This window comes from Drosophila tropicalis, unplaced genomic scaffold, assembly GCF_018151085.1.
Source record: "Drosophila tropicalis isolate 14030-0801.00 unplaced genomic scaffold, ASM1815108v1 contig_859, whole genome shotgun sequence".
Lineage (NCBI taxonomy): Eukaryota > Metazoa > Arthropoda > Insecta > Diptera > Drosophilidae > Drosophila > Drosophila tropicalis.
Genome location: NW_027173353.1, coordinates 13258566 through 13380461, shown reverse-complemented (window position 1 = coordinate 13380461; position 121896 = coordinate 13258566). Strand labels below are relative to the sequence as shown.

The 121896-nt window shown below is 37.8% G+C and overlaps 10 protein-coding genes, 1 long non-coding RNA gene and 1 pseudogene across 17 annotated transcripts; 8 read left to right on the top strand and 4 right to left on the bottom strand.

Annotated features, from left to right (window-relative positions):
• The first annotated feature begins 1305 nt into the window (after positions 1–1305).
• Positions 1306–13304, top strand: LOC137581696 (glutamate receptor ionotropic, kainate 2). Its single transcript, XM_068295938.1, has 16 exons — positions 1306–1327; positions 6887–7310; positions 7377–7790; positions 7858–8024; positions 9216–9269; positions 9331–9495; positions 9557–9715; positions 9783–9986; positions 10041–10244; positions 10308–10412; positions 10604–10861; positions 10981–11505; positions 11899–12098; positions 12156–12355; positions 12486–12674; positions 12737–13304. Exons 2-16 carry the CDS (start codon positions 7127–7129, stop codon positions 13015–13017), a joined length of 3309 nt encoding a protein of 1102 aa, XP_068152039.1. The 5' UTR covers positions 1306–1327; positions 6887–7126; the 3' UTR covers positions 13018–13304.
• Positions 1716–6584, bottom strand: Kif3C (Kinesin family member 3C). The gene is made up of 8 exons (XM_068295943.1): positions 6392–6584; positions 4122–4346; positions 3436–4062; positions 2597–3384; positions 2345–2528; positions 2149–2272; positions 1879–2079; positions 1716–1807 (listed from the first exon to the last, which is right to left on the bottom strand). Exons 1-8 carry the CDS (start codon positions 6461–6463, stop codon positions 1752–1754), a joined length of 2277 nt encoding a protein of 758 aa, XP_068152044.1. The 5' UTR covers positions 6464–6584; the 3' UTR covers positions 1716–1751.
• Positions 13305–13524: 220 nt separating the features above from the next.
• Positions 13525–20491, bottom strand: LOC137581701 (uncharacterized). Of its 6 annotated transcripts, none has more exons than XM_068295945.1 (8): positions 20284–20491; positions 19500–19690; positions 16845–16972; positions 16558–16784; positions 16376–16492; positions 15859–16311; positions 15355–15796; positions 13525–15291 (listed from the first exon to the last, which is right to left on the bottom strand). In XM_068295945.1, the coding sequence occupies exons 3-8, from the start codon at positions 16848–16850 to the stop codon at positions 14989–14991; spliced, it is 1548 nt and encodes a 515-aa protein (XP_068152046.1). In that variant the 5' UTR covers positions 16851–16972; positions 19500–19690; positions 20284–20491; the 3' UTR covers positions 13525–14988. The 6 variants fall into 6 exon arrangements, with proteins under 6 accessions (XP_068152046.1, XP_068152048.1, XP_068152049.1 ...); XM_068295947.1 differs by having other exon boundaries at positions 19500–19685; XM_068295948.1 differs by having other exon boundaries at positions 19500–19671.
• Positions 20492–22135: 1644 nt separating this feature from the next.
• On the top strand, positions 22136–25515 carry LOC137581703 (uncharacterized). The gene is made up of 5 exons (XM_068295953.1): positions 22136–22344; positions 22954–22993; positions 23065–23252; positions 23922–24689; positions 25030–25515. The coding sequence occupies exons 3-5, from the start codon at positions 23175–23177 to the stop codon at positions 25513–25515; spliced, it is 1332 nt and encodes a 443-aa protein (XP_068152054.1). The 5' UTR covers positions 22136–22344; positions 22954–22993; positions 23065–23174.
• A 39-nt stretch (positions 25516–25554) lies between these two features.
• eIF4G1 (eukaryotic translation initiation factor 4G1) lies at positions 25555–37059 on the top strand. The gene is made up of 13 exons (XM_068295930.1): positions 25555–25690; positions 25784–25967; positions 26025–26127; positions 26190–26248; positions 32096–34356; positions 34598–34850; positions 34909–35066; positions 35137–35599; positions 35681–35904; positions 35967–36113; positions 36172–36394; positions 36464–36565; positions 36623–37059. Exons 1-13 carry the CDS (start codon positions 25556–25558, stop codon positions 36682–36684), a joined length of 4374 nt encoding a protein of 1457 aa, XP_068152031.1. The 5' UTR covers position 25555; the 3' UTR covers positions 36685–37059.
• Positions 29919–30417, bottom strand: LOC137581708 (uncharacterized). The gene is made up of 2 exons (XR_011033230.1): positions 30192–30417; positions 29919–30134 (listed from the first exon to the last, which is right to left on the bottom strand). It is a non-coding gene; the product is annotated as an uncharacterized lncRNA (long non-coding RNA).
• A 5051-nt stretch (positions 37060–42110) lies between the features above and the next one.
• LOC137581698 (uncharacterized) lies at positions 42111–45867 on the top strand. Of its 2 annotated transcripts, XM_068295941.1 has the most exons (4): positions 42114–42464; positions 43032–43132; positions 43227–43677; positions 43906–45867. In XM_068295941.1, exons 2-4 carry the CDS (start codon positions 43127–43129, stop codon positions 45720–45722), a joined length of 2274 nt encoding a protein of 757 aa, XP_068152042.1. In that variant the 5' UTR covers positions 42114–42464; positions 43032–43126; the 3' UTR covers positions 45723–45867. The 2 variants fall into 2 exon arrangements, with proteins under 2 accessions (XP_068152041.1, XP_068152042.1); XM_068295940.1 differs by having other exon boundaries at positions 42111–42464; positions 43227–45867.
• Positions 45769–48600, top strand: LOC137582312 (serine-rich adhesin for platelets-like). Its single transcript, XM_068296793.1, has one exon. It carries the CDS (start codon positions 45769–45771, stop codon positions 48598–48600), a length of 2832 nt encoding a protein of 943 aa, XP_068152894.1.
• A 7726-nt stretch (positions 48601–56326) lies between these two features.
• Positions 56327–78399, top strand: unc-13. The gene is given in 25 exon segments (XM_068295928.1): positions 56327–56388; positions 56954–57100; positions 57158–63434; positions 65042–65173; positions 66651–66725; positions 67093–67312; positions 67374–67494; positions 67791–67897; positions 71904–72045; positions 73205–73529; positions 73613–73885; positions 73948–74106; positions 74167–74292; positions 74348–74374; positions 74376–74516; positions 75127–75408; positions 75524–75745; positions 76085–76251; positions 76316–76607; positions 76683–77040; positions 77102–77121; positions 77123–77201; positions 77260–77422; positions 77492–77618; positions 77683–78399. Coding segments are annotated over 23 exon segments (9957 nt in total). The 5' UTR covers positions 56327–56388; positions 56954–57100; positions 57158–57197; the 3' UTR covers positions 77845–78399.
• Positions 64224–64488, bottom strand: LOC137582006 (ribonuclease kappa-like; annotated as a pseudogene).
• Positions 78400–84773: 6374 nt separating the features above from the next.
• On the top strand, positions 84774–92061 carry Gyf (GIGYF family protein Gyf). The gene is given in 11 exon segments (XM_068295929.1): positions 84774–84831; positions 85226–85630; positions 85693–85869; positions 85933–86272; positions 86364–86653; positions 86655–88905; positions 90214–91125; positions 91195–91269; positions 91552–91706; positions 91769–91781; positions 91784–92061. Coding segments are annotated over 10 exon segments (4689 nt in total). The 5' UTR covers positions 84774–84831; positions 85226–85264; the 3' UTR covers positions 91894–92061.
• An 11943-nt stretch (positions 92062–104004) lies between these two features.
• fd102C (forkhead domain 102C) lies at positions 104005–110927 on the top strand. The gene is made up of 2 exons (XM_068295944.1): positions 104005–104122; positions 108770–110927. Exon 2 carries the CDS (start codon positions 108880–108882, stop codon positions 110737–110739), a length of 1860 nt encoding a protein of 619 aa, XP_068152045.1. The 5' UTR covers positions 104005–104122; positions 108770–108879; the 3' UTR covers positions 110740–110927.
• Positions 110928–121896: the final 10969 nt, after the last annotated feature.

Genomic DNA, 121896 nt, shown 5'->3' with positions numbered 1-121896 from the left:
CTTTAATATACCATTTCACCCTATGGGTGTATGGTATAAAAAGATTTGAAACATCTCACTCAAACACGTCATTTCCGCAAATTGCATTGTAAAATATAAGAGTACACATAATTTAAATAAAATCGGACTGTAAATAGCCAAGGTTTACCATTCCTGAATTATGAAAAATAGGGAGGTACATTAGGGCGGAATTGGCCGTAGGCTGATGGCTATTTATCCCAATTTTGCAAATTGATATCATATCAATATTTTGGATGCTCTTAACGGATCGAACCATGTATATACTTAAATCAGGCATATATACTTAAATGTATGCAACGCATAGAAGGAAGCATATCCGACCCAATAAAGTTTACACATGTACGTACATATGTACATACATAAGTACATATGTACGATGGCTATTGTCATTGGGCCCAAGTCAGGGCTGTAAGGCGAATTCGACATCTTGTGTGAGAGCTTTTGTTGTCATGGTGAATAATCATTCGACTTCGTTTGTCCGTTCTTCGAATTTCTTTAAAGACTTCAGGCAATCGTACCATTCAGAATTGACCGTCCTTCGTTCCTCAAGCGAAACAGTGGCCCATGACCAGTTTTGGCGAAGAAGCAGGCGACTTTAAGGTACTTTTTCCACGAAGTACTTGTTGGATTTAACTCCGCTCCGAGGACTCACACGGTCGACTGTTGTTTTGTTGCAGGCTCATACTCCTAGATCCATGATTCCTTACCTGTGAGGATCTTGTAAGCTTCGCGATCGTATTTTCTCTTGTTCTGAGCTATGTGATGTATGTATGTATGTATGTTCATTTTTATCTAGTCCTTGTGCATAAATATATGTACATTCTTCTGCATTGTTAGCAGCTCCGATGTAAATCGTTGGTTTCTTATGAAATACGTACATACCTAACTACATCTATGTATCTACATACATATATGTATGAGCATTCTGCTAATTAATAAAATTCAGTTTCAGTGAGTAAAACACTTTAACACTTCTTTTTATTAATTAATCACATTGCGATAAAAATAATAATTATATTGCAGCCAGCTTTGATAGCAGTGGCGTACCGTAGGGCCTTTTATTAAGGTACTCCGATTCTAAATAAAATAAAAATCAATTTATGTAGGCATAGTCTTAAATGCCAGCATACATGTCAGTTAGATAAGATGGCCAAATTGTTGAGTCGTAAAGTGCTCATTCCTGATCTTGGGTAAATTTGGATATACTTCAATTTTGAAAAGCAGGCATTACTTGGGCCAACAGTGAACAAATTTCGAAGTAAATTTTTAAGGGACTTTTTTGGACTTCACAATTTGAAGAATTCAGGTAAGAAAAGGCGACAAATGTTCTCGAAGACTTTCCGCTTGTAAATCCTTGTCAATCCGTGGTCTATATTACATGTATTCAAGGCTGAATCTAATAATATACTCAGCTGTTGAAAATGCTCATCAACTTCAACGATGACTTTATTTAATAAAGCAAACCAGCTTTAGCCTTAACTCAATTTTAAGAGACAAGATAGTGTCTCCAGCTTAACTTAAGTATGTATTAGGGCATTGCATGGATAAATTCATGAAGATTAGTCGGATCGGATACCTATATCATATTCTTAGCTCCCATAGGAACAATTGGTCGAAAAATAACTTTGGTCAGAAAAACTATTTTGCTTCTTATACAATTATCGTAAAAGATGGGTTAAAAACAATCTATAATCTTGTTTTAGAAACGCTTGTTTATTGTGATATCGGTGTTATAGCCTTTTGTAATGTCTCCGCCAAAGCTCTGGCAGTTTTTTTATGTCCCGCCCTTGGTATAAATGGTATAAAGTTAAACCTGTTATAAAAACAACGTTTCGTTTCGCTGTGAATATGTATTACCATTCAATTCATGAATTTCTTCAACTGATCCTGGACTTAATGGATTTTCCATCATTGATTGTGAGGTCCAAGCACTAACTGAAGATTTACCTAACAAATCTTTAATTTTTGAGAGTTTATGATCTACAAGCGTAGTTCCTTCCGGATAAGTTAATCGTGTTGCTTTGAGTGATATCCTTTTTGCATTAAACGGTAAATCTCCTGCAAAAATGTAAAGAATATTATCAGTACCAATATCAACTTTCAGGTTACGGACTAGCTATAAATTACCTTTATACACCTGCGAACTTTTTGTTCGCAGTGTTCGGTCTCGGTTCTTTTGTCGATTTGGACGGAAATAGTTTTTTAGTATATTGACTTTATCTGATTCGTTTAAATCGTCACTGTCGGAACCCTAACAGAAAAGAGAATGTACTTTTCAGTTATGAACTACTTAAAGAACACACCCAACATCATTGGAGAATACCTGGCCATTTTCATGTGATTGAAGACAATCTAAGGTTTTTTGGCTGTCCTTGCTGCGACCTTGCCTGTTATGATGACTTGCGCTTAGCTGTGTAGGTGGCAGTTTTATGGTATCGGAATCAGGAATCACCCAAACTTTTAAGTCATCGTTCCATGTTGAGTTCTCCAATATATTATCAGGATTTCTTGTTGAATATGTAAATAAGAATTGTTATGTTATGCTTGGGTATTTATGTATTTAACTTAAACATACAAATTTTTGCCGCTCTTCCAAAGAAAAGGCTGAACTCTGGTCAAGAGTTGTTGATAGAACTTTATGTTGCGACCGAGGTGGCGGATTTCATCCAAATAATCTTCCCTATCTAACTGAAATTCCGAATTCAAATCAAAGACTTCCCGTTCCAGCATTTTTATTTTTTGACGGCACATTTTAATGTGGTCGTTTTTTACATTTATTTCCTGAGCTATGCTGGCGTAATGTCCTTGCAGAAACTCGCGATCCTGACTTTCGACTCTGCTCAGTGCATGTGCGATTGCACTTAGATGCCGTTCTGCCTCCATTTTTCGCAACCTGTGCATTTCCCTTAAATTTTGATCATCTGCTCGTTCACCACCTATTAAAGCTTGCTTGATCAAATCGATTCTTGTTCGTGCCTGTAACTGAAGTTCAGAAACTGTATCTGACTCTTTTGCGAAGTTGTCGGCCTCCTGAAAGTCGGTGTTATGATGATTAGGCGTATGCTGAGGCATTTCTAATCTGGGACTGCCGTTGGAGCTTTTTACAATGAGGTCTGTGGAATCAGATCGAATTTCGAGATTTTTATTGCCTTGACTCTCTTCGAGCATTCTCTTCAATTTTAGTATTTCGTTTTGATACTGACGAAGTTTTGCGTCTTTGGGGTCTTCGTTAATATGGGGTTTGTTCGAAATATTTTTAGCTCTATTTGCATAACGCAAGGAGGAGAGAGTCTCGTCATAGTTTGTATCCGCTGGTGATATACATGATATCATCAAGGTTTTTGTGTTGCCACCCAAAGAGTCCTGCAAGAGTAAATTAGCGTAAAAAAACCAACTAAATATAAATTTTCGTACCTGGAGTAACCGGGTCAGCTTTGAGTCCCTATACGGCACATGTTTTGTCTTTCCATCAACCAGCGATGATATAACGTTTCCCAAAGCTGAGAGGGACAGGTTAATTTTTGTCGCTTCTTTTAATCGGTCGCCAAATGCTCCGGTTTTTTGCTGCCTTTCGGAACCTGCCAAGTCCACTAAGTTCAGTTTACCTCGTCGTATTCCTCCTAAGATGTCCTCAGATGCGTTTCCTTCCTCTGACTTTGGGGTAGATGAAGTAAATGATCCTTGAAACTGCTCTAGGCTTACTGAGAATATTGTGTGGGAACGCGAACTGTTCTCATTCATCAGTGTGGAAGCAGTTACCCGGTTCTTATTCCCAAAACACAGCCAATGATAGCACTGCTTGGCATTTACCACGGCCTGTGTGGTCAGTGATGGCACTGTTACTCCAATGCCAGGTACTTCCTTGAGTGGATGACTTACGGTGGCCGAAAACTCGTCACCACCCAACAAATCGCGAATGTTTTCATTGTAGATCTCCAGGTAGCTCACCAAAGCTAAGAACCTAATGTTGCTTGCCATGGCTATGCTCTCAAATATGTGATCAAAGCATTTTTGTATGACTCCGATATTTGATCCATCCCCCTACATTAATAGTTCCAAACTGAAACTTTTAGCCTATCACAATTTTCAGCATTGCTCACCTGCATTGTGTGCGTTTTACCACAGCCCGTTTGTCCATAAGCAAATATTGTTGCATTATATCCCTCCAATGTGCTTTCAACCAGCGGATAGCACATGTCATTATAAATTGTTTCAGTATTCGAGATGGTGTCATATACACTGTCGAATGTAAAAACTTTCCTTGGAGCGGTTTTTGCAGAGGGGTTTAGCACAGATATGCAACACTCGCCAATTTCAACAACATTCTGTGTGATACATGAAAAATAGGGCTATACTATCGGGGTATTAAGCTATTGACCTCATATGGTCATATGTATACATTTACAACTACAAAACCCATATGACAAAAATTGGCAACTAAATTTTATATGTGAACCCCTATAACACAAAGTTCAGGACGGAGAAAAGATTTCGGAAGCTGTTTGCAAACATTTCTATCACTCGAGTCCTTAACCGTGTTTAACCCAAGAGTTTAAATAAATATCAAAAAAGCTAACTTAAAATTTAAAAACCTTTATAGACGTATAAGCAGAAGGTGTACCAAAAGTTGCTTAAGATGTATTTGAAGTTGTTAAAGTCGTAAAGTTGCTAAAAGTTGTCACCTAAAGATGTTGTGTCAGAGTTCTTTTTATCCCAATCTGTTCAACTACCTGTTTTGCTATTTAAATATTCTTAACTTTAATAAACAACAATTATTGAATGCACACAATAATTCTTACATTCTTATGCCAAAAAACAAACAATGTACAATAGATGACAAAAAAAAATCTTAATGTAAGCGTTGTTTCATTCATTCGATTTTATGTACTCTTTCAATAATGCTACACAGTTCAATGATAGCACAGGACGACAAAATTGCACTTTCACGTTGTTGTTGTTTACTGATTTAAATCTCCTGTTCTTAAATTATGACTAAATTTTTTTCGTATTAGCTCTAATACCATCTTGAATTTTAATAAATAAGTTAATAACAGGGACGGTAAGTAATGATTATTTTGTTTTTATTACAAAAAAATCATCCACTTCTAATAAGTGACAATAACATATAGCTCCCATAGGAACGATCGAAGGAAAAAAGTGACTTTTGTAAAAATTTAAATTTCTCAGTTAACCAATTAATGACCCACTGAAAGAATTGGTGGAAAACATTGACTTAGCCCAATAACTCTGTTATTTGCTATTCTAAGATTGTAGATTTTTTCGCAAACTTTCGACTTTTTTAGATAAAACGTTTTTCCACTTTAACTTCTATAGGTAAGGAAAGAGTAACAAAAAACTTGCAAGGGTATACAAACTTTGACGCGGTCGAAGTTATTAAAATACGTTAGTTTAAATTTGATAAACCCGATTCTCTCAAAGACTATATCAGCCATAGACATTAAATTTGAAATGTGTACTGGTCTACATACATATGTACATACATATGTACATACATACGTGCAGATTTTGTTTTTTTTATTTTTTTCAAAAGTTTGCCACGCCCACTTCCACCCGCGAAAATTAAATAAAACTTATTTCATACATAGCAAAAGCTACCAAATTTAATACATTGATTTGTTTAGTTTGCCACGTTCACTCTCGCCAAATTTGTTAGTATCGAACCAAACATATCACAAATATTAGCCCTATTTATATATGTATACCAACCTACCAAATTTGATTAAAATCGGACTAGGAATATATGTATGTACGTATAAGCGAGTTTTACTAAGCGGTCCCAAACGGCGAAGGTGGCCGTGGGCTATTGGCGGCGCTAGAGTGCTTGGCTGTTTGTAAGAGTGAGCGAGATTGCATATGCTTTGAGGCATCCAAAAACAATTTAATATTTGTTCATTTGGTTCATGGTATTCCGAAGTTAGCTAGACGACTTCCTTTCTTCATTTTTTACTGCGAGAGAGCATTCGTTTTGTCTTTTGTTGCCCTCGTAGTAGCTTCATAGTTGCTCTTATAGTAACTCTGTGTTTAGTCCCATACCAGATATGGCCGTTTAAGACGATAATTGCAAATTAAAAGAACCATTTCATTTCACCATGTTGTTTATCAAATATAAAAAAAAAATACAACTAAGTTTGCATATTTAAATATTTAAATAGTCCTGCTAATTACATGACCATCAAATTTCAAGATGGTACCCGTATTCTACAAATTACAGTTGCTCCAAAAACGTGCGGAGTCGGGATCAGCGAACTGAAATTAGTTAGCAACACTAGAAAATCCCCTGCACCAATTTTTTGTTTTATATACTGACATAGAGAAATGACCTGTAGAAATCGATATATACGCGACTTACTTCGCATTTGGCTTTAATTTCTTTTGGATTCATTGGTCGACAACGAACTATAACTTTAACGTTCTCACCCATTTTCACTCGTGGAACCGTTAACAGAGACTGACACCACTCCCGTTGTTGCTCAGCAAAAACTTTGAACTTGAACTAAATAAGGACTTGGGAAAATCATTGGCTTAGTTGTAGGTGTAGGTAATCTATTATTCAATGCATACCAGGGGTTCATACTTAAAAAAAGGAATATTAATTTCGATTTTAGTTGAAATATTGGTCATTCATTCGTCTTTCATGACCAGGTCCTGGAAAAAATTGATTTTACAACGGATATCTCTTCTCGAACAGTTTGAAACAGGGAACGTCATTTTCGATGCTTATTTTGCAAATTTACATATGTACATATGTAAATTTATGCAACAATTTTACAAACATTATCTTTATTATTTTTAACGAGACTCATGCAGAATATATTTTAAGCGCTTTTTAAATCAACCCCTAAAGGTAAAGCTTAAAGCTCGGAAAAACTTTCATATTGGAAATTGGATTTTCTGGTTCGGATAACATGAAAAGAGAGAACAAACTTGCAGAATAGTTATATTGACTGACCGAATTTTTAATGCAATTTAAAATAACCGAAAAATAAAAAAAAATCGAATAAATCACTGCAGTTTCGATGCCGTGCAACTTGCAGAAAGCACTAAATGCGTTTCTTGACTAGTTGAATTTTAGTGAGTCTTCACCATGCATTCGGAGTGTGCATACTGCGTGTATTGTTGTAGGTGTGGGGTAAAATATAAACAAAGCGTTCCAAAAAACATAGCGACATGGACATCCACCCCGCCTACTCTTTTTAAGGCTTGTTTGATACACGTGATATTGTCAATGGTTATACTAGCAAATGCCCTTCCGCCAATAATTCGAGTGGGTAAGTGAAAGCGGACTCAAAGAATACTCTTAACCACTTCTAATAATTGCTTGCTTGTTTGTTGAGGTGCCATTTTCACGGAAGACGAACGGGAGAGTAGCCTGGAATCGGCGTTTAAGTACGCGATATACCGCATCAATAAAGAAAAGGAACTTTTGCCAAATACCCAATTAGTATACGATATTGAGTACGTGCCAAGAGATGACTCGTTCCGAACAACGAAAAAGGTTTGTCGCCAGCTGGATGCAGGGGTTCAAGCAATTTTCGGCCCGACAGATTCCCTTCTTGCTGGACATGTGCAATCCATATGCGAAGCCTACGACATACCTCACATTGAAGTGCGCATAGATCTAGAATCTAATGGAAAGGAGTTCTCCATAAACCTTTACCCGTCATACAACATCCTTACCATGGCATATCGGGACTTAATGATGTATCTCAATTGGACGAAAGTAGCAGTTATTTATGAAGAGGATTATGGTAATAGAACAAATGGTTAGCACTAATATTCAAACCTCAAGTTTCGTCCGCTTTAACTGCTTTTTAGGACTTTTTAATTTGATGCACTCTTCAACGGAGATGAGAACTGAAATGTACATAAGACAAGCAAGTCCGGATACGTATCGGCAAGTTTTGCGAGCAATCCGTCAAAAAGAGATTTACAAAATAATAGTCGATACAAATCCAGCCAATATAAAACAATTCTTCCGCTCAGTGAGTATATATTAACATCTAATATACAAGAAATTTGGTATGTAGACTTGTTAGTATGTACCGACACGCCCATTTCCACTTCGCAATCGTCGACGACGCGATACCTTAGTTTATTATTATTATTATTATAGGATAAAGTTGTAAACTATCAATCTATCTTTATTATACAAGCGCTGGCAACTAAGGTGCTCAACATTATATTCCAAAATTTCAATAAGATCAAATGAATTGAACACAAGGCTAATTTTGGCCTTGTGGAAAAACGTTTACTTGCATAACTTGAGTTTTTTTCGTCCTATTTTAATCATTTTTAAATTTGCTGGAAATTAATATTACATAAAAGTATGCCGAATTTGATTGCATAAGGTAGAAAACTACAGGAGATAACCGAGTAAGGGGGCGTGGCAAAATTTTAACACATACAAAATTTGCTCCTTTCCTAAGCGAGTATACATACCATATTTTATGTTTTTACTAAGATTTGTTTTTTATAAAAACACTTTTGTTTAAATTACGAGGTCGGAAGAGGACGTGTCATAAATTTAAAATAAACTTGATCATTTTACATACGACATGACCCTACATACCAAACTTGGTGCTTCTGACATTCATAGTCTCCGAGATCTAGGTGTTCATACGGACGGACAGACAGACATTTCACCCTATGGGTAAATGGTATAAAAAAATTACTTCACCATTGTTTAAATTATGGCACTTAAACTGGGCATATTGACTATAATACCCTGTAACACCTGTCAAAATGGATTTAATTTTAGTCAGAAGGGATTAATATTAGTCAGAAGTGCGCAACGCATTGAAAATAGCATCTCCGACCACCTGAAGTATGTGTATTCTTGATCAGCTCGACGAGGCGGGTTTATATTACCATATCCGTCCGTCCAACGGTCTGTCCGCCAAGTTTTTCAGCTGTCCGTTTATCTAGATCGACTCAATCTCCTTCTAAACCGTTAGAGCTACAGAGCTCTAATTTTGCATATTAGCTTCTATATACTGCAGAGGTTGTTCATCTCGGATTCAGCCATATCGATACGATAAAATAGCTTGCTACAATCGCCGCATTACTAAAGCATCGCGAACACTTACGACTTACTTATGCTTAATGCTCAGTTGGACTTTTGAGGTTTCATATATAATGTCTAATATATTTATACGCATTTGTAAAATTCTTAGATATTGCAACTTCAAATGAACGACCATCGATATCACTACATGTTTACAACTTTTGTAAGTCTAAATCGGGAGTGTAATGTAGCCTAATATAATCAAAAAGTTTAAAAATCGATAGGATCTGGAAACTTATGACTTAGAAGACTTCAGATACAATAGTGTTAATATTACGGCCTTCCGATTAGTTGACGTTGAAAGTAAGCGCTATGTGGACGTCATTGAACATATGCAAAAACTACAACATAGTGGGCTAGACCTAATAAATGGAGAACCCTATTTAAAGGTACGCATGACAACAAATACTAAACACGTGCTTTGTTCTATGACTCAGTGATTGGTTTCAGACCGAGGCAGCTCTTATGTTCGATTCTGTTTACACTTTTGCATCCGGATTGCAGTCGTTGCATTCAGATAGTGGTCCTGCCTTGACGTTTAAGAACCTATCCTGCAGCTCCGATCAAACCTGGGGGGAGGGTCTTTCCCTCTATAATTATATAAATTCAGTAAGTACAAATTTAAAACTCCAAATTATAAATAAAGCAGAAAAATAAGTTTCCGATGAATTTGTAGGCTACAGTTGATGGCTTGACCGGCAATGTAAACTTTATAGAAGGACGTCGGACTAAGTTTAAAATAGACATATTAAAATTAAAGCAGGAACATATTCAAAAAGTCGGCTATTGGGAGCCCGACAAAGGCGTAAACATATCAGACCCAACGGCATTTTACGACTCGAATATCGCAAACATAACTCTGGTGGTTATGACTCGAGAAGTGAGTAAAACTGAATAGAGAGTTCCGTGTAATGTTCGTTTGAACCGATTGCAGGAAAGGCCGTATGTTATGGTTAAGGAGGACGCCAATCTAACTGGAAACGCCAGATTTGAGGGCTTTTGCATTGACTTGCTAAAAGCCATTGCGCAGCAGGTGGGGTTCCAGTATAAAATTGAACTTGTGCCAGATAATATGTATGGGGTTTACATACCAGAAACCAATTCTTGGAACGGTATTGTTCAAGAGCTGATGGAAAGAGTAAGTTTTCTTCGTTAAGTTATATTATATATATGGGTTTATTTTTATTTACCAATTCTGAAGCGGGCTGATCTGGCTGTGGCCTCTATGACTATCAACTATGCACGCGAAAGCGTTATAGACTTTACCAAGCCATTTATGAACCTGGGCATTGGAATTCTATTTAAGGTATGACTTCTTTTTGACAGTATAGTATTGTCTTTAAAGTATGGCATTCTTTTTAAGGTATGTGTCATTAAATCTCCCATATCATTCGTTCCATGCATTCCCGTTGGCTTGACAATGCCTCTGCAATACTCGATGATTGGTTGTAGTTTTTTATACTGTAGAATTAATGTTTATGTGCCTCACTTTAATAGGTTCCAACAAGTCAACCCACCAGACTGTTTTCCTTTATGAACCCGTTGGCCATTGAGATATGGCTGTATGTGCTAGCTGCTTATATATTAGTATCCTTCGCGCTTTTCGTCATGGCCAGATTCTCGCCCTATGAGTGGAAAAATCCCCACCCGTGCTACAAGGAAACGGATATTGTGGTGAATCAGTTTACCATATCGAACAGCTTTTGGTTCATTACTGGAACATTCTTGCGTCAAGGCTCAGGACTGAATCCAAAGGTATGAGTGAAAACACCGGGAAATTTCCGCTTTCTTAAACATCCCTTTGTATGCGTCGTCATGTGCTTCTCATAGACACAAACTATCCTAAAGTTAAAGCAATTATAAATGTTTTACAGATATCAGATCGAGCTCAAACGAAGTTTTTCTCGTTTATGAATCCACTTGCCATTGAAATATGGGTCTATATAGCATTTGGATACATTCTTGTATCCATTTGCATTTGGATAGTGGCTCGTTTATCACCTGTGGAATGGGTCAATTCAAAACCGCCCTGCTCTATGGCCTGCGATCATATAATACACAAGATTCGCAAAACAAATTATAATGAAGAGCACTTGGAACTAACTTACTTGCCCAGCATCGAGGAGCGGAATAATGGACACGGTGAAATGAGCAATGATCAAAGGCGGGAGGCCTTCCTCAAATCGGATTACCAAGAGGATAATGTGGTGTCTGATTTGAATGAGAAAACGCATGCTGAATTTGTTGATGCCAAGGGCGTTGGTTCTGATGAAGTCGCATCAGATTGCGATTCGGAAGCCGTGGAATTAATTAGCATACAAAACGATTTCACTTTAAAGAATAGTTTTTGGTTTGCTATTGGGGCTTTGATGCAGCAAGGTTCCGACCTATATCCCAGGGTACATACTAATCATAATTATTTGAATTACTTAAACATGTACCCACCTCTTAAAAAATCCTTAAACGACGACTTTGAAAATTATTTCAAAAATTTTCAAAACCGATTATATTCTGCATCGACATTTTATTCACTACTTCTTTAATCAACATTGATGAAGTATACATCTTAAACCCTCTTAGACTAGAATGAAATTTTTCATCTTAGGTAAAGCAATTCATATAAATATATGTATTTGTGTATTTAGCAATTTAAATGGAGAAACAAGCGGAAAAAAGTTTTTTTTTAACAAAAACGCGATTTCAAAGGGTTATGTTTAAACTCGTCTCTTTAGATTTCGAAATCGATACAGGATATGGCAAATGTGTTGTTATCGTATTTTTTTCGTTCGCAGGCAACGTCTACTCGAATTGTTGGCGGCTGTTGGTTTTTCTTCTGTCTAATCATTATATCATCGTATACTGCCAATCTAGCTGCATTTTTGACCGTAGAACGAATGATTTCCCCCATTGAAAGCGCGTCCGATTTGGCTGAACAGACAGAGATTTCCTATGGTACTTTAGAGGGAGGCTCCACGATGACGTTTTTCAGGGAAAGTATTTGCATTTGAGGAACTTTTTCATTTTATTTGATAAAACACCATTTATAGGATTCCAAAATTGGGATATATCAAAAAATGTGGCGGTACATGGAGAATCGAAAGTCGAACGTGTTTGTTAAGACTTACGAAGATGGCATAAAACGGGTGATGGAAGGCAACTACGCTTTCCTTATGGAGTCGACTATGCTAGACTACGCAGTTCAGCGGGATTGTAATCTAACCCAAATAGGCGGCCTTCTGGATTCTAAGGGTTAGTTGATTTTAGTCTAATTCGAGATTAAGTGCTGACAGTCGCCAGAATCCTATAGACCTTTGATAAATTCGTAGTGGTTTGTTTAAAATCGGCTATTAAAATATGTAAACTGCACAAATACGCACAGGTTATGGAATCGCCACGCCTAAGGGATCAATTTGGAGGGACAAAATAAGCTTGGCCATCTTGGAGCTACAAGAGAAAGGCATTATTCAGATACTTTACGACAAGTGGTGGAAAAACACTGGCGACGTTTGTAACAGAGATGACAAAAGCAAGGAATCTAAAGCTAATGCTCTGGGCGTTGAAAACATCGGTACATAACTTAAGCCCCCAAGTCTTAATCGTTCTCAGTTCATTATCTATTATCGGTTTCAGGTGGCGTGTTTGTTGTTCTTTTGTGTGGACTAGCGCTTGCGGTAGTTGTGGCCATCTTTGAGTTTTGTTGGAACTCCAAGAAGAACCTCCACACCGAAAACCAATCACTGTGTTCGGAAATGGCTGAGGAACTGCGCTTTGCTATGCACTGCCATGGATCAAAATCAAAGCAAAGACCGGCACTGAAACGTAATTGCTTGAAATGTGCCACTGGATCCACTTATGTGCCTACCACCTTGGGTGTGCCAAACGCTGGAGTGCATTACAACTATTTCAATTGAACGCCGAACCAAAATCATTATTAAAATGTGTATTTTTATATTATCCATTTCAAAAATACATTTTTAAGTGTAAATGTAAGTAGGAAAGATTGGTTTATTAACAGTGGCGTAGCCAGAAAATTTTTTGGGGGGTTAACATGTTTTAGGATCAAAGATATTGAATTGGCTGAATCAATTTTATAAGAAATGAACCAATTTTCGGGGGGGGGGGTTTTATCCCCAAAACCCCCCCCGTTACTACGCCACTGTTTATTAAAGTAAAATAAATGTATGTACTATATATGAAATGCCAAATTTCTTAATTTTTTCGGGATTTACATATGTAAAGCGGGGGGTATAGGTAACTTCTGGATCAAGGAGCCATCAAGAACTGCTTCGTAGCCGATTGTCCGAAATCCCATAGGACCAAAACGTATGCGTGTATGTATGTTTAAAGTTCGTATCTGTTAGTAATTACTAGTATTAATTAGTAGCAAACTAAAATTTAAGGAAGATTTCACGATCATATACTTGCTCTGACCACACGATATTTTTTTATTTTGAGAAATATACAATATTTATATTTTACAATAAGATTCACAATAACTTCGTAAGTTACAATTTTATTTGTTAGTTTGTTTAATATTCCCCAGTAAAACATCAACCATGCGTAGACAACTTACATTTTTTGTAGATATAGATACTAGGTATGTATACAGTAAGTAGTATATATGTATACATATATGTATGCATATACATATATTATATGATTATTATAAAATTATTTTGTTATTGTCACGGAACTCACAATCAAATGATGCATATGGCACATATGTATTTATGTATTGTCAATATATATGTATATATATATATATATATATGTATATATGCATTTGTACAAAACCTGAACTCTTGCATTTTGATAATTAATTTTTGAACTTATGTACAAACTAACTAAATCCTTTAATCCTTTAATATAACGTAGATTGTATTAGGTTATATTAAACATGTATATAGAAAGATATATGTGTGCACTATTAAAGATCATACTTCATACTGAAACCGAAACCTGTTTTGGCTAGGTCAAAATATGTTTCGATTTCAATGATTGGGACAACAATAATTGAAATTACAAAGACGCGCACACGTAGTAGTTGACGAAGCATAGTTTTTTGTTGTTGTAAGATTGAGGTTCTTATTACCCAAAATGGAGCCTGTAACTTCAGATCTAGTCAGATTTATATTTAATATGTATTATCATTTGATATTTTCGTTTTAGCTCTGATAGAGGGACTTTCAAGTCCCGTGTGTTTATGGGTCTTGAGGTTTTTGACTAACTAGTTTCTTGATATGAGTGAATCCTTGTGTTTTTATCGGATAGTAATAGGTACGTTGGTAGTACAGGACAAAAATTTATATGATTTGAAATTTTCAAGCGGCTGAAGCCATAGACGTATTCCGATCCGTTAAGCAAAGTCTGGTAAATCGCATTTGTATTTTGTTTTTAAATGGTATAATCAAATTAATGTCAATAGGTCTACCCATGAATTCGAGCTCTGCACTCCTGTTTTTGATCAGATATGGTATGTGCAATCTTATCATAACAAAATATACAATATACATACATACATTCACTAGGATTAGATATGATAATAACGACCTGTTTAAGCTTCTCTCTATATTTTCTCCGCAGTTCAAACTTTTGTTTAAATTGACAACCATTTTGATAATTTTCCCATAAAAGTTTTCTTTACGTGTACTTTTTTTTTGTTTTCTTTTTTCCTTTTTTTTTTTTTGAACATTGGAAGTATTCCCTGATAAAAAATTAGAGCGGTAGATATGATAGTCTCGAACAATTACTTCCGTTATTTCCGGTGATATATATATACGGATATTTTAAATTTCACATATGCACAGTAAATGCTTTGGCAATAATTACGTACATCGGATCTGGATTTTGATTGGGGTTGAGATTTGATATGGACCGTGGAATTAATATTCATGATCGTCTTGCAATTCAACTTCGGCTCCATAATGCTCAGCTTTACCATCTTGATCTCGATCTGAAGACATCAAAGGTACAGGTAATTGCTCAAAACCTGCGTTCGCCAAACCCAGACCATTGAAGTTTTTAAAATAAAACAAGTTGCTTGGAATCAATCTGTTTTCGATGTCAAATGGAGTTCGCTGATGTACAAAATATTCTGTTTTGACGTTTTGTAGTTGGGATGCTGGCTCATCCATACTTGTGGTTTGACCCCTTGTATTGCGCTGAAACTGATTGCTTGGAGAGAACTAACAAAGCACATATTAATATATAGAAATTTGATATTAGATTAGGAATGAGGTGTTACTTACCTGTTTGAAAAGTGAGCGATTTCTTTCTCTAAAATGAGATTGTCGAATCGGATATGTTCTAGGTATGCCGATTACAGCTTGATCTTGATCCTTTTCAAGAAGATCGCCTGAGTACTCCTCAGTAGCTGGAATTCTAATTCTAGCAGACCGACCAGAGTTCGACGAGAATATGGCCTCCTTTGGAATCTGTTTCCCGCCACTGTTATGGGCAGCAAACGAGTGGCCAATACGGCGAGTAGACGCTCGGACATTATTCTGGTTATTTACGTTTTTGTTGTTGGGCATTTGCTCACTTGGTATCGGCTTTCGAGCTCGACCAATGTCAGCATAATCATGACTACTTCCATCGGGACTGCGATTTTCGTCATCCACAAGAATTGAATCTGATTGTGTACTGAACTGAGGCTGAGATTTGTATGCCGGTTGAATACTGTAAATGGAGCTGAATTTAGTCAGAGTTAGACATAGTGTTTTGGATGTTAGTTTTTGGGAAACAATGCTCACTTTTGTCCATTAGCGATTTCCTTCAGTACGGCCACTCGTGCGGCCATTTCCTCATCTCGCCTTTGCTGCGTTAACTCCTTTGCCCTTTCAGTCCAAATCAGCTCTTTTAGCTTTTGAAAACTTCCTTGAACTGCTACAGAGTTTTGGTTTCCACCAGTGTTTCCACCAGTATTTCCACCACTCCCTTGTATATTTGCAGCAGGTACTCCCATATATCTGTTTTTGCTTGCTCTTCGGGCCGACGAGGAAGCAGTAACTCCACTTTGTGGCCGAGTTTCCGAGCCATACAAACGAGCTTGATTGGACGATGCCAAAATAGGGTTAGTGGGACCTACGGGATCTATAAGCCGCTGACGGTGTTCGAAAGTTACTCGTGAGGGCACTACGGGCTCGCGACTCACCACACGACCAAACACGGGTGAACGTGCCCGTTCTCTTGCCCCCATTCGAAACCTAAACCATTATGTTTGTTTAAAAATATAGAAGAGCACGTGAATATGTAAAAGAGAGTACTTACGAGCCAAGCATACGAGAATTGGAATAAAGAGGTTCCCAAACATTGTACGTGAAGGGGTCTCGATAGGTGGGTATTTCATTGGTTATTTCTGCTGCTCGAGATTGTCTTTTAGAGAATCTAATGAAAAGTGAGAGAGTCAACATTAGACTTGTCAAAATTGCGTATGTCATTCAAGAACTAACATCCACATGGCGCGTAACTCCTCGCATGTCGGCTCCTGGGAACCGAGTGGAAATGTTTTCGGAACAAAGACTTCTCCAACTGCCACTGTTCCAACGTCTTTACCGGTACTACTACTATCTCCAGCGTATTCGCGACTGCGCCCATTCAAATAATTTGCATTACTTTTGCTCAGGAGAAGGCAAATTAAAATGACCAAGTAATCTATGTGTAGGGCCCTAATCTGCAACTAAGCCCAGACAGACGTCAGTTAGGATATTCGACCCAACAGGACATAATATGTACGTACCAGCATCTTTGTAGAACCTGCTCAAGTCCCAGATCCAGTGACGCTTGTAAGTCCTGACAACCGTTATCTATACTTGCATTGACACAAGTATTTAGTAATCAGATTCCAACCGGCCTCGCAATATATATCTGTCAACCAGGGACGTGTTGTTTCATATATGAATTATTAATAATTATTATTCGATACCATACAATATTCAAAAATTTACTTTATGATCGCATGCAATTACGATTATCTCTAATAAAAAAAGGAATTTTTCAAAAATTTAAAAATAATTATTGGATATACTATGTATATCTCTTATATGTGCATGGTATAAAAATGTTATTTGTTGTGCTATGCAATATTTTTACTGATTATCATTTAGACCGTTTTTTACACGCCATACTTAAAAAACATTTGACCTAAGAAGACCGCGCCATATATAATTATGTACCCATAAAACTATTTGATATTCATAGTCACTCGACACTCATAAAATTTGTCAGTATTTTTAATTGTTATGTGCATCAAAAGAAGCAAAACAGTTTTTCGGACCAAAGTAATTATTCGACCTAAATTTTTCTCATTCATACATACATGTGTAAGTATAAGACAAATATTAATTTGTATACCCTATAAAATTGGTCAGACGCACAGGAGGTGATGTTTCCGACCCCGTAAAGTATATATATTCTCGATTAGCATGAGAAGTTATGTCAATATAGCCATGCCAGGGAGTCTGTCCGTCTGTGCAAATCAACTGCACGCCGCCATCTTAAAAGCTAACGGGATGAAACTTGTTATTAGAGCTACTTTTAGCCCGGTGCAGATAAAGTATGCAAATTGTCAGGATCGGACCACTATATCAAATAGTTCTAGCAGAAACATAGATGAAGAAATTGGAATATCTCTATGAAATTTGTAATAGTTTTGGATATAAAGCATCATATTCCTACATTTCAATCAGATCGGATAAATAGAAGACCAGTTACAGCCATTGCTTGAAATCCACAGAGTACCTGAGCACACTCATACACACACACAGACGCAATGCTATATAAACTGCATGTGCTATATAAACTCTTTAACGTCAGTGTCCATGACAATTAGGCAAGATGTTCCTATTATTATAGTGCCCATTGTTGATCTTAGGTAAATTTGGATAACTTAATTAAATTTTAATAAAACAGCTACATATGTATGTACGTTCCCAGCATTTCTGTTGGAAACGCTCACTAAATTTAACAACTACTCTATTTAAAAAAGAATACAGCTTATGCCTTAACTCCGATTTAAGATCCAAGATAGCCTACCCAACTTCCGAATGAAAAGTATGATATGTTCTCAATTTAAGTACCTTATGTATTCATTTGGTGCTCGAAAAGCATGCTGTATACTAATCAAAGCAGTGCATAAAAAAAATATTCCTGGTAATTGTTAGTCAAACGAAATCAAATAAATATACATAGAATATATGCATATATGTGTAAGTACAGTTGGACCCCGATTTTTCGGGACGGTCGAGACCAGAGCCATTACGGAAAATCGAAAAACCAGGTAATCGAGTGCGAAATTTTCAACGTATTTCGCACTTGAAACTTTATAAGTACATTCATACATACATACATATCTTTAAATTAACCTTCAAACGCCCACTGGCCATAAAAATATGTAATATGTACATACATACATATGTACATACACGTGTATTTCTCATTGATTGCTAACTAAAACGGGGAAGCCCCGAATTCGTTTTATTATTTTAAAAAATATTTACGTTTGAAATAATGAAAAATAGAGATAATCGCGGCTAACAGTGACAATGGAAGAAACTCAACTTCATCCCGGATAATAGGGGTGTCCGATTTATGGGAGCCCGTATAATCAGGATCCAACTGTACTTCAACTTATGTACATATGTATGTATATTACATACATATGTATGTATTTGTATGTTAAACTTGTGAACTTCACTTTCTATGCTTTTTTAAAGTGATTCAAATTTTAATATTTACATTATTAACTCTAAAATTTTGCCGCCACTAATGTTTCTAATGAAAAATTACATTCTGCATTGATATCGATAAATATTGATTTAGAGAATTCCTCTGATTGATAATTACCAGGGGAGCGTGTACGAGCCAAAACCCCAAATGTTGTGATACAAAAGTCGAGATCTAGCATATTATATAGTTTTGTTGATGGTAATTAATACATGTTCATACTTTGTAGGATCAGAAACTTTTTCTTTAACTTTAAAATTCCCATTTATGTACCTTCTGGGCGCAAAGTATAAAATATGTAATTTTAGATCAGATTTAGTTATAGAAGAGCAACAGAAAAATATGTTTATAACCTTAAAAAAAAAACAGTTTTTACTTTTCGACTCGGGCGCCGAATTTTCCTGCTCTCGAGAGAGAGTAAAAAAACCCCTCCATTTAAGGAAATCAAAATATAATCAAGAAATCACCGGGTGGTGATGCTTATTTAACGCTTACAATTGTGTTACCTACGTCTAGATGACATCTAACTGTAAGAGTAATATACATATGTATTTGTGGGTCCCGGGGTGCGATTCAATGTGCAGGTGCTGGACATATAAGTATTTTGTGCATATAAAAAGTGCATTGGTGCGCATAATTTTCTAAACTTTATTTCTTTTGGTTGATTTACTTTTTTCAGGAACTTCGTCTCTTTTGTCTTTCCATATATGTAAATATAAATGATAAGCAAAAGTTGGTTCTCCACCTGATGCCGCTTGCACTTCGAAGTAGGGGGGGGTAAGATTCACATGTATCGGCCATTTCAGTATGTGTATGTCAAAACTTAACAACCAAATGTATATCTGCAAAATTGTATCTTCACTAATGCAAAATATTAAAAGTGTTAATCAAAGGGTATATTTGATTTTATTATACATATATAAGTTTTCTCGAATTGCCAATGACGCAACTGCAATGACTTCGTTGGCAATTTTTTTTTTTTTTTCCTTGATTTAACTTAGAAACATTTTGCTTTTGTGTTAACATTTGAAAAAAAAAAAAAATAAAATAAAATAAGTAAAAAAGATCAATTTTAATATCAAAAATAAAACATTTTTATTAAGGTAATATAAATTTGTAAGAATGGATGGAATGTATGTAATGTATGTACATATATACATATGTACAAATGTATGTAAAAATTGTTGATTTCATAAATCGAAAATATCTGACGTTGTTGCAGATTCTTTTAAATATCATTCAATCATAAAATATTGGTGGGCTCGGTAAATTTATACAATATAAAATTATCCTTTCAAATACTCTAATGATTTAAGTCCGCTAGCTTATGCGATTAATATTCATATCCACATTCCTTTGCCAGCCATGCGCACACGAGACAAAGGAAGTGGAGGCAGAAGTGAATGAGTAGGCGAGCGCAGTTTCATAGTTTCGATATGTCAAGTATTACTTGCCTGTACGTCAATGCACGCCTCAATTTAACAATAGCAGCACTAGAAATTAAATTCTTTTTATTAAGATTGGGCTTGCAAGTATTACTGCCGAAATTTCACAAAATAGGCACTCTCGCTAAGGCTGTACGTCTACAAAGCACTGCGTGGGTGTGAAGGTGAATTGAATGAATATACACTTTCTGCGCCTAAACCTGGTCCGTGTGTACCTGATGCTGGAATGGAAATCTATTCCCCAACGGTCTTTTATTTCAAGGTCCTCATTTCAACTGCTTGGTGAAACTCTTCACGGTTTTCCTAGAGGTCGCTTTTAACGTATTTTATTCCGTTACGTCTTTGTAACGTTTTACTCGGTTTAATACTGTTCCAGGAAGTGTAAAAAATATGTAAAATAAAGTAATGCAGTTTAATAAGACTAATTGTAAGATGCAATATGTACAAATTTTCTGTTTTTGTCTCCACTCTACCTCTACAGCTGTTTCACATAGTAAATAATTAATGATAAACGTAAAGTCAAACGATTACAGACTAGTACAAACACCCGAAATAAAATCTTAATGCCGGACACTTGAGTAATGTGTACATACATACATATGTATGTACATACATATGTGTTTTTGAGCAAGTGGAACAATATTTTAAGTTTCGAGAAGCAAATGCTTCATAGCAAGCATATGATATCTCGGTTACTCTTACAAACACACGAACACATCAACGATATACATAGATAAACTTGTATACAAAATATATGAAAGCAGTGCAATTCTTATTCAAATTCAAGTCTTTTATTTGGAGCACATCCAAAGCCGTCGAAGTCTATCTATTTTTTATACAATATTAATGAAATAGTTTATCCAGTATTCGTTTCATAGTTCAACGAAAATAAAACTTTAGAATTAATTATTTCCGTAAATCTCTGCGAAGTTGAAACCCCAAAAAACCATACTAAATTCAATTTTTGAATTTGCCCCCAAATTGGACCTTAAAGGGTTTAAAGGAGTATTGCCAATATTTTAAATTTAAAAAAAAGTGCCGTTTCGAATGCCGGCTAAGCTTACAATACTTAGGGTACATTATACTAATAAAATGAGTATGTGAGGTATGTGTGTATGGTAAACGAAATTTTGAAAAAAAAAAGGATTAGACCTCAAGTAAAACAAATTCGGAATTAATAAACTCACTGAGCGCAATCAAAAATCAATTTCTAGAGAAATTTTAAGATAAAGCTAGAATAATTTCATAATGTGTAGATTCTCAGCACGAGCTTTAGCTAGAACAGCGACCGGCACCGCAAATTATCGAACTACATATCTCCAACTACTTTTTTCCCTAATTACTACCGCTACTGAGTCATTACTTTAAAATCACCATTTACTATATATTGAGCGCTTTACAACTGAACTTTTTGACTGTTACTTGAAATGTTTTATTTGATGTTTTCAAAAGAAAAAGCAAAATCACAAGAAATTATCGTGTTAATTAAACAGTTTATCAAACACTGGTTCCCCAAAATCTACTCTTTATATATTTTTCTTTTTTTGTAATTAAAACTCCTAGTGCTTAATATATATGCTTTACAAATCTTCATATTAAAATTAGGAAAACGAAATAAATTTAAAAATAATATCATCTATCGGCAGCATTTTGAAATGAAGATGTCATTAGTCTAAATGCCAATTTTATTTCAAAACTAATATTTTCGTACGTATTTCTCGGAGATTTTTTAAACTGCCAATCCCAAAGTTACTCAAATTTACTTAACATGTTAGCTCTTTTAGAATATTTTTTGCATTTGTCGCATGTCTGAATTTGGTCACACCATGTACAAGAGCTGCCAGACTTTGAATAACGACATGGCAACAGTGTTAACAGACTGTTCCTGATTCCGACTGTGGCAGCACTGGCACTGGTAGCTCTAAGTACCACATGGAATGAAAACTTGGTATAGTCTCCATTTAGAGCAATACAATTAAATTCTTCTTTTTTATGCTCTTTGGTACATGTTATTTTGTGTGTTTTTGTAAATAATAGACGGTACGGAGTGGTGAGACACGCATGGTTCAGGTAAGATTGCGATTGTGATGTAAAAAGAAGAGAGAGTGGCAAGCGACGTAGCAAATTACATGATTTGATGAGTTTTGGTTTTGCTGGCAGAGTGGCATCTGCATCTAAAAAAATTTTCGTGTCAATGCAACAAATTGCGGAAATGCTTCCTGAATTGTGTAGTGTACAAAGACATATATGTACTATATTAAAGCTATTTTCTAAAGTTATAGTTTGCAAGGAATTTAACTCTGTTGCACGTTTTTACCCTCGATTTTCTTTGTGTTAGATTGCAGCTCTGCCCTCTACATATATACTTTTGCCACCAACCCCGTCTCGCTCACAGAACTCTTGCTCTCTCAATGTGTGAACGGCAACGTCGGCAATAAAATAAAACCAAATATGTGGAATTAATATTAAGATTGGAAAACTGATCAAACATATTTTAGGGATAGACGAAGCCGAGTCAAAAACAAATTTTTTTTTATTAAAAGTAGGGCTGGGACCGAGCCTAACACTTGTGATAATCAATTTCCAAGCACAAAAACCACTCCCTCCTTAATATTTATACTTTCACGTGAATAATAGCCGATCTTTAAAGCTAACTCATATTTCCACTTTGATTTGCAGATTAAAACATTTTGGCAGTAATTGCACCATTGATTAGCAGGTACTACACATGGCTCGATAATCTAGTCGTGTTTAATTTACTAACTTTTTTCAATTTTTTTTTTTTTACAGAATCAGATGTTTGTGTGACGTTGCATCGTTTTGGGTCTACAATCGCCCAGGAGATCGATATCGTCTGTTAGGTGACGACGATTTCAATTAGCAATCCGGGTTTTTTCGTAATGCAACCAGCAGCTCCTACTATATCCACACAATCTGATATAGCTAAAACCATGCAGCCTCATTCAGCACAAAATATGGTAGGTCACTATTCGTATCTTCTTCATGAAGCTCTGTAATGGCTGCAGGTTTAATATTTGTATATGGATGTTTTAAAAATATCGAAACAGAGTGAAAAATATAAATTTATTAAGCTCCAAATTATATACATACATGCAGCTTCCATAATCTTGTCCGCCGCTTCAATATATATTCAATATATGTTTCCATAAACTGCTTTACTGAAAAGTTAAATTTGGTGTGATAATTTGGTATTATACATCCTGCAAAGAACACTCTGGTTGCCATTAAGGAAATTTAACCAATTCGGGTTATTCGAATGAAAGACTTTTTTTTCTTTGTTTTCTGGTTTATTTGAATTGTGCTTTTCTTTCTGTGTGTGTAATTTTTAGTTTGATTTTCAGTTACTTTTTTTCGTAGGGCGGTAGTGTAATTAGATTTTGTGTAATATATTCACAAATATATCCCAAATATTTGATCTTTATTTTACTCGCAAAAACGACATTAATTTTTTTCTGTTCTCTATATTCGCTTCAATTTACCTTTTTAAGGTCTTCGACGATTTCAGTTTGGTTTAGTAAGATTTTTTCTATTAAGTTGAGTTGCTTCTTTGTTTGATTATAATCCTTCTTTTAATTAGCTGTGAAACTTTTGCCGAAACGTCGTGAACTCTTGTAATTTTCTTGTAGATTTTGCCGGCCAATAAAAAGACCAAAAAGTATGCTTCACAGGTGCCACCAGCTAAACAGCCACTGCAGCAACCTCAGTTTCAGATAAACAAGACGTACAACGTAGTATCTCTTATGAAAACGTCAGCGTCTAACACCCACCAGGCTCCTCACATGGCACATCAGCAGCAGCAGTCCCATCACCTCCAACAAGCACAGCAGCACCATCACCAGCAGCAACAACAACAGCAAAGCTACGCAAATGTAGTTAACAGAACAGGGGCGCCTGGTGCAGTAGGAGGGACGCAGCAGCAATCTACAGTGCTTTGCAACGCGTCTAATATAATGCAACTGAGTTCAGGGGACATTGGAACGGCTGCTATTTACAACATCACAGGGCACAGGCAAATGACCAGTAGCACCGGTGGCATCATTGATGCAAACGGTCGTTTTATGAGCGTATCGGAAATGACCAAAAGTGCTAGTAACGTGAACGTAGCCACATCCAGTGGCACAAGCTGTGCACTGCCTTTATTGCACTCCTCCACTAACGACGTAGCCGGAGGCAATGCTACTGGACCCGGAAACGGGGGAAATACCATTATACCCATGACAAGTTCTCTTAGCGGAAGCACGCTTGGCGTTGCTCTCAGCGCATCCAACACTGCCGCCTCCTATATTCATGATAAAAGCCTTGTTGGCGTGAGCGTTAACTGTGTCGACGCCCGAAAGTTCGATTTTAAGAACAATAATTTACTCTCAAGCAACAACTTTCAGCAATCGCAAGAGGTATGCGAATTTGAGATTTTAGTCCTCATCATGTTTCACAACATAGATAGTCGGAGACGACGGATTCATATATTTTGTACAGTTCCGATTTTCGCAGTAAAGGAGCCTTTTATTTTAATAATTATACATTTTACCATGTATGCAATTGACAACTCTTATTTATTGGACTAAGTTCGATAGTTGGACTAAAAGTTATGCAACTTTGCAATCAGTAGACTCCTGCTTAGTTTTGCGATTTATCATGATGATCAGACCAAATTAGAAACTTTCTTTTTCTTTTTAGAAGTATTAATTGCAAACCTTAAAAAAAAAGTTAGTAATGAATACTTTTACTTTACAGTATGTGTCCGCAGCAAACAACAGTTCTGGAAACGCTCGTACGAATCCGCAGAATGGCGGCATTTTTCGACCGCCACCGGCAACAAATACTCCACGGGGCGCCAACGGGGGTGCTCGCCACGTTCATGTGCAACAAATGTACCCCGGCAATATACACCAAAGCATGGTCCTGCAGCCGGCGTACACACAGTACACCCCTCGTCCGCCCACATTTCAGGCTTCTCATCTTCAGTATGCTCCACCGCCTATGCAATACTATGCCCCCTACCAATATCTGCCAACTCTGCAGCAACAGCCACCACCACCACACTCTCGCAGTGGCGTGACAGTAAACACTAATGTAAATGTTGGCAGCGTCGGTCCCGTTCAGTCCGGCCCTCAAGGACCACTGGCTGGTCCTGGCGCATCATCGACGCAGCTGCAGATGCTTGCAGGTGCCGTGCAACCGGGTGCCAACACTGTAATTGGAGTCGGCGCTCCCCCCTAGCGGCGTAGGTGTGGGTGTCGGCCAGGTGGGTGTAGCCCCTATGGTCGGCGTAATACCAACAAACGTAGCGCCACAGGCAGTTTCGGTGCAACAAACCACTAGGCGTCGACATCAGCACCGTTTGCAGATCATTGATCCGGCAACCAAGAAGAATATCCTTGACGATTTGGATAAGGTAGGCCGGCTTCTTGAATCTTTAGAGTTCAACCAATTGTATTAATAAGTATTCAAATTTAATACACTTATTCTCTTTAAATTTAATGTACAGAACAATTCAAACGCAGAAAGCGAACTGTCTGATCAAGCACCAGCGCCACAAGCAGTAACAGCGACTGTGTCTTCTTTACTGGATAACATTCCACAGCCGGAGGCTACAGGAATAATTGTTTCTAGCACTGCAGTGGTACAGTCATCTGACTCGAGAACTGTGACCAATGTGCCGTATATCCAAGGTTATTGCATTTAATGCTTGTAGTCCACAATTGTGCTAATTATTTTAAATTCCTTAGATCAAAACTCTATTATTGTCGGCCAGACACCGGTTGTTTCGGCCATGACCGATGCTCCTTCAGTTGAGATATTACCAACTCCGCAGAAGAACAAAAATAAAAAGTACGTACATACATATATATGATCATAATGAAGATAATCACGATCTAAAATTTCTCTGATAGAATTCCCATAGTTTCACCCAAAAATGAATCTGAGCCCCCGATTGCTGTGCAACCCACTTGTAAGTACTACTAATCTTAATAAAATTATTTTGGAAAACCAATTCCTAAAATGTATATAGTAACTAATATATGATAAACACTACACAGTTTACGTTGTAAATCGGTTATGTTCTTCAAATTTTGTAAACATTTTCTTACGAAAAAAATAATTTTGGCATTGATTTTGCTGTTAATCTAACCAAACTCTGAAAGCGGTAGGCATCCGACTCGGCAAGATCGAAGTTATACAAATCCTAGAGCCAAAGAAATCCAAAGTTGAGAAACCGTTTGTTGTTGGAGTAGTATTGTTTTTTAGGCAAATTTAAGTGGTGAGAACTATCAGCTCGAATCGAAATACATAGTGTCATAACATCGCAAATTTTTTGATATACCCCTGCAGAGGGTATTCAAAAATTGGTCAGATGTTTGTAACGCACAGAAGGAGACGTGTCCGACCCCATAAAGTATATATATTCTTGAGAAGCTGAGTCGATATAGCCATGTCCGTCGGTGTGTATGCGTTTTACTCAGCCATCTTAAGAGCTATCGGGAAGAATCATAGTATTTTAGCTACTTTTAACCTGGGTAAGAGAAAGTATGAAAATCATCAGGATCGGACCACTATATCATAAAGTTTTATACGATAGTATAGTATTGAATATAAAACTTCAGATACCAAAATTTGAATCTGATCGGATTAATAGAACACATGTTACAGTCATTGATATTTTTTAACTTATTTATTTATTGCTAAAGTAACACGGTGTTACGCCGCTCTTAGCCGAACAAACCAGCAATATTATTGACTGCATTTAATCAACAAGGAATTGCAGCGTATCCTCGGTTTGGTTGCAAAAAAATGTTCAAAGTAGAAATTAACTGCAACCTGTTTGTAGGTTCCTGTTCTGCATTTTCGTTTTAGCTCTCGGCCAAGTCAAGTTTAACATTCCTATATAGCCACACCCATTAGTTACAAAACGATAATTTGTGAAATTTTATTCTTGGCGGCGGTGACAGAATCAAAAAAAAAAACATAATTAAAATATTTACCGCTGTGGCAAAAATTACATCCGAAATGCACGACTTGTCTTGCTCCATTCATTGTTCCACTAAACAAGTGTTATGGACTTCGTGTGTATTAAGGAAAACATCGTTTTTACGATTCTGTCTTCCCCATACCGTTCTCCAGAAAAACATGACACTGCAGGTTAAAATGGTTTTATCTATGTTACCATTGCTAAATTGTCCAATCCTTCATTAAGTTTTTTCGGAGGTGTGTTACCCAAAGAGGCATCTCCGACCAGATAAAGTATATATATTTATACAGCCCGTCCGTCCTTCTGAAACCGCGCGTGCACTCCTTAGACATATAAAGAGAGCTCTTAGACTTATATATAGAGAGCTGAAATTTGCATGTGAGCTTCTAAATACTGCAGGTTGTATATCTGGGACACAGCTTGTGACAGTCACTTTTCTCAATAACTTTGTTAGTTTTGAAGGTATTGTCATGAGATGAATATTAGGCAGTTGGAATTATGTACCTATTATGACTGTGACGAATTCGCTTATATGGATTACATCATTAAGCTCCTATAAATATCATGCTACATGAGCCAACGCAATCCAGACTAAGACTGTAGGCAGTTCTTTCAATGAGCTGTAGTAAGCATTGGTTTTTTTTAAAAGTGTTTTACGCACAGACTAGCTATTTGCAATTAACAATAGTTTCGACGGATTAGATAACTCCAGCTCTGCCCTAAAATGTACTACTCTCTTGAGCCGATCTTTATTAGTCAATGCACTCTTTTCGTTAACTTACGCTTGACAAATATTTTTTTTGGCTACTACAACTACTTTGACATATTTCACTGATAACTTTTAAAAACAACCAACTAACCGTACACAACGGTCACATCGGGATATCGGTAAAAATTTTACCCAAAGGATAAGTTTTTTTCCAAACCCATAAGTAAATTTCCAAAAATTTCATAATATTGGGGAGGGTTGACAGTGGTGTCATTTCCATGACCGCCAGTGCATATACCAAGAAATCATCTTTTTATTGGAATTGTTATATTTGTTTATACATGGGTACATATGTAAGTAAATTGATATCTCAGTCTACATCAACATACACAGGGATCATAATTAATATGTTAGGTTTTTAGAGTTAAATAATATTATACGTTTGTAAATCGATATACTCGTGTCCAACAGTCCGTCTGTGCGAAAACTAAAACGAAACCTTGCAGTTAAGTATTTTATTGCCTAATTGAGATCCTAAGTACTTTACTGAGGAACACATAACTCATACTGCAGAAACATTGAAAAATCGTATTATTGGAAAGAAATATCTCATAATATAGAAAATTTCTGAAATACAAAAATATTTAAGAAATGGAATTCATGGAAATTTACTTAAGGAATTAAAGATTTAAAAATGGCTCGCCATTCAAACGTTATCATAAAAATCATAAAATGTGTTTTATTATGTTGTTCCGAAAAACATTAAAGATTCAATTTTGACACATGTCATACATATGTATATGTAAATCGGATAATTTGTGTACCTTTATCAGTTTAACCTAGCGAAACATATCAGTTTTGAGCTCCTTAATGCCAGATATTTATAAATCGACTTATGATGAGACGTCCAAAATATTCAGCTTAACCATTTTAAAAGATCAAAGGTAATATCTTAATAGACTGCAATTTTCTTTCTTGTTATCTTAAAATGGGGAGTATATCGAAGTTCTGGGTGCTAACAAAGATGGGTGTGTCTTTATCGAACCGAATTTGTAAGTTTTTTTTTTTTTATAAAAATAACTAAAAATACAAAAGATTAGCAAAAAAGTCAAAAAATAATAATTTTTCACGGTACAATCAAACACTATTTTTGCTGTAATTCTTGTTGGCTAATTGAAGGGAACTTATTCACAATAAATAACTTTTGTTAAATGTTGTATCTGTGTCTGTTTTGATATTAAAACAGAATCTCAAACATTGAATGCATTTTACCCTGTGAAGGTGGGTTTATTAATTTTTTAATTTTGTGCCGCACCGATTGATCATTTTTTATCGCAGCGCCAGTAGTACGTGTTCGTTCATTCGTGCTATACATTCGTATGTATGTAGATGGATGTGTGTGTGTACGTATGTACATACCCTTCAGTACCGGTCGCCGCAAATTCCTCAGAAAATCCGAGGCAATTTTTGAGATGTCGCCTCGGATTTTCAGGGGACATGCCATACAAATTACCGGCGACATTTAACATTGTGTGTCCTAGCGCCTCGGACATTCTATCGATTTTTCGGCGACATGTCGACGGAATGTCCCCGCAAAATAGTGGTTGATTTTATACCTCGGATTTACAATCGACATTGCGGCGACATTGTCGATAGAATATCCCAGCAAAAATTTACCTCGGATTTACAATCGACATTGCGGCGACATTGTCGATAGAATATCCCAGCAAAAATTTACCTCGGATTTACAATCGACATTGCGGCGACATTGTCTATAGAAAATCCCAGCAAAAATTTACCTCGGATTTACAATCGACATTGCGGCGACATTGTCGATAGAATATCCCAGCAAAAATTTACCTCGGATTTACAATCGACATTGCGGCGACATTGTCGATGGAATATCGCCGCATTTTTCCAAAAATAAATAAAAACTTGACTTGATTTGGTTTTTTAACACGCATTAGTTTTTATTTAACAACATATGTATACATTTAAATTTGTTTATTTTTATTCTTAAATATATTACATTAAATTTAAATATTTATGTATATTTACATTTTTCTTAAGTTTTTATTACTTTACTTCTTTTGGCTTGTGCCAACCAATGTCTTAGCACATTCTCCGCCGGCTCATCCGGAATCGGATTTTGGATGGATTCTAAAAAGAACAAAATTGATTAGGGAATGAAAAATTCAAAATATTAATAACACTTACCTTTATTACTGTATACACTGAATTTGAAAAAATTCAACAGTTCCTGCCCCTACGAAATTTAATCGCGAATGAACAAAGAAACGAAAAGTACAAAGCGACGCGCGCAGGAGTTGGAAAAAACAATAACAACAATGCACTGACGAACGAAGTGAATTGGCGTAGACAAAAATCATCATGCTTTACTCTTCCAATTTTTTTTTTTTCAAATGAGAAATATATATATATGTATGTACAATGACGACATTAGCTCGTTCGGGTGCCTTCGGCTAACCTCAGCATGAAATGCGCTGGCAGAATTTTTTTCTGTCGACGTCAGTAGTTCGGAATATGTGGCGATTTTGTCACCGGCGACATTTGGTACTGAAGGGTATATTCAACTCGGAAGGTTTGTTAGTGTTCGAGTCTGCTTTGCCTTTGCCGCACACAAATGCTATGTCGTTGTAGACATGTGTATGTGTGTGCACACAATTTCACTTTTGCTTTTTACCTTTTACATGAAGAGCCGGTTGGTGGCTGGCTATGCGTCTTTAGGTTTGTTAGTGTGGTGCGATTTAGTCGGTCGTGTCGGTTAGGCAGCTCGGAATTGTTCGGATCGATGATGTGATGATCATTTTGGGTGCGTTTGTGGTGGTGCGATTCGATATCATCTGTGTCTATCTATAGCGCTAGGCAACAACGCGGCAGTGTGTGCACGTCAATGGTAAAGTATTTCAAGAAGCAACGAATATATAAATGAAACGCGCAACGTGTTTGGCTATTAAGCTTTAAATTATTCATTAATGTTGAATTCTATAGGACAATAATCTGCACAATTTGGCCTGCAATTAGGATTGTTCATCGTTTGGTCGACTGACCTATATTTACGAAAGAGTTGTTTTATACATCATCATTACTTAACCTTGACTGTGATAATACAAAAGTGCCAAATATGTATGTATGTATGTGTTCACGCATGCAAAGCATTTGAGTGAAGCAAAAGTGAAGAACCCTGCAAAAGGAAGAGTGGTTCATATTATGAATTATTATTATTTTGCGGTGACAAGATCTAATTACATCTAACAATATAATCAGATTTTTTAAACTTATGTTTAAAAAATGTTCCTTATGTTACCATTAAAACGAATTTGATTATATTTTTGTCGAAAGATACAGACTTATACATGTATGTACAAATAGTCGAGGTTTGCTGTGATACACATGTTGCTTTCAAAACAATTTATGAAAACCATACAAACATTATGTATGTACTACTACTGCTTTTTAACGTAAAAATTGTTTTAATTTTCTAGATATTCTGTAATAAATGTGGGTTCTTAAATACGAATTTGTACTCAGGTTTAACGAGCCCTCAGCATGCCAGATTTTTGCAAAAAAAATGTGTTTGAAATTTATTAAAGAAGTTACAAAAATACTGGGAAAAAGCTTATTTAAAATAGAAATATTTTTCAAATTAAGTCAATTAGCTAAGGACATTTATTAAGATCAAAACACCAAAAATGATGTCGACCAGTTTTATAAACGATGAGATGAGATTGGTAAGGTAAACCAGTTTAAAAACAATGTAGTTTTCGTATAAGTGCCTATCGATTGATTATTTGATTGTTGAGTATATCAATGATATGTACATACACAAGGAATTGTACTCATTTTTCATTCAGATTAGATTTTACGGTCCTTTTAGTATACTTTGGATGCGTTTGCTTTTTAGTCAGTGTAACCTTTATAAAATATTTAAAAATTTTTCTTGTTAATGGTCTAGGTGAACTAAAATCTGAGGGTTCATACAAATCAGGACGAACTTTTATTACATATTATTATTATAAATTGTTTTTATATCTTGCTTATAAATAAATCATTTTATACATGCTACTATATCTGTACCTGTATTGTAATTTTTCTTTTAGCTGAAGTGGATGATGCAGTGCCGAAATCTGACGCTGCAAGCAATACCATCGACGAAACAATTCTGCCTACACAAACAGATTGCATTGACCGACAAGAGACACAGGTGCATCAAGAGATCGAAGAGCCAACCGCATCGGAAGAAAAGGTTGCCCCTTCCTCAGAACTTCAGACGCAATCCCCGCCGTCTGAACCGTTCACCGCATCTGTACCGGAGGAATTGACTTCCAAAACTAGTACACACATGCATGAAGCGGCACTAGAGCTGAACCCTTCCACATTAACATCATCAGCGTTTGTACCAATCGAGAAACCTTGCGAGTTAGCGGGAGTGACAGAATCGCAACGGACCTTACAAGCAGAAAGCTCACATGAAAGCACCCCTGACGAGACTGATCGCGCGTCAATGGCACTTGTAGAAGAAACACGGCAGGAGCCAGTAGGGGCTCCAACACCAATTACTGTAGCTGTAAAGGAACAACCTTTAATTGACGCATCACTTGGGGCGCCTAGTAGTGAGCTCGTCGATACGGAAACACAAGAAAAAACATTGCCCCGAGTCAATTCCGAAGTGGAACTAGAGCCTAGAGCAGACACAGGCGACGTTACCCCAATTTCACCAACTCCAGATGAGAGCCTTTCGCTGCCATCGTTGATCAGCTACAATGAAGGCCAATGGTCTCCCAGTAATCCTAGCGGTAAAAAGCAGTACGACCGAGAACAGCTTTTACAACTTCGTGAGGCAAAGGCTTCGCGTGTGCAACCGGAAGTGAAAAATAGCTCAATACTTCCGCAGCCCAATCTTATGATGCCTTCGTTTATGCGAGGTGGCAACAATAAATCACGTGGCGTGCAGTCTATGGTGGGTACAATTCGTAGCGGCGAATCGAGTGGTGGTGTCGGCGCGAATTATGCTGGGAAACAAATGTCAATGTCAGGTGTACAAAACAATGGCAGTCGAAGCAGCATGAAGGGCATGATTCATGTGAATTTATCGTTAAATCAGGATGTTAAGCTAAATGAAACGGAAAACGCTTGGCGTCCGCGTCTCCTTAATAAATCTGATACTGGCGACACCATTGTGCCAGAGGTTAAAGCCAACCAAGAGAAGGATGAATTAGTTCGTAGGGTTCGTGGAATTCTTAACAAGCTTACGCCCGAAAGATTCAACACCCTTGTGGAAGAGATAGTAAAGCTGAAGATAGACACTCCAGATAAAATGGACGAAGTCATTGTTCTAGTGTTCGAAAAAGCTATTGATGAGCCGAATTTCTCCGTGTCGTATGCTCGGCTTTGCCATCGTTTGATCAGTGAAGTGAAAGCACATGATGAGCGCATGGAAAGCGGTACAAAGTCAAATCTAGCACATTTTCGTAATGCACTTCTGGACAAAACCGAACGTGAATTTACACAAAACGTCACACAAAGTCACGCGAAGGAAAAGAAACTGCAACCTATTGTAGACAAGATCAAGAAGTGCCAGGATCCCAACGAAAAGGCCGAATTAGAAGCATTGCTCGAGGAGGAGGAACGTAAGATTCGTCGGCGTTCTGGTGGCACAGTGCGGTTCATTGGAGAGCTCTTTAAAATTTCCATGCTAACGGGCAAGATTATATATTCTTGTATTGACACGCTACTTAATCCCCAGTCGGAGGATATGTTAGAGTGTCTCTGTAAGTTGCTTACCACAGTTGGAGCCAAGTTCGAACTAACGCCGGTAAACGCTAAAGACCCAAGCCGCTGTTACTCGCTAGAAAAGTCCATAGCCCGCATGCAATCTATAGCCTCCAAATCAGATAAGGATGGGAATAGAGTCAGTTCTCGGGTTCGTTTTATGCTTCAGGATGTTATCGATTTGCGCAAAAACAAATGGCAGTCGACTCGAAACGAGGCTCCAAAGACTATGGGTCAAATTGAGAAGGAGGCGAAAAACGAACAGCTTTCAGCACAGTACTACAGCGGTTCACTTTCCTCAACTAACCCCAACGGGGCACAAAATACTGGTACTGGTGGAGCCGGGAGCTCTTCCAAAAGGGACGATCGTGGCAGCGCCAGGTACGGAGGAGACGGCCGATCTAGTGGAGGCTACGGTGGAAGTCACAGCCAACGAGGTGAAAGTGGGAACTTGCGCCACCAGCAACAAAACGTCGGCAACGTTGGTGTTACGGGGCATGCCAATGGCAACGACGATAACACTTGGCACGTACAGACCAGCAAAGGCAGTCGCTCTCAAGCTGTTGATAGCAACAAGTTGGAGGGTCTGGTTAGTAAAGTATTTTGTTCTAAAAATAATTCAATTGAGAGTCATACATCACTTAATTCTACTAAAATGATAATCAATATGATTTTGAATTTTTTTATAAGAGTTGTTTTTTTATTTTTTAAAATTTAAATTTATTCAATTTAAAATCGACAAAAAACAAATATTTTCTTTAAATATGTTGCATATCTGACTTAGTTAAATTTAGAATACACGACTTAAAATTCTTATACAACTTTTTCAGACTTTACAACTAAACCAAAACTTGGACACGAAAAAAATGGGTGGTGTATCCCAATTTATTTGGAACAATAACTCGACGAGATCATCTTCTGCGGCCACAACAACGCCCTCCAATTCATTTGCAGTGCTCTCTTCGTTAATGGACAAAAATAGTAGCAGCGACAGAGACCGTGATCGCGATCGTAGTGGGCCCAGAAACAAAGGCTCATACAACAAGGGTTCAATGGAGAGGGATCGCTATGGTGGAGACAGGGGTAAAAATGTGCTAAAATTCCAATAAATTAAGACTAACGCTTATTTATTTTTTTCTAGGAATTCACTCAAGAACAGGATCCTCACAGGGTTCAAGGGAAAACTCATCTTCTCGAGTTGGTCAGAGTCGTGGCCTGATAAATTCATCAATGCAGAAATCTGCTAGTCATTCAAAATACACACAACAAACGCCACCACCAGTTAGACTTTCTAACAAGGTATGTCAAAAACTACCACCAAAAAAAATGATGGAATGAATCTCACAAAACTTTTTATTTTTCAATTAAGGGCCAGGGTGCATCGATTGGAGGTGGACTATACCGAGGCAGCGATCAGCAGCAATCAACATCGACAACCGGGGGCACTGGCTCAACGTCTAAAACGGCGCCTACAGCTGTATTTATTGAGCCCAGGGAAAACGACCTTAAGCTTATTAAGAGTGTCGTGTCGGAAATGATCGAATCGGCAGCTGCAAATAAAATTGTCACCCCCTCTGTTGTTTCGTGTATTAAGAGGATACCGGAGTCCCAGCGCTGTGGATTTGTGTATTACATATTAACAGATTATTTGCATTTAGCCAATGTGGGCAAACAATACCGACGGTATCTTGCTATCGCAGTTTCCCACCTGATTCAACAGAACCACATGTCTATAGATCATTTCCGACTTGCATACAAAGAATTTAGCGACATCGCTGGCGACTTAATTGTTGATATTCCAGATCTTTGGCTATATATTCTGCAATTTGCAGGTAAGTACTTGAATCGCATATTTTTTTGTGAGACTATCAAATTATGTTTTTTTTTTTTTATCGTTTTGGTGTTTTCTTCAGGACCATTGATTGTAAAGAAAATTTTGACGGTGGCAGATCTTTGGAATAAAGATCTTAAAGACAGCAGCGAATCCAGCCTGGGAAAAAAGTTCCTTAAAGCATATTTGACATATTGTACAAGGGAAGTAGGACCGAATTTTACACGTCAAATGTGGAAGCAGTTTAACATGCATTGGTCCGATTTTATGCCAGAAAATGAAGTAGCTGATTTTATTGAATCCAATGTAAGTATATCTTATGCTATAGTTTAATAATGACAGTAGTAACTTTGCATGACACATTACAGAGATTGGAATACGTGGAAAACGACTCAAAACAGCCAGTAATTGAGCAGCGCGAGTCGGGTGAAAAGCACGTTAAAAATGTGATAGAACATATTGAGCATTTGCTAAAAGAGGGAGCGACTGCAGATTGCATAATTGATTACAGTAATGTATGTAGTGAAATATGAGAACACGAATCCAACAGAATACATAATTATATTTGTATAGGGCAATATTGTGACGGCAGATAAACTTTTCATTCGAGGATTGACAGAAACATTGAGTAATTTCGCAATTGTCTACAAAGACACTAGTTATAAACTAGAGACGGAGATCTTCCAAAAGTTTTGTATACCAGTTTTCCAGCGGTACATTGATTCACACGAAGAGCAACAACTCGAGTGCTTATACGCAGTGCAGCTACTGGTGCATAGTCTGGAGCATCCAAGGGGTAAGCGGTTTTTATGAACAACTTGTCTTGGTTATTACATATACAGTAACATCTCTATTTTTGTGTTAGGCTTGTTAAGTGAACTATTCGCCGAGCTATACGACGGTTATGTAATACAGAAGGAGTCCCTTTGTAAGTGGCGCGATTCAAAGGATCAATCTGCTGGCAAAGGTACGTATTAGGCGTCTTATTTCGTACATTCGTCTGATATTTTTTTTTTTAACATAGGTGTGGCTGTTAAAAGTCTGAATCACTTCTTCAACTCATTATTTAACGATGAAGCTAACTAACGCAACTGAGTTCTCGAGACCTGGCCAACACAGCAAGCCAGAGAAATATAACGCAACACAACTCAACAAATAGAAACGAAATAAAATCATTGGAGTAAAAAAAATATATTGATGTATCTTACATAGGTCTACTTTATCAATGTACAGCAAGAGTCCCGGTGGATTGTGAGAAATAAATAAGCGTTAAGTGCGTGGAATCTTTGGTTACTGTACATTTGGAAGAATTGGCCCCAAGTATGTTATAAAGTTAAGAACAGGAAGTAAAGAACTGGTCTGTGAAAGTGTAATTCTACAACCATATATGTAAACATATACATGATGAGAATGATAAACCAGTTTTAAATATAATGTTTTTAATGGTAAACAGAATACAAACCTTAGTTGCACTTCATTTGTATTTCGCTTAACTTAAAAGAATGCCTTTTGATTTAATTTGGTTTGATTAATATTTTTTGGTAAAGAGTGGACAAAACTAGAAATTACCTCGTTCCAAATTTAATAACCAGTATTAACTGGCCATCTCAAATACGATATTTATTATGCCTTGCACCCATAGGGTGGCTTTATATGCGGGCAAATTTAGTTTGTTTAAAAATTTGGCACGCCCACTGCCGTCACCGCAAATCAAATGAAGCAAATTTTCTCGAAAACTAACAAAGTTAAACTCACCAAATTTGGTATGTAGACTTGTTTATGCACGCAGATTATAATTATTTAAATCATTTGCCACTCCCACTTTCGCCTCCATAATGTAGAAAAAACAACTGTCGCAATTGTTTGACTATCAGCTTACTCATTAGTCTTACAAATTTCTACCAACCTACTAAAATTGATTGAAATCGGGACTGGGCGGTTCTTAAGGACGGAATTGGCCTTAGGGTAGGGGCGGCGCTAGAGTGCTCGTGTGTAGAGTAAGTAAAGTAGCATGTAAAAACAATTTGACAGACATACATTTGGTTTTCCGAAAATGAAATGTTTGCTCACTTGGTGCATGGTATACTGAAGTCGGCGAGACTAGAAATGGAAGGGAAACATATGATCGCGCAAATCTGAGAGGTGCAGTGTTTAAAGAGTAAATTTTAATTCTGGTTGGTCTACATGGTACAGATAGATTTAAGTTGTTTAAAAGCTGCAGACTGTCTACTTAACATATTAAAGTCCACGAAGAGTCAAAATCTAAACTTGCTTTTGAACAGATTCGATTTCAGATTGGGGCATCTCATATTGAAGTTACCTTGGGTATGGTAAAAACGGGGCGCTAAAAATGCAAATACAATTTTGGTTATGTAAAATTCAAATACGTAAAATTCTTTGAAACATAGCTTTACAAACCCAAATATACTAATAGTTTAAGTAGAAAAAATATGAGGACTGAACGTTAATTTAGGGTTCATAATAGCGCCCAAGTCGCGGTTACCATCCATTTGCTGAAGGAGGAGAGAATATTTCTGGTTTCGCACCATTTTTGAAGTTTATGAAAAGCGGAATATAATGATAAATAATGATGATTCTCATCATGATTAGCATTATCCGCATATTTCTATGGGTGCACTGGAATAAGCCAATACCGAGGGAAGATCATAAATGCAACCAGAGGGCCGGGGCTAACTTCGACCGCGTCAAAGTTTGTATACCCTTGCAACTTTTTTGGTAACTCTTTCCTTACCTATTATCCATCAATGTGGAAGAACGTTTTATCTAAAAAGGCTTATGTTTGCGAAAGAATGGCCTACAATCATAGGAAATAACGAAGATATTGATCATAGTCACTTTTTTCCACCGATCGTTCCTATGGGAGCTATATGATATAGTCACCCGATGGGGTAACGACTTATCTCCGCCGACATATCTCCGCCGTTAGAAAAACGACATATCTCCGCGCGGAGAAATGTCGTTCTGAAACGACATAATTTCGCGCGGAGATATGTCGTTTTTCTAACGGCGGAGATATGACGTTTTGAAACGACATATCATCGCCGGTGATCTGCGCGGAGATATGTCGTTTCAAAACGTCATATCTTCGCCGTTTAAAAAGCGACATATCTCCGCCAGAAAAATGTACTGGGCGGATTTATGTCGTCGGAGATATGTCGCTATGCCCACCCGATCTTTATCAAATTTGGCACAGTCATTAACAGATATATTAAATTAAGAAATGTTCAGTTTGAAAGCGATCGCGTTAAAAGTAACGAAGTTATTTACAAAAGTCACTGTTTTCGACCGATCGTTCCTATGGGAGCTATATGATATAGTCATCCGATCTTGATCAAATTTGGCACAGTAGTTAATAGGCGTAATAATCTCTCTAATATTAAGTTTCGATAATAGCGCAGAAAATAACGAAGTTATTGAGAAAAGTCACTGCTATATGATATAGTGGTCCGATCCGGCTGAATCCGAGATTTACAACCCCTGCAGTATATACAAGCCTATGTGCAAATTTTCAGCTCTGTAGCTCTTACGGTCTAGGAGGAGTTTGCGTTGATCCAGACGGACGGACGGACGGACGGACATGGCTATTTGAACTCGTCTCGTCGTGCTGATCAAGAATATATACTTTGTATGTTCGGAGATGCTTCGTTCTATGTGTGCAACGCATAGACCAAAAATTAATATACCCTTTTTGCAAGGGTATAATAAAGCCAGAGCCGCGCCGAACTCTTCTTACTTTTTCAATAAAAGTTTATAAGACAGTAATGATCTATAGTTCAATTTTGATCAAATTTGGCACGGTCTTTAACATTACATTAAACTGAAAAATATAACATATTTGCGCAGTCGTTTGAGGAGTTATTGATAAAAGTCAATGTTGTCGACCGATTGTTCCTATGAGAGCTGCATATATGACATAGACATCCGACATTGATCAAATTTGGCACAGTCGTTAATAAGAATGCTGACAAATATTATCTTTATGATACAGTATCTCTTTTCGAACAAAAAAAATACAACCCATGCAGTATACACAATCCTACATGCTTACGATTTAGAAACAAATTCTTCCTAAACCGTATGCGTTGCACACTTCTGACCGAAAATTAGTTAACCCCTTTTGAACAAATCAGCAAATATATATATATATATATATATATCAGCAATAGACTTATCAATGTCAGCTTTAATGTTTTTAAAAGTCAAGTAGGACGATGTTTCAAATTTTCTTCGGATCACAAGGAAGTAAGAATCTAACCAGTTAGCACTAACCATAGAACACATAGATGGGACAAACTCATGTTTTTTTGATTGCAAACGCTAGCCTAGTCATGGAACCCCAGAGAACTTCGGGAAAACCCGAACGTTCGTACTCTCAATGAGAGCGTAAAGTGGGGAGAGGGCCAAGCAGCTACGAAAATAATTTAGTGTAGCACAGACTACAGAACGATGAAGGCAGGCCTATGTCGCTTGTGATTTCGTTCTGTCTATGTATGTGTACACTCGTCGGTACATGCTCAGGCTTCGTAGTGTGTGTGTGACGTGAAGTTGTACAACATCGCATTTCAATAGCTCGCTCGACCAAAATTTTTAATTTTCGACAAAACAGCGACAATGCGAATAGGATATGCCCCTTTTTAACGAGTACGAGTTGGGATTCGAACCAGGGACATTCCGATCGCCAAGCGAGCACTTTATCGGCACAGCCACCGGGATACATACGAAGCTGAGGCCAATATTTCTTGATATTCTTTCGACAGGGGCATATCCTATTCGCATTGTCGCTGTTTTGTCGAAAATTAAAAATTTTGGTCGAGCGAGCTATTGAAATGCGATGTTGTACAACTTCACGTCACACACACACTATGAAGCCTGAGCATGTACCGACGAGTGTACACATACATAGACAGAACGAAATCACAAGCGACATAGGCCTGCCTTCATCGTTCTGTAGTCTGTGCTACACTAAATTATTTTCGTAGCTGCTTGGCCCTCTCCCCACTTTACGCTCTCATTGAGAGTACGAACGTTCGGGTTTTCCCGAAGTTCTCTGGGGTTCCATGACTAGGCTAGCGTTTGCAATCAGAAAAACATGAGTTTGTCCCATCTATGTGTTCTATGGTTAGTGCAGTTAGTTTCTATTAGAGACAAACTCAATAACACGATCACTAAAGCAATGTGACGTGGATGGCAACAGTGAAGAAAAACGTATCAGCTATTTTTAACCGGCGTGAAATCAGTAAACAGGGTATATTCATTTTGTGTAACCCATAGAAGGTAGCATCTTCGACCATATTGATCAGCACGACCAGACAAGTTCATACAGCCAACTCCTCTTAGACCGTGAGAGTTATAGAGTTGAAGAGTCCCATAGGTCGAATACAGTGACTGTTATTAATACCTTCGTTGAAACATTCATCAGTTTAATATAGATTTGACTGTGTCAATTTTGATTCAGATCGGGTGACTATATCATATAGCTTCCATGGAAACGATCGGCCGACAACATTACCTATCAATAATTTCGTTACTTTTGACGCGGTTGTCATAATAATTATTATTTGTCAGTTTAATACACATATTGGTGACTGTGACGATTTTATTAAAATTGGATAACTATAATACATAGCTGTCATACTGCCCCAGGGTGCATTAGCCTAACATTGTAGGCTTTTCATTCGAGAACATTGACTTTTTAAATAACCGTTCTTGTAAGGATATAGAACCTTCGACGCAATGGCTTGGTAAATATTGTTTTGTATCCGAATTAAATTATCTACTTATTTTTGGTACGGTCAAGGCCTACACATGCGAATGGGAATCTAACTTAACCGAGCGAATCAATTTATGAAGACAGTGTAGTTTCACTTTATGAGTATCCATCTTCCGTTTTTATCAAAAATTGGCAGAACTGTCAGATTGGTCTGATATTTAAAATATTATGATCAAGAGTTACATAGTACTCAATTCTGTGTATCTTCGCCCACAGAACGAAATACTATTTAAAACACTCCGAAGTGTATGTAACAGGCATATCAAGTCTACAATATTTCATATTTTTGACACGCCCCCTTCCGCCCTGTTTAAGTATGTCGCAATTAAACTTGGCATATCCATTCTATATTAATATATCTACGTATCAATACACAAAATTATGTCAATTATTATTGGACTGAAAAGGTAAGTTATCTATATAAATATAACGTGAATTGTGGCCAATTGTTTCGTTTGAGACGGCTAATGTAAAATGTATAATATGACTCGAAAATAATTGTTTTTTTTTCATTGGTATAATAAAGTATGTAAAAAAATGAGAAGGTAATTTATTTCAGCTGATTTTCAGTTACATGTAACGAAAAATAGTATTTTTTGAAATACAGCGAAGTTAACAGTGACAATGACAGCTGGTGGTAAAATAACGGTGACAATGGAATAAGCTCTCTCCAGCGGTCGTTCTGTCAGTTTGCTCTTCATTTGTGTTTCGCGCATGCCTATTCGCCCGTTATCAAACGTACAAATTATACAATACAAAATACAATTTTTTTTCAATCCCTTTGAACGAATTTATGTTCAACATGGACTTCTGAACATAGTACGATCTAGTAAATTCACTTTCATTTTGCACCACGAGGACAGAAACAAGATTGCAAAATTATTAAAAATACATCAATAAATTATTACAAGCTACAATTTTAAGTTTGCCAAATCAATTCAACTGACGAGAGCCACGCAGGCAGTGAAACGTAAGGACGCAGTTGGTCCAAGTGGTGTGAAATAGCAACTGCAATACAAAAAAAAAAAAATGAATGGCAGTGACCCAAGAAAGACCTCGACAAATAGCTGCCCACGTAAGTAACTATGCTTTACTTTTTGCGGAATTTGGTTCCCTTAAAGTAGATTATGCATGCGTATGTATGTTTATGTGTAGATGTTATTTAAATAGGCACAAATGTACATACATACATGCAAGTATGTACGGCGGATTGTACTTGCATGTATGCATGTGTATAAATACGTGTGGACTGTTTTGTGTGCTTTTGAATCTTTTTTCTTAACTTCAGTAATGTTGTTTAAAAATGTGGATAATTTAGCTAGTTAAAGAAATTTTGAAATGCTAACATCATAGCAAAACAACGTATGTACATACATATATGTATGTATAATTGTGTGTATGCATATATGTATATACATATGTAAGTACATGTATGCAAATGTATTGGGCCAAGGTCTTCTATAGATATGTGCATGTAGGTTGTGTTCTTTGCTTAAATATAAGCATGGTTTATGTTTTTGTTTGTAAATATTCTTTATATCATGTGGGATAAGATACCCGCTCCATTGGCAGCTTCATTTTCTACTGATTCATATTAACATATCAATTAATTACCTTTTTCCTATAAACAATATTTTTGCAGGTGCTTTAGAATATTACTTTTTTTGATGTTAAGCAGGCGCTAAAATGTCAAAAATCCGGTTTGGCACAGAAACTACAGGTCTACTAACTTGAAATATGACGGTAAGTTTATTCCGAGGATTAATGTATTATGTACATTACTACTGCATCTTCGTTGCATCATGATTAACATTTGTACCGTTTTTTGGTATTCCAGCATTATGCGCCGCAGGATTACTTCTATAATAACAAAAACGATGCCTTATCCCTGTCGACTGAACCACCAATCGACAACTGCACCATTTATAACAACATTTATGAGGACGAAGCACGGGCACAAAACCAGAACCCGAATCAAAATGTTTCATATGCACACGATGCGTACCAATGGACTAGTAGCGGAATTTCAGATGCATTACTAGATGAGAGAAGGAACAGCCAAAATGTTGGTTTTGATTATGTCCCCGGCTACTATGGCAATGAGGAAGACAATACGCAAAATCCTGGTCGGGAGCATACAGAAACTGGCGACTATTGGGAGGAGAACAAGGCGATAATTAATACAGGGTACAAAGACGAATACGAATATGGACGGGGAGAATACTCCTCACCAAAGCTGTTACCCACATTACCTCAAAGTAAGCTCGGAACAGACATTGGGATGCAAGGTACGTACGCAAGGAGAGGCAGAGGCCAGCCGTTTGATGCACACGCTGACGGTGTCAGAAGTCGCATGTTGCCGCAGACAGTTCCATACTCGAATGTCTACACCAACAGCTTCAATGGACATGCTGGCGGTGCACCGTCAACATGCGGCAATGACAGGACGCCAACGATGCCATTGCGGGTCTTGCCTCAATTGCGATCACGCTCTGTATTAAATCACCAAATTATAGAGCTAGACGCAGCTACCTACAGGCCCCATAGCAGTGGAAACTTGGGAAGTAGTTTTGCCATGGTGGACAGAGTTTCTCCGACTGAAATAGCCTCCACTACCGGAAACGACATGTATGATGTCTTTGGCCAAGAGTCGCGGCCTTATACCTCTATGTTGCCGCTTAACTACAGCGACTATCACAGTGAATATGGGTACAACGCCGACAACCTTTCCACCTATAGCGACACACCGCCGACAAGCATCGCTCAGCATAAGCAGCAACAGCGCAAGCTCTCCTTAATGATGGCTATGACAACGGCTTCGGTAATAGCGTCTGGAGAAACTCGGGTGGCTGTTCAGAATTCAAAAAATCAGAATCAACCCACGGCAAGTCATCCGGAAGCGTACCATAACCCGTTGTATGATTTCTCTGGCAACACAATCGGAGGCGCTTCAGCCAGGCTGGAAATAGTATTCTGCAGTAGTGCAACGACGACAACCACCCACGCTTCCACTTCCTCCACTACCAATGGAGCGCCAGTGTCTCTGACTTCAACAAGAAAATTGCCAAAACTTCTACCAACACCACGATGCAAAACGGCGCTGAATTCAGTGTCAACCAGTGGCGAAATATCAGGTTTCTCATTAGATCAACCGCAACGGCCTATATCAGCGCAAGCGGAGAAAGCAGTACGCACTAAACAGCTACCGAAGATACCCGTACCACAACTTGAAATTCATTCTCATTCAACACTCGTTTCTGACTCAAAAACCGTGGGTATTGCGGAGGACGTATTGCCATTAAATTCAGTTCTACCATTGACATCAGCATCCGAGCCAGCACATACATATCGTTCATCGTCAGAGGTAGACACATCACGTTTTGCAACATCAGTGGTCACAACATCAAAATCATCAATAAGTGATAAAGAGGTGTACAGTCCTGTCCATTTCTGTCAGGATATTACCGAATTAGACACTAAAACCAGCCATTTAAACATTAATGATGTAGCTGTTCAGAAATCCTTTACCTCTGCTGAATCATGGCTCCCATCTACAGCACTCTCAGATTCATATTCTTCTTCTAAGATTTTGGTGGATGCAAATAACGCCAGCGTAGAAAATACATTGTCGGATAATGATTTGTCATCACGCATTTCCCAAACGGTGCCAATTCCCGAAAAACTCTCTTCAACCACCACTTCGATACCAGCTCCGATAACGACATCGACGGCGACAACAATATTTCAATCTGAGACATGTACCCTTGACATATCTGAATATCTAAAGCCTTATACATTAGAAAAATTTAGTTTTCCCAGTGATATCCAAAATAATCACATTGCCAGCAGCATTACCACAATCGCACAATCACATCCTTCACAAGCAAGCAACGTATCATTTGAAACATTGCAACCTTCGCCGACATTGGGCTCTGATGTGTCATATCCCGTAACTACATGGATGTCAAGTGCTGTTAATATCTCGTGCAAACGCCTTGCTGGTGCTGATGGCTCTAGCCCAACTAATGAGGCACTAAGCCCAACAAAGACTAAGACGAGTGCAACCATTGCCACTTCGTTGAGTGACTTTTCTTCCTCGTATTTGATAAGCAGTCCAAACGATACTCGGTTGCAGGATAAATTGGCAATCAAAACAATTGATACCCCAAGCCCCAGCTCCCCCGATTTAGTAGACATTGCATCGTGTTGGAGCTACACCCAAAGCGTGTTCACAACCACTGCTTCCGTGCCGCCTCCAATATCAAGTGTTGTCACCAGCGCAGATTTAACTTTAGGTTCGATACCATCAGTGTGTGACCCCCCCACCAGTTAGCCAAAGCACACCACTAGCTTCACCCACACTCACATATGTTGACTACATGAAGAAGTTTGAACTACCGGAACTGCCACCGATTATTCAAATATGTACCCTCGACTCATCTGCAATAGAATCTGTACCTGCTGCGGTTAACTTCGATAATACTGATAATGCTAATGGAGGGGATAATGCAACAGCCCTTGTAACATTTTCGACTCCAATGACTTTCTGTGACAAGGATCCACTTGTCCACTACACTAACAGCAATGCAACACCCACCACTGCATCTGTTACTGCCAGATTTGAGACTATTTCCACATTGCCAATAACTGAGACTTACGCAGACACTACATTGAAAGACGAAGTAAGATCAAAATTAAGTTCCGTAGAGCAAGATGTGGAAATTATAACAACTAGCTCGATGTCTCCACCATTGTGCCCAAAAGCGTTTGACGATAACTTCTATGATAGTTTCAATGTTGATCTAACAGTGCTAACAGAGTCAATAACGCATGATGACATGACTGTCATTAGCCCAACCGAAAAGCCTTCTCAATTTACTGAGATTACAAATAACAGGAGTTACGACAATCAAGAGGATCTCAGAAAGGCAGACTCGTCAAGTGATGCTGTTAAGTCGTTGAATTCGAAACAGGGCGGATACTATAAGCCCCCGGAAAAGTACCAACCCACGACACAATCCCAGCCCCCAATTACGAAAGGTTCCTCATCTCCGTTAACCACCCAAAAAGCCAAAACGGTGACATCAGCTGCGTCAAGTGTTCTAGGCGGACTTTCAAAAGGAATAAAAGGTGGTCTCGGACTTGATGGAGTCTTTAGTGGCAGTTCCACTATGGATACGACTCAACAACAAGTCCACAGTACGGGGAAGAAAGTTTTTGGTTTTGGCCTAGCCTCTAAGTTTGTGCCCAGTGTCGGAGGACTGTTGAACAGCAGCAATAAATTTGTTCCATCTGAACCAGAGCAACAGACATCTGCTATTCCTGCAACTACAACGTCGGGAATTAGCCACGAAGAAATCGCTTTTACAAATGTTCAACTATTGGTGGCTACTGCTGCTACTACCACTCAGACTTCCACGGCACCTATAAATTCTAATAATAGCAGCGACCTTCCCATTAACGTTGCGAACGACGTCTGTACAAAAACAAAGTCACACATGAGTAGGGAAATGACTTATCGCGATAACTATGATGATTTCCAATATGGCAATGACTTGTCCAGCGTGGATAACTCGTATGAGTATGACTACACCGGATATTGTGACAATGGTGAAGTTAGTTACAGTTACGAGGATCCCTACAAAGAAGTTGAAAATAATATAAACATTGAAATGAACGCTCAGTATATATCTTTGTCTTCCAAACCAATGGGCGAAGTAACTTCCTTACAAAAACCACTTGGATTTAAGTCCAGTGACTTACCTCCTCCTGCCGTTGAAGCGCCGATAACGTCCACATCTACGAATAGTGCTTCATCAGGCAGTGCGGCCAGCATAGCTACAAGTGGCATGTTTGGCTCAATTTTGGGAAAAGCTGCCGCTGCTGTTCAATCGGCTACGCAGGCAGTAAATCAAGGTGCTTCTTCTGTTGCGTTGGCTGTGGCACAGAAAGCAACATCTAACTCGGATCAAAAAGTAACAGCACAGTCTCAATCTGTAATAGAAACACCTCTAATCGATGCTGTTAATGGTGATTATAACCATCCCTTATTAATTCATGAATCGCTATCCAGTCAGTACCCCAATTCTGGGGATGACTATGAAAACAGGAATGTTCAAGCTTTTGCTAATGACGACAACAATTACTATTCGAACGGAAATCAAAGTCATAGTGGAGTAGAAAATGTTGAAGCTGGACCCTCCATGCCACCATCGGGAGGAGGTGGTACAAAACTGCTACCGACGGTGCCGCCAGCAGGATCCACCGGCAAAAAACTGCCCACCATCAATGGCAAATCCGGGCTGCTTATTAAGCAAATGCCTACTGAGATTTTTGATGATGAGTCGGACATCGATATTGAACTTGATGCTTTGGCCGACCACGATCGCAACTATGGCATCGATGGTGAGCAGGATGATTACTACTTGGACAACCAGCAGACGACACCGTCAAGCCGGCCGAATGGTTATTATGAACACGTAGGTAGTGGTTATGATTACCGGGAAGATTATTTTAACGAGGAAGACGAGTACAAGTACCTCGAGCAGCAGAGACAGCAACAGCAGCAAAGACAGCTAAAAAATACACAACAACAGCAGAACAAAATGTTGTTGTCTCATAATCAGACCTCATTAGACTACATTGATGAAGGGCAGGACGAAGACTTTACGTACGATAACTATCAAAGTGAAGAAGACAGTGGCAATTATTTGGATGAAAGCTCAAGTGGTAGTGTAGGTATTGTTGACGGTCGGAAATCGCAAAAGCCGGGACATACGACGAGGGACACACTTCTGGCTGAAGCAGATACTTCGGCAACCGGTCCCAATGCTTTAAAATCTACCGACATCTCGCTTCAGTTGACTTCAACTCATCAGCAAATCAAAAAGCAGGATAGTCTAATTATTGAGGAATCAGAACCAAGGATAATTGGACCCAGTGAAAATAGACGCATGAGTGGCTCAGTACCTACGCAGCGGTCCATTGATCTAAGTCCGCCGGAGGAAGAAGACAACGACCAATTAGCCGATTTGGCTGACTTAAGCAGAGTGAAGTCGCAAAAGAAACGTGTGTTAATGCGTGGTGAAACAGAGGAAGTCGTAAGTGGACATATGCAAATCTTGCGAAAGACTGAGATCACAGCTAGACAACGCTGGCATTGGGCCTACAATAAAATAATCATGCAACTAAACGTAAGTACCGAAATTTAAACTAATATAAGTTTTTATACTATGGACTCATAAACTGAAATCCTATGTCAAATCAGCCAAAATGTCGAAAGCAGGCAGAAGAAAGCTTTTATTAACAAGCATCAACAGCCGAATCGATATAAAGACAATTAGTATCACGAATATTAAGCATTCGTCTTTATTAAGAAAAGTAGCATGAACAAATGCTCCTCATCATTTGGAAAGAAAACACTTGGTTTGTTAGTTTAGATATTTCTTTTTTATGTCCTTTTTTGTTGAAGAGGATACCATAGAATCTTAGAAATGGATTATTCTATGCGTGGGTCTTAAATTTTTTATACCTTAAGTCGAATATTTTAGCCATTAATTCGATTAACTATTTAATCATTCCGATATAATTAAACCAAATGTGAACTTTCGATTTAAGAACCTGTCTACCCTTACCTAAAACTCGGGAAACTCGATGATGAAATCTGCGAAAAGCAGATATTCCCAAATATCTCAGACACAAACATGTCACATGAATGGGTAAACCATATGCAAACTTTATGTTAATCAAATGTTTTATAAATAAGCCACATGAAAGACAATACATATTGGGCAGCGTATTTAAAAAAAACTAACTACAACATTTGCTGCGGAACTCTAGATTATTGAAAAAATTATAATTTCAAAAGTGGTATTTAACATAAAATAATTTTTGTAGTACTAAAAGATCTCTAGTCTTCAAAAGATTATTTTTGTAATAATAGAAATAATAATAGTGACACTCTTACACTAATTTTCGTGGCGCCAAAGGGTGTTTACAAAACGTGGGTTTTCGAATAGTAAGTTTTTTTTGCATCAATCCTAACTAGCTTTAGCGTTAAGAGATGGTACAGATGGTATAGACATGTCTAGAAAATATCTTCCGGGAGAGTCTGATTAAATGAGCAAAGTTTATCAAGTATTTTGAGTAAATTTTAATGAAGGATGGCACCACCACTTTATAGACTTATTAGTTGGAGGTGAAAAGAGCATCTGAAAACTGGCCTCAAGCCGGCTTAATCAGACTGGAAATATTCAAATTACACGGATAAAAGTATTTTACTAGGCGGTATATGAGGGCGGAGTGGGCCGTCTAGTAGAGTCGGCGAGAGGACCCTTTTACTTCATAAAACCGCTGACCATATAAAGTAAATATGTATACATATTCTTAATCAGCACAACGAGACGAGCTTAAATAGACATGTCCGTCCGCCTGCATCAGCGCATTCTTCTCCTAGACCGTAAAAGATACATAGTTGAAATTGCTTGAAGGCTTTTATATAATGCACACGTTGTATATTTCGGACGCAGCCGGATCAGACCACTATGTCATAAATGTGATTTTTATACCCTTGCAAAAAGGGTATCCTAGACTGTAAGAGCTACAGAGCTGAAATTTTGCACGTAGCCTTGTATATACTGCATGCGCTGTATATCTCGGATTCAGCCGGATCGGACCACTATATCATATAGCTCCCATACAAACCCCAAAGTCACGAACAGTGACTTTTCTCAATAACTTCGTTATTTTCTATGCTATTATCGTGAAACTTAATATTAGAAAGTTTACTACGCCTATAAGCGACTATGCCAAATTTGATCAAGATCGGGTGGCTATATCATATAGCTCCCATAGGAACGATTGATCGAAAACAGTGACTTTTGTTAATAACTTTGTTACTTTTAGCGCGATTGCTTTTAAATTAAACATTTCTTAATTTAATATATATGTTAATGACTGTACCGAATTTGATAAAGATCGGGTGACTATATCATATAGCTCCCATAGGAACGATCGGTGGAAAACAGTGACTTTGATCAATATCTTCGTTATTTCCTATGATTGTAGGCCGTTCTTTCGCAAGCATAAGCCTTTTTAGATAAAACGTTCTTCCACATTGATGGCTAATGCATAAGGATAGAGTTACCAAAAAAGTTGCAAGGGTATACAAACTTTGACGCGGTCGAAGTTAGCCCCGGCCCTCTGGTTCTCAATAAATTCGTTGTTTTCTAAGCCATTGTCATTAATATTTGTCAGTTTTGAAGATCTGTTTATAATGGTACCAAGTTTTATTAAGATCGGAGGACTTCATCATAAAGCTTCGATATTTTAGACGCGGTTGTATCAAGATCGGATGACTACACCATATAGCTTCCATGGGATAGATCGGTCGATAACAGTGACTGTTATCATTGACGTTTGTACTTTTCACTGACTGCCCTAAAATGTAATATTTTTTAGTTTAATGAAGCTGTTAATGACTACAATTTGATCAAATTCGGATGACTATATTATATAGCTGCCCTATAAACTTATGTCCCGCATTGCCACAGCTTAAGCTTGTAGGCTGTTTTTCGCAACTTTTTAGACAAACCATTTTTCACGTTGACGGCTATACGTAAAAAAAAGATGAGTTGCAAGGGTATACCAGCTTTGGAGCGGTCGAAGTTATCCCCGGCCCTCTGGTTTTCGTTCTGCATTAGGTCATACAAACGAAAGGTTGTCATAGCTACAACACTGAAAAGAATTAACACAAATGAGTGCTAAAAGCTTTTTGACTATTAAACCAAGTGCTGCCACATGCTGCGTAGGTAGTTCAAGTCGCAGCATGCCATGTAGAAGGGTGAAGACCATACATATACACTTACATACATATGTATTTACATACATCGAGAGGAGTAAAAAAATATAAATACTTCAAGGGAAACAAGCAGTGTTCAACGCGTACCTTGAATTATAATGCCTGTTATCTCGGAACCAGCTCGTCAAATGTGAAGGGCACGGTCACATGAATAAAGTTGATAAATAGGTGTTATTTACATACATATGGGGCCTATGAACAAGTAATTTAAAATAAAACGGTGTGTGGCTCCAATAGCTTTATCCACAGTAGTAATGAACTTGGTATATGGTTGGTTTCGCGGTCGAACTGCATTTCTCGCTGCTTCAACGCAGGATAACAAACAAGCCTCTGGCATACCGAGAGGATGCGAGAAGCCACCATTCGACATGGTCCCTTCAGTAGCAGAGCGTACTCGCAAGCTTAGCAGTCTCCTCAAATGTCAAAGTGTGCTATCGTGTGTAAGTTTAAAAAAGCATTTGCCGCATGGCTCACCTACGCAAAATTTTTATACATATGTATGCACCCATATGGTGAAATGGTAAATTAAGGTCGCCAAAATTTATGTAAGAGACAGAAGAAAGCTTTTTCGACCCCATAAGGTGTATGTGTACATACATATATTCTTGATCAGCATTAACAGCCGAGTCGATTTAGCCATGTACGTCCGTCTGTCTGAATGAAACAGCTTGATCTCGAAGACTACTTAAAAATTTTGCCACGCCCACTTCGGCCCCCGCTAATTAAACAAAACTGATTTTCTCGAAAACTAACAAAGCTAAAGTCACCAAATTTAGTATGTACACTGGCTTAGTATGCGCGCAGACTATATGTACATATATATTTTCTTATTTTGCCACGCCCACTTCCGCCTCAATAATTTAGAAAAAACCGATTTTTTCCTGTAGTTATTCGACTATCGCAATCAAATTCGTCAGTCTACCTACCAAACTTTATTGAAATCGGATTAGAAACATGCAAAATATGCGTATGAACGTATTTTACTACGCGATCCATAAGGCTAAAATTGGCCTTTGGCTAGTAGTGGCGCTAGAGTGCTCGTGTGTTTGTAGAATGAGCGAGATAGCAGATAGTATAAAGCATGTAAAAACAATTTAATAGACATACATTTGGTTTTCGAAATTTGAAATATTTGTTATTAATTCAAGAACGAGGTCCGGCTGTGCTTAAATGATATATTTTTGATTGAGCAAGAAGTTCGAGCTTATAAATTTTCGGTATAAAAAAAAATTTTTTGGCGACGTTTTAACAAAGAAGAACGCCGTTTTTGTTTACTAGGTGGGACATTCATAGTTGGCATGGTAAAATAATACTATATGCAGAATACGCATCTGCGACAACATAATGAATAAACATAGATATATGTTTATACATACATTATGTTTATGTATGTACATATGTATGTATTGATCAGCACGGCGCGATCAGTTTATATACATACATTCATACCTATTTTTATGCCCGTCCGTCCTAAGCCAAAGATTGAAGCCATTTTATTCGCGTTAGACTGTAACATTAACAACTTGCACCGATTTAATTCACCCTTGATACCATTAACAATCGAAATTGCATCTGCACTTTCTAAAGTTATGAGACTAGGCTAAGACACGTCGGCACCATTTCCTTACGTTCTACCGAAAAATAATTAAAGACCACGTCCTTACCCACTACCTACTAAAAAACACAGCCACGTAAACTTGTTTATAGTTGATAAACTATATTTGGCGCCACCAATATCGTTGCGAAGATCTTTCTTGAAGTGGCAGCTTCGTGCTCTAATGTATTTGTCGATTATTCCACGTGTTGTATTTCGTTGGCTTGCAAAGAACAGACGTGCTCTATAGTTGCAGGATGTGCACGGAAATCGCTCCTGCAGCAACACCCCATTTTCATTAGCTGCAGTGAGCTCATGTGAGATCAAACACCTATTTTTCGCACTTTAGCAATCACACACTACAAAACAGAAATTGTATGATCGATCATGTTGATTAATTATCGATAATATTTTAGTGTTTATAAAAAACACGCTAATTTGATTTGGAATAAAGCTAAATTACCTTTTTTCCCCCCCGTTTTAATATTATTCCCGCAATCGCTATTCAAAATATGGTAAATGTTTACTATTACTACTCGGGCCCAAAACGCGCTTAAACTACATAATTTTGGTATCAAACGAAAGAGAAAAATTCCACGAGCACGACCTCAGGTGCGCCTTGGCGATTGATTTCGTAGTTTTTGAGTAATTAACAAAAGAAAATTAATATTTTTAGCGGGACTATAGCTAAAAGTAGCTTTTTCCGGCTAAAAAAAGCTGTTCAATTTTGAGATGGTGTTGCCGAATGCCGAATTTTGGATACTCGAATACGCGGGCTTTTTGAATCTGTTGTTAGCACTATTCTCAACAAACGAAAATATTGTTGAGTTTACAATATTTCTTGATTTTATGGAACAAATATAGTTTAGAATACAATATTCGGCTGCCAGAGCAGCCGAATATTCCTCGACTTTTGAGTTTAGATTAAAATATTTGGCTACCAGGGCAGTCAAACAGCGCGCCAAATAAAAAATAGCGTTTGACAACACTGAAATCTAGCTTTACCCGATTTTTCCACTTTTCAACACTGAAATCTCGAGTAGTAATAGTAAACATTTACCGAAAATTAATATTTTTAGCGGGACTATAGCTAAAAGTAGTTGTTTCCGGCTAAAAAGAGCTGTATAATTTTGAGATGCTGTTGCCAAATGCCGAATTTTGGAAACTCGAATACGCTGCTCTGGCAGCCGAATATTGTTTTCTAAACTATGTTTGTTCTATAAAATCAAGAAATATTGTAAACTCAACAATATTTTCGTTTTATTGAGAATAGTGCGAACAAAATATTCAAAAAGCCCGCGTATTCGAGTATCTAAAATTCGGCATTTGGCAACACCATCTCAATACTTGACAACTTGTTTTTAGCCGGGAACAGCTACTTTTAGCTATAATTCCGGTAAAAAAATTTATTTTCTTTTGTTAATTACCTAAAAACTACGAAATAAATCGCCTAGGCGCACCTGATCCCAAATTTATGTAGTTTAAACGCGTTTTGGGTCCGAGTAACTTAAGTAAATATTTACCAAAATATCAAAGAAGCTAACTTTGGTTATGCCGAACGTTAAGTACCCTGCAGTCCTTGGCAATAATATTTTTACATGCTCAAAATTCTTTTTTATACCCTTGCAGAGGGTATTATAAAATTGATCAGATGTTTGTAACGCACAGAAGGAGACGTTTCCCATAAAGTATATATATTCTTGATCAGCGTGAGAAGTTGAGTTGATATAGCCATGTCCGTCTGTCCGTCCGTCTGTGCGTACGCGTTTTACTCAGCCGTTTTAAGAGCTATCGGGCTGAAATTTTTTTCGGGGTTTTTATTACCCGGGAAAAATAAAGTATGAAAACCATAAGGATCGGACCACCATATCATATAGCTCTAGAAGAACTAGAAGAAACATTTTCATAAAAATCGAGTATGCTATGAAATTTACATATGTGATAATATGAGAGTAAAATTGTTTTGTTTGTATATTGATGAATTAAGTTGCAGAAAACAAATTTTGAACATGTAAAATTATTATTACCAAGGACTGCAAGGGTATACAAACTTCGGCATAGCCGATGTTAGCTTCTTTGATTTTTTGAAACTTTATTCATGAATACACAAACAAAACATTAATACTTGATCTCAAGTAATAAAATAAAAATAAGTAATAAAAAGCCCAAAAAAATTGCATCCCAATAGCTCGTAAGATGTCTGACAGACGGACACGGCTATATTGACTTAGCTTCTCAGACTGATGCGTTACAAACATCTGACCAATTTTATAACAAGCGTTATAAACAAACACCAAATCTGCTGGAAAAAACAACAAAACGGTAACACTGCACAGAGATGGCACTGCCAGCCCCTGATAAGTATACAGAACCTGAGGGCAGGGGCTAACTTCTGCCGTGGCGAAGTTCGTATACCCTTGCAGGTATTTTCTGTTAGTCTTTTCTTATCTACATTCGGCAAGTGTAAAACCGTTTTAACTACAGTTTTAGGCGAGAGCAGCGCGGTGTGTGTATTTGATAGCTTTATAATATACCCACCAGATCTTGACATTCATTAACAGCTACATATGTATGTATATTAAACTGTCAAATATTAAATCGGAAGACAATCGCGTGAAAAGTAACCGTAACCGTAACGGTAAAAATTACCGTTTTTGACCTATCGTTCCTCCAATGGGAGCTATTTTAAATAGTGACCCCATCTTGCTCAAATTCGGCACATGAGATATATTAAACTGACAAATACAATTTTTATAACAATAGCTTAGAAGAAATAAACAGTATTGAGAAAAGTCACTGTGGTCGGATCCGGCTGAAATCAAATTTGAATCATGCAGTATTTAGAAGTTCACATGCAAAATTTCAACGCTGTTGCTCTTACGGTCTAGGAGGAGTTCCGTAGATCCAGACGGACGGGCATGGCTATATGAAGAAGAGTGTCTGGTCGTTCCGAACAAGAATAGATATATTTTGAATGGCTGGAGTGGTTTATTTGTAAAAAGAATCTATAGTTTTGAACTTAGAAGGCTGACAAGTGTTTGTGCTAGAGAATCCCTTTTGAGGCGTCAATGGAGTCAAAGCAGCGAGACTAACATTAGGCATTAACATTAGGCCTAAAGGTTGATAAAGTTGTCATGCGCAGTATCTAAAACTCTCTCATCTTGGCTCTCTGAGCATGAGCATAAGTTTAACTAGGTACGTTCACATGTACATATGTATATATTTGACTGCATACAGACACAAAAGCTAACGTTTTTCATTGTATGGTCTCACAGCGTTCCTGTGCGATAGGTGAAAGTTCTGAGGGAATCACACGCTCATGTTAAAGAGAGAGCATAAGTGTGTACGCACTCAAATACTTTGTATGTGTAGTTGAAGACAGCAAGAACACACATCACGACAGAGCCCATCAAGTTGTAGTATACATTTCAGCGTTTCGGAATTCACATCGGGGCAGTGTTGCATCGTTGTGTAGTTTGACAGAAAATACAACAATTGTCGCTATACTTCAAAGAAGTTTTGCAAAATAGTTTTTTAATTTCTAGCGTATGTAAAGTAGTGACAGGATAAATAATCTTAGTAAAAGTTGAGGAACAACACCAGGCACTAACAAACATAACACAAAAGCGAAGTCAATAAAATGTGTATACATATAATTTTATGAAAAATACAAAAAAAAAAAAAAAAATTGTGTCAGGAATGGCAGTTTAACATACACTTCTGCCTCGAAGGTCGAACTATTCTGACAAGAAATACATATATTAAAAACTGAGATATATTTGGGGTAGCCTCATGTTACCAAATGTCAAATTTACATATATTTTACGTACAAATAGATCTCCATAATTACTACATTTACATATGGATGTAAGAATTCGTTGTCCGATGACGAAAACTTTGCAGTCAGTATGTATCCACATACATAAATATATATATGTTATCATGCGTCTGTGTGAATGTACGAATGTGTTGAGCTAATGCATTAAGCTTGCATTAACAATGCAGAGATAACATACACACACTTACAGTACAGAGTAGCTAGTTTTCAAATACTTGGCTTACAGCCGATCGAAAATGTAGGCTTTGTCCATTTTTATTATGCGATTTATAGTTTTATTTTTGCAGGGCTGCCTTTCTAATAAAAGTTAAATTAAATCAGTTGACAAAATATATTTCCATTCGTTAAGAAAAGTAGGAAAAGTTCCGTGAACTTAAAATATACTTGAAACTCCTATATAATCTGGGACATCAAACTAAAGTATGTACGTACCCATTTATTTTGAAAAAATTGTAAAATGATATATATCAAATTCAGTTAAATTTGCGGCCGTCGGTTTTCCTGAACACTTCGCGAGATGTCAATCAATACGTCGCATTCGTCACCGATACCACCAATATTTGGCATATCCAACCAAGGACCATTTGAGGATATCCCCTCAGGAATTTCAGATAAATCTGTGAATTACCAGCAACAGCATTCCACACAGATGTCGGATTCCAATCAATTTTCTTGTGGGGGCTCTGAAGACGTTTCGGGTGTGCAACAGCTCCCTTATGCATCAGCAGCAAACGCGCTACAGAGTCAATTTAAAATTAAGCAGCAACTGCATCCAACACCACAGGCGTTTGCCAAAAAGACGCAACCGTCACAAGCAAATTTGATTGGTAGCGACGCCATCATGCAAATGTCGATGTCAAGGTCGAACCCAGCTTCAGGCAGTATGGTATCCATCAGAAGTGAGCAGCAGCTTTCCCAAATCTACAATTCACAAAAACACTCAGACTACATAATCTCCGACTATATGGACAAAATAGCAACTAGGATTAGCTTGCTGGAGACTGAGCTGAAGTTCGCTTGGCGCGCCTTGGATTTATTATCCACCGAATACGGTAAAATATGGACCCGCTTAGAGAAACTTGAAAATATTTCGGTGGAACAGCAATCTGTAGTAAGCAACCTCATGGGTCTTATTGCATCAGCTAAGCCACACCATAATGTGGACATCGACCTTGACCTTGAGACGCAAGCACCTTTTTCTGAATTCCTTCCGTTGGTAATGGATGTAAATTCACACATGGTTGACGACAAAGCCGAAAAGCATATGTCCAACTTGAATTTAGAATCTGGTGTTTCCGTAACTGCCGAAGACGATGGCCTCGGACATGCTTCCGGCTTTTTTGTGGACTCCGAATATGGAATGGGACTAGGAGCCGATCACTGCGAAGAATTTTTTTTGGACTACGAACCTGGCTCTCTTAACGATGATGACCGTGACTTGGATTTGGAAGCTGACCAAATCGATTTTAATTCTGAGCACAAATGGTTGCTTAATACAGGCGTTGATACTAGTAAATCTCGCCAAAAGCTTTATTCGGATTCGGATATAATATTGTATGAACAACAGCAGCAGGTTCTGGCAAATAATGCCAGGGCTGACTTGTTAATGGAATTCCTTAATGGGCGACGCGTGCTGCAAGAAGTTGCCTCGGGGTCTGCAGCTGCCGCCTCTATTTCTACAACATCTAGTAGTCTCTTAAACTTGGCCCAACTGACCAAAAAGAGTCGCACACATGGACATAGACATCGTAAAGGTCATTCTCACGATGAAGCAGATAACCATTGCATGACAGTAACAGACTCTAATTCCGGCGCAGGTTTGCATGGAATGGATTCTATGTCTGTGCCTGCAACCAATCAGGATGAACTAGACGAGCTTATTGATGAGGCCAATTTTTTTCGGCTAGCCGCCTTTAGAACGGGCGAAGGGGGGAAGCAAGTACTACCCATTGAAGATACTGGCGGAACGGCGCAAACCAAAGTGTTGAATAATGAAATGAACGAGACTTTTTATAAGACCTTAAATGAAGCATATCGTGATGATAATTTAAGCTCGGAAATATCAAAAGTAGAGCATCTTCTTCAACAGTCTGAGGCTGCTCACGAACATATCACTGCATTAAGTAGTGGACGATCGACATCGTCCCTAATGATGATCCACGAAGGTAACGAGGATGATGCTTTAGACACTGAACTTGCACTTACTGCATCGCAGGTGTCTGCCCCTTTAAGAGCCAGTAAGTTGATTAAGTCAGGAGCCTCCCCAGATCAACACGTAGGCAAAGAGTCAAGAAAGCACAGAAAAAAGAAGCACTATAAAAACGAGATGGACATGATTAATAATCTCAAGTGCATACTTGCTCAATCACAATCCACATCTAACAAAGACAAGAATATGAATTCACTTTCGGAGCAGCAGCACTCACAAGGCAGTAAAACCTCAATGAAAGAGAAAAATGACAATCTGAAATCGTATCTCGATGATTCCGACAGCTTATGCCCCGATCAGAACGTCGCGATATTGGATACCATAACTGAATTGATGATACGTGAAATAAATAAAATTGAAGATTTGCAATCGTTAAATGCTTCACAAATACGTCAGTTACGTCAGGAAATCCGGTCGGAAGTTACCTTCTTTGAAAAACTTAATCAGGTAGATAAGAACTTGACATTACTGCTACTTAATCCTGTTACAATGGGAGAGGAGATGCGCCGTCTTCACGTACTAGAACCCAATCGTAAATTTGATCTTGTGATAAAAAAATTTAACAAGAATATTGACACGCTAAAGAAACTTGTTGGTAATTCATTTGACGAGTTTAAAATAACAAGCAGAAACGGGCCCGCACTTGACCACAGTGCTAGCTCTAACAGAGACCAGAGTCCTAGTAATTCCACTATGCTCTCTATACCCGATCCCAATAAAACTGGAGCTGGCTATAGTGCACACTTGCTACGTAATAAGTCAGACTTGGATGAGCAGCTAAAGATACTGGAGACGCAGGAAATCGAAATCAATCGAAAAAAAGCCATCGAGCAGATAACAAATGCACATGGATTAAAAGTGAATAACTCTGACACCGAAGAGGAATGTAGACTACAGCAGAGGTACATGGACAGCAGTCCATGTCCCGATACAAATCACATCAAACATCTATCAAGTTCGGCCAGCAATATTTATAACCAAGACGAATACATAAAGTCACTAAAAAAAAGCTTGGAGCGGCATAACAGCATGCTCTTCCTACTGCATCTTCAAAACCCCGATAAACACAAAAATATAAGAGATTTGGATGAAATATTTCAGTTGGATAGAAATCGAGAGAGTCAAAGTCCCCCGCCTCCGGCACCATTCGATAATGGTTTTGAAGATATAATTCCTGTCGGAAGGGATGATGGAATGGGAGCGGATTCATCCAATCCTTTTACATCTGATCAGAGACAACAACTGACTCATCAGCAACAACAGCCGCACATTTCACCACGTCAAGCCAAATCTGATTCGGGACTGTCCTCTATGAGTGGCTGGTCACCAAATTCACCTGTGCCCCTCAGCATACAAAACTGCAATCCCTTTTTGAACAAATACAAAGACATCAATACAGAAATGCTACAATTGCAGTTGGGATATCCATACGGATTGGCCGACCTCCGTGCTGAACCTACCGCCACTGAATCGCGTTCTGACGGTGGATACGTATTTTCCGAAGAAAACTTAAACTATATACAGGAGCTTTCAAAAAATATGCCTATTTGCTCGGCTTATGAAAATAAATCCATTTTCAATGTTAATGTTAATAAAGAAAAAGAATTTTCCACAGTAGACGAATTGCTAAAGTGGGACCAGCAGACGGATAAACAAGAGACCGAGTGTGGTAAAGAGCCCAAATACCCATCACTTCAACGGCTTTCGAATGCTACAAATGGTTCTGAACAAAGTGCAAATATTAAATGCCGAATGCCAGACTTACTAAAGAGCCAAATAAGTATATCAGCGACCAAGTCATCTTCAAAGAGAAGTGTAATCAAGTCAGACAAGCAATTTCCCGAATTAGGATCATCACGGGGATATGAGGAAACTGATATAGACTACTTGGAACGACAGGATCAGTCGCGTAAACCCTATTTAACCGACCGTCTGGTTTACTATCCATCATCAAACGGCATTGCGGACTATAACAGCAGCCGAAATTTGGATTTTATGGGCCTTCAGCAGTCACAGCATCAGCATTCACAACATATTGGGTTCTTAGCGCAATCCCATGCGATCAGTTCACCGTCGATTAATGCGTTAGATTCTCCTATTGAATACTTTTCCAGCGAATCTGCGTCAGCCGAACCAATGTCGAAAAATTCCCATCGGGATCAATCTATAGGGGCGCCACACAAACCAACAAAAGTGTGGAATAAGCTTAACAACCTATTGCCAGAAAATTTGAAGTTAAAACGCCCAGCCAAATATGCTCGATCTCAATCATTACCCGGTGATGTGCAAAGGCAAGGGCCAGAGGTGCAAAGACGTGGCCAGGTGGGCTCGTATCCGTTAATCGGTCATCGGCGATCTCAAAAGGGAGACAGGTGTGGAAGCGCTGGTAATGAAGTTGTAAGTGGCAGCCATTTAGATTTGTCTAAACGCATACAAAAGATACCGTTGCGCATTATGCAAAGAGCCACAGCCTCACACTCCCAGTCAATGACGTGTTCAAATACGAATGCAGCGCAAAAGAAGCGTTCGTTTTCAGCCAAAATGAACCATCTAATGCAGATGGCGAAGACGTATAAACGGCAGAGCTTTGGTCCGCGCCCCGTCTCCAGCATCTCTGACTCCGAAACTGACATACCAGGCTTCACTTCGTCGGATAATGATGATTGGTCGGCGAATGAGAACTCCTCTCGGCATCATACGAATTCCGACCCTGCCATCGATGATTACGATGAGGAGGACGTCGATTCCCTTATCCCCGATGATGCGGAGGCTGAAAATATTGCCTATAATAACAGCAAAATGGTTGCTACTGGATTTGGTGAATTAAATGATGATGGCGAGAGTCATAATAGTAATGTGTTCGCCATCATTGGAGATTTAAAGAAGTCAGAGGTCCTTCCCACAAGCAATCTTCAACTTCACCAACGTGCGGTTATGCAAAACAATATAAACATATCTGAGCAAATTCCAGAAAAATCTTCTGAGAGCAATGAGACCCCGACTTCTGAAGCAAAGGCATGTCTTGAAAAAAGTAGTTCCTTGTATGTCGGCGACCAGGACGGTGACATTGGCGTGACCTGCATGCTAAGTGAAGTTAAGATAAGCGTACCCTTGTTGCATGTAGCAGCAACAACAGCTAGCACCCCAACTTCCCCTCATGTCCCACCGCAAAACAAAATAGTTAATGTACAACAGCAACAAACGAATCGTAGCAATAGCAATATAGTGGGTGGTTCTGTGTTCGCGGCACATCAGTCTCTAGACATTCCAAGCTCTTTGGGTCATGGTTCACGGGACGATGATGACAATCGTAGTCAGCATTCGGGCCGCACGCTTTCATCATCTCGGCGTCAAAGTACGGAAGACAGCATTGATACGGACGACGAATACTTTTGCTACGAGCTACGACAGCTCGAGGAACTGGAACAGCAACGCACAGCTGAGGCAGAACAGCGCAATAATAAAGACGTGCTATTTTCGCAGATTGGGCAGTTGACAATAGACGAAGACGGTTTTTGCTATCCAGAACTGTCTGCTGAAATTGAGTTCTCGCCGGATGAAGGCGTTAGGCAGATTATGTCCAAGGTACTAAATGAACTTAAGTGCGTCGTTAGACTACAGCCCGACATATCAATTGGGTCTGAAGCCGGAAATCAAACCGGATTCACAACATCGAACATAGCTGCGGTAAATAGTGGAGATGGTGTGAAGAAGCAAAAACCAACTGAGAAATTTGCCAGAGTCTGTGACATGCATAGCGCATGGCAGGACGTGAACGGCGATCTCCAACAGGCTGGTTCTGACCTTAAAACGCACGAAGATACCGAATCTATTCGTAAGGAGCAACGCGTACTTGGCGAAAAACACCAGCAAAAACGCTTGAAAAAGAAACGACGCGATCGCGAACATGTAGCCAGCTCAAGTTCATCATGTGAATCAGAAAACGATTTTAAAGATAGCAGCCTAAAACAGAAGCCGTCACAAAAGTCTAAAAGTTTCATTACGACCGCCCAAAAGGCAGCTGCTGTTGAATCGGTATCGGAGCAAAAAATAGTCGAAAAATGCTCACAAGAATCGGCGTCATCAAGCGCAACATCTGGACCTGATACACCAGCAGAATTAAGCGATGAAGTTGCCACTGATGAGGCTCCAGATGAGGAGAGAACTTTCCTAGCCCTACTCTCTAAAAACGGAGAGTCTCCTACAAATGGGGCTCCCACTGACATTCGTGATGATGATTTGAATTTGGTAGAACAAAGCACTAAACACTCTTCTCCAAGTCAGCCCGAAATGGATTCAGAATTAGAATTGGTTCCTCAGGCCATAGCATCAGCGACTGACATAGTTAGCCAATCAAGTCCGAAAAAACTTTTAAGTCAGGATTCTAGCATCGAAGTAACTCAATCTAGTGTTGGAAACGGCGCAGCCGCCGGTTTTGGCAGTAGTAAGTGGAAATTGTTAAAGACACTCAAAGAAAGAAAGATCGAGGAAAGGAATAACCAAGACAAGATCAAAGAAGATGTGTTAAGCAAAGATAAAGAAAAGGTAATTTATACAAGCTTTCTCAATAATATAATTATGTAAACAAGAAAATTCTGCTATTGTTTTTATGTACATATGTACATCGAGACAGCAAAACTTTTCTTTCCCTCTGGTTTTTTTTACCTTTTAAGCGTTTTCCAATAACTTAACCTATAGATTTTTTATCACCATTAATAAGTTTAATATGTAATTTTTATCCAATTATATAATTTATAGCACTCATTCTGCTGGTTTAGATGATAACAAACCTAAGCTAGATATTTTGAGGCTACAAATCATTGATTTTGCAGGCCGTTCTTAGGCTTTGTACCCGAACTTCTGGTTAAGATATAAGCAATTAAATTGTCGTACAGGGATACAATGTCGATTATAAAGGAGTTTCTTATAAGAAAAACATTTTTGTTTCCTGAAAACTAATAGCACATCACAATTAACTAAAAAAAAAAGGTTTTCCTTTGCCTACTTGAGAGTTGGTAGCAAATTTAGTTTTCAGCTATAACAGGCTGAACTGCATTGTCAAAAAAACACATTTTTTTCTGTTTTTTAAAGTTAAATTTAAATATCTCTACAATACCTGTAACTGCTTTAATATTCCATTAGATAGAAAGTAATCAAACTGAGGAATGTATTTTTTTTTTTTTCATGGACAAATGTATTTACATTACGCATATAACAGAAGTTTAGGCTTAAACATTATAGTATTTGATTTAATATACACTCCAGCAACAAAACCTTTAGAAATATCATACAATAAGTTAAGTGAACTTAAAAAATATTTCCAACGGAAAAAAGTTGAAGTTCATATCCAGTTTAGTTGGCAGTCACCCTGCTGTTCATATAGAACTGTTGGGCAGAGAGGAGCAGCGTGAACACATAGATGAAGGCGGCAATCCAGCAGTTGTAGGCGTTCTGGTTGTAAGCCTTGTTGGCAGCTGTGTAGAAGGCTTCAAGAGTGTGATATTCCTCCTCCAAGGGTAAACGCCCGTGAGCAACAGCTGAACAATGCCCCAGACAGAGATAACCATCCGCAGAGGGACAGATTAGGACCCCAGATTTTTAATTTTGGTTATTGGTGCTGGGCCTTCGACTGGGTGATAATATCAAGCCTTAGAATTTTCCTTGCGCTCAAGAAAACTCTGTCTCTGCACTGAAACAACTGGAACTGCAAAAATTGTCAGGTTTAAGTGTAATGAAAACAACTCATAATATTTGTTTCTAGTTTCGCTAATATCCTCCTTGTGCAAATGGCTCCAGAAGAGACTTTAGTTTTTTCCGTGCAATTATCATTATAGTTTGCAAAATGAAAAAAAAAAAAAACACTTTTAAACTTTGAATGTGTACAAGCCTCCGTAGCTACTCTACGGAAATGCCCATACTCACATGTTTACATACCAAATTTGGTGTATTTGATTTATAGGCGTCGGGATCTTGTTGTTTATACCGACAGGACCATTTTACACTAAAAGTGCATGTGTGTAAGAAATTTCTTTTACTTTTTTAACAAATCGCAATTTCTAATTTTGATTATCTAAAATCGCAGCCAAGTAGTTTAAACATTTTTAAATCTTAAATTCTCATAAGAAACGAAATATCGCATTTTTTATTTGCAGAATGGTGGCGGCACTGGCGATGTTGGAATACGCACCAATGGACATCCTGGCGATAATCCATTTTATAGTAACATTGACAGCATGCCAGATATTCGGCCTCGTCGAAAATCCATCCCCCTTGTTTCTGAACTGGTAAGCAATCATGATATATACCTTCCGAAGAACATTCATAACATCGGGGACTTTTCACACCTTTGACCTCCTCCTTCCATTTGATGATCTTTCCCCGTTTAATTCCATCTTTACTTCCATCATTGTCATTTTGCTTACTTTACCTACATACATACTACTATTTAAATACGATGTTCAAATTTCGTTTTCTTTCATCGGTGATTTAATGGACTGCAGGTGCTCAAGGTATAGAACGCCTATTGTTTCCTCACATTGTTTCGATTTTTTTACTATTCACCTATTCACCTTAGCAGTTGTACAAATTTTATCATATATAATAGCGACACAGTTGCCGTACACGTGCAGCTCTGCATTTTTCTTTATGTTGAAATGTAGATTGCACAGTAAACATTACACAAGTCTACAAAATTCACACGATACTCTAAAGCACTCGCTTAGCAGATGTAAATGATTTATGTTCCAATTGGTTGTGAACTTTGACATATGTAAATTATTAGGATGAAACAAAATGAATTTTATAGAGAAATGCGGAGACCGCCATATTTAAATACTAATTTCCAATCGGTTGTGTAAATTGAGTTATGTGAGCTATTAGGAGAGAACAGATGAATTAGAGGACAGAAGCATCAAGTAATCGGTAATTTTTCTTCTGACTTTTGACCAATATGTAAAAACCACAGCAAACAGAAACGTTACCGGCCGCCCTCGCACAACAGAAGAAAAATAGTGTAATCACTCTGTGTGAACAAGATCAAAACCAAAATACGGTTGGTAGAACAACACTAAGCCACGCGGCAAACACACACATATATACATACATACCTACATACACACTAATATGGCCAAGGGATATCTCCTGCCCCTTATCCTCGAATAAAAGCTCATTTCGACACTGCATCTGTGTGCAGTATATATCAGTATAGCCATCGATACAAGTACATAGAGTTTACATAAAGCTGCTAGACGCACACGCATATACATACATAAGCATCCTGGAATGTGCTCCAACATTAGATCGACTAAAGCTACTTAATTAACTAAATATAGATCCGCACTTGAAAATCTGTTACAAAATTCAACATTTCTACAAAACAACCGACTACACAGTAATTATAATTCGCTTTGCCAATTGTCAACATCTGCATTAGATGGCTAAAGCACCTCACATCTTGCCACGAGGGAATTATTCATACTGCAGTCGTACTCGCTTTCAACATATTTAAAATTAGTTGGAGTTTGGTTTGCGTTACATTACTTTTAATTAAATTGCTTGATGCGGCTTCTTTCTTGTACTTGTTGTTATTTTGTACAATTTCTTATTTGGAATTACCTTGGAATCGATTTCGATTTAAGTAGTTGCAGTAGTTTACTTTAATATAAATTTTTGATACAAGCTGCTTGTAATACCTTTGCTTGTTGCTAGACTAATAAAAGCAATACTAATAAAAATCACTGTACTAATCTACATCAAATGTAGACAATGGCGGCAACAAAACGAAACGCTGGGCTAACATCTGCTGTACCGAGGGCTACTCTTAACGATGAGGAATTGGTAAGTAGTCAACTCCTTAATTGATCATAACAAAAAAAAAAAAAGTTTGCCAAATAGAATGTAATTCTTCGCCAAAATAAGATAAAAAAAACCTATGAAACAAGCATAAACAAAAAACATTTCAAATTGAATCCGCGTATAGAATTTTATACTCTTCCATACCCCCATAGGTTTTCCAAGTTTTTCTTACGTTACTTAATTTAAAATCGTCCAACTTAGCCAGGTCTGAATTAAGGGCTCAAGTTTCAAATTATTGTGTGTGCAAATCTCAATTAAAGTAAATCGAAAGTAGAATTCACGGTCTTCTAGAAATAACAATCATGGTCCAATCAGACGTTTGATTAGTTGGTTGTGTTAACCTTTACAGAAAATGCATGTCTACAAAAAAGCACTTCAGGCGCTGATCTACCCGATTTCGTCAACGACTCCTCATAACTTTGTGCTCTGGACAGCCACGTCGCCGACTTATTGCTATGAATGCGAGGGCCTGCTATGGGGAATCGCTCGCCAGGGCGTGCGCTGCACAGAGTGCGGCGTCAAGTGTCATGAGAAATGCAAGGATTTGCTGAACGCTGACTGTCTGCAACGTAAGCTTTCTAATGCACGTTTAAACTAATGTTGGTTGCCACCTAACAATACCATTCACAGGTGCTGCTGAGAAGAGTTCCAAACATGGAGCCGAGGATAAAGCAAATTCGATAATCACCGCTATGAAAGACCGAATGAAGCAGCGAGAGCGTGAGAAGCCAGAAATCTTTGAATTGATCAGGTAAGGTGATGTGATAGAGAGACTGATATCAGAAGCCAAGTTTCAGGTAAGGTGAGGACTAGAGACTACCAGAACAAAAGGAGACTACTTGGTATTTGTTAAATAAAAGCAAAGCATTGAATTTGATAGAAGAGTTCTATGTGAGGGTTCAGATGCTTGGGTTATGTGAATTATATTATAGCTTTTTAAATTAGATATTGAGCATTCATAACTTTTGCTTTATTATAGTTGTAAATTTGTATAAGTATGTAATTTAATTTAAAACCCATAACTACGATCACAATGTCCGTATTTAGAGCCGTGTTCAGCATTGAGGAGAAGAGCCACACTGGGCACATGAAAGCGGTGAAGCAGAGTGTCCTGGATGGCACCAGTAAATGGTCGGCCAAAATAGCAATCACAGGTTTGAGCTTTATTGCATTTTACATATGTATGTATGTACATCTACTCTGCTAATCGTCGTGGTTTTCAGTTAAATTTTGTCTGTATGTATGTTAGTGTATGTATTATTATTGCAATTTCGACTCGACTGGCATAATGTGTTTGCTAAAGCTCAATGTTTATTAATATATTTAAATATCAATATGATGTAATGTATGCATCTGTGATAATAGTCTGTATGCTTATAAGACTTACCTGCCGAAATAATTAGCCCGTTACAAGAGAAATAGGAACTCTCATTGACAGGCCATGACCTCCCACGTATCCACACTTATGTATGTATGTATCTTTATTTAAACTGCATCAATTAACTAACAGTTACGGTAGTAAGACTCCAATATTTCGGTTCTTCAAAATACGAATTAGTAACTTGGATATACTTATTAACAATGTTTGACAATTTCGGTGTATAATTTATTGAATTTAGTGTTAATAACAATCGAATGTTCGGAGTAGAAAGTTAACAAGTCTAGAAAAGTTTGGGTGGGTAGAGAAATAGGGATTTATGATAACACAAGGTCTCCATTGAGATCTTATTGTACCATTTATATTGTGCAAAACATATACATATATATCTATATATGTGTATATATATATCTATATATGTATGCTATCGATTCAATTCATTTTAAGGATGACATTTGGTGTGGATCCAGACACACACATAGATTCATTAGAACAAGCTGAGCACGCAACTGTTGAGGGAACATCTAAATGGTCATGCAAACTAACAATCACAGGTACAATACACCGACAAAACCAAAATTTGGTTTTATTTTTTTTAAATTCTTTTTTGCTTAGACATCCCTTAGTTTTTTAGTTCTCATTTAATAATATTTGTTCAATTTTAAACCTGACTCCACTACACACACTCCACCACTTGTAACAATTTGTATATATCTCTTTATATGTACGCTATATACATATGTACATATGTACATGTATGTACATATGTATACTCATTAACATCGGTTGATCTATCTGCATTTGCCTAATAAATACCAATGACCACATGGGTCTTTATATTATCGAATCCATGTCGGCTGGAAGGTATTTTGAAGCCATTGCAGTTAATGTAGGTAAAGGTAATATAACATTTAACCCATTTATGTCCATAAGTCAAATGGTAAAAATACTAAAAAAACATATACATGCATATGTACATAAGAAATCAGAAGACTCGAGATAATATTAATCACAAATTATTAAAGCAAATTTTAACAAATTCTGTCATTTGAAATTTTGTCATATTAAAACATTTTTATACACTTGCAAAAAGGGTATATTAATTTTGGTCAGAACTGTGCAACGCATAAAAGGAAGCATCTCCTACCATACAAAATATATACATATATATTCTTGATAAGCACGACGAGACCGGTTCAAAAAGCCATGTCCATCCGTCGGTCTGTCCGTCCCTCAGGCCAACGCAAATTCCTCCTAGACCGTAAGAACTACAGACTTGAAATTTGTTTTGGGTTGTATATGTCGGATTCAGAATCGAATATCATACAGCTCCCATACAAAGTCACGAACAGTGACTTTTCTTAAAAACTTAGTCTGAGCTATTGTCGTGAAATTTTATATGCATATTATTTATTACACCTATAAACAATCACGATCGGGTAGCTATTTGATCTCATAAGAACGATCGGTCGAAAACAGTGACTTTTTAGATCAAACGTTTTTCCACTTCCTATTGGAGCTATTTGTTGTCCGATCCGGCAAAATCCAAATTATTTTATAACTTTTTCACTATCCAACTATTTTTTTCACCTCCTTCATAGCAAAACTAACCTTACCACTGTGGAGAAACTACATCAAATGTTCACAAAAAGGAAATATGTATTGACTTTTGTTCGAATTTCTTTTCAAAAAGAACATCTCCAACAATAGAAACTATGTATATAAATATGTATGTATGTATATGTTTCGTTTTGAAAGAGTACCCTGATTGAATTTTTCTTAAAGAGTCCCATAGACCGTTATTGATGACTCACATGTATCCACGTTTAAACGAATTTGTATATAAAATAAACTAGTTCACCTTCAACACATACAGACACACCTTACACTGGTTTATATGCATTCCTTTCAGATGTTTCTTACATAGTTACGTTTCTTTTTAAGAACCCGATGTATAAACCGACCGCAAAGGTCCTCCCACGCGCCATTTGCAATCGCAAATGTATTTTATGTAGCATTCAAAAAGTTTGCCAGTTGTTCAAATACATTGTATGTGTGTTCCAGCTTGGATTGTTAATGCGGGTGCTTTTAAGTTCACATTTGACTAAGTAATTGAAATTAAAGGCGGCGCGCGTGAGTAGCCCACACATACATGCTCAAAAATGACCTTATGAGGACATGGAGGGAATTCAAAATAAACTTCAAACCGATTTCGTACAACATGAAATTCGAATTCGCAACTGGCACAATTGTAAAGCAACATACGGTTTTTTTTCTGGTCTTGCGAACATAATTTAGAATTCAAATAATAATAAAAGTGCGAAGTGAACGAAAAACATAACACTAATTATGTACTACAAAGCTTGATTCCAACATTTGAAACTTGACTTGAACCGTAAAAATATTTTGAACTATGAATTTTTAAGTATTCTACCACTCTTTTGCACTGTCACGCACGTAAAATTGCATTCTTCCAATTACATAAGTAACCATACACACGAGAACCGTTACTGCATGAAGCCTGCGACCTCGAAATAAACAAATTTATCCTTTACCTTTTTACTTTTACCCTTTTCAAAGTACTATAAATACATATATGTATGTATGTATGTATGTATGTCTATAATATTTAAAACCTATATCGCTATTATCAGCTATATCCGACTTGAGGTTTCCACACAAAATTTCTCGCTTTATTGTTGCCTCCATTTTCCTTAATGGATTTTTGGTATCTTGGCCACCGTCCAATGGATACCAATAAGCAATGAAATTGTTTTTTGGAGTTAATCCTTTGTACATATATGTATATAATTTACAGCATCTATATCTAACATTTATCTTTGTATTTATTAACATCTTAAAATACATACATACACACATGCGTATGTATGTATGTATGTCCCTATATCAAGAAAACAACAAACAATAATGTGCAAAACAAGCAATTAATAATTTTTAAATACATTTCCAGTTTTTCTTTATGATGTCAACACAAATTAACAATTTTTCTTTTTCCAGTTCACTTTCCTATTTTCTATGTTTGCTATGTATGTATATGTACATGTGTACAACTAACACTGATCACCGATCAGCCAAATTTTATACCTGTTGCCGATTTCACGTGTAGAACATAATCTAGTTAATGTACATATATGTATATATATTTATCTACACCTGTGTGAGACAGTTGGCAGTCGGAGTCGGTGCCTAAGATAAAGACTGCTTCGTCAAGGCTCCAGAGTTGTCAACTGATTAAAAACAATTTATTAATCAAAAACCTCCGTTTTTTTTTCTTCTTCTTTCTCCCTTGAAAATAAAAACTGAACAAACTCTAAAAATACCAATTGGAACTGAATATAAATTTTAAACATATTGAAAAATATTAATCTCAAAACGGTTCTCTTCGTTTCAAATCCAAAAATAAAACACCACATACAACAAACCACCACAAAAATTAAAAAAAAAAAAACCCACACACACACACATCACGCGTATTACTTCCACAAATACATACACAACAAACCCAAATTCACCCACGGAATGCTTCATTTGTTACTCCTTTTATTTGCCCTATAACACAAAAAAATCCCAAATCAAACACTCCACCTAAACACAAATTGCTATTTAATTTAATCTTTCCGTATGTGCCCGCCATATATTCAACATCCAACACAACACACTTAATGGTCGTTCGCTATGAAAACAATCAAAATTGGATCTGGTGTTGAAACGAACGAAATACCAAAATACCAAAATATCTGACGATCGGATGCACTGTGCAGTGATTTGTGCTCAAGGCCTGATAGCGAAGGATAAAAGCGGTACCAGTGATCCTTATGTGACGGTGCAGGTTAGCAAAGTCAAAAAACGAACGCGCACAATGCCCCAGGAGCTAAACCCTGTGTGGAACGAGAAGTTTCACTTGTGAGTATTTCAATCGATTACTTCTGCATTCTTTGTGTTCTTTCTAAATGTACTGTTACTCGCATTCGTATGTCGTTCAGCGGCCACACTGTACTACTTCTATCTGTATCTTTTTCCGCAATGCACCCTTTAAATCTGCCCCGACTCTTCCATTTTGCTCTATTTCCGATTGCCTATCTTCTCTTCTTTCTTTATTTTCCTACCGACCAATTACGTCGTAATCACCGAAGCATTCAATCCTGTCCCCAAATTATAAGTCAATCTAGACTAGTTTTGTTCTACATTAAATATTTTTATCGCACACTGATCTGTCTCTTCGGTCGAAACACGTGACTATTTCATTACAATCTCACTACGCACCACCAAAAAGTTCAGCATACTTATATCGAATCTGGTCGAATCCTGACGAACAATGAATGTGAATGTCTTATTTCTTATTGTCAGTCATGTTTCATTTATAAATTTGGCTATGGATGCCGCATTGTGCTTAGTTAAAATAAATCAAACAACTTCTTGTATTTTATATGTATGTATGATAAATTGGCTTAGCTGGAGCCTTAGGGCAAGGGTTAGGTGATTCAAGTATATTCATTTTAAGGCTGTTTATTAAGAAATAATTGCTATTGGACTGATTCTTTAATTAAATTTTGTAAATGGTAAAAAAAGAAGTTATTTTCTAGTCGATGCGATAGGAAAAGTATTTTACATATACATACATATATCAAAGAAGGTAACAGTTTAAAATAGTTTGTTGTGTCGTTTTATTTAACTCTGTCGGCTAAATCCAATAGGTAATAGAAATTGATAGAATTATTAATGATGATTAGATTTAGATTCAACGATAAAAGAACAAATTGTAAACAAGAAACAAATTAAAGAATACTCTTTCTGTGTAAATATTTTAACGGCGTTGACCGCCTTCAAAAATGTCGTTCATCAGCATACATCCTTAAAGTTTTGACACAATTTAGCAACAGTTTTAGAAGGAAAGTCAAAATTAGGACTTTGGCTTTGTAAGGTCCGTTTGCATCATTTCCAGTTTCTGATGCACATGTACATATACATATGCATGGATTTTGTGTTCGTAGATAAGTATTATTACGGTATTGGTTTTAATGCTGATTGTATTACTGTACTCGTGCACTTGCTAAACTGACAGTGAGTGCCATAACTCGTCAGACCGCATCAAAGTTCGCGTTTGGGATGAGGACAACGACCTAAAGTCAAAACTGCGCCAGAAACTGACTCGTGAATCAGACGACTTTCTCGGACAGACAATAATCGAAGTTCGCACTCTATCCGGCGAAATGGACGTGTGGTATAATCTGGAAAAAAGAACTGACAAGTCAGCTGTATCAGGAGCTATTCGACTTCACATATCTGTTGAAATAAAAGGCGAAGAAAAGGTTGCACCCTATCACGTGCAGTACACTTGCCTCCATGAAAATCTTTTCCACTACCTTTGCGAGGAAAACAGCGGCATGGTAAGAAACCCCCAGCTTTACAAATGCGTTGGTTAATGCAGGTGATTCATCAATTCGTCAATTATTCAATTTCACTTGCGAAGGTTAAACTTCCAACTCAAAAAGGCGATGATGCCTGGAAACTGTATTTCGACGAAATCCCTGAAGAAATTGTAGACGAGTTCTCTATGAGGTACGGCATAGAGAATATATACCAGGCAATGACGCACTTTCACTGTCTGTCGGCCAAGTATCTTTGCCCAGGTGTGCCCGCCGTTATGAGTACTCTATTGGCGAATATAAACGCATATTATGCGCACACCACCGCCTCCTCTGCAGTTTCAGCTAGTGACCGCTTTGCAGCAAGCAATTTCGGGGTTCGTACAGCAAATCCAAATTAAGTGATTTTTAATAAAAAAGATTCCTAATTTTTCCATAGAAAGAAAAATTCGTCAAGTTGTTGGATCAGTTGCACAATTCTCTCAGAATCGACCTGTCTATGTATAGAAATAATTTCCCGGCATCGAGCCCAGAGAAGCTGATGGATTTGAAGTCTACAGTAGACCTACTAACAAGCATAACATTTTTCCGCATGAAAGTAAGTACTCCTTTTATTTTTGCTGAATTGATTTCATTATGCTCATCTAATCCCGATAAGGTACAAGAACTGTCCAGTCCACCAAGGGCAAGCACGGTGGTCAAAGATTGCGTTAAAGCCTGTCTGCGATCCACGTACCAATTCCTGTTTGAGAACTGTTATGAACTGTACAACAGGGAGTTTCAGGTAAGATCTCAACTTTAGTGGTGCCTCAGCAGCTATTCATTTTGACTTTTGTAAGGTGGACCCGAACGAAGCTAAACGTGCCCCCCGATGACCACGAGCCGAAGTTAGACAGTGTTGACTTCTGGCATAAGCTGATTGCTCTAATTGTATCCGTCATTGATGAAGACAAAAACAGCTATGGCACTGTGCTAAATCAATTCCCGCAAGAGCTGAACATTGGCCAAGTACGTTAACAAATAAATTTCTTGAATAGTAAGAAACCTCTGGGAGAGAGACGCATTTCTCCAGTTTAAGTGTCTAGGCCGTTCTTTGGTACATATTCCATTAATTGGACAAAAAGGTTTTTGTGGCACAAGGCTATTAGAGCTAGAGTAACCAAATTTGGTACATAATCTCGTGCAACACATACGGTGCTAAGGTTTATGTAGTATTTTTGACACGACCGCTTCCGTCCCTGGAATATAGAAGACAATGACCACCGAAGACTATCAAATTCAGCATACTAATTAGTCGATTAAACTCTACCAAAGTACCAAATTTTATAAACGTAGAAACGTAAACAGAAGCCGGTTCCTAAGACCGGAAATGGCAGTAGGCTAATGGCTAGAGTGCTCGGGTGTTTGTAAAAGTAAGTGAGATAGCATTTGGGATTACATTAGGTTTTTGAAATTTAAAATATTTGTTCACTTGTTACATGGTATACCGAAGTCGGCGAAACGACTAACTTACTTTATTTTTTTTTTATAAGTAAACATTATCTGCAGTATTCGAGATTTGGCTTAATTTTTATTATGTTCGAATTAAAATTCTCAAAAAATTGTTAACTTCCCGTAGTTGTCAGCAGCATCCATGTGGCACCTCTTTGCTGTTGATATGAAGTACGCCCTGGAGGAGCACGAACAGCATCGTCTTTGCAAATCATCCGCTTATATGAACTTACATTTTCGGGTTAAATGGCTATATAGCAACTACGTAAAGGAGGTGCCTCCATACAAAGGGGCCGTTCCTGACTATCCCGCGTGGTTTGAACCATTTGTGATGCAATGGTTAAATGAGAATGATGATGTCTCTTTGGAATATCTTCACGGCGCTTTTAATCGAGACAAAAAGGACGGGGTAAGCTTGTGACTGTTCTAAGGCTCGAACAGAGGTTAACTGTTTATGGACGATAAATAAGCCTTTTAATGTTCACATATACATTACTTAATTTTCATTCAATATACTCTCTCAGTTTCAAAAGAGCAGTGAGCACGCACTGTTCTCCAATTCAGTAGTCGACGTTTTCACTCAATTGACGCAATGTTTCGATGTTGTTAGCAAGCTCGAGTGTCCTGATCCAGAAATTTGGAAACGTTACATGAGGCGTTTTGCTAAAACAATCGTAAAAGTGCTAATAGCCTATGCCGATATTGTGAAAATGGAGTTTCCAGAGCATATGAGGGACGAAAGAATTGTAAGTACAAAATTTTCCAAACATTACCCAATTTATGGAAACTTAACTCTTATGTGCATCAAGTGGCAACAAACAATTTAAAACGATTTCATAAAATATCCGAGTATTTTCGACTTGAAAGTACCAGATTCTATTTCGAAATATTCCTATTTCGCCTGCTCAGTGCGAAGAAACCACACATAGAGAAAAATTTAGGTGCTTTTTTTTTAAGAAGTTGGTTTGGTCGACATGTACTAACTACAATTAATATGTCTCATTATAATATAATTATAGAGAGTGTTTTTTTCTTCTTTGAATTAATCTTCATTGACTCGCCTTCTGTTTTTAACGTATATTTAGGCTTGCATTCTTATGAACAACATACAACAGTTAAGAGTACAGTTGGAAAAAATGTTTGAGTCCATGGGTGGTGATAAGCTAGAAGAAGATGCTGCAAATATTCTAAAGGAGCTGCAACAAAACTTGAATTCGGCTCTGGACGATTTAGCTTGCCTTTTTGCCATTAGGTAAGACCATGTGGCATATGTGTATTGCATTTCCCTCTTTATTGTCCTTCGTTTAAATTTGCAGCCTGGAGCCTCGCATAACACAGTCGGTCCGGGAGCTGGGCGACATGCTGCTTTCTATAAAGGGGGGCAGTGGAAACCTTGTTGCCGGCAACCAAGCTGCCCAACGCAACGCAGTTGCTGTTGAAGCCGACGAGGTGTTGCGACCCCTAATGGATCTTTTGGATGGTTCTTTGACCTTGTACGCCCAGTCATGCGAAAAAACTGTGTTGAAGCGCCTGTTGAAAGAGCTTTGGAAGATTGTAATGCGTATTTTGGAGAAGACAATTGTGTTACCCCCAATGACCGATAAGACTGTAAGTTTTCACATAGACAAAGTATTAAGTCACAAGTGCAGTTCTAGTAAACCAACGACTTATCTTACAATTAAGATGATGTTCAAACACCTCACCGACAATGCAAAAAATCTGGCCTCCAATGCTAAAATAGAGGATATGGGTCGTCTATTTAAGTCGCACATGGCCGGAAAGCAGGACGTGAAAAGTGCCCTTAGTGGTGTCATGGACATGTCGAAGGAGGTGGAAAAGAATCTTTCACCCAAACAATGTGCCGTGCTTGACGTTGCCTTAGATACAATCAAACAGTACTTCCATGCCGGCGGCAATGGACTTAAGAAAACATTTTTAGAGAAGTCGCCAGAGTTGCAAAGTTTGCGATACGCCCTCAGCCTATACACACAAATGACCGACACATTGATCAAAACATTCATATCCAGTCAAGTACATGAAGGTAGGTGGTTACACCATCTAAATGAAAGTTGTAATGTACCATAATTTCGAATTCGGTTTAGTTGATCCCGAGAATGCTGAGGGAAAGCGTCGGTGAGATTTCAGTCCAGATTGACCTGTTTTCTCACCCGGGTACTGGAGAGCACAAAGTTACTGTGAAAGGTTAGTATTTGGCCAAAGGAACCCATGTTCAACAATAACACTTATCATTTCCTTTCAGTTGTGGCTGCCAACGATTTGAAATGGGTTATACCTTCCGGTATGTTTCGGCCTTTCGTCGAAATCAATCTGATTGGGCCACATTTGCAGGACAAGAAACGAAAGTTTGCCACTAAATCAAAATCGAACAACTGGTCACCAAAGTACAATGAATCCTTTAACTTGTAAGTCTTGGAACTGTTGCTCTTCATAGGCATAACAAGAAACTGTATAAATATCCATATTACTTGTAGCGCCATTGGAAATGAGGAACAACTTGACTTCTTTGAACTACACATTTGCGTGAAAGACTATTGTTTCGCACGAGATGATCGGCTGGTGGGTGTTGCCGTTATACCACTGAAGGATATATCTGAAAAGGCAAGAGTGCAACAGTTAAACTTTCTCAATAAATGCATTTGTTAAAATGATTTGATTTCCTTAGGGGTCGGTGGCCTGTTGGTTACCACTGCAACGTCGAATCGAGATGGACGAAACTGGTTGGACAATTCTGCGCATTCTTTCGCAGAGAAGTAACGACGAGGTTGCCAAGGAGTTTGTGAAGCTTAAGTCAGAGATTCGTCAGGAGCCGACTATGGGTACTTAACTCATCTATGGCTAGATGAAAAAACCGTTCCAGTCACTTTCTCAGATCCAATCTTCAATTGTAAGACACACAGACACTCACACACACACATTTGGAAATATTCTCCATCCCACTAAAACTACCATTCGCATACATACATAGATAAAACACATTCATACACACATTTATATAGCCATACATACATATACGAGAAAATACAATACAAAATATGAAAATTTATTTCCCTAAGACTATGATATGATATTATTAGCGATAGTGCCAGTGGTGTATAAGAGGATCAATTCCAGCTTCGCCGGCACACATACAACTTCAGCTGGCATCCGAATTCAATTTAAACCGCGAATTCCGCACCGTCGAACTTACATACATTTTCATATGTACATACGTTTGAGATACAATCACACACGCACATTCCTATTTATGTAAATAAGTACCTGTATAAATATAATTTGGTATTTCCATATTTTGTTTAAGATAACTCATATGCGCACTGGGTCCATGTGAATACGAATGTTTTTTTATTGTAATAATAAACATTGGCATATTATCGATCAATCCCAATAGTCGTCCTTATCCAAATCTAACCTACTCTTACATGATGGAGGGTGCGGTTATTCATTGTTGTTAAAATACATAATTTAAACTATCCGGGAGGCTCATGAAGGACGAAGTTTTTTGTCCTGCTAATTTTTAATGTTTTTCATAATATAATATTTTTTCTTGAACAATATTCACTCTAAATTAATATTCACTTTCTTAATTATCGTTTCGGGCTTGCGATGTTGTCCATTTAAACTGTGGAGCAATATAATCTTCGACATTTAATATTGATAGAAATGCAATCGAATGTGTGAAACAGGCAGAAGGAAGCTTTTTCTCCTCAACTCGGAGACTAAGTGAGCTAAGACCACCAAATTTGGTATAAACCAAATTAATTATGCACGCAGATGATAGATATTTTATTATATTTACATAACCTAATTATACCATGGACGCAAAGGATGAAATGGTATATTAAAGCCGTCAAGATGTATGTAACGAGCAGAAGGAAGCTTTACCGACCCCATAAAGTATATATATTCTTGATCAGTATTAACAGCCGAGTCGATCTAGCCATGTCCGTAAGTCCGTCTGTCCGTATGAAGGCCTAGATCTCGGAGACTATAAGAGATAGAGCCACCATATGTAGGTTCGTGTAGGATGTAAAGTGATCGAGTTTCCGCCCCCGCAATTTGAAAAAAAAAAAGTTTATCTTAAAGACTATTTGATATGTGTATTCTTTTAGTAAATGCGACCGAGTTGGCCGTTGTCTGGTGGGGGCGCTAGGGTGCGTCTAACCTTGAGTGAGCGAGTTATTCTATGTAGTAAAAAAGCATTTGAACGAACATTTTGTTTTATAAATACATGAATGCATTTGCTATTATGAATTCAAAATATATTTGTTTTACTGGTGCATGGAATACCTACATAAGTCGGCGAGACGCTTTACTTTATTTTTTTTAGGTGTTAAACCTAAATATGAACTTAAAGCAGTGAACTGCGCAATGCCCGAGTATTGCAGATCGGACAATTATTTAAAAATGCCTTTAAAATACATTAAATATTCTTGATTGTTTATTTTCTCTACTAGTGTTGTCACGATATTCTGAACATCCTTTATGACATACTTAAATTGTTGATTTGTTTTAAATGTTTGGTACACCACTAGCTTCTGCCATAATAACATAATAATTTACTTTTTGAAATACATTTTACCTGTCTTACTGACTTGGCTGACTGCATATACAAATATTTATTTATTTTATTTACGTCAACTAACACAGCAGTCGACGAAAAAGCTTAAGCTAAAGACAGATAGTAATTAAATGAAGAAGGTAGCTTAGCTTTATACACAACTAAACATCCCCGACCCGGTGGAGGTGTTTTATTTGCACAAGGTGCCAGCTATGCCCCGATTCACAGCCAATGTGGCCAGGGATGAGTTGCAGCCAATCCAAGTCCAGAATATTTTCATTGGTTTCGCTGTAGATGATTAAAAAGTATAGCGCAAAGAGAAGTGACAGAAAGATGAGGAGAGATAAGGTGACAAAGGTTGTTAAAAGATTGGCAAAGAACACGAAGAGGTTCGTGAAGAGAGTAGTTAGTCAGACATCTACTAAGGTGAATAGGAAAAAAAGTTTCTGGTCCGACGTGAGGGAACACAAAAAATACAGCGTATCTAGTAAATTGGTAGAAATGACTTCGCCGTTGACTAGTTTATGGATAAAGAGAATACCAAAAACAAGCCTACGGTTAGAAAGTGAAGGAAGATTAATAAGAAGAAGTCTGTCAGAATAAGAAGGTAGGCGAAGATCCGGGTCCCAATTCAGACCGCGTAGCGCAAACTTAAGGAATTGCTTCTGTACCGATTCAATACTACGCTGGTGAACATCATATTGCGGGTTCCACACTGGCGAGCAATATTCTAGAGTAGGGCGAACTAACGAAGTGTATAAAACCTTTTTTTACATAGGGATTATCAAATTCTTTGGCCCAACGTTTAATGAAGCCAAGAAGGCTGCTTGCTCTATTGACGATTGAAGAAATATGAACATTAAATGAAAGTTTGGGGTCAAACATAACGCCTAAGTCTTTGAATGATGGTACACAATCTAACAGAACAGACTTTATAGAGTAATGAGCTAGGAGCGGAGACAAACGACTGAAAGTCATAAAAGAACACTTAGAGGCATTAAGGTGTAATTTATTAACGTGGCACCAATCACAGAACGCATCGAGATCTGATTGCAAGTACTGTTGGAAAGAAGGATCATTATAGGAATAACAAATCTTGACGTCATCCGCAAATATGAGCACGCGTGAATGAGCCAAAGGCAAATCTTTTATAAACAATGTAAATAATAGTGGGCCCAGATGACTGCCTTGGGGTACACCTGACGTAACTCGAACAGTTTTAGATAGCGAGGAACGAAAAGACACCTTTTGGGTTCTGCCAATAAGATACGACTTTAACCAAGCCAATAGTTTTGGGGAAAAACCCATGATGTTAAGTTTCGCGAGGAGCATAGAAGCATAGAATGATCAACCGTATTAAAAGCCTTACTAAAGTCAGTATAAATAACGTCAGTTTGACACTTTTTACGGAAGCCATGGTGTACAAGGGTAGTCTAAAAGGTTGGTAAGCGACGAACGACCTTTCATGAAGCCATGCTGACAAGGAGAAATAGTGGATCTGGATAGATGGTGAAGGGAAGACGTAATAATTTTCTCAAACAGTTTCGGTATTGCCGAAAGTTTGGCAATGCCACGGTAGTTAGAAACATCCGATTTGCCACCCTTTTTAAAAAGCGGAATAATAAAAGACTCCTTCCAAATATCAGGAAAGCTACAAGTCTCACTCGATATAAAGAATAACCGAGCTAAAGGCTTAGATAGGGAAATCGAACACATTTTAAGGATGCAACTAGGTATATTATCAGGCCCGGGAACGATGGAAGACGTCATAGATGACAAGCTAGAGATAATACAGTCTTCAGTAATACTGGGAAAAAACATACAATTTAAATGTGGGATTGAAAAGTGATAGGGTGTGGGATCCGAAACAGTAGTAGAATAAGTCGACTGAAAGAATTTAGCAAACAGATCTGCAATATCTGAATCATTATTAGCAGTCTGGTCGTTAAGTCTGAAGGTGGAAGTACATTAGAGAGTCTTTTGGAATTGACAAAGTTGTAAAATTTTTTGGGTTCTTATAAAATTCAACCTTACAGCGAACGAGATAATTGTTGTAGCATTGATTATTTAAAAGACATAATTGAGATTTGGCTATACAATAATTTGCATAGTCAAGTCGCGAACCAGTTTTTTTAAATCTTTTAAAATATCTCGATTTAATGTTACGAAGATTAAAGATCCTACGTGTGAACCAGACTGGCGAGCTGGAGACGGTAGAGACATTCACATAAGGAGCGCATTTATCAATTAGAGAATTAAGAGCAGAGTAGAAAAACTTCACGGCACAATCTATGTATATCGTAGCACTCAAATAGAAATGACCAATCAAAAGAGAAAATAAGGCTGTTAAGAAGATTGAAATTTGTTTTACGAAAACATCTACGATGGTAGGGTGATAGAAATCTTCAGGTTTCACTAGTGGCTGTGTTTGTGATACAGCACTAACAGTGGGATCAGAGACAAAAACAAGATCAAGGATTCTTTTAGAAGAGTTAAGGAAAGAATTCAACTGATATAGTGGACATTCAAGTAGGCTATCAAGAAAAACATGTTGAGATGAAGGAATTAAGAAATATAGATTACCATCAACAAGCCAAGAAATATTAGGCAAGTTAAAATCACATAAAACTATAAGAAAATCACGATCTTTAAGACGACCAAAAATAGTTCGTAAAGCATCAGCATGGTGCACGTAGATCATGATATCATAAGCTGGAGGAATATATAAACAAGAGATACATAGGCTAAAGTTAGAACATGTAACTTCGACGCAAATAAACTCAACACCTAAGGGGAGATTAATTGGCACCACACTTGAAAACAGATTCGAGTTGACAGCAATGAGTCCTCCACCGCCACGACGACCAACACGATCAAGCCTAAAAGAAATAAAGTTATTAGAAAGAATTTCATTATCCAAAACAGAGGAGTTAAGCCAAGTTTCAGAGAAAGCTAATATGTCAGCCGAAAAGGTTTGGCTATCACAGAACAGGTTAGAGAGCTTGGTAAGAAGTCCTCTTACATTTTGATAATGAATGCAAAGACTAGACGTTATTAGTTTTTTGAAGCAGAAGATAAATTAGGAAGGTGGACAGGCAACGGACAAGAGCGCTTATTGGGCGCAAACTCGTGTACAACTAGGCCCTCTGGCCAAAAATTAGGGTCAACCATAGCTGAGAAGTACTCATTTGGTACTGTAATTTTAAAAGAGGAGATTTCGCGAGGCCTAGAAAACTTAAACTTTTGAATTAAAACCTTAGCAGGGCAAATATTACCAATGTAAGCTGCCACAGACGACTCAGAAGTATCGGGAGCAAGCCTAGAGATAAATAATTGTTTGCGATGAGGCACTACAGTTAGTGGAGGCGGAGGAGCATTGGGATCCGCAAGTGATTGAGAGTCAGCATTATCCTGTGATTGATCAGAATTCCCGTGAGGGATAGATTGAGGTACACCAGGGCTTGTAATGGGTACTTCAATCTGAAAAGAAGAGCATAAAGAGGGACAAGAAGATGGTGTAGGCGAAAGTAAAATGGGAGACGAAGTAATAGAGAGAGCTGGCGACTGCTTACGAGGCAACTCAAGGGTACATTTCTTGTGCAATTTCTTAGAAGGTGGAACAAACTTGAATTGCGACAATTATTGAACGCTAGTGTCACACTCGTTAGACAGCTGTTTGGCCAGTTTGTTTAAAGGAAGAAACTTTTAATATTCCTCAAGCGGTCGGTCTCTTCTCTTTTTTTCATTGTTTCTGACTACAACTGATTGATTAACAAAAATACAACAGCTAGAAATTCGGGATGTATACTCGCTTGGAATGAGTGCGGATTTTGTTAGCGTCTAAATTATATACACTAAAGATCTGCTGACGCTGCTATCCAGGATTCATTATGGCTTCTCAGAGAAAAAAATCTTCAACAACAACGAATATTAAATAATACTGTTAACCAAATATTAAATAAAACTAGTTAACAAAAAGAATTGACATTGCGTGAACCTTTTTTACACCCTTGCGGGTATTATAAAATTGGTCAGATGTTGTAACGCAGAGAAGAAGACGCTTCCGACCGAGTAAAGCTGGGTCGATATATCCATAAGTAGAAAACCATTAAGGAGTCCGAGTACAATTTCTATCAAATTTTTCCGTTTTTTAAAATTCAATATTTGCTATTAAATTTAACGTATAAGGTTCTTGAATGGACTCGGCAGGCAAATTCGATTATAGAAATTAATCTTTCGGTTCATTAGAAAACTTGAATATACAACGTTATAGTTGCTGTATAAACTGATAACTTAAACTAACAATGCTAAAATACTTGTCTATTTTTTTTTGGTAAAATCAAGCAACGAATAGTATGAATTTAAAGGTTGAGATACGCGCCTTAGCAATAATGCCCCAGTTTTCAAAAATTTCCCACTATTATCGATGGTGCCAACTGCCGATACAGTTTTAGCAGTAAAAGTAGCTGTTTTCGGCTAAATATGACAAATTTTTAAAATGGTGTTGGAGAATACGTAAATATTGGCTGCCAGATGCCACAGCTACCAAAGCAGCCGAATATTCCCAAATAAAACAAAGTGGCGTAAAAATAAACTGACTTACATTTGCCAATCCAGATTTTACTTAACAGGGCTTAAGCAAAAAGAATTAAATAAAATACAATTTAAACTGCGCGCCAAGAAAATGTTGCGTTTACCTTCTGGATAAGATAAGAAGCGTTAACAGCATTTTCCATACTGGGGCTCCTTAAATTATTTGGGGTAACGACTTATCTCCGCCGACATACATATCTCCGCCGTTAGAAAAACGACATATCTCCGCGCGGAGAAATGTCGTTCTGAAACGACATAATTTCGCGCGGAGATATGTCGTTTCAAAACGACATTATTCCGCGCGGAGATATGTCGTTTTTCTAACGGCGCAGATACGACGTTTTGAAACGACATATCATCGCCGGTGATCTGCGCGGAGATATGTCGTTTCAAAACGTCATATCTTCGCCGTTTAAAAGCGACATATCTCCGCCAGAAAAATGTACTGGGCGGAGATATGTCGTCGGAGATATGTCGCTATGCCAATTATTTTGATCCTAAACTTGTCATTGGATTTTTAATTTGCTAAATTTGCTTTTAGCTCTAGCTATTTTTTGACTAATTTTCGGCTAACAGCCTTTCTTCTCTACAACGCTATTCGATTAATAACTAGGATTATCGATAGAAGTTTTTTATCTGTCGCATGTCACTTTACTTTGTGTAAGTATAAATTTTAATTGATGGATTAATAAATGCAGCATTTTTTGTTTAAAGCATACACAATCATGCACACATGTGCATGGCTCAAACGGTATTACATTTTAATTGAGCAAAAAAAGAAATACAATCTTTTTTTTCCAAAGCATACGTGTGCATGGATTTGTGTATAGGTTCGTTTATACGGCAATGGTGAATCACGATTTCGATGCAAGTCTGTACGTTTGTATGCATGTGTGTATGTGCGGTCTGAAGAGATTCTCGAATGACGCCATTTGATAAATTATTTAAAAAAATCATGATTTTTGTAAATCGTCGTGTAAACTAGGAGGTTGCTGTACGATTTATGTTATACTATTTATTTCATTCCGATTTCGATTTTCATTTCTACTCGTAGTGTAAACGGAAGGTTAAAATAAAAAAAGAGTTGATAAAAATGACAGACTCGATGAAATTTGGTCCAGAATGGTTGCGTAACATGTCCGCGGAGCCACCAGCCACCAACAGCAGCAACAATGGAGCTGGTGGAGGAGGGAGTGGCTTGGGATCCGGAGCCACAACAAATAGCTCCTTCGCCACACACAGCAATACGAGCACGACAATTGGATCCAATTCACGAAATCTGTTTCCGGAGTATCGGTATGGAAGGGAAGAGATGTTATCTCTATTCGATCGGAACTGTTTGCTGCCACAAATTTTACCCTCATTCAAAAAGCTCTTCGTGGAAAAGGTTCAGTATCCACTTGCACTGACTCCCAGTTCCGAGGACGAACTCAATAGTCAGATTTCAAGTGGAAGTAACGTAAGTGTTGCTAATACTGAAATATTATTTTACCATTTTAATTATAACAACTGGTTTTACAGTCTCGTCCTGCTTGGTTGCAGCGGTCGACGGGGGGATTTGGAACAACATCACGTGGCACTGGACGAGGCGGAGCAGTTGATCGTGGACGGATGCGTGGCAAATCGATTTACCATCCCATTTTCCAGAGATCTGCAGGAATCTATGATGAAGGGAGCCTGTCGTCCATATCTATGAAAGTAAGTATTTTTATACGCAGTTCATTCTATAGAAATGGTATTAAAATCTCCATTGCTGTGCAGCCTGAACGCAACTGGAATGAACGCAATGGAACCGGCGATTCAATTGCAATTGGCTCATCCACTGGTGGCCCGATTGGTGGGGGAGGGGGTATCGGTGTGGATTGGAACGGTACTCCAAACTCCAGTCCTCGTAAGGAATTCTCCAGTCATCATCGCAACATGGAGAATTGGCGACGAAGTCGCAACGAAGATGGCTCTGGCGATGGACCAGGCGCGACTGGCAGCGGGAGCGTTGGAGGCAGCGGTATTTCAGGCGCTGAAGTGGCTGGTTGGCGCAGTAGCGGCGGCGGTGGAACGTCGACGAATAATGCAAGTTTTGCTAGCAACACTCATCGCTGGGGTAAGTATTTCATTGTTCAAATAAAAAAGAAACAGATCTGCAAATCTCCTATTTGCATCACACATGTTAATCGTGTATATTATCCTTTTAGGGCGGTCTACAAGTTGGCGCGACGAAGAGCTTAATATAGACAGCTCGGCGGGTAATATTCAGCGTTCTATTTCAACGATCGGAACGGTTAGCAACGATCGAGACCGTGTAGCAGGTGGAGGAGGCGCGAAATCGGCTGGATCGGGTGTCGGCGGGACAGGTGCTTCGAATGATAATTCTCGGCAATTAATGGGCTCTAAAGGAAATCAGTCGTGGGCTGGGTGTGGCAGCGGTGGCCCTGATGCCGAGGACAATTTACCAGAATGGGCCATGGAGAACCCATCGGAATTGGGGGGGTACATTTGATGCCACCGGTGCGTTTCATGGTGACGGCGACAAGCATGAGCGGGGCGGCGGTGTTGCTATTGGAAAAGCTGTCCGAGTCAAACCACAGACGGATCCAAAAGAGAAGTTAAGTAAAAGTTCGATAGAGGGCAGCAATGATGAGCATTATACTGTATCTGACGGAGAAGCTGAGGCTAACAGTCAGGAGCCAAAAGCCTCTGTAGAAGGCATAGGCAGTGGCGGCGGCAATGGTACAGAGCCCATTTCAGCTATTTCCAATCTTCGTATTGATGACAGCGCGTCGGTGTCTCCAACGGAGTCTATTGTCCATGGTGATATATCTGAGCGCTTTAAAGAAGTAGCTGATGAAGTTGAAAAACTAATTATGGATGATGATATTAGTGTGTCTCAAAATCAGATGCGTGGACTGAACGAGATTGAAATGAATATAAGGCAACATCCTCCTCTTGGAATACAGGGTACTGCTCCCGGTACATCCACAGCTCAACTTCATCAACAGCCGATACCATTTTCCGATCAACTAACGATACAGCAGCATCATCAACATCATCTTCAACAACAACATCTGGCCATGCTTACTCCCACGTCCCATATGATGAATGCCAATGTAAATGACTTGTGGTTCTATCGGGATCCGCAAGCGAATGTTCAAGGTCCATTCAGTGCCATGGAGATGACAGAGTGGTATCGGGCTGGTTACTTTAACGAAAACCTATTTGTTCGACGTTTTTCAGACAATCGTTTTAGACCACTTGGCGAACTGATCAAGCTCTGCCACGGCAACATGCCATTCGCCAATAGCCATCTACTTCCGTCGCGGCTGGATGTGGATAACTTACAGTTGCCCGGTATTGCAGCAGCTGTTCCTGTGACCATTCCTGTTCGCCCATCATCGGAAGAGCAGCATCTGCAGCTTAAAGCAAACGTGACAGCTGCAGCTGATTCATTGAGCGCTGCTATTAAGGGCATCCATCTAGGAGGTGGTTCAGCTGGTCACCCTATAGACACTACCACATCTCACTTGCTTACAATGCGCTTCCAGATGCTGCAAGATCAATACATTCAACACCAAGAATATCAAATACTGGCTGATCTCTCAAAGAATGAATGTTTCCAGCGTCTGTCACCTATTGAGCGAGAGGCAGTGGTTAGGCGTAAGGTTCAGATGCTCGTGCTGCCCGAATATCTAAGCAGTTTCAGTGGTCTGAGCAATTCGTTGGCTGTCCTAAATCCAATAGCTGGCAGTCAATTGTACGACGCCATCGCAGAGCAGGCTAAAAAAGATCAGCAGTTGCCGCCTGTAAGTAATTTGTTGGAGGCTAATGATTTCATTGTCAACGCTCAATTAATGCATCAGCAAGCACAAGCCCAACTGCAGGGCCAAACCCAGGTACCACAACCAACGGTCAGTGAACCAGATAAACTTCACGACATGCCCGGAGGAAGTGAACTGGATCTTCTAAATGAATTTAACTTGAGAATGTTATTGCGCGGTCAATCCAGTGTCGGTCAACAGCAGCCGCCACCACCGGCGCCTGTCCCAGCAAATTCTTCTTCGGACTTTATGACCGAATCCCAGCTAATGGCAACTCAAAATCTTGTAATGCCAATGTGGTTGCCTTCAGCCCACACTCCAACACAACCGCAGCCAAACCAGCAATGGCCTGGAATGCCAAACGCGAAGGTGACTTTATGGGACGTTGCTGCTTTGGAAGAAGAGCAGACTCAGCAGCAGCAGTTAATTCAACAACAAAACGTGCAGCAACAGTGTAATTCTGTACCGGGGCCAATTTCATCGATAGAAACACCCAACCAAATTCAGGTCAATAATAAACAAGCACATCAGGACGAACTCAAAGCGGAAGACTCAAGGCAAGTCTGCGAAGATTTAGAGCAGCACAAGAATCAGGAATCAGCACCAGAGTCTGAGCTTAGTGCCAAGCAGAGCAGTAAACAGTTACTACCACCAATCCAGGCTTCCAAACAGCAGCAACCTCAACAACCCATATTAAAAGTCACTGAGGAAGATCGCCGGCGCGAACAAGTCGAAGAGAAGCGCCGTCTTAAAGAAGAACGTAAGCGACTGCAAATCGAAGAAGAGAAACGACGTGCGCATCAAGTAGAAGAAGAGCGAAGCCGCGAAATTCAAGAAGAACGTGAGCGTCAACAGCAAATTCAAGCTCAACGGCGGAAGGCATTGTTAGGCAACAGTGCTCCAGTTGCATCTCCAATATCAGGTGAGTGTTTTTATCTACTTTTAAATAATATATAGTAGGTGGTATTAGTTTGCAATACAGCTCTAAAGACTAAACAATTTTATCGATCTTCGGTTTTATCACATGAGTATTTTTTGCACCCAAAAATAAGATTGTCACAAAAACCAGAGGGCCGGGGCTAACTTCGACCGCGTCAAAGTGTGTATACCCTTGCAACTTTTCTGGTAACTCTTTCCTTACCTATTAGCCATCAATATGGAAGAACGTTTTATCTAAAAAGCCTTATGTTTGCGAAAGAATGGCCTACAATCATAGGAAATAACGAAGATATTGATCATAGTCACTGTTTTCCACCGATCGTTCCTATGGGAGCTATATGATATAGTCACTCGATCTTTATCAAATTCGGCACAGTCATTAACTGATATATTAAATTAAGAAATGTTTAATTTGAAAGCAATCGCTTTAAAAGTAACGAAGTAATTTACAAAAGTCACTGTTTTCGATCGATCGTTCCTATGGGAGCTATATGATATAGTCGCCCGATCTTGATCTAATTTGGCACAGTCATTAACAGATATATTAAACTAACAAATGTTTAATTTGAAAGCAATCGCGTTAAAAGTAACGAAGTTATTCACAAAAGTCACTGTTTTCAACCGATCGTTCCTATGGGAGCTATACGATATAGTCATCCGATCTTGATTAAATTATCGTTTATAGGCGTAATAAACTCTCTAATATTAAGTTTCACGATAATATGTTCGTGACTTTGGGGTTTGTATGGGAGCTATATGATATAGTGGTCCGATCCGGGATATACAACCCCTGCAGTATATACAAGCCTATGTGCAAAATTTCAGCTCTGTAGCTCTTACGGTCTAGGAGGAGTTTGCGTTGATCCAGACGGACGGACGGACATGGCTATTTGAACTCGTCTCGTCGTGCTGATCAAGAATAAATATACTTTGTATGGTCGGAGATGCTTCGTTCTATGCGTTGCACACTTGTGACCAAAATTAATATACCCTTTTTGCAGGGGTATAAAAATGATCTTCATCTATCAGTGAAAAAAATGTCACATCGACAATTTTCAATCAATCAAAATATCATTATCTATTATTGTATTATATAGCATGATATAAAATTTAAAGTATATATATTTTATATGGTGTATGTATTTTAAGGATTGAGAATTATAAAGTACATGTGTAAAATTACAGTTTAATTAGCTTTCAAAATTTTCGTTTATAGTTTCGTTAAATAGTGATTTCGTTGACCAATCATTGAATAATATGTGTCTTTGCGAACAAAAATTGTCATTTGTAGGTATTGGAACTGGCACTAGCACGAAACAAGTCTCTGGTAAACCAGGTACTAGTGCTGACAGAGAACGAGCACCAGCTTCTTCGATTGCGCCATGGTCGCTGCAGACACCCAATGCCAGCAACGCTGCTCCAGGTCTAGCAGAAATACAAAAGGCAGAGCGCCGTGAGCGACGTGCGGATCAGCAGCGACAACAGGAGCAATTGGACAAGCAGATGCGCGCTACGGCTGCTGCTGCGGCTGAAGCAAATGACGCTCTTTTGAAATGGCAGTCAGCCCCAGCGCAGGCACCAGTGATGAGTCTGGCTGATATACAAGCCGAGGAAGCCAAACGGTTGGCTACCGAACTTTTGGAACAGCAGCGTCGTCGAGAGCTCGAACATCAGCAAGCCACTCTATCAGCCAATGCTGGAGTAGCTGGCGGATTGTCCAACATATGGGGCCACTCGAGCAAGGCCTGGAGCGGCACTGCAAGCGGAAGTTCGCTGACAGCATCCACATCTATGAGTTTTTGGGATGAATCTAAGCATAGTGCACCGATGGTTGCTAGTGGCACGGGCTCCGCAACAGTTGCAGCTGTATTAGCAGCTGGTCTTCAGCCGGTAAACAAATCGCAGTCAAAATCAGCAACCGCCGTTTTGCCGGCATCTCGCAATTTGCGGAAGAGCCAGACTTTGCCGTCAATGCAGAATGTAAATCTTGTAGGAAAAGCCGGAAAATCTGCCGTGGGCCAACTACAGGAAAAGACCAAGGCCGCTCAGAGCAAACCAGGGGCCAAGATAGCTCCCACTGGAACGGAGGAAAACAAAGACAAGAAACCAAGTACTAAAGGCCACCAACAAGGCAACGATTTTGAGAATGAGTTCACCGGTTGGTGTACAAAGAGCCTGGAAAACATGTCGGCAAAGGTGGACGGTAAGTATTTATCTTATAATACGATACATAACATACAACATAACTTACTTTTCTATCTTTTAAATATAGTGCCGACATTTGTGGCCTTCTTGCAGGACCTGGAGGCGCCATATGAAGTGAAGGATTATGTGCGCATATATCTTGGTGTGTATTTCAATTTATGCAGATTTTTTGTTAAACTTGTGTAAGCTTATATCTAATTGCTGCTAAAATGTTAAGCCTTTCACAAACTGAAAGAAGAATAGCATAACTAGATTTCTCGCTGAAACAGAATTGTTTTTATGCAGTATGTTCGAGCAGATGGAAAATTTGCAGTTTTGTTATTTATATATACATATATCAATATATATTGTTGAGTTGGCAATTTAAATAAGTCACTAAACTATAATAACCATTAAATCCTTTATCTCTCCATCTTATTTTTAGGAGAAGGAAAAGAGTCAGCTGATTTTGCAAAGCAGTTTCTGGAGCGGCGCAGCAAATACAAGAATTTGCAGCGTGCACAATACGCACATAACGATGATATGTGCAAGCCAGCGCCAGCAATAACGCCGTCAAGCAATGATAACGCAGACAACAAGGTAAATGAACATTTTATCGATTTAATTTAGTATTTAAAAACTTCTCCTAACGACTTTCGCAGAACAAGCAGAAGAAAATAAAAAAAATAAGATGACTAAGATGGATGCACGAATCCTCGGATTCTCGGTAACAGCCGCAGAAGGCCGTATAAATGTTGGTGTTCGTGACTTCGTCGATGCTCCGTAACATTTCTGGAAAGGACCACCTTACCGAATAAATTGCCCTGCTAAATTCAAAACTGGGCTGAACGGCAGATCATAATTAAAGTTTAAAATATAAATAAGTCGTCGGATGAAAGAATTCAATCGAATGTGGAATGAAATCTGTTAAAAATAAAGAATTGAATGAAATCTAGCGGGCAGATTTGCAACTGAATAATTAGAAACCTTTATAAAAATCAATCTGAAATATGTAGCTTCAAATTAATTATATTTGGTAAAAAATTTAAAAAAGAATTTCTTTAATAGTATTTCTTATACAGCCTCTTTTTTAAGAATGTAAAAAATGAATGAAGTTATCTCGTTGACCTTAGTATTTCATGCGCCATAAGAAACATCTATCTTAAATTTATCAGACCAAATGTATAAACAAAACGTCCAACTCGGTTCTTTCGGCGCACCTACCAAAAGAAATGACTGTTTATACCACTCGCTCATATGGTAAAGGTTTGAGTCGCCAAACTGTATATAGGAGGGCAGTCCGATAAGTACTTAGCCTACAAATGATAAACGAAAATTTTGAAGAAGTGTCGATTTATTTCTCAACAAGGTTGATACACTTGATCCAGCGATGCTCCAACATTTTTAACCAGTCTGAAAAATAAGTTTTCTCGACTTCCTCATTCGACTCAAATTTCTGCCCGGCGAATGACTTTTAAGTTTGGAAAGGCCAAATCTGGAGAATACGGTGGACGATGCAGCAGTTCGCAGCCCAATTCGACCAATTTGGACATAGCTACGGCGGAGATGTGTGCCGGTGCGTTGTCATGGTGGAAAAGCACTTTTTTCTTCGCCAAATGGAGCTGTGACTGTTTTGCCTTTCTCTAAGTAGTCAATGTAGATCACACCTTGTGAATCCCAGAAAACGGTGTCCATCACCTTTCCGCCTGATAGGACAGTCTTCGCCTTCTTCGGAGCAGATTCGTCTGGTGAAATCCACTGTTTCGACTGTTCCTTGGTCTCTGGTGTGGATCCTAGTTTCGTCGACGGTTATAAAACGACGCAAAAACTCCTTCGGATTGCGTTAAAGCAGCGTCAAACACTGGTCTGATGTCGTCTTATGGATGCGCTTGTTGTCCGGAGTAAGCAAACGCTGCACTGATCGCGCCGACGGCTTTCTCATGCCCAAAATTTCATGCAGGATATAACCCACGCGGTCTTTCGGGATACCTACTGTCTCAGCCATCTCGCCTACTTTTAATCGGCGGTCTGCGAGATCGTGGATTTTTTCCACGTTATCCTCCGTGGTTGCACTTTTCGGGGACCTGGATGTGGCTCTTAAAAAACCGAAGTGCGTCCAAATTTAAAACTCGTTGAACCAAATTTTGACGTACACAGCATCCAACCACTCTTTGAATTGACTTCGCGATTTCCCTTCCAAAAACATAAAATGAAATCACCGACCGATATTGCTCATTTTTCATTTTTCCAAAATCCGTGGACACGCTCGCATCTACACGGAGTCAAAACAAAACCACAAATCCGATTCGACTGAAATTTTTAGCTTTGCCGTCTATACGATGGTTCTACACGATAATAAACTTTTCTTGTTATAGTGACGCCACTGGGCGGTGAGGCTAAATACTTATCGGACCACCCTCGTATGTAGCAAAGGAAAGTTTTTTAAGTAGGAGTAGTAAAAATACATATATCTTAATAGGAGCACAAAAATCTTATAAAACTTTAAAAATTTTAAAAAACCAACTCCTTAAAGCAAAACTAATTAAGGAACTAACGATTTCAAAAATGCCACGCACTTCAAGGTTATATGAACTTCGGCACAGACAAAGCATGCTTTCCTTTTATATTGAACATATTATTGAAATCGGCCTAACAATAAATAGTCAAGTATTTTTTACTAAGAGGATTCTACTACTAAGGGTCTTACAAATTTTTAATTGTTTACAGATTTTGCAGGAGGATCCACATATAAATAAAATAATAATTAAGCAATGATGAGGTTTTTCCATCCTCTTTTTGTCAAGAAAACCTTGTTTGGTGTTTAGAAATGATATAAAAAATGTTATGTAAGAAAATCTTTAGACACACAGTTGTAAACTATAAGAAATAAACTTTGGCTGCTCCGAAGCTTATATATACATATACCCTTGAAGTGCGTGCCTTTTAAAAATCAATTCATTTTCAATTGAGAGCCACATAAAACCCTTAATTCCTTTAATCCATATACCTACATTTAAATGTCATTGAACAACTTTCGGTTTCCGAATCTTTTAATGCACGTGCCCTCAAAATACTCGATAACAGCATGCAGATTAAACATCTGAGAAGAAGTCACCCAGTCGACCTGCCACTTTAACCAGAGACGGACTGGTAAGTCCAGCCCCATTTCATGATTACCTTAAATAATGTTTGATTATTGTCCACTTAGGATGGATTGCAAATAAATATAAAACCAGAGGGCTGGGGCTAACTTCGACCGCGCCGAAGTTTGTATACCCTTGCAATTTTGTTTTTTTAATCTTTCCTTACCTATGGCCGTCAAGGTGGAAAACGTTTTATCTAGAAAGCCTAATGATTACGAACGAACGGTCTACAGTCTTAACATGGGAAATAACGAAGTTATTGATCAAAGTCACTGTTGACTTTGCCGTTTGTATGGGAGCTATATGATATAGTGGTCCGATCCGGCTGAATCCGAGATATACAACCCCTGTATATACAAGCCTACATGCAAAATTTCAGCTCTGTAGCTTTTACGGTCTAGGATCCAGAAAGGCGGACGGACGGACATGTCTAGTCGAACTCGTCTCGTTGTGCTGATTAAGAATATATATGTACATACATATGTGGTCGGAAATGCTTCCATCTATGCGTTGCACACTTCTGACCAAAATTAATAAACCTTTTTTACAAGAATACATACTATATGATTATGAGATATTTTCCAGTAAAGTAGGCTTTTGGAATCATTATTTCTGTTTCTATTTCAAATGTTATTTCAGGAGCTTTCTAATTGAAAACTTGAAATGGGGATTTGAAGTTGGAACCGCACAAACGGATAAAAATACGATGCTGGTAGCCACACTGGATTGCTAATTTGCTCATGCCATGTACATTTTTTCATTTGGTGCATTGTATACCGAATCCAACATGTTTATCTATTAAATTGTTTTGTACTTCATAATAGCATACGCTATATCGCTCCCTCTTGCGAACACACGTGCACTCTAGCGTCGACAATAGCCTAGGTCTTACAATTAAAACGCATAGTAAAACACGTATGTCTGTCCGTCCGTCTGGATCAATACAAACTCCTGCTAGTCCGTTAGAGCTCCATGGTTGGTTTGAATGTAGGCTTGTATATACTGAGCAGGTTGTATATCTCGGATTCATTCGGATCGAATCACTATATTATATAGCTCCTATACGAACGGTTAAGTCAGGAACAGTGATTTTGATCAATAACTTCATTATTTTGTAAGCTATTGTCGCAAAAGGTCATATTGGTGATTTTATTACACCTATAAAGGATTGTGTCAAATTTGAACAAGAAAGGGTGACTTTATGATATAGCTCCCATTGACAGTGACTTTTGTCAATAACTCCGATATTTGCTATGCTAAGATTCTAGGCCGCTTTGTCGGCTGTAGTAGATAAGGAAAAAGTATCAAAAAACTTGCAAGGATACAAACTTTGTCGCGGTCGAAGTTAGCCCCGACCCTCTGGTGTTTTTCTAAAATCAATATCAAATGACATTATGTATCATATCAAATTAAACGTTCGCATTGATTGCCAAACTGTCTGCATTCCTTAGGTTTTTAAGCAGAAATTGTGATTTTTCAATAAAATGTTTTTTAGTTCGGGATCTTCAGTTACCAAAAGCATAATAGAAAAACTTGCAAGGATTTGTTTTACAAAATGTAAATAATATAAATATTTATATTGATAGCACCACCTTGTTTCATTGGGAAAATGTTCAAGTCAGAGATTATGCAACTCTCCCCTTTATACATTTGTATGTATGTTCATACATACATATCACTGGTAAGAAATTGCTCATAATGAGTAGATAATGTACAGAAGTATGTATGTATGTATGTAACAACTTTCCTATGAATACATTTTTTACTCAATCGATGTCCAATTTTTTTATAATCGTATTCACACGGCTGCTTGTCCCGTCGAGAACGAGTACTGCGGGTGGCAAAACACAGCCTACGGCTGATCCAAACAAGTCAAGGTTCCTGTTGGTTGGCGGAGGGTTGTTTGGGGTGGTGGTTGAACCAATGGAAATTAACAATGGCAAAAGCTTTGCCTCGGCCGCCGTCTTGGGGACGGTAACTCGCTGACGCCCATTGTTGTGTATGTTATTATTTTTGGTCTTTCTGGAGTGCATTTGAACACTCTAACTGTATACACTGCGCAATACAATAAACAAATTAACGACTTTTGTTCTTTTTCGCTTGGATGAGTGCATTTAGTTTCGAATAAAAGGGGCACGAGCGACTTAGCATTATAGAGATGGTAGTCTACAAGCTACAAATATGTTATTTTTATTTTGTCGAAATGTGTATACAAAATTGTATTATGGTCATCATGAATCACAGAAAGCTAGAAAATGAAGACGATCATTGCAGCTAGTTGCATCTAATATGAATTATTTGTATAATGGTCACCGGGAGCTAGCCACCGAAATCTGGATCTTTATATAGACAGGCATAGCTTGATCGACTTACCTGACGAGCGTAGACGATTCCAACATTTTAACGAAATGCTAAAATATACATACATACATACATTAGTTTTCATATTTTTCCGAATTACAGTGTTGATTAGACCGCTAGTTCTTTGAGTATCGGTATTTAAGCAGCAAAGCGACTTGATTTCGAATCATGTATTTCAATTGTTCAGTTTCGTTATTATTACCATTCTACCTCAATGTTTTGAGTGAAAAAGAAATCCTTGGGCAAACTAATGTGGGTTATTATGAACCATCGATATGCATAGCGAAATCAAAGGCCAACAAACACAATCTGATATAATATAATAACATTTTTCATCCTTGAAGGATAATAACGTTAAACTTAATAAACTTAATGTTCTTTAAGTTCTTTAACGAATAGATTCTGAGTAATAAATATATTACAAAGTTTCCATATCAATGTATGAACTAAGCCAACAATGTGTTTCTAAAAATTATTTTATTTTACAAGCACTTGAAACAAAGGCCTTCGGCTTAGACGAGAACTACATCCATACACTAGCCTGAAATTCGAACCTGGATCCTCGAGGACTGCTTCTAAAAGTATTTTAAGTCTATTTCATAAAATGAAATAAGAAGGCTTAGTGCAATAATTATAATTAATTTCAACAGGTGTCCAATAATGTTAACAGTTACCATTTGATGTTGAAAGATAGGTGGAAGAAGGTTAAACACTAACAATTTTACAATCCATTAGGATTGTATAGCTATAAATGGATCATAATTTGGGACACTTACTTCGAATGAAATCAATTGGGCAATATCCATGTAATTTGTAGAGAACTCTATATTATCATTCACAGGCGGAGAACGAGAAATGCAAACATTTTTATTGTCAAAAATTGAATGTCCTAATTGAGTTATACGAGCTGTGAATTGGATTTATGGTGACAGATGTTGCGAGACTGGTCTAGAACAAGCCTCCGGGTCCTGCTTCTGTTCACTTGTAACCAGATACCTGCGAATTATCTGATTGAGATGGTTATAAAAGTATTCGTGAATGGGGTGCACCGCGACTGGTGGTAACATTTATCAAACGAAGCATCGACTGCTTCGCAGTCTACCCTATTATCGTTTCTCCTTCACCATTGCCCTAATTTTTCGCACTTGAAAGTAAACACCACACTTGACGCCATACTGCTTTGTAGTCTTACAATTACGATTTTATTCAATTAATAAGTACTTACCTATCTGCATGAACATGGAATCACGAAGAAAGTTTGGGGGGAGCGCATATAAGCGTTTTCAAATAAAGTAAGGGTAATTTTAATTTAAAAACAGCGAAAGTACATGTTTTGGATGCTTTACAGTTAGTAACGAAAAAGAAAAATCTAAAAAACCATTCGCTGGGGAGTGGATTTTTATAACTTTCAGTAATTACAGTTCTAAAGACATAAACATGAAACATACGACTTTAATATACGATTTTACCCTTTCGGTGCATTACTATGCACATTATTATACTAATAATTAGAACTGACCCCGTGTGTGATTAAAAATAAGACTCTAAAAATCAAATCTGATTAAAAGAAGTGATCATTTCCTGCTTATGAAAACAGGTGACAGGTGGTTATTTATGGAATACGAGTCGTTGGTTTGAACGACAAGATATCTGAAACTACATTTGTGGGTTAGGAGTGTAGGTATTTCGAATTAATTCTCCAGTATTTAAACTATCAGAATCGACTTAAGTTTGGCTTATGAACATTTGTACCCATATTGGCTGGTAACAGAGCCAAAAAGCTCGCGTGATTGAAGTAATTTTTTGAAGTGACTTTAAATTATTTGCTTACTAACTTATTATCTTAACGACACTGCCTTAGAGCGGTTAGATATTATCAATGACTTAGGTGTTCTTATGGACCATAAATTAACTTTTAATCCTTATATTTTTGCTACAGTTAGTAAAGCAATTAATGTTCTTGGGTTTGTGAAACGATGGTCAAAAGAGTTTGACGATCCGTAAATTTCCTAAAAGGAAATTTTCTCAGACACTTCCGATTTCTTAAATTTCTCGTTGCAACTAGAAAATGCTGTCTTTTCCAAACAATCCCGCAGAAGAATAAAACTCTTCGGGAAAAGTCAAGAGGAAATAATTTTAACAAGTTGTTGGGCATTTCCATCGGTATACTGGTAATGCGCGCAAATTGTTTGAAAATCACCAGTCTCCAAGGAATTCATTTATCAAGGGTAAAGGACAGCGGACAACAAGAAAGGATATAAATACACATACTTTTTATGTATGTATGTATATGTGTGTGTGTATCTACAATGGAAGATGGGATAAGGGTAGTAAGCAAAGGTTTTTCGCTCATTTGCTCTCAGCGCCAAAGCTCGCCGACGGGAAATTGTTAAACGGTATTTAAACATAACAAGCATTGGAACTGGGACTTTGGTACTGTTACAGGGACTGGGTGTGGAACTGGGAGCAGAATGGCTAATCCCAAGGCGCACGCACACAACAGGAAGCAACCACAAAATTTGTTATTTCAACAGCAACAGCAGCAGCGACATCGACATCGACATCAGTCATGCAAGGATAACACCAACAATAAGGCGTATCAGCGCGTTACAAAGAAAGGGGACACTAATGAAACAAATGGAATATTCTCGCAGAAAGGAGTGGGGGGGATGACAATGGGGGAGGCAATGTCAGTTGCAATGGGAATGAAATTTCATAGATCCGAGCCTACTTTACCTGTTCGGCGAAGAGAGCAATAGCGTCTTGGCCGTTTACAGCGCTGTCTGAGGGGGTGGGAGGAGGCGTGCTACAACTGTAATCCGTTTACGTTTTACGTTCTCAACAAATAAGTCCCGTTGGGAACTGAAGCCACAGAAGCCCGCTAAGCTAAATATTAATGAACAACACCCCCCATCACCATGACCACTCGGAGCTACTCCAGCATAACGGTGATTTTGGTATACGTGTGTATTCACGCTCGTCCAGTGTGCTAGCCTTTTTACATCACAATACACCACACATTTTCCCCACATTTTGCTTCATCTTTTCTCTCTCTCTCTCTGCCCTCCCATTATGTGCCAATAACAACACGCATGCGGTGTGTATCTATTTGATTTGCGTCAATAGAATAGAACTCAACAAAAGAGAGAGCTAGAGGGGTCAGATTCGATTCAGCTGCAGGGCAGGTTTTATACGTTAGCTAATGAGTGGTTGATCGAAATGTGTACATATATTTGAATACGAATTTGGATTCAAAAAAATGAATAACATTCGCAACATTCTTCCAGATGTAAATGTCTTATATGTACATATTGGTAAGTCGATGAACCGGACGAATCTATAACGTCCCTCCGTCCAACCTTTGGACCAAGATTAAAATAGAGACTATATCAGCTGGACGTTCTTTGCACTATTCATTGCATGCTGATCAAACCCCGAATTCAGAATCTAACTTAGATATTAGGTAGTAATAGCCTTCAACATAACAAATTTGATTAAATTCAAGCTAATCATAATCAAGTTAAGCTTATAAACGTGTCCTTCTAAGCCAATAAGCCCATGCTTGTTTTGGCGAGACGACTCACACACTTCATTAAAGTTTATTTCCAAAAAACAAAAAACAACACATTATGGTAAGTGCTTTCATTACTTTATGTCTTCAAAAAAAAAACTTTAATTCATCAGTATGTTTTCTTAGATGGGGACTATTTCACTCAATCCGCCTCATTCCGCCTTAAGCCAATGTAACATTTTGCTTGTCCTTACACTTTTCGTTCGAAATACTGTTCGAAACATTTGAAGCAAAAAACCGACTACTCATCTTAAATGCCTTTATCCTTTATCGCTTAGCATGCCTTACCTTCGGATCTCGGTGTTGGTGTGTAATCAATGGCCATCTGCTTTCGTGCGATAACTCCATTTAACATTTGAATTGTGTGAAAAGTGAAATGAGAGAACATAGGAGCGGACTACATTTGACAGGTCGAATTTTGCATACCCTTCAGTCATTTTGTTCTACCATTTTCAACGATTAAAAGCTAAGTAATTAAGAATTAACGATGGTGTCGAGTATATTAACAGAGATATTAGCCATCCTTCATACAAATACGTGACTAAGAGGGGTATACTTCGGTTAGAGTATGATACTCGACCCATTTCAAAGATTTGGATCGTAATGTGTTTTGGAGGGCGTGAATATAAGGTGCAGGTGTGTTGCAGTTAAAAGTAAAGAAATAATATTATTGTCTTCGCAGTGCTTCGAGACTGAGGACCTGCTCTTGCTCTCTTTGAAATTGTTAAAAATAAGTTATTAGTCAAAAGTCTATACCATATGGAAATAGGTTTTAACATATGACTTTGCATCGAGTCCCAGCAGAATTAAGGCGTATAAAGAAAAGATTTGTGTATGTTTGTGTGAATTTGTAATAACTAATTAAAGCAAATATCAATTGTTCCAAAAATCATTAAGTACTCAATGCTAGTGATTTTGTAATCACGCACGCACACACATTTAAGTGATTGTGGCTTCCATTAGTCTCGGGTCAAATTCATAGGAAGCCTTGCCAGCTAGGTACATACATACATACATATGTACATATTTACATATGTATCTAAGTACGTACATAGCTGCATCTGATGATAGAGATATGCATTGAGATCTTTTTGTTTGGAAGCTGTTGAAATTTCGAAAGAAAATATTCACTCAACAAGAAGTGTGGAAAACAAATAATAATAATGATTCGAGAAAAACGGCTCGGGTCGCACTGAAAAAGTCGCTCGGTGACCCTAGTTCCAGACTGGCTCAACAAAAGGACCCAAACAAAATGGATTATTGCCAAAATCGTAATCGCATTGTGGGCAATCGACTACTACAGAAATTTTTGTGTTTGCTTTGTTCCAATCCCAACTAATGCACTTCCTGTCTCACCTCTGCCTGGGCCGCTATGTGTCTTAAGGTGTAATGTTTTGCCAAGAGTCGACAAGATAAAGATTTTCGCAAAAGCAAAAGAATTGACCCATTGAAGTAGGTAGTTCACTTGGAAGTGGATTAAGTGATTCATTGATTTTCATGGCATCGCATTATAAAATACATATCTTAGAAGTATCAAAGCAATAGGGCTATCTTCAGAAGTCTCCAAGTTTATTTTCCCTTACTAGTTGACAATCTAACAAAAAAACTTTATTGCAAAAGTCGATATGCAATTTCATAAATTTCAAATGTCTGTACAGTATGTATACAATATAGTCCCCCCGATTCGGCATATTCAATACTTCGTGTGTTCGAGTAGTTTGGTAATAATCAAAGAAAAGAGAACATACGGATATGTTGGAAAACGTTGGTAGATAGTTATTTTTGCCTTAAACAGAGGGAAAAGTGAGGATAAATAATAATTTTGGTAAGAAATTACATCCATAACTAACTGATTCAAAAAAATATAAAATGCAGGTGGACATATTTCGTAGTCGGACCAATTTTACAGTATCACGCATTGAAGGAAGCATCTCCGACCATATGAAGATTGGATATATTGTTGATCCGACAAGTTCATGTAGTTATGTCCTCGTGTTCGTATGTCCGTATGTTTGGATCAGAGCGAACTCCTCCTACACCGTTAGAGCTACATAGCTGCATGTGCATATTGTAAGGGTTATATATCTCTCACTCAGCCGGATCGGACCACTATATAGCCACCAAATAGCTACCATACAAACGGCATAGTCACAAACTGTGACCTTTCCTAAACTTGATCTTTTTTCTGAGCTATTGTAAATGTTTAATTCAATACTTCTGAGTTTAATATGTTTATGTATGAACCTACAAATGTTTATCAAAATTTAATCAGGGTCGTTCGACTATATCATTTACGGCATGTTAGATGCGCCTAACATAGTAGCCCGGTTGTTGGCACACTTTTTAGAAAAAAATGTTTTACACTTTGACGGCTGTAGGTAAGGGAAAATGGCAAAAAAAGTTGCAAGAGTATGCAAACATCGGTGCGACCGTTGTTACCTAGATTTTATGGAAAACATTAAAAAATTTGACCTTTATTACTCTTAAGTCATTAGATGATAGTTAAGGGCAAAGACCCCAGTAACTTACTGTCCTGCAAGGACATCTCCGGCAATCGAACAAAAATACTGAAACTATTGCTGTGTGTCCACGGAAGCTTTTACTTTCTTAATTTATGTGCCATCCTTAAGAAAACTTAACAGATAAGATCAAATAATTGTTTTAAATTAATATAACTCGGTTTAATGGACTTTCGTGTACATAGTGTTAGATTTGAACTTGACACTTTTGAGTAACAACATAATAAAATATTAATCAAAACTTGTGTGTCTCTGCTTAATTAAACAACCTTTCAATTTTATTTTAAGGACTCTTTTTAGATCATGCACAAATGGTATATTCAAGTCGCCAATGTACATACATATGTATGTACATATATGTAAGAGGCAGAACAAGTAGTCTTGATCAGTATCAACACCCGAGTCGATCTTCCTATGTCCATTCGTCTGTCTGGATACCTATTCCATGAATTCCCTACGTACCCAAAATTGGGGGAAAAAAACATTTAAACTATCACGATAAATTAAAATTAAAATCGATTTATTGATTTTTCGTTAGAGTGGAATAAACTGCAAATAGTAAAAAACGTTTTGCATTTGCTCTATTGGCTTGGCTGAAATCAAGGAAAAGGCAGTTCGGTGTGCTAAATTGATGACGCGCAGTCTATGTTAATATACCAATTTTAATAGCGAACAGACTAGCCAATAGCCAAGTTTAAATATTTGAATTCTCCTAAAACCTTTGTGATACAAGAAACCACTTGCAGTAAAGCCTTTATAAAGAGGTGCAGGTTGCAGATAAGGCCTTCAATGATTATCACCCATCCAATGCAGCGACAAATATGAGTTTATGTGCGTTAATAGAAATATATTTTCATTTAAATATACAAAACTTGAGCACAACTACAGTCATCCAAATGTACATACATACATATGTATGTATGTATATTGGCCCTGTCAGACCCTGCATTAACCTTCAGGAAAAGAAGCTATAGACATACAGTTACAATTCTGTGCTGAAGTGTTATTGTTTTTGTTGCGATTGCTCCGATTGAATTGCTGAATCATGAATTTGAACTGGTTTCCATCAGACTTCATCCCCGTGGATGCGCAACAGAGATGGCAACAGTCAAACTCGTTGCTGATGAAGACGCCATTGCTCTGCCATAGGTTGTCGCGTCAGTCAGCGCCACCACGAGTTTGTGGACCAATGAAATTCGGAGGCGTGGCCTGCCGCACACACCAGCCGTGTTGAGCCATTTTGCGCAGCACCCGCACTCACATACATACTATATGTTGTACCTACTATTCAGACCCAGTTTGAACTCCGTGTCGGTTACACGCACAACTCCTGAACGTTCGTTTCTGCATTGTAATAACGTAGTGATGTTGAATGTTCTAGAAAGAAAGAAAGATTAAAAAATCTGAGTGACTAAGAAAAAGGTTTGTTTGATGTGATGTGCTTCGGAGAGAACTGAATACTGAAATAATCAAACGTAGTGTAAAATTCAAATAAAAAAGTGTGAATATACTATACTTAGTGGCTAATGTGAAACATTAAAAAACAAAATTACAAAATCTCTTCAATTTTCGAGGATGTCATCTGGATGTTGAGATTGACACATCCTTTTTGTTATACATACATATGTTAAGGAAAAACACAAAAGCAATTTCCAGCTCAATGGAAAACATCGGAACTTATATATTTGGGTGGTGAAAATACAGTTAGCTATTACGTTTGTTAGCCAAAAATTTATCTTTAAACCAGAGAACACTTGATATAGTTAAAGAAACCAACCACCTGGATTTTAATAAGCTGGTAATATGTAAGTGCGAATAATATAAATGAACACCTATTGGCGGCCACACCTCAATACCAAATGTAGCCGCCAGCATTATCTCAGCATCATAGCCATATATGTACATACATATATACATACATACATACATATGTACGTATGCAAGTGGACTTAATTTAATGATGTATGTATGTACATACATATGCCATACACAATACCCTCGTTCTCGCATTCGTAAGTGCTTGAGATTTCAAGTGTGTTTTTATTATATCAAGCCTGAAAACGAGAAACAGAAACTCGGCCAGGTTAACACTAGCTCTTGGAAAGTGGCGTCAAGTGGACCTCTTATTAAATTAACATAAATACCGAATATCAACACGTCGCGAAGGGCCTCGAGACCCCACAGCAAGCTCTTCGCATTGTTCGTTTACTATTTTGTTTGGTTGATATAAATAGTTTATAAAGTACTGAATTAATGTTGTTTTTAAATTCAGTTCATACAGCTTTGTTGTCAAACTTCTTTTATTCATATTTGTCTTTGAATGTATCATTTTCTTCGCATACTTCAGTGACTTTAATGGCCCAAACACAAACGACTTTGTTGACCGTAGCTCTTCCAACTATCAAAATTAAATGTATCCTTTACCATTCCTAGGCGTGCAGTTAATTATACAAGGCACACAGAGGACAAAATGGTATAATAAAGCAGCCAAATTGTATAAAAAATGCAGAAGAAAGCTAAAGTTGTACAAATTGAGATGCTTTTTTACAAGCGTATCTTAGTATCTCGCATACGGCCAACTCCGGCCTTATGGAAAAAACGTTGCATAACTCGACTATTTTTTGTCCGATTTTGATCAAATTTGGTTTGGTTTGATTGCATAAGGTAGAAAAATACGGGAAAAATACTAGCTTTTACAGTCTCCGAGATCTAGGTGTTCATAAGGACAGACGGACGGACATGAATATATATACTTTATGGGGTCGGATAAGCTTCCTTCTGAATGTTACATACATTTTGGCAACTTTAATATACCATTTCACCCTATGTTTATGGTATAAAAATAGCCAACAGAGTGGATCGGGTCGTCGGCAGCACTAAAGTGCTCGGTTGGATTCTAAGGTTTAGCAATACTACTAAATGTACTTAGTGTCTGTTTCACTTAATGAAATACTCTTATTATTATATCATACACCCATAGGGTGAAATGGTATATTAAAGTCGCCGAAATGTATGTAACAGGCAAAGGGAAGCTTCTTCGACCCTATAAAGTATATATATTCTTGATCAGGATCAACAGTCGAGTCGATCTAGCGATGTCCGTCTGTCCGTCCGTCCGTATGAACACGCAGATCTCGGAGGCTATAAGAGCTAGAGCCACCAAATTTGGTATGTATACTCGTGTAGTATGTAAATATATAGAGTTAATTGGAATTTTGGCCACGCCCCCTTACGCCCCCAGGAATCACATAAAACTGTTTTCCTTAAAAAGTATAACAGCTAGAGACATCAAATTTGGTGTTTATACCCGTTTAGTTAGCGTGCAGAAATTCATTGTTCAAACTTTTTGCAAATTGAACAAAACTGATTTTATCAAAAACTAACAAAGCTAAAGTCAACAAATTTAGTATGTACACTGGCTTAGTATGGGCGCAGAGTATACATTTTTTCATATTTTGCCACGCCCACTTCCGCCTCCATAATTTAGAAAAAACCGATTTCCTCCTGTAGTTTTTTGACTATCGCGATCAAATTCGGCAGCCTAATTAATCTTATCTATTTCTACCAAACTACCAAATTTTATTGAAATCGGACTAGAAACATGCAAAATATGCGTATGAACGTATTTTACTAAGCGGTCCACAAGGCCAGAATTGACCGCTGGCTAGTGGCGGCGCTAGAGTGCTTGTGTGTTTGTAGAGCGAGCGAGATAGCACATAGTATGAAGCATGTAAAAACAATTTAATAGACATACATGTGGTTTTCGAAATTTGAAATATTTGTTTCACCTGGTGTATGGTATATCCAAGTCGGCGAGAAGACTTACTTACTTCATTTCTTTTGCTGTTGTCTTTCCTAATAATTGACTTCCTTCACTCTTTGATATCAGAAGTTCCCCAACTCGGCTTTTCACTCGTAAAGTCAAAGGAATATACGTACATATATGCAAGGACTCGAAGGTACTTTGTCCAATTTGTGCAGTTTATACGTGCATAAGAATATAAAGAACATTTGAAATCTATGAAATATATTTTTCAAACAGAATTTCTGATAGAAAACACATATATAAGTACTTGGCAAACTTCTTTGAAAGTAAAAGACCGCTCAATTTTTAAGTGATTTTTTTTTTTACCTTTTTACATATGCACATTTTATTACAAGTCTCCCCTTGAGATATTCAAGTTCTCTTTTTGCGCAATTATCGGAGGTAAACCCAAACACATATTCCTGAAGAGCATCAGCAAATTATGACTTTTCGAAAATGTTATGCGTTTTTACCTGCAGATAGAACAGTTAACAAGGTGGAAGAGATGAATCATGCATATACTGATGCTAATGTATAATGGATACATGTACGTATACGTATTCTAGATCAGCACGACGAGCCGATTTCACATATCCATTTCTGTTCATCTGATCTCCCATCTGGATAAATTTCTTATGGTCCCTTAATGCTGCAGTGCAAAAATTTAGATCAATAACACAATTTTCGGATTGTAGAAATCAAACTGCACTGAAACATGTTTTTCTAAAAATATGAATTCAAATGATTAGCGTTTCGAAAAGTAACATTACCTCTTTTATACCATGAACCCATAGGGTGAAGCTTTTCCGACCACATAAAGTACATATATTCCTGATCAGCCATTTCCGTTTGTTCCGTCCTTCCGTTGTTCTAGATCTCTACAAGAGATAGAGCCATCAAAATTGGTATGTAGACTCGTGTACAATTATCGAGCTTGCCCACGCAAATTAGATAAAACCGATTTCCTCAGAGACTATACAAAGTTGGCAAATCTGGCTAATACGCGAGCAGATATTGGTTGCTAAAGCTAAATCTAAAGCCTAAGCTAAACTTGGTATATTATCTTGTTTAGTACGCGCGCAGATTATGATTATTTAAAATTAACGCACACTTCCGACTATCGAAATCAATTACAGCAGACTAACTAGTCCTACTTATTTCTACCACATAAATATACATATTACCGTGTTTTACTAGGCGGTTTATAATGGCGGAGGTGGCCTTAGGCTAGTGGCGGAGTTGGAGTGTACGTGTGTTTATAAGAGTGAGCGAGATAGCATGTGCTAAGATGAGGCATGTAAAATAATTTAATAGACATTCAATTGGTCTTCGAGATTTCAAATTCACTTGGTGCATGGTATACCGAAGTCGACAAGACGACTTACTTACTTCACCACTTTTGTACACCATGCGCCCATAGGGTGAAATGGAATTTTTGGTGATGTAGTACGCTTACGTAGGCTTACTGGGTATACACTATCGATTCCAGTTCCATATGTTTATCAATTAGACCGTAGCTTACTGTTGGATGGGCTTGGGAGAGAAAAAGGATGGACAGTTTCTTTGGTGTTTACAGTGAAGAAGCGATAGTTTCGTCGGAAGACAAAACTTACACAGATCAGTGATTATTTCATTAATTCAAAAGCCGAGCAAAGTGCTCGCACGGTTTTCCGGCAAAGTAGTGCTATTTTAGGAAACTTAAAAGAATTTGACAAAATAAATTTGGAAAAAAATACTAAGTGAAGTAAGTAAGTCGTCTTACCAAGACGACAAAAAATTCTGTTTAATCTCTTCTAACTAGAATAGTCTTTGAGATAAACGGTTTTTAAAATTGCGGGGTGGAAAGGGGGGTGGCATACATACCAAATTTGGTGGCTCTACCTCTTATGGTCTCCGAGATCTCGTGGTTCATACGGACGGACGGATGGAGTTGGAGATCGACACGGCTGTTAATCCTGATCAAGAATATACATATATACTTTATGGGGTCGGAAATGCTTGTTACATATATTTTGGAACCTTTAATATACCATTTCACCCTATAAGTGCATGGTATCTGTTTTTGCGGATGCGACCTGTGTAATTAATGTTCGATTTGTCCAAATGGAATATTGACAAAGGTATGCGAACTTCGGTATAGCTCAAGCTAGTTCAAAATGTTTTCTCAAATTTCATAATTCAAGGATATTTGTACTATAACTAAAATTCGTAGATCTTCATTAAAAATATATATATTGATAACAAACTCTCTCCTCTCTTTACAGGTGCATTTGTAATTTAACAAATGTAATCGACAACATGCCAGAGAAAACAGAAAATTTAGAGCGTCAACTAGTTACAATACGCCTCACCAGTCACTAGAATTGATTCGGAAATGGCCCACACAGACTTAAATACATCGCGGACTTCCTCACCGGATCAGGAGCAATCCACGACACATCCCCTCAAGCTTATGAGTGGCATCTATCCAAATTCATCGGTGGTCCCGAGGCATGCACAGTCAACTACCATGGCATTGGAACAGTACCGACTACAACTCTACAACTTACTTTCGCCGAGACACATGGAAAGATTGCGAACGCCCCAATATACTGCCACAGGAGCCTCAGCGATTGGAGTTCCCCCGTGGATGCATTTGAACCCACACTTGAACCCGTACAGTCCACATAACCCAGGCACAAATGTAAATGCCAACCGGATGGCTGCATTGTCGACAATCTCTCTGTTTCCACAAACGCAGCGCATCTTCCAGCCGGAGGAGCCAAAGCCGCAGCATAGCTATATTGGCCTAATTGCAATGGCTATTCTCAGTTCAAGCGAGATGAAACTGGTGCTCTCAGACATTTACCAGTACATTCTAGACAACTATCCATATTTTCGAAGTCGCGGACCTGGCTGGCGCAACTCTATAAGGCACAACCTGTCCTTAAATGACTGCTTCATCAAGTCGGGTCGTAGTGCCAATGGGAAGGGACATTATTGGGCTATACACCCCGCCAATATTGATGACTTTCGTAAGGGTGATTTTCGACGCCGTAAGGCTCAACGAAAGGTAAGGAAGCATATGGGTCTCTCTGTAGACGACGCCACTACTGACTCGCCGAGCCCACCGCCCCTAGACCTAAGTACACCGCCGCCGCCGCCTCCCTCGCAGGCCTCTTTGCAGCTTGCTGCTCTAAGCTATCCCTATCATCAGCACCAGCATTACATCGGACAGTTTTTTGGGCGTAACATTATCGGCAGCTTACCGCCGTACCGCCAATATTCCGATCTGCATCTTGAACGACAGCGAGCCAACCTGCCTCGTTCAGAGCCAGTGATGGGTAACCCACAGAACTTGGAAACAGAAGGCCAACAAACACAGCAGCAGGACTTAGATCAAGCGCACCACCATATTGCTTACATAAACTCAACGACGACGACGACAATAGCTAACCTGTACTCCCAAACCCGAAAACGACAATTTGATGTAGCTTCCTTGCTGGCCCCCGACGTACAGCTCGATATGGTTTCTGGGAATCGAGTAGAATCTCCTGGCACGGCCACAGCGACAGCTACCCGGACCACAACTCAAACGCAGCACACTGTTATCACCAAAGTCCAAGTTCAGAAACAACAGACCATTCATCACGAAGTCCTTGTCGGCCTTGAGCAACCAGTAGTTAATATCGATGGTGCTGATCCAGATGTCGATGACGATGTTGACGTGGATGTGGTGGATAACGCCAGCGATGGTGAAGCAAAGGATCCAACCAATGCCGATTCAGTAAGAAAAACTCCACATAAAGTTCGCAGAATCCAGCAAATATTCTCGTCTGATGACAATAACTCGTACCTAAGTGATGCCAGACGATCTTCAATCGACGTCGATCCAGAGGACAATCACGGGCCGCGGCTTTTTCCAGTTTCTGTATCGCCCGTACTAGCTGACTCTGCAGCGCGATCCCTAGCCAGCAGCTGTAGCCCTCATGACTCCAATTCCTTCGAAGAGAGCCCAATCGATGTGGCCGCCAGCACAGAGTCCGTGCCAGCCTTAGCGAATACGACACATCCACTGGCAACATCACCTAAAGGATACGTCGAGCTGAGCCATGTTGATCCCCACATATTGAGCAGATATTACGGCACCTATATGGCAGCTGCAGCTAGACGCGCAAGTCTTGAGGCGTCTCGTTCCAAGTCGAGTTCCATTACCCCGCCACCTTCAATAGAATTTGTTGCGCATAAATCTTAATTATAATCGTACGCGCTAGTCTAATACATGAACCCACCCTGATACATATACGAAATAACTTCCAAAAAAGGTAACTATGTATTTAACTTTCTTTAGAAATATTTATAGAATCAATGCAGATGCAAGTTATTTTTATTAAACTATAATTCAATGACTATACTAAACACTTAAGTTCAACTTATTTGCATTCTTCCGGGCAGATTACTATAAGTAGGCGATTTATTAGATATCGTAGAGATCCTCTGAGATCCAAATCACAAACAATAATTGACATAAATATTCCGTATTGGACTATTTAACAAAAATACATAGTCACCTTTTTAAATCGGACCTCGTATATGAATATGTATGTATGTATAATGTACATATGTATGAATATTTTACTTGATAACGTTTAGTTTTGTATTTGCATGTACCTACCAATATACTATGTAGGTGCATCTTGGAGTGGTTCGTCTCATTAGGGAAAAATTATAAATTGAGTCGTAGCGAGTAAGTTACACTTATGTACATATATTTTTAAAACGTGCCAAAGCCGAATAAAAGCGAAATCAATAATAGAACCTAACTTTTTCTCATATTTCAAACTCTTTTTGTGTATCTTCATCCCACGACGTCACGGGATTTTCTGTTTCACAAAATTAATCAAAACTCACGAAGCCTCTCAGACCGTAAGCTCTTTAGAAAAATATAATCTCATTCGCAGTGGGGGCGGAAAACAATGATTCCGCCCTCTTTTATCTAGGTACTCCAATTTTCGTTTTCAGAAATGGAAACTAAAGCGATTTAGCCAATTAAATTTGCTTTTATTAGTGAAAAAAACATTCGCTTAATTTCGAATTTCTTCAAAGTTATGCCTAAGCAATAATCAAACATGGAAAGGGTTTGAGTGTGGTGGGGGTTTGTATTCAAAGTACCGGAGTTAAAAAATCATAATTTTTCATTGAATAATGATCAAGCTAGTGTATGGCAAGCCAAATTCGGATATATTTGCGACTGCGAGTAACCAGTTAGGTACAGTGAAACCACGATATAACGAACTTAACATAACGAAAGTTTCTTTAAATCCCTGGGAAACAACTAATAATTATAATAAGAACCTATAGCAAATCAATACAAATGACAAAACATTATCTGGTTCCCTTCAGATTCCTTATATCGGGGTTTTACTGTATACCAGGACCTTTTGGTTTATCTAAAACTCTCAAATCTGGCAGAAAATCCTTGAACAGAGTACCACAATGTGATTGAAAAACTTTGGTCAGAATTGGGGAGAGTTAGTACGCGGGAATATATATAAAATTATGCCGATAACGTGTGAACTCCTTTCAAATTACTTTAAGACAAACGTAGTTTTGCTTTTTACTTCAAATTGGGTGGCTTGCATTGGACTAAAAGGTAAAAATAAACTGAAGTGTGTGCAGTGCAAGACAGTTTAAGACTTAGCAATACTTATCATAATAGTGGTTTAATCTGGCCAGTTTCATTTGTAATAAAATGCTTAATAACTAAGTTTCGTCCTAGTAGCATCTAAATTGGAAAGGTGTGGGACTGACGGATGGACAGAGCGGCTTCACGTGCTCATCAGAAGTCTACATTACTTTATGGAGTCGAAACCTCTCCTGTTTTGCCAGATGTTTGTAATCTTAGTATTTGAATGTCCTTCCCTACGGAGGTATATCTATCTAGATAGCTGTCAAATTTCTGAAAAAAGGAAATCATTTAGACAGGATATTGCACTAGAAAATTCTGTGCTTTGTCGCCTCCAAAAAGTACGCTCCCTATCAGCAAATCACAAGGTGGTTTCACCGTGATTCGATGGTTAATTCAAAGTTGGAATACTGCGATTCTTAAAATTTCTGCTAAACTGAGAGCAGAGTTGTTGGATATTGATTAATTTCTAAATTAAAGTTTGGATATCTTTCAGTAATAATGTATCACAATCTCAATGTTAATGTATTTATGTACATTAGGCACAAATGTAAACTATCGAACCACTTTTCATTTTATTTTCTATGTACATATTCTGCATAACTACATAAACAATAATAAACACAGTATACTCATAATATAAACATTGTCATAAATTTGTGAGCCACTCTAAAAATATTCATATGCATCTGCATATGTAACTGATAAACATAAGTATTGTAACTACAATGATCTGCTGTATCTGTACATACGTTTTACGTTAAATAAAGTATTCACTTATTGTTATATACAGCCCCTAAGATTATCTGCGTTTTCATAACAGAATTTATTTTGGATTTAGCTTTTGGCTAAATGAAACATCATGAAACGTCATTTGTGTGCAACAGCGGTTGGATTTGCATTGAATCGCATTCTTTTGTGTTTTTTATACCCTTAAAAAGAGTATTATAACATTGCTCCGATGTTTGTAGCGCACAGAAGGCCACGTTTCCGATCCCATAAAGGATATATATTCTTGATCAGAATGAGAAGCTGATTCGAGTGCGTCCGTCGCTCCGTCGGTGTAAATCAACTTCATGCCGCCATTTCAAAAGCTATTCGGATGAAACTTGATATTTGGAACATGTACGAATATTTTGGCCAAGAACAGCAAGTGTATATAAACTTCGGCACATAAACAGCAAACAATCTTAATGACTTAATTTTTTTGCTTTTCCAGATTCGCTTTTTTCCCACCGTGCTTCGGTTGCACTCAAAGAGTCTTTCAACGTGTTCGAGTTGCACTTAACATGCTTGAGTTGCGAATCATTTTTTCAAATTCGCCGTATAAATCGGACGTTTTCCCGCACTTTTTCCATGTCTTTTTATGCTGTCTTATGTATGTCCCCACAATTTTATTGGAATAGGTACGATTTTCAAATAGCTACGAGGTTAACAACTAATTAAATCACAGAAACGTTAAAAAATCATTAATAGGTTATCAAATGTAAGCAATATTTATACCCTTGCAAATAGGGTATATTTCTTTTGTTCAGAAGTGTGGAACGCATATAAAGTATTATGTATATGTATTCTTGATCAGCACGAGAAGACGTATGTCAAATATCCATGTACGTCTGTCCGTTCGTCCGTCGACATTTTAGATAATTGTTTCCCTTTGATAACTAAAGGTTAGGTTAGTTAGCCCCGGTAAAATGTTAATACGGTATGTGGAGCTTAATATCCCTAATGGAGCACCTAGTAAAATGTTTCTAGTCCTATTTCAATAAAATTTGATTGGTTGGTAGAATTTTAAAACTTAATTGGTGTGCTGAATTTTATTTTGATAGCCAAAAACTTGCGGGAGACTATCGGTTTTTTCTATATTATGGAGGCTCAACAGGACGTGTCAGCAAGTTTTAAAAATCATAATCAGCATGCATGCTAAACAAGTTCACATACCAAATTTTGGCAACTCTTCGATATAGGTGTTTATACAGACGGACGGACAGACCCACGGATTAGATGGACTGACCAATTGTGACCGCTTCATGAACATTAACACATTATTCGAAAAGCTACAAAACCAAAAGGCTTTAAAATAGGTTTAAAAAATATATACATTTTATATGTATTTTGAACTTTTAAAAAAATGTTCATAAACTCGAAGAAAAATACTAAACAATCCATGATCGCTTCGTAAAAATTGGAAACCCTAAGCTGAAGAGAGAAATAGCTTGCTGTAACACCTAAGGATATGAAAAGAAGAACTTACCAAGCTACTCCTGGTTCTCTGGATATGTGGGGTATCACAGAAGTGCCAAAACGGCTGAATCCAGCTGCCCAAAAGTATGTTAAACATAAAAATGAAGTAAGTAATTCGTCTCGCCGACTTGGGTATACCATACAAAAGGTTAAACAAATATTTAAAATTTCGAAAACCAAATGTATTTAATTAAATTGTTTTCACATGCTTCATACTATGTGCTATCTCGCTCACTCTACAAACACACGAGCACTCTAGCGCCGCCATTAGCCAACGGCCAATTTTGGCCTTCTGGATCGCGTAGTAAATTACGTTCACACGCATATTTTGCATGTTTCTAGTCCGATTCCAATAAAATTTGGTAGTTAGACTGCCCAATTTGATTGCGATAGTCGAAAAACTACAGGAGGAAATAGTTTTTTTTCTAAATTATGGATGCGGAAGTGGGCGTGGCAAAATAAGAAAATATATACATATTCTCTGCGCGCATACTAAGCCAGTGTACATACTAAATTTGGTGACTTTAGCTTTGTTAGTTTTTGATAGTTTGATGGGCTCGCAGTTTTCAGAAGGGCCCGCGATACATCACAGTCGAAAATAGCGGATTTATTTGAAGTGAAGTAGGGGGCCCGAACATGGTTAACCCCGGGCCCTGATTTTCTCTCTGCCGCCCTGGTCTAACTACAAAAGTTCAAGCGACCATCAAAGACAAAATATGTTAAGAAATCTTAGCTTTAAGAAGACTTACAAAAAACGTCTTATCACCGTGCCATTTAGATATTTTCTATTTGGTATAAAAATCAATTCTTTGTATAATATAAAAGACCCAAGTACATATGTATACATATGTAAACTATTTTTGCAATTTAACATTTTAGGACACAGCCTCAAATTTCTCAAAATGCACTTATTTTTAAAATGGCACGAAACAACGAATTAAGGTTTTGTTTAACAGGTTTTATGCGCAAATTGGCCCAGTTTGTATAAAAAGTACTAAGTAGGTACATATTTTAAAATATGTAGCCTACTTTTTCGGGAAAAAGACTTTTTGACAGTTGGTCGCGGAAATGCCACTGCCATTTTGTCGAGAAAATATTGGAAAATATATTTCTTACTTCAAATAATAAAATAGTAGTAAACTTTCTTCCTAAAAATGTATTTTTGAATTAAACGCTTTTAAAACTGTGGTGCAACTGTATGTGTGCATGCATAAACATATGTCAGCAATCGACACGCATACACATACAGTTTACTTAGCGTTGCGCCTATGTGTGTATCGATCTGTTTGAAATTTTGGGATCCGATGTTTTATAAGTATAAAAAACTATCTACTACATTAGTAAATTTTATAGGAATATGCATTATCTTAAGCAGATAATGAAGAGCATAAAACAAATTGCATCCCGATAGCTGTTTGAGGATGGCTGATGTGAATAAAACGCATACGCACCGACGGACAAGCCGATAAAATTTTTGGTGACTTTAAATTGAGATATGTACCTAACTAAATCGAGTACGCTGATTCTGAATATGGACCTGGTTTGTCTCTGTCACGTCCAGATTTTGTAAAATCAGGGGATCTGTGGTTGGATATTAGACACCCAAAAGTATACTATCAAAAGTTAAAACAAAATTTTGTGTTCATTTTTAACAAATTTTAGAATATACTATTTAAGAAAAATAGCTCTTGCTTGCAAGCATTACTTATAAAGAATCTGTTAGTTGCAAAAGATTTCAACAATTTCTTAAAATTAACTAGAAACAGTAAATTTGTAGACTCATTAAAATGATATAATGAGTTTTGGGCCCAAATCAGCACTTAAAACCCTTTTTATGACCTCATGAATGTCGGCCTGATATATTATTAATTTTTTTTACTCTTGCAAAAACAGTCTATCCTCATATAGCTCCCATAGTCACGAACAGTGACTTTTCTCAAGAACTTTGTTAATTTGTACGCAAGTGTACGCAATAACATATCTAAGTATTATATACTTTTTTTTTTATTTTTGTAAAATACATATGACGATATTTGCACGGAAAAAACATAAGTCTTATTTGGAGCCATTTGTTTATACATAGGAAGGATTTTAGCGATAGTCTTTAAGTGAACAAAATTTTTAAGAATCATTCTTGAATAATATTTTCGTAATATCAATAATATTCAGGTTTTTAATTGCATTTGAATTTAAAAGCAGTCACAAATTCCAATGAAAATTATAAGTTAGCTTGTGTTTTTTTGGCTATGGCAACGTAGTCCTTCAGCTCATTTAGCCTAGGTTCATATGTATATTTGTACATATTTTCAGAGTAGCTAACTTTATTAATATGTGCCTATGTTTCTAGCTTCTAACTGTACTTAATGCCAAAATCATAGATTTTCCTTAGAAAAAAGCTGCGTAGTTCGGGTACCGCTACCGTTTTTCATATTACCAAACTATTGCTTCGTCTACATGGTGTAAATAAGAAACCCATTTTTCGTACGAATAAAAAAAGCTAAATAGCTAACTTAACATCACTTGGGCGAACGACATTAGCGGGAAATTCAAATGGCATTTTAAATATTGGCGTGGAAGAGGAACATTATCAAAATATTTTCACTGTTTGCAGTCCTTCATGAAGGCAACTGAACGACGACGTTATCCATATCCTTGCAACTATATCCCCAATGGATAGTAAAATATGAACATACAAATCTCTGAGGCAAGAAACAAAGATGAATTGTTCAGGTTTGTTATGTGTCAATTACTTCATTGCTGCAAGCCAGAGCAAAATTTATTCTCCAGTAGTGGCCATCCGCCGGGCACATGCGCACTACGAACATTGATGGACACATACAACATGCAGTTGTGTCTCTCAATATTCTCGTTTTCGAACGCCGCATGGGGAACACATCTTTAGACCAACTTCGTTTGTTTTCAAATCAGAATGGGGGATAGTAGAAATGGAGCTGTTAATTCTAAATTTACACTAAAGGTACTCCCTTTGCAAAGTTTACCTACCATTTCTCTAAACGTCAACCTGACTCGATCATGGCACCATTTTTCGCAAATAGTTCTTTACTGATAAATTGATTTGGGCAGATCAAATTCTGTTCGGGTCGTCATTCAGTAACTTGAGTCGGGTATTGGGGCCGCTGTTGTCGTGGTTCGAATGCTCTCGAGATTTACTTTTGAGACAATCCCACACCCGATGGTCTAAGCATCTTTGGTCAGCGGTGGTAAAATGAGAACCTGTTAATTCCAGGTTCTTGAGTTTGTAATCTGTAATATGGTAATTGACTTTTTTAACTAGAATTTCTTTTCTCGATTTGGTATTACTTATCAATACACTGAAAATAGTTGTTTCACTTGGTGCAGGGTACATCGAAGACGATCCGACAATTCAGTTCGCTTTTTTTTTTTAATCTGATTGTGTTTCAATTTACATACAGAGTTGGGTAATTAAATATTTAAAAGAACTGTCAAAAACTTTATAAGAGCCGCAAAAAAAGTTTATAAATTTGTGCCGAAGGACGGCTTTAAAATTACGCTGTAGATTTTGATCAAAACTTCCAGATTTATAAATTATTATAGTCTGTAAGATTAAAATTCTTTCTATTCCTATGAGTGCTATATGATATAGTCATATTTAATATTAACCATCTTGATCAAATTTGGCATAGTCGTTAAAAACTGTAATAGACTCACTTAATATTAAGTTCCACGACAATAGCCCAGAAAATAACGACGGTATTGAGAAAAGTCACTGTTCGTGACTTTGGGGTTTGTATGGGAGCTATATGATATAGTGGTCCGATCCGGCTGAGTCCGAGATATACAACCCCTGCAGTATATACAAGCCTACATGCAAAATTTCTCTGTAGCTCTAATAGTCTAGCAGAAGTTTGCGTTGATCCTGACGGACGGACAGACGGACGGACGGACTGACATGGCTATATGAACTCGCCTCGTCAAGCTGATCAAGAATATATACACTTTATATGGTCGGAAATGCTTCGTTCTATGCGTTGCACACTTCTGACCAAAATATTTATACCCTTTTTGCAAGGGTATATTAAAAGTCACTGTTGTCGACCTATCGATCCTATGGGAGCTATAAGTTATAGTCATCCGATATTGAAATTTGGCACAGTTACTATAGTAAGAAACCTTTGATGTTGTGCGGTTGAATCCGATATATGTATACAATCGATGCAGTATATGGTAAGTATGCAAAGTTTTAGCGGTGTATTCTTAAGGGAGTAGGTCTCGCACGGACATACAGAAACGGCTTTATGAACACGTCGTGGCCAAAGACTGCAAGGCTATATAATCTTCTGTCTTCTATGTTAATTGATATGCAATTTAGAAGATCAACTGCCAATATAAAAGCTAGGCAAAAATTAGAAACTAGAAATAAGAAATAATAGAAAATACTTCATGAAATGAGGCTTTTAGTGAACACTATTAACACTCCCATAAGCGAACACTTTTGGGGCCGACAAAATTGGTCGTCTACGTAAAAATTTGTTCTTTGTAATGTTCGTTGTTGTAATGTTTCTTATATCAAATAAAATGTTTTGAATTTTAAAGCACTCTTAAAAGCATATGATCACCCTAGGGCCTTAAGCAGGTTTTTTACGCGTGTACTAAACGAGTATACCCTTACCAAATATGAAGTCTCTAGCTACAATAGTCCTTGAAAAAAAAAACTTTTGTTCAAATTGTGTGGGCGGAAGGGGGCGTAGTCTTTGATAGTTAGGTGTTCATACGGTCGGACAGACAAACGGGTAGACGGATGGACAAGGCTAGATCGACTCGGCTGTTGATGGTAATCAAGTATACTTTTTATACTATGGGGTCGGAAAGGCTTCTTTCTTTAGAAATCAGTATTTTAATAGTTACATTCATTCCATCCTGTATTAAATATGCTTGTTCGCCAACAACTCATTGTTTTCTGCCGTATACTATTAATACTATGTATTGTATCATCTAAAAATAGGGAAATTTAATTCGAAATACTTGTCTTCTGTGGAGTAGAAACTTATGTTCTGTGGGTTTTTGTGTGAATCTTTACATAAGTCAAAAGAATTTAGAAAACATGAACTTGAAAGCCATTCCGTTTGCAGCTTGGCCGTACCATTAACTTGAAGACGTACATAAATGGATAACTTTATAATTATGTTTTGGAGACTTGGCCCCGTGCGCAATTGTTGTTACAATGTATTAAGATAACATTTAAACTGATTTTCAGGTACCATCAAGAAAATTCAACATTCTTAAATATATTTTATTAGAAATGCTTTAAAACAAACAAAAATTAAGCCTAAAAATATGAAAAAATTCAAATTTCATAATTTTGAGCAGATCGATTTAAAAAGGGGATTCAATTAAAAAAATAAAAAAAATCGAAAACCTATTTTAGACCTTCAAATGGGCTCGCGAGTTTCAGACCTAAAACATTTGAATTGAAATTTATATCAAATTTATATGATCCTTTGTCTGGATCGCAGTGCACTGATTGAACTTACATAATTCGTTTTTGGGTACAGCTCTCCAAGAACAATGTTACATTTGTTTTCACTTTTTATTTTAGGCGTAACTTTAATGGTTTTGAATATTATTTAATTCCTTTATATTATGTTTGTATCATTATTTATTATTTTCCATATTTTTCCTTTTGGTGAATGTTTTTAATTACTCTTAAAATAGTCTTAAGATAAAGTATTGTTAATTTATTTTTACATATGTATGTATATTTATATTTTTATTGGCCTTAAATATGTAATCTTTTATATTTGATTGTTTCGAATTCGCTTGCTTTTGTATCCAATAATCTGGGACACTTTATTACCAACTTTCTCACTTTATACCATTTTCGAAATATTCCTGAAAAGCTTATTTCATTGTAAAGGGCAATTCAACATCTGCTGCCAATTCAGTACCCGAACTGGACATGCACATAACGTTCTTAACTAACTTTTAACTTTAACTTCCCTTTGAATACATTACACCCACAATTTCATTTTCTTCGCCCTTCCCCCATACCCTTTGCAAACCCTCTGTATGTATCCTTACATATATGTAGGTACATACATACATACATTCGTGTGGATCAGTGATCGGCACATACAAATTCAACTTATATGTACATATGTGTGGCGCTGTTGACTGTAACTTGTGTTCTGTCTCTTCGATCCTTTTGAAAACTGTCTAATTACACAGGCCGACATGATTTTTGCTGACGTTAAGTTGAGAGGTGTTCTTAACTAATTCGGGTACGCTGATTCTAACTGCATACTTGGTTTTTGTCCATCACGTCCAGATTTTGTAAGATCTGGGGTTGGAAAACAGGCACCCAAAAGTATACTATAGAAAGTTTAAAACAAAAATGTTCAACTTTTTTAACAGATTTTACAGTATTCCGTGTAGGAAAATTAGTTCTTGTTTGCACATATAGCTAATAAACAACTTATAAGACGCAGCAAATTCCCAACATTATTTAAAAGCAGACAATTCTTGGAATCCCTATAGCAATCTTTTTGGCTCAAATTTTACTCATTATAGAACCATATACAGAATGTAAGATATTATCCATTATAACAAAGAAGTAACTCTTTGATATTTTGTAAATTTCTTTTAAATTAAGCCTAGTAAATTAATAGGATAAAATAATAATGTTTTTAGTACAATATTATACCTATATCATGGAATAATATATTCCAAATGAGTTCATTTTGAATAATTTTAATTTTTTTCGAATTCCTGACGTGATGGAGAAAAACTGAGTACAGGGCCGTGATCAGCACCCTACCAATTACTATTGAGACCAATTGAGCTTAAAACACTTTTTCATGACCTCAAAAATGTCGGCCTGTGTTATTAAGTATAATAAAGAACCTCCAACTCTATCCTATTGTTGGTATAGCATCGACAAATGTGCTTCAATAAGACTTGAACCGTTTTTTCTCTGGCGTTTTGCTAATATTGAAAATTTTCAGTTTGAAGCTTAAATGGAGAATTAATGCAGGAGCAGACAGATCTATCAAATTCATGATTCAAAATATAAAACTTCAATTTATTTATTTAACTAATCATTTATCCATTGTAACAAAGTTCAAGTGATAAGGATATTTGTTTATCCAGTAAACGGGCTTAAGCCGGCTTGAGGTGAATAAGTCTTACTGACTTATAAGATTTTGAAATTTAAATCATATTCAGCGCAAAAGCAGGTTGTCTGCATAGCTATTTCAAGAACCACCAAGTTCTTTTTTTAGCAGACTTCGCTAAAGAATCCACAGTTGTAATGGCCATACCATATCTTCAACGCTAAAAGTAGTTGAGAATTCAAACTACATGAAGCGAAAACAGAACGGCAAAGTCTTTTTTATGCGCATACCCTATAAATATATATGTAAGTATGTATTTGTATGTATGTATTTAAAAACAATATTGAAATTATATTTTATGTGCCTTATTTATGAAACGTAACAAAAATCG

What these genes read in the sequence shown, in the direction of transcription:
- LOC137582312 (XM_068296793.1), top strand. Translation starts at nt 45,769, where the DNA reads ATGAAGAAGTTTGAACTACCGGAACTGCCACCGATTATTCAAATATGT.
- LOC137581696 (XM_068295938.1), top strand. Translation starts at nt 7,127, where the DNA reads ATGCATTCGGAGTGTGCATACTGCGTGTATTGTTGTAGGTGTGGGGTA. An exon ending in GTTCCGACCTATATCCCAGG is followed by an intron (nt 11,506 to 11,898) that starts GTACATACTAAT and finishes TTTCGTTCGCAG; the next exon opens with GCAACGTCTACTCGAATTGT. An exon ending in CGGCCTTCTGGATTCTAAGG is followed by an intron (nt 12,356 to 12,485) that starts GTTAGTTGATTT and finishes AAATACGCACAG; the next exon opens with GTTATGGAATCGCCACGCCT.
- fd102C (XM_068295944.1), top strand. Translation starts at nt 108,880, where the DNA reads ATGGCCCACACAGACTTAAATACATCGCGGACTTCCTCACCGGATCAG.
- Kif3C (XM_068295943.1), bottom strand. Translation starts at nt 6,463, where the DNA reads ATGGGTGAGAACGTTAAAGTTATAGTTCGTTGTCGACCAATGAATCCA. An exon ending in AGCTGACCCGGTTACTCCAG is followed by an intron (nt 3,385 to 3,435) that starts GTACGAAAATTT and finishes TTACTCTTGCAG; the next exon opens with GACTCTTTGGGTGGCAACAC. An exon ending in TGGAAGAGCGGCAAAAATTT is followed by an intron (nt 2,529 to 2,596) that starts GTATGTTTAAGT and finishes ATATTCAACAAG; the next exon opens with AAATCCTGATAATATATTGG.
- eIF4G1 (XM_068295930.1), top strand. Translation starts at nt 25,556, where the DNA reads ATGGTCGGCGTAATACCAACAAACGTAGCGCCACAGGCAGTTTCGGTG. An exon ending in CAGAAGAACAAAAATAAAAA is followed by an intron (nt 26,128 to 26,189) that starts GTACGTACATAC and finishes TTTCTCTGATAG; the next exon opens with AATTCCCATAGTTTCACCCA. An exon ending in ATATATTCTGCAATTTGCAG is followed by an intron (nt 35,600 to 35,680) that starts GTAAGTACTTGA and finishes TGTTTTCTTCAG; the next exon opens with GACCATTGATTGTAAAGAAA.
- LOC137581701 (XM_068295945.1), bottom strand. An exon ending in AATTCTCGTATGCTTGGCTC is followed by an intron (nt 16,312 to 16,375) that starts GTAAGTACTCTC and finishes ATAATGGTTTAG; the next exon opens with GTTTCGAATGGGGGCAAGAG. An exon ending in ATCGCTCACTTTTCAAACAG is followed by an intron (nt 15,292 to 15,354) that starts GTAAGTAACACC and finishes GTGCTTTGTTAG; the next exon opens with TTCTCTCCAAGCAATCAGTT.
- LOC137581703 (XM_068295953.1), top strand. Translation starts at nt 23,175, where the DNA reads ATGCAACCAGCAGCTCCTACTATATCCACACAATCTGATATAGCTAAA. An exon ending in CTCATTCAGCACAAAATATG is followed by an intron (nt 23,253 to 23,921) that starts GTAGGTCACTAT and finishes ATTTTCTTGTAG; the next exon opens with ATTTTGCCGGCCAATAAAAA. An exon ending in ACTTTCAGCAATCGCAAGAG is followed by an intron (nt 24,690 to 25,029) that starts GTATGCGAATTT and finishes TTTACTTTACAG; the next exon opens with TATGTGTCCGCAGCAAACAA.